The following is a 144,179-nucleotide window of genomic DNA, read 5'->3' on the forward strand; positions in this document are numbered from 1 at the left end:
CTTGCATATAAGGTCGGTTCCAGATTTTGAGAATATGTCAGTAAACGCTTCAATTCAGCACATCAGCACTGATTATACAGCTATCCTGAACATATTCTAACGGCATACCTGTAAGATTTTTGTTATGTGTAGCATGGTGAGTATTTCAAAGGTATCCTTTAACACTACACTAATATATCTGACATACGGTTTAAGAAGTACATTGTTAAAATGCTTGTGAAAAAAGTTAAAAATTCCTGCTTTTTATGTTACAGAAGACACTCTGCAAATACACAGTCTAAAAGCTGACAAAAAGTTTTTTACTGGTTTAGTACATTGCTCATACAAAAATGTTAACTTTACTGTTTCTACAAATTGCAATACTTATATTAATACAATTAATAAATTTACATATTAAAACTTTTTGCCATAATTATCAGCTGCTTATAAATCCAACAGCTGTAGCTCAGTTTAACAACTGGTGAACTATAAATTATCTCAGAGACAATAAAATTTTATTGTACAAGGAGACATGTATGACTTTGGTCTTCTTGCTCTATAGTTCTCATAAGCTGTATCTCACAACTTACACCAGCACCAATAGCACTTTTTGCTTTCTTCTTTACAGCTGCTATTTATCATTCTGACGCTACTGTATTCTTGCAGCCGCTCAGTAAAAGATTTTATTCTGTATAACATGTAACGTTAGATGTGTTTCCTGTATTGGTTTCTCATATTTATGTTTCACAGAAGTCTGACATTTTAGAAGTCTCAACTATACACTTATATTATCTCTTCACAGTTTTTCTTGTTCAGTGCACACCACAAAAGTCAGTTTTTGGCTTTGACCAAAAGTATATAGTGTCAGTGAAAACACGCACTAAAACTGTATGTTCTTCTCGACTAGAGGAAAAGTTTCCGAGATTCAATGCTCAGGAAATATTACATCTTGTGGGTATGAATGTACCACTCTGTTTGAGATTTCCAACATTGCTTTAGAAAGAGCTCGCTCAATAGATGGCTTTAACTCATTCACAAAAGCTCCAAAATTAGCATTGATGGCATTATTGACAGCTTCACCTGGAAAAAATACAGAACAGATGTACGTTTTGTAAAGTTATATTATTGTCATAATTTCAGAATACAAACTCTGAAGCATAACAGTAGCATAGCTATCGAAATTCTGGTTCACTTTCAGGTGAAGACATGTGCTGTATACTGTATGTCTACATACTGTACCTGTGATATCACAAGCCATGCCCCCTTTCTATGATGTCAGCATACTCTCCCTCTCCTAAGCCACACTCACGTTTTTTGGGAATACACCATTCAGAGAGATAAGCTAACACACCAATCTTGTCGTTTGCCCAATCCCAGTAGTTTAACAACCAATTACATTTCTGTATATTTCTTCATGAGCCACACCAGCTAGCCAATCAGAGAGCTTCTAAGCTATAACTAACACCTTCTGTTCTCCTCCAGTTACAGCAAATCATTTAACTGACCATTAAAATGAAATAGCCAGACCCCATCTTTGTTTTCTGGGTTGTTGGGTTGTTTTGGGGGGAGGAGACCAAACAGTGAGGTCATTGGTCTCATCGGATTAGGGGTGGATGACGAAGGAAGTGGGCCGTGCCCTTTTCAAAGAAACCATCGCAGCATTTGCCTGAAGAGATTTAGGGAAATCATGGAAAATCTAAATCAGGATGGCCGGACACAGGATTGAACCATTGTCCTCCCGAATGTGCTAACCACTGCGCCACCTCGCTCGGTTTTGTTTTCTGTTCCTCACACTTGGCAATGAACGAAGTTCACTATTTGAACCATCTACACCTACGCTCTGCAAACTACTGTAATATTCATAGCAAAGGGTAGCTCCAAAAATGTTCAAATGTGTGTGAAATGTTATCGGACTTAACTGCTAAGGCCGTCAGTCCCTAAGCTTACACACTACTTAAACTAAATTATCCTAAGGACAAACACAGACACCCATGCCCTAGGGAGAACCCGAACCTCCGCCGGGACCAGCCGCCCAGTCCATGACTGCAGTGCCTTAGAACGCTCGGCTAATCCCGTGCAGCTAAGGGCTACCTCTCACTGCACCATTTACTAAGGATTTTCTCATTCCATTTAGGTATAGAGTGCAGGCAGACTGATTGCTTAAATGTCTCTGTGCATGCTGTAATTAACATAACGTTTTCCTTACAATTACCATGGGAACAATACATTATGGGGCTGTAGTACATTTCTACAGTCATCACTTTAAATTGTTTCCTGAAACTTTGTCATTATTCTTTCTCAGGACTGTATACATCCACTTTCAAGTGTCCACCAGTTTTGTTTCTTCAGCACCTCTATAACAATCTCCCACACATCAAACAAGCCTAACCATTTGTGCTACCCTTCCCTGCATATGTTCAATATCTCTAGTTAGTCCTATTTGATATGGGTCCACACACTAGAGCAGTATTCTGGGATGGGTTACATCAGTGATTTGGAAGGAATCTCCTTTGTAGAGTGATCGCATTTCCCCAGCATTCTACCAATAAACTGGAATCTACACAGAGCTTACGTGAACATTTCATTTCATATCCCTACAAAGTGTTACACCCATGTATTTGCAGCAGTTGATATATTCCAACTGTAACTGGTGAAACTTACAGATTTACAATATTATTTCTACACTGTTCTTATTTATCAGAAATACATAAAGGTATTGAGAACACCGAAGTAACTTGTAGTATTTCAATGCTTGCTTTCTTTATGAAAAATATACAAGCATACACAATGAATGTGATATTCAAATATCTGTCAAAAGTATGTAAAGATATTAATGATATTTGTGTAGCTGACAGGATTTCCATGCCTGAAATGTCTGTCAAAATACACATGGCACAACTAAACAAACTTACAGATTAAGTTGCTCTGGACAACATGCAAACTTTAATCCTTGTACCATACTTGGTGTGAGGCACAGTGCAGCCCTAGATTGAATATTTCCACATCTATATTAATTATATTACTGTTCTACAGAAAAGACACATATTGGGTAAAATAAATGTCATTTACTGGTGGAGTGCAATTATTGTGTAACTTACAGGTAACGTACACTTGATGTCAGAAACATGACTATCATCTCTCAAATTAAATGCCAAAATTGTATTTCCATGCCTCAGGTGTCTGTATTATTGTCATATAATAGTACAAAACACGTTGGGCTAAAATGACATTCTATGTGGGCAATGAACTAGTAACTGCTACTTCCTCTTAGGCTTAGGTCTAAATGAGGCTGTTACCAGTACTTCAAAAATGAATCTCATCAAGCACCATTTTACAGGGTAGTAAGATAATGCAACAGGAAAAATTTAATTGCCATTATTGACAGACTAATATTACTTTTGATTTTGGACCTATCTGTGGTTATGTTCCACTAACATGTTTATCCACAAGCATCACGTTTTCTGACACTTTAACAGAACCAACCACACCAAAAGCAGTGTGCTTCAATGAGGTCTTTAATGTATTGTATCACCCAACTGCCTATTTCTGTGATAAGTGAGTATAACCCGAAAAGCTTCAAATGTGATGGGTAAACGCTACTTGATCAGAGACTTGATAAACACTGCTCTGTCAAAGACAATGATGGACAAGGTTTAATACAGAACTCTGGAAGCATAACAATCCTTGTTCCTTTCCTATGTGAATGTGGATTAAATTCAGATGTTAAAGCTATTGTTCACTAAGCTCTATTTTACCAAAGAGCCATATAGTCTCCACTATGTGACAGCATAAGTGAGTTCTCATCAGGTACACCTTAACATGTAAGTTGGATCTGTAGTGCCATGTGTGTTTCGTAATATTATACAACAAATCTTAGATATATTGACAAATGGTACAGACAATTTTTGATCTCTTTGAAGTGTTGTGCAATGATCGAACTTTGCTCATTTCCAAGTGCAGCTTATCATGGAAGTTTGATCATTAGTACTGTCAATACATGAGCTATGTGTATTTACTTTCACTGTTGTAGGACACTTAAATCACAACAGTACTGTTACATATCTTTTGTACTGTTATAGAAGAAATCTTTGTATGATTTAATAACTACTACATGGCATTTTATTTTCGTGCAAAGATCGAATTTTCGTTCATAATAATGTCTTTGACCAAGCCTTGTTTACATATCTTATTTGGTGCATTTAGATATTATATTGCATAATACGAAAACATGCAGTTTATGTGATAACATGCATTAAACATCTCATTTAAGTACACAATTTTTAGTATTGTGTGTTGTGATGCAGTGTTGGAAAACGTGATGCCGATGGATAAACATGGTGGTGGAATGTGTCCACTGGTATGTCCTAGATCAAAAGTAATAAAGAAAGTTATATCAGCCAGTTAATAGCTTCGATTTTTATTTTTCTTTCTGCATTATCTTCTTTGCTCCTAAAATGATCCTTGATTATGTTCCTTTTTGTACTACCAGTAACATAGGGTCATTTAGGCCTAAGTGGAATTGTCAGCTGCTAGCGCACTGCCCACTTAACATGTTATTTTAGCCGCAAGTGTTTTGTACTTTTACAGAACGATAATGTACACAACTGAGATATGGAAATATTTAATTTGGGCGCTCCATTGTGTTTGCAAGCATGGTACTAAGATCAAACTTCTTAACCTGTAACGTACATTTGTAGTGTCACCTGTATTTTAACAGAGTTTTAGACAAAGAAACACTGAAGTTACACAAGTATTGTCGTTATTGTTTATGTGTTATTGATAGGCATTATATACACAGAAATAACATTGTCACACATGACATCAACAATCATTTTTAGACACTTGGAATTACTTTAAGTTACATACTTTATAAGTTTCTGACAGACATGTTTAACATGGAAGTAAAATTGTTATAAACATTGTGGGTACTTCCACATGACTGATAAGTAATACAGAGATGGAAATACTGTCAATGGCAGCTTAATCTGTAAGTTACATCACTGGTGCTAATGAGCGAGTTATATAGGTGTTCTGTGCTGTTACTGCAGATATTATTTACTTATCTTGATTAACAATGTAGACAATTTAAATATAGAAGTATTTAACTGCGTGGTTAAGTGGGAGGTAAGAGAACAAAGATGGTGGCCTATTTAGTTTCTGAGGCCAGCAAAGTACTGGAATGCAGATCATTGTTTCCTTTTAACAGCTGGTAAAATAATGGGCTGCGATTGGAGGAGAGCAAAAGTTGTGCCTTTCAGCTTAGAAACCCTCTGACTGACCAAGTGGTGTCAAGTAAAAAAAATGTAATGGTAACTAAAATTATGGGCTGTGATTGGGAGATGGAAAATGTGTCTCTTGGCTTATAAGCTGTCTGATTGCTCTATTTCTGATATAGGGAGCGTGGGTTACGAGAGGGGAGAAGCATGATGGTGTCATAGAAAGGAGGCATGGCTTGTAAGAACAAAGATACCTTATACATGCATATTTAACACGTAAATATGCACCAAAATTTGCTATCTAGCTATTGAAGCATCATTGCCTCTCTCTCTCTCTCTCTCTCTCTCTCTCACACACACACACACACGCACACACACATTTTAATTTTGAATCCTTACAACACTTGAGAAATGTTTAAACGAATGGGAACAATGTAACGAGAAATATTGTCTGTTAGAACCAGTGTCACTGATTCAAAACCTGAACAGGTTAGTAGCTCAGTTTTTTAAAATGTAATTTGAATAAATAAATTTAATTTAAGGGTGTCATATCATTCACAATAAGCTCCTACAATTGTCTTTCGCTTTGCACAGGAGTCATTTTAGTAGGTAGTGTGAGTCCTATTAACATGCAAACTTTTAAAACTGTAATAGATGGATTGCTAGTAATAAAGAACCCTAAGCAGATATTTTATTTTTCTGTTAACGTATTTCTTTTAATGGCCGATAAAGTACTGGGCTGTAATTGGAGGAGAGCAAAAGCAGTGTCTTTTGGCTTAGAAGCTCTCTGACTGGTCAAATGGTGAGTGATTTCGAAAAATTTCCAGAGTTATACAGAGGAAAGTAGAAAGTTTGTATTCATCAGGAAATGTTTGATGTACAATATTGTCAATATGCTAAAATTTTTTTAGGTGGCATTGGCTTTGACTTACCTGCAGGAAAATTGTGACACACACTTTGGTAACAACATTAGGATAACATGTCTTAGTCAAGAACACTTTATACTAGAGTTGTCTCGATATTGCTCAGTACAATGGCATCAAAAACATACCGAGTAAGACTCATTGTTGGAACATTCCTAATCGAAACTAGTATGACTTGCTGTACAAAATATTTACGATACACGGGTAACAACATTTTTCTACCTCCCTCACAGCTATAAACTCAGCGCATTGTTGTCAATGAGTTAATTGAAGCGAGCACGAACTAATCAGCATTGACACACACTAAAAGACCCTTTTAAAGCTTGAGAGTAATTTTTCAGTCAGAGGATACCAAGAGCAAACGAAACTTAATCGAAAGTGAGGTTAACATGGCAGTGTTATAATCACACAGACTTCTGGTGTAATGCACAAAATCTGTAACCTACTACATAGCTAAAGGAGTATTCTTCAGCATCACCATAATCAATTTTCTGATATATCAGAAGCCCCTTTCCATCTCCATTTCCTGTGATGCACAACGTCCATCTTAATGTTGCCTTATGTGCTGCCGTGCATTACGTCATCCAGGACCTGAAATCTCTTACTCATTATTAACAGTGATAATATTCCAAGCCTTTCAGAGTTAGCTAAATGTATTCAGCATCCCAAACAGTATACTGGACGAGATAGATAAAGTATCATAACATATTAACAACTAGGTGGAACTGAATGAAACTGAGGGAGCATATTTTCAGAGCTCTCCTAGTCGTGTGCAGAAAGTTGGAAATCACAAGGCATGAGATCAGCGTGACTACAGTGCCAAGTGGTGCTGGTTCCGCTACACTAACCAGTTGAAGGAACCTATAAAGACAGTGTGTATCAAACAGCGAGCAGGTATTGTGTACTGTGGTGGTGTTATTCATTACAGCATGGCCCATAGACAACATTTCGATGACTTCACATCAGGCAACTGGCAGAATAGTGAAGTGTGACGAGTTTAGCCCAGACGTTTGCTATGGCACACAGCACTGTTTCACGTGCATGGCGAGCGTACCCCAACAACACTGATGCTTGAAGGAGAGGAGGTAATCGACCACAGTCACCTACAGAGCACAGCAAGCTGATTACAGCTATATTTTGCAACAGTCAAGAAGTGATCCACATCAAACAGCAGGTACAATTGCAGCCACATTTAACACGCCTGCAAGACGCACAACCTCACGCTCCACAATGGCTCTCCAACTGCATGGAGGAAGACACTTTTCCCAAAGACCAGTTCGTTGTGTTCCGTTGACACCCGCGCATCGGGAGCACAGTTTGTGATTGTACCAAGAGCACAGAGACTGGACCAACGAGCAGTGGGGTCGCTTACTCTTCTCGGACGAGGGCAGATTTTCTTTGGGTAGCGATTCAGGAAGTACCCTTGCGAGGGGAGAGGTGGGAACTTGTAATGCACCCACGAACATTGTCGAACATGGTAGTTTCGGTGATTCAGGTGTTATGGTGTGGGGAGCCATAATGTTGGATTGGCATACTAATCTCCAAATCTTTTAATACGATACACTCACTGGTCAACGTTTTTCTGATACTGCTATCCTTCCCCACGTGCGTCCTTTAATCGATAGCTTCTGCTCAGACTTGTTTTATATGAATGACAATGGACGACTACATCGATCAGCCCCGGCGGAGGAGCTCTTGGAGCGAGAGGATATTCGGCGAATGCGTTGGCCTGTCGTTCCCGACTTAAATTCTATTTAGAGTCTAGATACACCAGTGATCAACCAGCAGTAGTCAACCGCGGCGGTAGAGGAATGGAACGACCTGCCAGAAGTATTTCTAACCATCCTCGTCACCTGCGTGGGAGCCCGTTGCAGAGCCTGCACTGCCGTCCATGGTAATCGTGCTTTCTACTAAGAACCATTTCCCCACATATTGTAATTTCGATGAAACAGTCATAAAGTTTAGTGACCTCAGATTAATTGTTACTTTTGAATAAAAGTGTCATTTCTGTTTGTCTCACTGCGCGATTCCTTCTATTACCTTCTGTACCGTACTGTGACAGTTCTTCCTTAGCAGGGTCTAGGTTTCAACGAGCTATTTAACTTGGCGGCGGCACACTTTCACCCTTAGGTTTTTACACAGGTATATTTTTAGTCATTCGTCTTCCTGTTTGAATCAGTTCACTTCCATCACCAAACAACGTACCTTCTAAAACCTTTGTGTGTTCTTCTTCTACATACTTACCTAAAACAAGTGTATCAATGTGACAAAAATTTCCACATTCTCCAAGGGTGTAGATGAAAGTAACTGAATTTCCAAATTGTTAGGCCAGCCACTATAGGCTCACAGTGTCACATGCCATAGAGCCATTTATCTTCGATGTAAAATTGTGAGTTTACGTACTGTTTTAATGTGGTGAACTGTCAAGGCTTCCTTCCTTTGAAGTTACTCTGCTCTTAACTTTTGCTGCTTGTTTGATTTGACAACGTATTTTGCTTCTGATGCTCTTAGAGTACATGCAGATTTCTTTTTGTATCAGTTACAACCACCAATGAAGTTTCTTGCAGGCATTTTCTCAAATGTGATGTTGTTAGTATCTTACAGCACTTTGGGTTTAGCCATATTACGTGAACATAATTCATATTAACATTCACTTTTGGCATTTTGTATGAAGAATATCCCTATTAACATTCATTTACCAGTTTCTGCCATTCTAGAGCAAAGTGGAGATCATTATCGTTCTTACTAAATACCTTATCTAGCGTATGAACTCAGTTTCAAAAACGACCGTTATATTTCGAAGTTCACCACTTTTGAACATATTTTGTTTACTTGTACGCCACTGATTCGAGTCATATTCATTTTTCACGCGTTAAATCACTTTTGCATTTTTATGCTGTAGCACTGCCTTTGTTTGTTGCGCGATAAATAAGAATTTGGTGTTAAGTGCGAATTTATAAAATATCATATTCCTCATTCCTTATAAACTTCTCTCGAACATCACCTGTTGAGTACAAAACCAAGGACTAGTTTCCTTCCTCATAGTTTTTAGTTAGTGGCTGCAGATCTTTCATTTCCTTTTGTTATTGTTTCATTTCCTTTTTGTCACTTTCGTTTCTCTTCGTATAAATTTATTTGATCCTGTCTTCTTTTTTATCACCTTCCACTACCTTACAAGCAGACACACATAACAATCAATATAAGACGCAGCGTCTCAGATTTTTAGACAATAAGTTCACTAACCAACTAAATATCACTTTTTGATTAGCAAAATAAATAAGTGTGGGAAACGTAGCTATACACTTTGTAAAAGCACCAGTCACGTTAGCAAAAACACCAGGGAAGCAGACATCAGCGCTAAGGTTAAGAGATCTGTAACTTTTTTGGCTAAAAGTATGGGAGAACTGTTGAAAGGAATGGACAGCGTTAGGTTATGAGTTGAATATAAACGAAACAAAGACAAAAGTAACCGAGATCAGCTCAAAGCCGAATAGTGACTAACCAACAACCTGAACTGTGGAAGAGATTGCAGAAGAAGTGAAGTAATTCGTACAGTGACTGGCTGCTGCAAAAAAGAGATCAAAACCATATTGATGCAAATAACGATGTTTTTCCTGAATTTAAAGATTTATATTGATATCAGATATTGCAGCAAATTTTGGATAGAGGTTCTGATTTTTTGTGTTTATGTGGACAGTGACAAAACACAAGGAGAAGAACCTAAGAATTTTGCATGTAAAGCCACAAAAGCCACAAAACTAAAAAGGTTCAGTTGACGCTTGAAATACGAGATGATAATGTGCCTGGAAGAATAGGTGAGGGAAAATTTCATGGAAATCCCTTATCTGGACGGGTGGAACTAGTGAGATAAATGTCAAGGCTTCCAGGAATAGTTAAACAAGCTCTGTTGAGAAGGTCTAAAGTGATAATTTTCGTCGATAATATTCGTCGTTGGACGGCAGAGATGGTTTATAAGTTTACTGCGAGGAGAGGATATGAAGAGAGGAAAAAATTCAAGAAGAAAAAGGGTGGTTGCTGGCATCATGCAAGTCGGTAGTCTCGTGACTGAGAGGTAAGTTGTACGTGACGCAATGATTGCTAAATATAGCTTAACCACAGAGACACTACACTGATGAGGTTCTTACGCCACTAAAGAAACAAGACAGAGTGGCTTCTATTCAATTTCAAGTGTAAGGGTAGACTGCCTGTTATTATTCTGACAGCGTGGCGTTGAAAAATTCTCAAGATATTGTGAATTATTATTAAAAACGACAAACATACAACACTAAAACTCAAATTAGAAATTAAATGTTATGTGATGACAGACTCTAGATAACTAAAATAAGTTTTTACACACGAGTACCCATATATTATTTCTGTATTTATGTTGAACAACAAACCATTATTTACAGAGATGAATCTTTCTCGTGTTATCAGCCGAGTGGCAGCTTCGTCTTAGAGTAACGATTCAGTGCTTTGCCTACTAGATTTCTTTAGGCGAAGCTGAAGAGTATAAAACTCTTTGAAACGTTGCTTTAAGATGATTCTGTCACTCGCCTTAGTGATTTTACTAGCAAGATTCACTGGGAAAAACTGCATTTTCAAAATTAACGTAATTTTGTAGGGAAATTTTGCACAGCTAAAAGGACCGTAACTTACCTAATGGTTTCTCGCCACCAAACAAGTTGTCCAAATGAATGCTGCCTTTTCCTACATGAAAGCGGACATCCATATTAGTGAATGTCATGTATTCTTTCCCTTGTCGTATTATTCTTTTACCCTGGAGACTGACGTCACCTTTGCAGTTAGCTGAAAGAAAAATATTTAGTTACGTAACATATATAAGACCCATTCATTCAAGGAAACTATTTAGGAAATTATTTAAAAAAATTCCTTATTTTGAACATGAAGTCTCAATATCGATCCATTTTGTGCATCATTAAAACAAAATACGTGTAGTATGAAAACAATAAATATACTGCTGGCCATTAAAATTGCTACACCACGAAGATGACGTGCTACAGACGCGAAATTTAACCAACAGGAAGAAGATGCTGTGATATGCAAATGACTAGCTTTTCAGAGCATTCACACAAGGCTGGCGCCGGTGGCGACGCCTACAACGTGCTGACATGAGGAAAGTTTCCTACCGATTTCTCATACACAAACAGCAGTTGACCGGCATTGCCTAGTGAAACGTTGCTGTGATGCCTCGTGTAAGGAGGAGAAATGCGTACCATCACGTTTCCGACTTTGATAAAGGTCGGATTGTAGCCTATCGCGATTGCGGTTTATCTTATCGCGACATTGCTGCTCGCGTTGGTCGAGATCCAGAATATGGAATCGGTGGGTTCAGGAGGGTAATACGGAACGCTGTGCTGGATCCCAACGGCCTTGTATCACCAGCAGTCGAGATGACAGGCATCTTATCCGCATGGCTGTAACGGATCGTGCAGCGACGTCTCGATCCCTGAGTCAACAGTTGGGGACGTTTGCAAGACAACATCCATCTGCACGAACAGTTCGACGACCTTTGCAGCAGCATGGACTATCGGCTCAGAGACAATGGCTGCTGTTACCCTTGACGCTGCATCACAGACAGGAGCGCCTGCGACCGTGTACTCAACGACGAACCTGGGTGCACGAATGGCAAAACGTCATTTTTTCGGATGAATAGAGGTTCAGTTTACAGCATCGTGATGGTCACATGCGTGTTTGGTGACATTAAGGTGAACGCACATTGGAAGCGTGTATTCGTCATCGCCATACTAGCGTATCAACCGGGGTGATGGTATGGGGTGCCATTGGTTACACATCTCGGTCACCTCTTGTTCGCATTGACGGCACTTTGAACAGTGGACGTTACATTTCAGATGGGTTACGACCCGTGGCTCTACCCTTCATTCGATCCCTGCGAAACCCTACGTTTCAGCGGGATAATGCACGACCGCATGTTGCAGGTGCTGTACGGGCCTTTCTGGATACAGAAAATGTTCGATTGCTGCCCTGGCCAGCACATTCTCCAGATCTCTCACCAATTGAAAACGTCTGGTCAATGGTGGCCGAGCAACTGGCTCGTCACAATATGCCAGTCACTACTCTTGATGAACTGTGGTATCGTGTTGAAGCTGCGTGGCCAGCTGTACCTGTACACGCCATCCAAGCTCTGTTTGACTCAATACCCAGGCGTTTCAAGGCCGTTATTACGGCCATAGGTGGTTGTTCTGGGTACTGATTTGTCAGGATCTATGCACCCAAATTGCGTGAAAATTTAATCAAATGTCAGTTCTAGTATAATATATTTGTCCAATGAATACCCGTTTATCATCTGCATTTCTTCTTAGTGTAGCAATTTTAATGGCGAGTGGTGTATATAAAAACATCTATAGCTCAGTAAACACTGAGAAAAATGACAAATTTATAAGGTGGTACTGAATTGTATAAAATTATTTGTCCTCGCTGGACTGGCTAGACATTGCAGACATCTGATTCTACATTTGGTGATCATATGCCCAACGAAGACTGTTACTAGAAGACACAAACTCATGACTTCCGCTGTGAGCAGCAGATGGTAGCTGAATTCGTTGGATGCCCCTTAGGTCAACAAACATCTAGCACGTAGACTACATTTAATCTTGAACTATCGAATTCAGATTAATATATCCACACTCCTAGAATTTCACCTAATATCCTCAACCATTTCAGTATCTTTCCACTCAGTTAAAAACGTCCTACTCCTCTACTATGTTGCGTATTACTCTTATTTCAATCTCCAGTGCATTGCAAATTGCTAAACAGTCTGATGTTTGGGCATTTTTTCAGTTCCTCTGGTAATATTAGATACCCAGAATTCTTTTGACTTTTGCATTCCTCCACTATTATGGGGATATTTCATAAATCTACTTTGGATTTCAAGCAAGAAGTTAGAAATAAAAACAACGGAGTTGACCAATAGCTATTTTGTATATAGAAATAGTATGTATGTGGACAGACTATCAAAAGAGGTAATGAACATATGACAACCTCATGATCTCAAATTATCTACTTCTTCTTCTGTAGTGGTCAATCCAAGGATTGGTTTGCAACAGCTACAATGGCAGTTTGTCTCCATTCTGTGCGTCTTTCAGCTTTTCTCTTCATTTCTTTATAGGTGTTACATCCCACATCTTTCACGATTTGATCCATGTACCTCAGCCGTGGTCTTCCTCTTGGTCTTTTTCCCTCGACATATCCCTCTATGACTGTGTCAGGAGTCCTTTATGTCTTAACAGATGGCCTGTAAATTGCACTCTTCTTTTAACAATGAAACTCCAGAAGCTTCTCTTCTCACCCGGTCTTTCGAGAAACACTTCGTTTGTGACCTTGTCCATACATTTTATTTTGAGCGTGCGTGTGTAGCACCACATTTCAAAAGAATTTAGCTTCTGGTCTTCCTCTGTTCCGTGAATCCGTGTTTCACACCCATAGCCACACTTCACACATATGATATCAAAAATCTTTTTCTGATTTCAAGGCTGATGCTCTTAGATGTTAAGATGTTTTTCTTCCTGTTAAAAGCAGCCTTTGCTTGAGCAATTCTACTTCTCATTTCTGCCTTGCTCCCTCCATCCCTGGTAATATTACTGCCCAGATAAGTAAATTTATGAACTTGTTGAAGCAGTTCATTGCCTACATGAACTTGGACTTTCACTTGATCTTTTTTGTCGCATGCCATTACTTATGTTTTTGCTTTAATAATTCTCATATTATTAAAAGGATAGATTTAAGTGTCAGGAAGTCGTTTCTGAAAGTATTTGTATGGAGTATAGCCATGTATGGAAGTGAAACATTGACGATAAATAGTTTGGACAAGAAGAGAATAGAAGCTTTCGAAATGTGGTGCTACAGAAAAATGCTGAAGATTAGATGGGTAGATCACATAACTAACGAGGAGGTATTGAATAAAATTGGGGAGGAGTTTGTGGCACAACAGGCCAAGAAGAAGGGATCGGTTGATAGGACATGTTCTGAGGCATCAACGGATCACAAATTCAGCATTGTAGGGCAGCGTGGAAGGTAAAAATCGTAGAGGGAGACCAAGAGATGAATACACTAAGCAGATTCAGAAGGATGTAGGTTGCAGTAAGTACTGGGAGATAAAGAAGCTGCACAGGATAGAGTAGCATGGAGAGCTGCATCAAACCAGTCTCAGGACTGAATACCACAACAACAACAACATTGTATTCCGTAGGGCCACAAGATCTTCTTCACTTTCACCAAGGACAGCTTCATCATCGGCATATCTTATCATATCTATTCGTTGGCCATGAATTACTACACCTGTCTGTGAATTTTCCCTTACTTTTTTCAGCGCTTCTTCAATGTATGGGTTAAAGATAACAGAGGGTAGTGCGCAACCTTGTCGGACACCTTTCCGTATCTGCACCTCTTCTTGTTTTGTCCGTCCACAGATAACTGCTGTCTCGTTTTTGTACACGTTCCATATCATTTTTCTGTCTTTATAGTCTATTTCTACTTCTTTGAGTACCTCAAACATCTTATCCCATTAAACATTATCAAAGGCTTTCTCTTCATCTACTGAATCTATGTATGTTGTCAGGTTCTTATCTAGTCGTTTCTCTATTATTAGTTTTAGAGCAAATATTGCTTCTCTGGTTCCTTTATCTTTCCGGAATCCAAACTGGTCTTCGGAGAGTGTAGCTTCGACTTTTTGTTCTATGCGTTTTAGGATAATTGAGGTTACTATTTTAGAGGCGTAACTAGGCTGAGCGTCCTATAATTTTCACATCTTTTAGCATTTGCCTTCTTTGGAATGGGGATCATAATTTTTTTCTCAAAGTCTGTAGGAATTTTACCCGTATCTACATTACAATATGCATAATTTCAGGCAGGTATTCTTCAAAAAGCTTGATTACCCTTTATAAACAAAACAGACGAGAAATAAAGTCATATGGATGTGATTCAATCTCGGTTCACTTTCCAGTCGTCCGCAACGAATTAAAGTTATTGAGTCCTCATGTTGTAAATGTGATTGAATAGCAGTTTCAGCTTTGAAATAAGTGTTTTTTTTTACTGTAAATAGAATGGTAGTCACAAAAAAAGCTATTGGTTTAGTGACATCTAGACAACGACTAGCAACTAGTGTCGACTGTTTCTTATGTACGAACAGTGCGACAGTGTATAACATAATAGATAAACTTTCGTACGAATATATGTTTACTTAAACAAAAATGTAGTATAACTATGAGAATAAAATATTGCAGTATATTTAATACCTTACAATGTGTAGAACGATTTATGGTCATTACGACCAAATGCCAAAATAAATAAATAAAATCCACATTTTGATATGTCTCTCATAATATTACAAACATTATCAGTGAACGTCAAACATCTTTAGCAATATACAAGAATAAAAAGAGAAGATACAACAAGAAAGTTTGTGGCTAACAAGTATGTTTAGTCAGCTTTATTTATATTTAGTCAGTTTTCTTTATATATGAAACGAATATTGACTACTTTTATACTTTCAGTGGAAAATATTCACAAACTGACAGAGCATAGAAATATTTTTTCTTTGCATTCCACTAGTACCATGAATTAATTAACACTGAGGCAGTACACAGAGAGAAAAACGTTGCTGTCGATTTGATGTTTACAGACTCTTATGTATCGCCAGCAGACACAAAAGTAGCAACTATGACGACGACACAATGAACCCTTTTATAAGTGAGAGTGGTGATTTTACTTACTGAAGTTGCCCCTCATTGGTCCAGAGCCATGAATAGGGATGAGCAATATCCGCCCGTGCACCTGGTAGCGAGCGACGATGTACAGGTGCGGCAGGTCAATGCCGAAGTCGAACTTGTCTCTGCGCATGTCTACACTGCAAAGGGAGAAGCATTACCATTAGTGTAACTTGTACCAGCCATCGTAATCGACAGCGGTTAACATTTATAGTACCAAAGAATGATAAGTAATCTTGCTGTTTTCGTTTTTTGTACCAGGGTTCAGCAAAGATGCTGATATATCCACGTATTTCCTGTGCAACACTCGTTCACTGAAGACGAGAAAGTATAATGGCCTGTCGTTGGAGGAACGTGTCCGAAGTTAAAACGGCACTCACTGTTTGCAGTAGCCCCCTTTCAGATCAGCACACTTCCTGCAACCTTTAGCCAATATTTTTCAAAGGAACAGCTTCCATGCTTACAATAATGGAAGCTCCGCAGAACAGCTATCTATAGCTGCCTTAATTTCTATGTTGGACTCAAAATGATTACCTCGATGTAGAGAATCTTTTTGTATCTTCTTCCGGTCAGATGTTCAGAAAACGTGGTATAATTGTTGTACAAACATTTATCACAGTTACACTTCCTACAAAAGAATTCCACTCTTTCTTCTGACAAGCATGTCATCAGATGATGAATACATCATGTAACGGCTATTTGACCTATCCCATTTGTGCACTCAGTCGATTTTTTTAAATCTATAGTTCCATTTTTGAGTCGTCCTTGATGTGGACGATCTTCAAGGTTAGTATGGCTACCTTTCATTTTAAGCTCACAATACTGTTGTTTATTTGTACAGTATTTTTTAAAGTAGATGCGCTGATTTTGTATCGTTTAAATGGGTAAATGGGAAACCACGCCTTCATATGATGCTTTATACCCGCTCCACATCGGGAGGTATAAGTAGGGGGAAGCAATATATTCGATACCTCATCCAGAAACGCACTCGACTCCAGTGACTGGTGTTTGCACTTGCGCTTCGGAGCCAATATGCTGCCCATGTTAGGTTGAGTCCGACACGCTCATAACTAAAGATCTCACTCCAGAGGTGATGTAGAGGTGAGAACAAAGTTTAATAACACACTGCTTGCTGTCAGTAGTAAAAGATCATGACTTACTAGTACTTTCATCTTTCCGGTCGATTTACCAAGTCTGTTTGCTTCTTCCAGTAGTCATATTTCTCGTTCTTAACGTCAGTAACATCGACCACACCTACTGGTCCTTGCTGTCCAGAAAATTTTGTACTTCCGTAATAAGCTTATGGTTTTCTATTAAATTCCACTTCCTATTCAGTATGTCTACCATCAATAGTTTGGTTCCGATAATCTTGTCCAATAAAGTATTCGTATACTTATAACAGTTGACACTGTGAGTCCAAGGAGAAATCTTCGATTACAAGAACGATCATTCAAATCAAAAAAGTCCAGTAAGTATGAGCTCTAAAATGCAAATATTAAGAGTTACAAGCACTTGCTCATCTACGCTGCAGTGAAAAGAATCTCTTCTAGTGCAAGCTTTTTGCTTTTCATATTTTTAGTGGTGTTACCATATACCAAAACCTGGAAAAATGTCCAGAGAACATGGACTCTAAAGTGCATAACTTAAGAGCCATGACCATGTGTTCATCTTGGCAACAGTGAAACACAAATCTTCTACTGAACAGGTGTTCATAACTCTTAACGTTTGCATTTTAGAACCGATTGTATCAGACAACTTTTTCTTCTTTTGGTGCATACTACCCCCTCCAAAAAGATGGAAGGCAAAGAGCTTGCAGTGGAAGAGATGTTCACAGTATCGTAGATGAAGAAATGCACGTAGCTCCTAAGCTTAAGTTATGCCTTTTAGAGCCAATGTCTACTACACATTTTTGCTTCGAATTATTGTTCTTGTCACATCCCTGAATACTGACCATTGCTCCTGGGATACCCTGTTGATAAAAGTAAAAAGTAAATGATGTCTGAATGTCAATGAAAGAATGGCTACCCATTCATCCTCAAGACCCGAAACCAGAGCAGTTAGTGACTTTGGACGCTGCGATCTGGAGTGAAGTCGACATTCTAACTCTCCCACTGACTTCAGCTCGAGACTCTGGACAGGCCAGCACATTTCAGCAATGTAACTGTCCAAAACCATGGTCTCGCTTGCATAAGCTACTTTACGACAGGGTGCAAACAATCATCATCCGCTAAGTGTTCCTCTACTGTACAGAGTACACAATGCTGTAAAATGTGTTCATATCCTTCAGCATTTAGAATTTTTTCAAGCGTAATAACAGGTCCACAGCCCAACCACGAAAAACATTCACATACCGTAACACCACCCCGTCGATACTCTTGGCACTAGACATAATGGCCGGTAACGCTCCCCAGGCATTCGCCAAATCCAAACACTTCGATCGGATTACCATAGGGTATTGTGCGACTGATCGCTCCAAATTACTTGATTCCAGTCATCCACTCCCCAGGGGCGTTACTGTTTACAGCCCATCGCGCGGCACTTAGCAATGACTACATAAATTTGCGGTTTTTGAGGAGCTGCTCTTTGTGATGCCCTATGCACAGTCATTGTGCTACATGGATCGCTGGTAGCACTTTTGGAACTGATGAGTGATTCCTTCCGTTGATTCCATGCGGTTTTTCACAACAACCTTGCGCAATGTGGGATGATCCCCGTCCGTCAGTACATGAGCTCTGCCTGGTCTTAGTTTGGTTGTGGTTGTTCCTTCGCGTTCTCGCTTCACAAACAGTTCACCAACAGGTGACTTGGGCAGCTTTAGAACGGTTGAAACGATCCTGTGGATCTGTTACTCGCATCGCATCCAATGAGTGACCCACGGCCGATGTTAGTGAACTTTTTTTATCGACCCATTCTGAAAGAAATTGCCCCCCTTCTAACAGCCGTGTACCGCAAGTCTCTAGAGGAACGGAAGGTTCCAAATGATTGGAAAAGAGCACAGGTAGTCCCAGTCTTCAAGAAGGGTCGTCGAGCAGATGCGCAAAACTATAGACCTAAATCTCTGACGTCGATCTGTTGTAGAATTTTAGAAAATGTTTTTTGCTCGCGTATCATGTCGTTTTTGAAAACCCAGAATCTACTCTGTAGGAATCAACATGGATTCCGGAAACAGCGATCGTGTGAGACCCAACTCGCTTTATTTGTTCATGAGACCCAGAAAATATTAGATGCAGGCTCCCAGTTGGATGCTATTTTCCTTGACTTCCGGAAGGTGTTCGATACAGTTCCGCACTGTCGCCTGATAAACAAAGTAAGAGCCTACGGAATATCAGACCAGCTCTGTGGCTGGATTGAAGAGTTTTTAGCAAACAGAAAACAGCATGTTGTTATCAATGGAGAGACGTCTACAGACGTTAAAGTAACATCTGGCGTGCCACAGGGGAGTGTTATGGGACCATTGCTTTTCACAATATACAGGGTGTTACAAAAAGGTACGGCCAAACTTTCAGGAAACATTCCTCACACACAAAGAAAGAAAATATGTTATGTGGACATGTGTCCGGAAACGCTTACCTTCCATGTTAGAGCTCATTTTATTACTTCTCTTCAAATCACGTTAATCATGGAATGGAAACACACAGCAACAGACCGTACCAGCGTGACTTCCAACACTTTATTACAGGAAATGTTCAAAATGTCCTCCGTTAGCGAGGATACATGCACCCACCCTCCGTCGCATGGAATCCCTGATGCGCTGATGCAGCCCTGGCGAATGGCGTATTGTATCACAGCCGTCCACAATACGAGCACGAAGAGTCTCTACATTTGGTACCGGGGTTGCGTAGACAAGAGCTTTCAAATTCCCCCATAAATGAAAGTCAAGAGGGTTGAGGTCAGGAGACCGTGGAGGCCATGGAATTGGTCCGCCTCTACCAATCCATCGGTCACCAAATCTGTTGTTGAGAAGCGTACGAACACTTCGACTGAAATGTGCAGGAGCTCCATCATGCATGAACCACATGTTGTGTCGTACTTGTAAAGGCACATGTTCTAGCAGCACAGGTAGTTTCCCGTATGAAATCATGGCGGTGAATCGAGGAAGTACAGTACATACTGATGAAACTAAAATTAGCTCTAACATGGAAATTAAGCGTTTCCGGACACATGTCCACATAATATCTTTTCTTTATTTGTGTGTGAGGAATGTTTCCTGAAAGTTTGGCCGTACCTTTTTGTAACACCCTGTATATAAATGACCTAGTAGATAGTGACGGAAGTTCCATGCGGCTTTTCGCGGATGATGCTGTAGTATACAGAGAAGTTGCAGCATTAGAAAATTGTAGCGAAATGCAGGAAGATCTGCAGCGGATAGGCACTTGGTGCAGGGAGTGGCAACTGACCCTTAACATAGACAAATGTAATGTATTGCGAATAAATAGAAAGAAGGATCCTTTATTGTATGATTATATGATAGCGGAACAAACACTGGTAGCAGTTACTTCTGTAAAATATCTGGGAGTATGCGTGCAGAACAATTTGAAGTGGAATGATCATATAAAATTAATTGTTGATACGGCGGGTACCAGGTTGAGATTCATTGGGAGAGTCCTTAGAAAATGTAGTCCGTCAACAAAGGAGGTGGCTTACAAAACACTCGTTCGACCTATACTTGAGTGTTGCTCATCAGTGTGGGATCCGTACCAGGTCGGATTGACGGAGGCGATAGAGAAGATCCAAAGAAGAGCGGCGCGTTTCGTCACAGGATAACCGTGACAGCGTTACGGAGATGTTTAGCAAACTCAAGTGGCAGACTCTACAAGAGAGGCGCTCTGCATCGCGGTGTAGCTTGCTCGCCAGATTTCGAGAGGGTGCGTTTCTGGATGAGATATCGAATATATTGCTTCCCCCTACTTATACCTCCCGAGGAGATCCCGAGTGTAAAATTATAGAGATTCGAGCGTGCTCGGAGGCTTTCAGACAGTCGTTCTTCCCGCGAACCATACGCGACTGGAATAGAAAAGGGAGGTAACGACAGTGGCACGTAAAGTGCCATCCGCCACACACCGTTGGGTGGCTTGCGGAGTATAAATGTAGATGTAGATGTTACTGCTCCTCTATTGACAACACTACACTCCCCGTCTCCTTTTACTCTGGCGGGTCCGCCTCTCGTGACCTTTAATGGTCAGCTCCACATTTCACAAGGTTGCCCGGGTACTTTCGATCACATAGTGTAGGTGGCCTTGCATGGAAGAGAACTGGAAGAAAAAGCCTGCGGCACTCACCTCATGCGGTTGATGGTGAAGTCGCTGCAGCCATAGGCGCGCACGTTGGTCGCCGTGATGCGCAGCGTGGGACCGCCCGTCGCAATGATCTCCTTCAGCTCCAGTGGCTCGATGGACGGCACGTGGAACTCAGGAATGCCTGCGTAAAATAGGCAAAGGATTTACATCTGTAGGATCTCTGGCAACCGAGAAGTACCGACCCATCATATTTTTTTGAAACGCTTTCCAGATCTAGAAACGTTTGGACACGGCAACGGGTGGAACTCAGGACTGCCAAATCTTTTAATTCAAATGGCTCTGAGCACTATGGAACATAACTTCTGAGGTCATCAGTCCCCTAGAACTTAGAACTACTTAAACCTAACTAACCTAAGGACATCACACACATCCATGCCCAAGGCAGGATTCGAACCTGAGACCGTAGCGATCGCGCGCTTCCAGACTGAAGCGCCTAGAACCGCTCGGCCACTCCGACCGGCCCAAATCTTTTAAATAAGGTTGATTCTCCAGAAGTTCACACTTGAAATGATACATTTATCCCATTGTTACAGCACCTTTTTGCGGATATGTAGTGATCCTGATAAATATTTTTGTTTTTGTTTTGTTTTTACCAAATCTGATCTGTTATCTAGAGTTTTTCATCCATTTGGTTTAGAGGGCGTTTGCTCCATCTTCCTAGTCTTGATAAAATGCGATTAACTTGAAATTTGTTTGAAAATAAATCAACAATTCGAATTAACCAAGAAGAGAAGTTATTTGTACAGGGTGAGTATTCCCTTTAAATGTCTTTTGAAATACGAAAAGTATTAGTAAGGCTTCTTCACCCACAGTAATAACCACGTCTTGCTCTTTAAGTAACAAGTGTTCTTGTCATCCTAACAGGATACAGGCATGAGTTATGTTTTTCTGACAGTAGTGTGCGGTTTTCACCACAGAGCAGCAATTCTCGATGCGAAGATTCAATATAATGTATCAAACTTTTGGTGCTTGTGTTGTGCATTTAGCGGGTTGAATGACCTACGCCCGTGGATGTTTCTCCAATTCGTAGTGGAAATACGCTTTGCAGAAATTAGAGGTAATTGATAAATTGTGTGCTATCCCTGACAGTACTGTAGTAAAATAAGATGGAATTTAATACGTACGCAAATCATTTGTTGAATCGTTATTAACTAGTAAATATTTTGGCTGAACAATGACTTTTAAAAAAGAATTGCTTCAAGTGATATTAACGCCGATTTTTTTTTTTAAAAAGAGATCTGCGAACAGTATTTACATGCGGGTATGTTTTCGAGGAGACGTTAATCATTTCGTCTGATATTAGTACTGTTAAAAAGCTTCAACGGACGAGGCTTTGCTTCATAACAACACATTCGAAATAACAATGTTATAACGTAGGTGCAGAAGCAACAGTGCCGACTGTTGTGAAGCTAAGAAGTGTGCTGCATATTATTTGCATTTGTTCCTAGTCTTAATTTTGTGAAATTATCTATTGGTTGGAACAAGGGATATATTATGTACCAAACATTACGTTAATGAATAAAGTAAGTAGTTCTCATCTTTATTTTAAACGAATTCACCAAATCAAGAACTAATAAACTCTCATCATAGTTCCATTTCGAAAAGAAAATCCAAATTGATGTTAACTCAGTAAATATGAAATCACATCTATCATAATTTTTTGAGTCCTTTGTGACTATTTTACTAAGTGTATAAATAGAAGTTTGACATCAAAATGTTCGATAATCAGTATCGAGTCAGGATCCCACTAACTTTGAAATAGTTGATTCTGTGTGAAATACGAGGTCAATTTTTTTCCATGTCCGATCAGTTGCGGAATGGAAAACAGAGAGAAAATAAAAAATATTTTATTTGAAACATTTAGCTACACTTTCCAGCTGCTTCTCTACATAGTCGCCACTCCGACTTAGATATTTGTCGTAGCGTTGTACCAATTTTACAATATCCTTGTCATAGAAGGCAGGCGCCTGTGCTTTCTGCCAGTTCCCTATGCTGGTCTGCAGCTTGATGAATGTGCCAAAATGCTGTCCCCATAGCCAAAGGGTCACGTGAACGATGAGGTGAAAATAAGAGGGAGCCAAGTCCGGGCTTTATGGTGGGTGGTCTAACATTGTCTATCAGAAACTCTGCAGAAGCGTCTTTGTTGCAGCTGAAGTGTGCGGCCGAGCAATATCATGTAGAAGAACAATGCCTGAAGACAACATTCCTCTTTGTTTGTTGTCTACTGCCTTTCGTAGAAGATTTTCTCATTTCACCTGATCCATTAGCTGAACAAGATCATCCGTATGATGAACCTTTGTACGTCCTGCTTCAAAGTTCCCGCACCACTGCTGCACTCTGATGTCATGCATGACAGTTAGGTTCTGTGTGGTCATGAAATCTGACGTAATGCCTCAGCATGAAGGTACCGGTTGACAGCAAGCACTTCAAACTTGGCGAGAAACTCTATCGTTCTACGCATCTTTACGTGTTCACTGGTCGCTCTCAACTGAAACGAGCAACGTGATACGATCGACGGGCATGCTAGAGAAACTGTGCAACACGTCTGTGCGAAGCTTCGTCGGATTTTCAATGTGGTTTTAATTTCGCGACCGATCGAACATTGCAAAGAAGGTAGCACTTGTGGTTCATTCCGCAATGGAACTACATTATGGCAGGGTACCGAACATGCCAGCTCACTTCAGCGACCGGATAGTGGGAAATCGGTGTAATGGCACTACAAGAATTCACTTTTTAAAAAGAATGAAAAGAACCTTAATTTGACCAGGATGCTCTTGGAAATATGTTTCTTGTAATTGAATTTGGCTTCACGTTACTAACGTGAAAAAGCGCTCTAAGGACTTGTAAATTCACAAATCTGCCGCAGATTGTTCTTGTACATTTCAGCCATCCATAGTGTTTGGGAAAGCAACAACAACACCCAATATTTCCAGCGTATTTTTGAGAGACATCAGTGTGCAGTACTACGTTTTTCACATGTTCAGCCACTCTGATAAAGTAGCTGAATATTATTCCATAGAAAAGTCTGACAAGAAATTATTGTTTGGATCTTCGATGCCACCAAGAAAAATCCACATATATTAGACATTATGTCTAATTCAATGTTGCGTTGTCTGTGCTCCCATCTATAGTAAACTCTCTCTTGTTCAGAGGAGGACTTGTGTCGTAATTAATCGTTGACATCTTAAATGCTATTGTAGAGCCTATTAGTCGTGAACATGTCGCAAGAAGAGATCTGTTCCTGCTCGATACTGAAGTGGAGTGCGTAAAGTGAATCTGACTCCGCCTTATTAACATGATAATAAATGTAAAACAAAAATAAATTTTGTCATTTACATCGAGGTGGCAAAAATTATGGCATAGCGATATGCACTTGTTCTGGTGGCGGTAGTATCGCGTATACAAGGCATGAATGGGCAGTGCATTGGCGGAGCTGTCAGTTGTTTCCAGGTGACTGATGAATTGAGGTCGCACGACGGGAATTAACAGATTTCGAAAGCGGAATGGTAGTTGGAGATAAATACAGAGCATTGTATTTCAAAAATCGTTAGGGAATTCGACATTCCGAGATCCACAACGTCAAGAGTGCGCCGAGAATACCAAATCAGAGACAACATCTCTCACCGCGGACGACGCAGTGGCCGACGGTCTTCACTAAACGACCGAAAGCAGCGGCTTGAGCGTAGAGATGTAAGTGCTAACAGACAAGCAACACTGCGTGAAATAACAGCAGAAATCAATGTAGGATGTACGGTGAACGTACACGTAGGATTATGCGGTGAAATTTGCCGTTAATGGGCTATGGCAGCTGATGAGCGACGCCAGTGCCTTTGTTAACAGCATGACATGACATGCAGCCCTGGGCTCGTGACCATATCGGTTAGGCCCTAGGCAGCTGGGGAACCGTGACCTGGTTAGATGCGTCCCGATTTAAATGGAATAGAGCTGATGGTAGGGTTCGAGGGTGGTGCAGATTTCACCTGACCATGGACCCAACTTGCCAACAATGCGCTGTGCAACCTGGTAGGGTATCCATGATGGTCTGGACTGTGTTTACATGGAATGGACTGCGTCCTCTGGTCCAACTGAACCGATCATTGACTGGAAATCGTTATGTTCGGCTACCTGAAGACCATTTGCAGCCTTTCATGGGTTCCATGTTCCCAAGTAAAGATGGAATTTTTGTGGATGACTATGCGCCATGTCACCAGTTTGACAATTCGAGCTAATGATTTGGCTACCCATATACGTTGTACATATTGTATATGACCCGTCTCTCCCTATAGCTTACCATACTTTTTTCAGAATCTCGAACAGCTTGCACCATTTTATAGCGTTCGACAATATAAAATGGTGCAAGCTGTTCAAGATTCTGAAAGAAGTAGGAGTAAGCTATAGGGAGAGACGGGTCATATACATTATGTACAACAACCTAGAGGGAATAATAAGAGTGGACGATCAAGAACGAAGTCTTCGTATTAAGAAGGGTGCAAGACAAGGCTGTAGCCTTTCGCCCCTACTCTTCAATCTGTACATCGAGGAAGCAATGATGAAAATAAAAGAAAGGTTCAGGAGTGGAATTAATATACAAGGTGATAGGATATCAATGATACGATTCGCTGATGACATTGCTATCCTGAGTGAAAGTGAAGAAGAATTAAATGATCTGCTGGACGGAATGAACAGTCTAATGAGTACACAGTATGGTTTGAGATTAAATCGGAGAAAGCCGAGGGTAATGAGAAGTAGTAGAAATGAGAACAGCGAGAAACTTAACATCAGGATTGATGGTCACGACGTCAAAGAAGATAAGGAATTCTGCTACCTAGGCAGTAAAATAACCAATGACGGACGGAGCAAGGAGGACATCAAAAGCAGACTCGCTATGGCAAAAAAGGCATTTCTGGCCAAGAGAAGCCTACTAATATCAAATACCGGCCTTTATTTGAGGCAGAAATTTCTGAGGATGTACGTCTGGAGTACAGCATTGTATGGTAGTGAAACATGGACTGTGGGAAAACCGGAAAAGAAGAGAATCGAAGCATTTGAGATGTGGTGCTATAGACGAATGTTGAAAATTAGGTGGACTGACAAGGTAAGGAATGAGGAGGTTCTACGCAGAATCGGAGAGGAAAGGAATATGTGGAAAACACTGATAAGGAGAAGGGACAGAATGATAGGACATCTGCTAAGACATGAAAGAATGACCTCCATGGTACTAGAGGGAGCTGTAGAGGGTAAAAACTGTAGAGGAAGACAGAGATTGGAATACGTCAAGCAAATAATTGAGGACGTAGGTTGCAAGTGCTACTCTGAGATGAAGAGGTTAGCACAGGAAAGGAATTCGTGGCGGGCCGCATCAAACCAGTCAGTAGACTGATGACAAAAAAAAAAATCGCCCAACATGAACCCAACAGAACATTTGTGGGGGATAATCGAGAGGTCAGTTCGTGCACGAAAGCCTGGCAAAGAAGCTCCGACACGATATTATACGGTATCTCATTACTTTTGTCACCTATGTGTAGTCATACATAAAAGTTTATACATATAACCTTGAAAATTCCTTGGAGGTGTCTGCTGCCAGGACAAACGACGACCTTAGAGGAGGGGTCGTGAGGTAACATAGCGATTCGTATGCACGCTGCCGTCGGCAGTTGCGGCATCCGACGAGGTCGGCCCACACACGACTCGACCGTATCGTGTCTAGCGTACAGAGCTGCCCGGCTGTGCTGAGGATGGCCTCCAAACACTGGGCACTGTTTCGGAACGTCCAAACTTCACCGAAAACGTTTGCTAATCAAAGTGTGTTTCGGAGCACCTGCCAAGTGAGATAGTGCAGTTGCTGAGGCTCCTGCCAGAATTCGGAAGAATGATGGTGTACTTGTTCATTGCCGTCTGAACATCTTCATTTATATTTTCCGTGGTTTTCTTAGATGAAGGTAATTGCAGTAACAGTTTCTTTGAAAAGAAAACGGCAGATTTTACACTACATTCTTGTCCCAAGTAAACGTGTGCTTCGTCCCGTCGGGACGTTAAAACTAATGTCTCTTGGTAATGCATGCACACACACATTCACATCCACAGGGTGTTATTCGGAATAAGAACCTATGTCCATAAACGTACCGTTTCCGGTCTATGACGGTTTCAGTTCAGATGTGTAATGCGTCCACATCTACTGAGGGGACGTGAAAAGTCTCAGAGGTGCCTGTCCTGATATGCAATAGGATCCGCTGCACTGGAAACTGAAGAAACGCCAGGTGGGATGGGGAGTATGTACTAGAATATGTTTCGTAACAATGCTGGTTGTCGCTGCTTCGAGCCGCTGTTGTAATTCATCAGTACGATTCTGTAGATACAGTACGCTGGGTTCTTTTTTGTTTCGCAATAATGTAAACACGTAATGTTTAAGTGTTAGTTGAGCCGGCCGCTGTGGTCGAGCAGTTCTAGGCGCTTCAGTCCGGAAGCGCACTGCTGCTACTGTCGCAGGTTCGAATCCTGCCTCGAGCATGGATGTATGTGATGTCCTTAGTTTAGTTAGGTTTAAGTAGTTCTAAATCTAGGGGACTGATGACCTCACATGTTAAGTCCCATAGTGCTTAGAACCATTTGAACCACTGTTTTGTTAATTGAAAGAAATGTGGTTAAGTGATAAATGGATGTTTCTTTATGTTTCCTTTCGGATTGTTACCTAATAATTGCGCTGCGTCACGCCTAATTCAGTTCCTCAAGCAGAAGTCGATGAGTTAAACATCTTAATTGAAACCGTCGTAGAGGGAAAGCGGTATGTTTCCTGACATGAATACCTGCTCCTAATATTATTTACTCACTCCAGTCTACAAGTCCTAGAAGTATTTCCGAACACACTGCATATTTTTCGAATCATTGTGAGAGGGCTTACAGAGACTATTTATTTTATTGTACCATACGTTACGGTTTTTCTTCCATTCCATTCGTGGTTGGAGTTTGTGAAGGAGTGCTTTAGTGGTGGAGATCTGTGAGAAGCGAGGCAACCCAGTTGGAAGCGTACCGTATCTGCCTGGCATCAAGTTCTTTGGGAAACTCACTGTCGTGCTGGAGGAGGAGGAGATTAGTGTTTAACGCCCCGTCGACAACGAGGTCATTAGAGACGGAGCGCAAGCTTGGGTGAGGGAAGGATGGGGAAGGAAATCGGCCGTGCCCTTTCAAAGGAACCATCCCGGCATTTGCCTGAAGCTATTTAGGGAAATCAGGGAAAACCTAAATCAGGATGACCGGGGACGGGATTGAACCGTCGGCCTCCCGAATGCGGGTCCAGTGTGCTAATCACTGCGCCACCTCGCTCGATCCACTGTCGTGCTGACAATACGACTTTCTAAAATTAAGCGCGCATGCGTCTACAAGTCGATTGCGAGTCGAGTGAGGTAGTTGGCTGCGCCGTGATTGGAGGTAGGCATCAACTCAACTGGAACTGAATTATATTCACTACTTGTGAATATTACAGGTGAGATGAATGTCTATGATAAGTAAGAAGTGTAAATCAGATGAGAGAATGAATATCAATTACTGAACTCACAAGTAAGGATGTGTGTAGGAAGTTACTAAAGAAGTTATTCTCACGTTTAACTAGCTACAATATTTAACGTTATTAGACGCGTGCACCATTACAAACAGTAATAGTCCTGTACGATGTTTCATGTAAACAGTTATACGTTTCAAGGGAAAAATTCCAAAATGTCCCTAACCATAGGCGCACTATTACAAAAGTACTGACATGTGTAAGTGTGGCCTGAAGCTAGTTCAAACTGAAATATTTGTCTTATATCAGTAACCATAATTACAAGCACTTCGCAGTTATGAACATAAACCAGACACACTGTAAAATGATCTGTCACATTAATGTGAGCACCTGTCAAAAGTTTGAATAACCATCTCTTTCAGCGCAGACGTGCAGGAGCAGAGTCAGTGAGGTTCTGGAAGGTGTAGAAAGGGATGTGGAGTCACGGTGACTCCAGTGCCGTCGCCAACTGCGTTACGTTTCTCGTTTGAGGATTTACGGCGCGAATAGCCTGAGGGAGGTGGTGAACCGAGTCTCGATAGAGTTTCAATCCATGGAGTATGGTGAATGTGAGAAATTCATCCTGGTAAACTTTGAAGGGATAAATAATTGCACGTACCTGCGGAGACTTTTTTTTTTTGGTCATCAGTCTACTGACTGGTTTCATGCGGCCCGCCACGAATTCCTTTCCTGTGCTAACCTCTTCATCTCAGAGTAGCACTTGCAACTTACGTCCTCAATTATTTGCTTGACGTATCCCAATCTCTATTTTCCTCTACAGTTTTTGCCCTCTACAGCTCCCTCTAGTACCATGGAAGTCATTCCCTCATGTCTTAGCAGATGTCCTATCATCCTGTCCCTTCTCCTTATCAGTGTTTTCCACATATTCCTTTCCTCTCCGATTATGCGTAGAACCTCCTCATTCCTTACCTTATCAGTCCAACTAATCTTCAACATTGGTCTATAGCACCACATCTCAAATGCTTCGATTCTCTTCTTTTCCTGTTTTCCCACAGTCCATGTTTCACTACCATACAATGCTGTATTCCAGACGTACATCCTCAGAAATTTCTTCCTCAAATTAAGGCCGGTATTTGATATTAGTAGACTTCTCTTGGCCAGAAATGCCTTTTTTGCCATAGCGAGTCTGCTTTTGATGTCCTCCTTGCTCCGTCTGTCATTGGTTATTTTACTGCCTAGGTAGCAGAATTCCTTATCTTCTTTGACTTCATGACCATCAATCCTGATGTTAAGTTTCTCGCTGTTCTCATTTCTACTACTTCTCATTACCCTCGTCTTTCTGCGATTTACTCTCATACCATACTGTGTACTCATTAGACTGTTCATTCCGTCCAGCAGATCATTTAATTCTTCTTCACTTTCACTCAGGATAGCAATGTCATCAGCGAATCGTATCATTGATATCCTATCACCTTGTATATTAATTCCACTCCTGAACCTTTCTTTTATTTTCATCATTGCTTCCTCGATCTACAGATTGAAGAGTAGGGGCGAAAGGCTACAGCCTTGTCTTCCACCCTTCTTAATAGGAGCACTTCGTTCTTGATCGCCCATTTTTATTATTCTCTCTTGGTTGTTGTACATATCGTATATGACCCGTCTCTCCCTATAGCTTACCCCTATTTTTTTCACAATCTCGAACAGCTTGCACCATTTTATATTGTCGAACGCTTTTTCCAGGTCGACAAATCCTATGAAAGTGTCTTGATTTTTCTTTAGCCTTGCTTCCATTATTAGCCGTAACGTCAGAATTGCCTCTCTCGTCCCTTTACTTTTCCTAAAGCCAAACTGATCGTCACCTAGCGCATTCTCAATTTTCTTTTCCACTCTTCTGTATATCATTCTTGTAAGCAGCTTCGATGCATGAGCTGTTAAGCTGATTGTGCGATAATTCTCGCACTTGTCAGCTCTTGCCATCTTCGGAATTGTGTGCATGATGCTTTTCCAATGGTATATCGCCAGACTCATATATTCTACACACCAACGTGAATAGTCGTTTTGTTGCCACTTCCCCCAATGATTTTAGAAATTCTGATGGAATGTTATCTATCCCTTCTGCCTTATTTGACCGTAAGTCCTCCAAAGCTCTTTTAAATTCCGATTCTAATACTGGATCCCCTATCTCTTCTAAATCGACTCCTGTTTCTTCTTCTATCACATCAGACGAATCTTCACCCTCATAGAGGCTTTCAATGTATTCTTTCCACCTATCTGCTCTCTCCTCTGCATTTAACAGTGGAATTCAAGTTGCACTCTTAATGTTACCACCGTTGCTTTTAATGGCATCAAAGGTTGTTTTGACTTTCCTGTACGCTGAGTCTGTCCTTCCGACAATCATAACTTTTTCGATGTCTTCACATTTTTCCTGCAGCCATTTCGTCTTAGCTTCCCTGCACTTCCTATTTATTTCATTCCTCAGCGACTCGTATTTCTGTATTCCTGATTTTCCCGGAACATGTTTGTACTTCCTCCTTTCATCAATCAACTGAAGTATTTCTTCTGTTACCCATGGTTTCTTCGCAGCTACCTTCTTTGTACCTATGTTTTCCTTCCGAACATCTGTGATGGCCCTTTTTAGAGATGTCCATTCCTCTTCAACTGTACTGCCTACTGCGCTATTCCTTATTGCTGTATCTATAGCGTTAGAGAACTTCAAACGTATCTCGTCATTCCTTAGTACTTCCGTATCCCACTTCTTTGCGTATTGATTCTTCCTGACTAATGTCTTGAACTTCAGTCTACTCTTCGTCACTACTATATTGTGATCTGAGTCTATATCTGCTCCTGGGTACGCCTTACAATCCAGTATCTGATTTCGGAATCTCTGTCTGACCATGATGTAATCTAATTGAAATCTTCCCGTATCTCCCGGCCTTTTCCAAGTATACCTCCTCCTCTTGTGATTCTTGAACAGGGTATTCGCTATTACTAGCTGAAACTTGTTACAGAACTCAATTAGTCTTTCTCCTCTTTCATTACTTGTCCCAAGCCCATATTCTCCTGTAACCTTTTCGTCTACTCCTTCCCCTACAACTGCCTGTGGAGATAGTGGCCAAGAATAGATCCACACTTGTTTCGATCCATTGTGCCTTACAGAAGGATGAGAGCACTCAGGTAATGCCACAAAAACATTCCCCAGACCATTGTGTCCCTCCTCCGGTTTTTGTGTTTGCTTTCAGATGTTACAAACCTTACACGTCAATGGCCATCTGTCTGGTGGAATATAAAACGTGATTAATCGACAAAGGCCATTTGTCGACACTCACAAGGGGAAGGCCTCAGACACGGCCAACCGATTCGGCTCAAATTTGGCAGGTCGCTTGTGTACAACCCAAAACAAAGGACTCTAAGTTATTTTGTGTCAACACCCCCGCAATTTTGAGAAAATCACCCCTAAATGTTATGACGAGCAATCGACTCAATATTGGCGGGATCGATAGATAATTGTAAATAGAGCATTTTTCATCATCAGGTATGGGGGCCGCAAACGCAAAATTTTCCAGAAATCGAGGAAAGAAACTTTTACAACTGCCGCTTCTGTGCCCACACAAGTAAACGCCTTTCGCCGACAGCACCGATAACTAGCCGGCACGGTAGCTCAGCGTGTTCGGTCAGAGGATTAGCAGCCCTCTGTAATAAAAAAACTGAGCTAATCGATGAACAACGAACTTAAACGGATGTCTTACGACGTCCGCCCCGACCAGATGCAACGAACAAAACCGAACAAAATGAGATTAAAAACAAAGGCGCAATAGCCAAGGTAATTGGCTGGGAATCGGAAAACCCGGGTTCGATTCTCGAGGAAACGTAGCGGATGTTATTCTTTTTGTTTGTATTTTTCCATATCTCAGTTGATACAGATAGGAGGGTTAATAAGGTAAGTAAATCAATAAGGAATGACAATAATACTTACTTTATTAACGGTCCTATCCCTATCAATTGACATATGGAAAAATACAAACGAAAAGAACAACATCCGCTAGGTTTCTTCGAGATTCGAACCCGGGTTTTCCAAGTCCCAGCCAGTTACCTTGGCCGTTGCGCTATCAGTGCTGTCGGCGGAAAGCGTTTACTTATGTGGGTACAGATGTGGGAGTTGTAAAAGTTTCTTAGCTCGATTTCTGGAAAAGTATCCATTTTCGGACCCTATCCCTAATGATGAAAAATGCTGTATTTACAATTATCTATCGATTCCGCCAATTTTGAGTCGATTGCTCGTCATAACCTTTACGGGTGATTTTCTCAAAATTTCGGGGGTGTTGACCCAAAATATCTTAGATTCCTTCGTTTTAGGTTGTACACAAGCGACCTGCCAAATTTGTAGCTGAATCGGTTGGCCGTGTCTGAGGCCTTCCCGTTGTCAGTGGACGTCCAGTTGCGGTACTGGCGTGCAGATTCCAGCATTCGTCGCCGACAAACAGCAGTCAACACGGGAGCACGAATCAGGCGCCTGCTGCAGAAGCCCATACGCAAAAACGTCGCCGAACGGTTGTTGAGGAGTCACTGTTGGTAGCTCCTTGGTTCGTGTGGGCGGTCAGCTGCTCAACAGTTGCGCGTCTATTCGCCCGTGCACATCTCCGCAGATGTCTTTCACCCCGCCATCTATGGCCCGTGCTCGTGGTCGTGCGGTAGCATTCTCGCTTCCCGCGCCCGGGTTCCCGGGTTCGATTCCCGGCGGGGTCAGGGATTTTCTCTGTCTCGTGATGACTGGGTGTTGTGTGATGTACTTAGGTTATTTAGGTTTAAGTAGTTCTAAGTTCTAGGGGACTGATGTTAAGTCCCATAGTGCTCAGAGCCATTTGCACAGTTTTTTTTTCTATGGCCCGTGGTGCACACAGTTGCCTCATCTGTTTGAATAGTGCCATTTTGCCACGCGCAGTGTACTTTTACCACGGCGGTCCACAGGACGACAATGAGTGCACTGACGTCGAAAATAGGCGGTGGTCACTTTAATGTGACTGGACACTGTATTATCTGTTAAAACGAACCATTCATCAAATTGTGTCCAAGTAAGGACACGGGGTTGACACTAGGCTAAAAATATATTCGCGTCGCTTCATCAAAGGGCAGGATTGCAGTGTTTGAGAAATGACCAGCATTGTCGTACGTATTAGGGGATGGATCACGACAGAATCCATGAACGCTGACTGTGAAACCCTGATTCACATTCACGAAAAGCCAAAGAATTTTAGTTAATACAGTTAGTAAAGGCAGATACTGGGCCTGTAGCTATACCGAAGATGCAAGGCGAACGCCGTTAGGTGGCAAACTGGGGGCGACCGAACACACACTGCAGACATCAATTGTACTGATGGTATATTAGGCATGCGCTAGCACACTGAATTAAAACCAAAGTACATCGTCACATACTTTATATAGGGTGTAACTGAATTCCCTTTACAGACTTTGAGGACAGATTCCTTACACCAAAACAAGAAAAAAATGTAGTAAACAGGGCCTCTAAAATGCTTATCTTGAGGGCTGTAGGTATTTTGTTTATTTTCTATACTGCGAAACAAACACAGCTCCTTGTTTTCCATATTTTCTGAATGGGTAGTACGGACAAAATCAAGAAAATAATATGCAGTGCCGAACATGAGCAATTGTTCATAGCTTTTAAAGCATGCATTTTAAATTCGGAACAATTGTTCTCCACGATTACGACTATGTGTCGCGTAAATTTCAGTCCATTTTATTGTGAACCAAAAGAGCATTAAATTTAATGATTTTAGTCATTGATCGATCTTCGTAAATGTTTGAAGTGTGCATTTGTAAGAAGCGCTGTTTCCTTAAAATACACCAAAGTCACATATACATCATGGTCTCACCTCTTACTAAATAGGGTCGAATTTGTTCCACAGACTTCTTGACGCAGTTATTGATATTAGGATCATTCCTCTTGCAGACGTGAATGTACGAAGCTGTAACAGAAAGCAAAACCGAACTAATTAGCGATTACTTACATACAACTTATTATCCTTATATTAAATTAGAATATTCGCTGTGCTGGACTATTGACACAAATGTACAGAGCAGTTAAGCTTTTGACCTACATTAGAGAAGAAAACGGAATTTAATGAAGGTAGAAATGAGGACACAATCTATTGACAACATTAGATGGCAACAAAAACACAGAAAATCACGACGCGTACCGTACCCCATATATCTTAATACACATTTGCAGGAGGTAATCTAGATGGCAGATGGCGAGTCCTTTATTCAGGTGTAGTGTACATTTGAACTTCATACATTTAATTTTCTTCTGATTACATTTGTACTAAGGAGAATTTGTACTAAGTAGAACAGAAAACAGAGTGTACAAGAACAGCTACACAAAAATTTGATATGCTATGATAAATCTATGTGCACAGCGTTTCCGAATAGCATGGATAATCTCAAGCAATAGTGGACTCACAATTAATTCTGTTGAGGGACTATTTACGTGCTATGATATTTATATTTACAAGATGCTACGAATATGCAGGATGTAACAGGTATAAGTGCAGATATTTTAATAAGTGGAACCTTAGTACGTACACACGTCGGTGTGTTGGTGTTTTTTCTCGCACAGTCTTTGCACAAACACATCACAAACTTTACAGCCTGATGCTTTCTGTATGGCTGCAACTGCAGCACTAATTGGAATATGAGTGTCAGTGTGGACTAACCATTTTGCGTCCACGGATCCACACTTCATCTGATCTGCTGCCAGGGGAAAATAATCAATAACCACTAATGGCTAGCTCTTGCCACAGATACTTGGAGGTAACAACCAACCTAAAAATAGCAGCTATAATTATTAGTCTGCAAATGATGGAAATGCTGGCATAATGTTGTTCAGTACACTGTTGTTACTCACCAGTAGAAATATCTGCACTTATACCCATTACACCTTTATTATTTGTGTGTCTAATAGATTCACATTCACAATTACTGAATAGATGAAAGGAGAACTTCCACAACTGAATACAATGCTAGTTAAGTTTGTGCAATGCATCTGTTTACGTTGTGGTGGAGGAAGCGCGGTTTTAAAGGAATTTCCTGTTACATAATGGGACGTCACATTCATTTAATAGGAGCAAAGAAATTGTAAGACATTTTAGCAATGTATTCAATCATAGTACAAGATCAGACCTCCGACTGGTTCTATTTCTAAGGATCCCATTGAATCAGCTTTTGTTAAAGGGTTGGTCTGTCCATCAAAAGTTATTCTGGTATGGTTTAGTATCCATAAAAATGTTCAAGTTATCTCTCTACAACTATTTTCCATTGTCTTCATACCTCTAACTGCTATTTATGACAGCCTGTGGCTAGCAGCACTGACATGTGAGTGACATGTAGTGGCTTTTCATGTTGTACTAGGGCTACAGTGTTACACAGTGGCGCAGTACTGCTTTTCAAAGTAGGAAACTTCTTACATTATTTTGACGACACTGCTGTGAAAATCACTGCAATTTTGTAACAGGTAGTTAGTGAGTTAGTTACAAGCTCCATAGAACGGTTGCACGATTCTTACATCGAAATGAGGAAGAACAAGTCGGATTTGCGGATATATACAAATGTTACACGTTAACATTAATGATGTTATATTCAGTCATTAATAAACTTATTTCTAATCGTTAATGACATTATTTTTAGTACTATTCAAATTATCAAACTTAAAAAACAGTCTTTTCCGACTGTCGATTTTTAAATGGAAATTTATCTGTGGAATACATGGAATAGAACCATGTGTCCAGAAGAAGCAATAGGTTACCAGTTTTTAAATAGAAATTCGTCTATGGAATACATGGACTAGAACGAGTTGTCTGGAAGAAATGATTTTAGGCTAGATTAAAACTTGCTTTCCTACACGTCAAACATTTTATGGTACTGGGAAAATTAACAAAAGTTTACTTTAGTGCATAGTGAACTAGTTTCTAAGTATCAGACAGATGTAATAATGGATAACAAGAGTAATTTTATCCTCTAGCGTTGTAGCTATGAAGACACTATGCATTGTAATGGTGCAATTAAAATGCTCAATTCCTTGAAGAGGCACCCTAGGTGAACACCATTTATATTCTTACTGCTCACTTCTGTTCAAACAAAACTTTCTTCCAAACAAGAGAATAGCTCCAGGTGTAAATGAAAGATCTTAATGAAACTTGATGAGTACATTGAGGAGTCAAAATAATGCAATATGTTTTCTTCTGTTACTGAGCAATTTTAATTTTTTAGGTAAAACGTACCTCAAAAGATAATTTGGCATATTAGGTTTAGAGGAAGTGTCTTTGAATCTTTGATATGTACAAAATGTGTTTTATATAAGAGTTTGAATGTATTTAACATTATTGCCAACTGTGTAATCAACTATTGAAATAATATGCAACTTTCGAAAACATCCCAGTACCATTAATTAATTCTAAAAAATGAAAACTTTTGTTACAACATGAATTAAAGAAACTTCAACAGCACATGAAGTTGTGTAATAAAACTTGTTTCTCAAATACCATTTTTGAAAAATAAGCAATACGTAACATGATTATGGCAAACTTTAAACATACCTATCTAAAATAAATCAATATTCATTACTATTATAATTATTTGATATACTTATATTTGTTTTAGCTTTTAAATTGTTATTTTACATTGAACATTCATGTTTTTTGTTTTTTAGGTTATATATGTCTATTTTGTTAATTGAAAATAATGAGTAATGAATGATTATGGTACAAAATCATTACAATAATGATTATCTGTAAAGAAATGTTTAAAAGTTAATTGTTTCTTCTACACCATGCACATAAAAATAAACGAAAGTTGTTCATGTAATATATGCAATGGACTACACAATGTAAATCAAAATCCAGCAGGATTCTCAAGTTGTGGTGGGGTATGCTCTAAATATTCTGGATCATACCAGGCATGTTTCAGTACACTGGAAAAGCCAGACAAAGAGAATTTTTTTGTTTACTAATGACAGCAGCTTGATTATATTGTTTCTCAAGTGGAGACTGACATCATAATCATTCAGCAGTGCTCTCTGTGAAAATCTTCTCACAAAGTTTTTTCAACAATGAATATGGTACTCAAAACGGTTTTTGTCTCTGATAAAATTTGAGAATTCTGCTGTATTTTGTTTTATGTTGTGTTGTCTGTCGACAAATTATGTGAAGAAATTTTATTCATTTTATGTGCAAGGTGTTAAAAATCATTAACTTTTAATAATTTCTTTCCAGAAAATCGTTTAATTATTGAGTCACTTGTAATATTAAATTATCAAAATTTATCTGTCTGAATGGTAAACTAAAAAAAATTAATCCAAAATGTGAAATAACGATTTAAAACATAAAACAAAAATAAGTTAAAAATATAGAATAATAATGAATGCTGAGATATTTTAATTGGGTATGTTGAAAATATTCTGATAATACATTGTGTACATATTTATTACACGTAGATGGATATGATCTGAAAGCTTCTTTAAATTAATCTGCAACTACAGGTTCGTTTTTCAGAACTGATTAATGATAGTGGGGTATTTATGAAAATTTGAAAATTTTACGAAGTTTATTATAGAGTTGCCAATAATGTCAATTACATTTTAAGATTTTTTTATGTATCATGGTTTCAAAGGTACTCCCTGTTAAGCTAATGAGCCAAATTACGTTGTGGCGTGTGTTTTATCCCTTAAAAGTGAATGTGGACAAAAACGAAAACATCAGCACTGTATTATTTAGATCACTGTAAATACCTACCAAGTTTCATCAAGATCGTTTATTTATACCTGGAAATGTTCCCCTGTAAGTGATTATGAATGATGCACTAACATTTTATAGAAATTGCAATGTAAATGTGAGAATTAATAAATCTGAGGATATTGTAATAAATAGAAATTTAGGAATAAAAGACTAACTACAGGTAATACTGGGCATAATACCTGTAAGAAAGAAAAGGAGATTGAGGAAAACAGGTAGATTAGATTAGATTAGATTAGATTAATACTAGTTCCATGGATCATGAATACGATATTTCGTAATGATGTGGAACGAGTTGAATTTTCTAATACATGACATAATTAGGTTAATATAACAACTTTAGTTTTTTGTGTTTTTTGTTTTTCTTTATTTTTTATTTTTATTTATTTTTTTTTATTTTTCAATTTTTTAAATATTTTTTCTTTTTTTTTCTTAATTTATATCTAAAAATTCCTCTATGGAGTAGAAGGAGTTGTCATTCAGAAATTCTTTTAATTTCTTCTTAAATACTTGTTGGTTATCTGTCAGACTTTTGATACTATTTGGTAAGTGACCAAAGACTTTAGTGCCAGTATAATTCACCCCTTTCTGTGCCATAGTTAGATTTAATCTTGAATAGTGAAGATCATCCTTTCTCCTAGTATTGTAGTTATGCACACTGCTATTACTTTTGAATTGGGTTTGGTTGTTAATAACAAATTTCATAAGAGAGTATATATACTGAGAAGCTACTGTGAATATCCCTAGATCCTTAAATAAATGTCTGCGGGATGATCTTGGGTGGACTCCAGCTATTATTCTGATTACACGCTTTTGTGCAATAAATACTTTATTCCTCAGTGATGAATTCCCCCAAAATATGAAAGCAATGAGTGAAAATAGGCGTAGTAAGCTAATTTACTAAGATGTTTATCACCAAAATTTGCAATGACCCTTATTGCATAAGTAGCTGAACTCAAACGTTTCAGCAGATCATCAATGTGTAAGCCGCAAGGACAAAATACTGAAAGTTTACTTTACACAATTTTCTGTTCAGAGGTGTCCCACACGCTTTTAGTGGGAGAGATTTTCGAACATCTTGCTGGACATGGCAGAAGTGATATATGGAAGAGCGTATTATACTCTATTAAAGATGCTTTGTCATGTTGAAACAACACATCGAATTAAAGTTGTAGGAACACAAACAGCACGAAATTAATAAGCTCTTTGGTATAATACGTTCTTCTTTCTTATCCATTGTATACATACAACTCGTGTGAAGAATTTAGTCAGACGACCACTCATACTAGCAGCGAACGAAGGGAGGGGAGTAGAAGTAACTCGTCAAGAATAGCAGATAGTACATCTATACAAACAGGTCTAGATATGGCTTACCAAACATACCGAATTGAAAACAGTACACTCTGAACGATTATTGGCAAGCAACTCACTGGGGCTAACCACTCTGAAAGATTTGATAAATACACTAATACTTCAGACATGATCTTCAATGATTTGAAACGAAGTGTACCGTTAGACGTCATTCCTTCAATTCTCGAGACATTTCCATGTCATCAAGCACCAGAACAGTAACTGTCCAGCTATAAACACTTACCCAAAGAGTTATATACACCTGTCAATCGCATAAAAGCGGAATTTCTTCTCCTCACTAAATAAAACTGAGCCACTCCACTCTGAGTTCGGCGTTGTTGTGGTGTGAGAAGCTCAACTGCAGTCCTGGTGTAAATTGCAATGGCAACATCAAAAGCACTGAATATAATTATGGAAAATGGTCGGTGAACGCCATGATTCGATGGTCCCACATGAATGAATTTTTTTCCACAACTTATTCACGTTATTATCGTATGTGATCCTATTAAAAATATAATATACTGAAGGTTAGATTGTATGGGATGTATCGCGAAGTAGTTGGTGATAGAATGCTTTTTTATACTACCGAGCGATGCGGCGCAACTGTAAGACACTTGACCCTTCAGGGGTTGGACAAATATGTGGAAACGTTTCGAAAAATACATGCTTGAGCATAAATGCGCTGTTGTATTTGACCACGAACAGCACCTGTGTAATGTCCTTAATACGCTGAAAATGTTAGTCGTGATCTGAACAGTATTCTGTGTAGTTTTGAGTGCATTACGTCAGAGGTAAAGGTGGGCAAATTAATGACGCTCGTATAGCGGATGCCCCCGTAACCAAGTAGCCGAAGTGTTTGGTGTTTAAAGAAGCACCGTATAGAAGCTGGAAAACATCATCTGATAAGTCACAACGTGGACGAAATCGAGTGTTGACAATCGTGAAAAACTGTCATTGATAGGACTGTGACGAAAAATAAGAGGACGACAGCTGTAATACTCACTGCAGAACTGGATGGTACACTCGCGAAACCTGTCAGCGGCGAAACAACATGAAGGCAGTTCCATAAGCGGCTATTTGTAGGGTCAACTGGAATTACAAAAGCCTTCACCAGTGATTCAAATTCTCTTTACAGGAAAAAGAAGTGCCGAAGCTATAAAACCTGGACTATGGAGCAATGGAAGAATGGAATTTGGTGGCATGAGCCTTGTTTCACACCATTTCCTACTTCGGACCAGGTTCACACGCCCAGAGTGAAACATAGTGGGGATACAGATATGATATGGGCAGCCATACATGGTATTCCACGGGTGCTCTGCGAGGAAACCTTGTTGCCACGGACTGCGTGTCCATTCCGCGGATCAGGTCCATCCCATGGTTCAATGTTTGCTCGCCAGTGCCGGTGCAATGATCCAAGAGGACAGGGCCCCCTATTCGCACCACTCGTGTCGTCCAGGGCTGGTTTTCTGAGAATCAGGATGAACTGTCGCATCTCCCCTCGCCACCACGGTCACCAGATCGCAATGTTTATTGATCCTTCGTCGTCTAATTAGGAGAGAAGGGTGCGTGATCGCTATCTGCCTCCAACATTGTTACCTTAATGTACCATTATTTTGCAGGAAGAATGGTACAAAATTCCCTCGAAAACCATACGGGACTTATATTAATTTATTCCGAGACGACTGGAAGCTGTTTTGAATGTGTGTACCATGTTAGGCGTAGCAATGTGCTTCTGCTACTTCGATATTTTTGTTCATCCCCTGCATATTCGGCAGGACGTCGGTTGGAATTTCTACCCAGCCACCATGATTTCGGTTTTCCGTAATTTCGCTAAACTACATAAGACAAATGCTGGGATAGTTGCTTCGAAAGATCACTGCCGATTTCCTTCCCCTATTTGAGTTTCTGCTCAGTCTGCAGTATCACGGTGGTCGACGAGGCGCTAAATCTCAAACTTTCTTATTGCTTGTAAGTTGTCTTGTATTCTTACGGTGAAATTGCTAAGTAGTCACCTACGTGTTGCCGAAAGTATTTCCCCACTGCTGTGTAATTTTTGTGCAGGCACCGCTAAACTATAATAAAATGATGGTTTCCTTGTAAGCCGTAAACCTATAGCGATTTTCTTTGCATCATTGATCATTGTCAGTATGTCAAACACAATACGGGAGTGAAATTAGTAACTGGAGTATATGAAAGAAGCTAGGGAACTACGCACACATAGTTTTAGCTCTTGCGTTGATGAGAAATTTACACACTCTTACGAAAGAAAAAAAAAACGAAAAAAAGACGCACCACGAAGGAGTTATGCAAATTTGGTCTCAAGTTGGTAGTCATACAAGTATCAACGGAAAATACAAAATTATAAACTTTAACCGCCGATGGATGCACGTGTGACCCTACAGCGCAGTTTCATGGCGCAAGTTGCAGGGATGACGACAGCATGCAGTCTTTGAAAATTTCATTCCGTGTACTCGGCTGGACAGAAATTATACCTCGCAGACTGGTGCGTGAACAATATTCGCAGAGAGAACGTGCAGTTGTGCTCAAAGAAGCCGGTTGAAAGAATCGGTGAATCGCTCGACATCTGAACAGGAGCGATGTCACTATTGGAGAATGTTGGAACCGATGGGTAAACTATGCCCAAACAAAACGTCAAGAAGGAAGCCGTGAACACCGAGAAATCACCATAAAGGCTCTGAGAGACCCGGTTTCATCACGATCATGCGCGCTGACCTCAAGGCACACCTTGTGGTGGCTACCATTGAGCTCCGTACAGCAAGACGGTTTGCAGTGATGTCGGGCATATTCGCCTTGGAATCTCACTGACTGGAATAGAACTGTCGACAGTGACGAGTCCCTCTTCGAACTGAGTGACGATAACCAGTGAAGACGTGACTGGAGACGGTCCAGTTAATCTTACGGCCAGACAGACAGGAGTGATGGTCTGGGATGCCATTTATTTTCATGGCAGGACCCCTTTGAATGTTATTCATGGCACTCTTAGAGCACAGAAGTAATGTCGACGATATTCTACACCCAGTTTTGTTACTATTCACAGCAAGCCATCTTATGCTTGCGTTTCAGCATGATAGTGAGCGCCTACACACGGTGAGAGTTTCCACCGTTTGTCTTCGTGCTTACCAAACCATACCTTGACCAGCAACGTCGCCGATCTCTTCCCGAATGAAAAGAATGGGTTCTCCAACCAACTCAGGATTTTGAGGACCGGACGTGGCAATTGGGCAGAATTTGGCACGATGTCCCTCATGAGGACATCAAATAACTCTGTAAATGAATGCCAAGTCGAATAACTGCTTGCATATAGACCAGAGGTTGAGCAATACTGACTTGCTCAATTTGCAAAGCTCTTTCTCTTTGGCAGTCTTGCTGAAAGTGCAATCATTTGATTGTCTGTACATGTACGTGTCATCTACCAATTTCCATTCCATACGGATAAATCATTCATGGTGCTTATTAGAGTGTACTTTACTATTCGGTTTGGCCCGAATTCTTGGGCTAATGCACTGAAATGGAGAGTAGATAAAGCTGACCGTGATCAAGTGTCCTCCGAATTCCATTGCAGGCCTATCAGCGTAGTGATGGGGAGCTCGCGAATGAGTCGTTCAAATGAACGCTTCACTCCAGTGAAGTGTGGACTAACCACTCAATTTCAATGTACTGGTACTTCAAACTCTTCACAGGTAGCACACGCCACACTTTTTTGTAGTTCACTCACTCTCTTCCCCTCTCCCTCTCCCACTACTTCGGCGCTACTGCCTGTCGACGAATCGCGCGGTGTTTGTGGGGAACGATAGGTTTACGAGGGGTTTGCGGGGTGAGGGGCGAGGGGATTGCAGCGTCAGTTGCTTCCTGCAGTGCTGACATCATTACCCGTGACTATTTGTGCAGTTAAACTTCGCGTCTACGGGTAGCCTACCGTTGGCAGCGCTTGCAGACAAATGAATATTAAAGATACAAACGAAGAGGCTAGCTGTGTGAGCACGCACAGCCAACATGAAAATAAAAGGTTTGTTAATAACACTGAAAGAGGGATTTTACCTGAAATCGTACCAATGACTAAAGGTGACAGTTTACGTTTTGAATCTGGAGGATTATTATTCTCAACAAAAATAAAATCTACGGGAAAACTTCTGAATAATTACTTAACGTAGGTATATAGGCTTTGTGACAGTGGTAAACATACTCATTATACTTTGGATTAAATTTTAAAAGGAACATAAAATTGGACTGTATTTCGTTGGTAGCCCTAGTTTTCAGTCCATGAATACAACAAATAATGTTTCATTTGGCAGATAAAGACTTTTTTGGGCGCTTCATGAGAAAATGTCGAGCAAGATTAAATGTAATACCTTCTTTATATGTGACAGGCTCCTCTGTTTATCTTTCCTTTGTCCTCTTCGACCGTGCTCTATTTAACTCAGACGCTGTTAAGAGCGTAAAACGTTGCGTGCACGTTACTGCATAGTTCGGCCATCTGTTGGTAAAATTATGAAGTATTACGAAGCTTTATTGTAAGAGCGAGGCGAAGCGAGCGTAGCCGCGGCTGAGCGGCGAACTGGGCAACTTCGCCAGGCTTCCGTACTTCACGAATGAACTACTTCATTTGAACGCTTCACGGCAAAGAGTGAAATGAATGAAGTAGTTCACGGGAATGAACGAGTTCGACCCAATCAGCGGCACCCTGCGACGCGCCGAGTCCCGAACGTGAGCAGCCTCCGCCGTGCGCCTACCTGTTGGCTGATTGGCTGGTAAGGAATGCTGCTGCGGCTGCGGCGCATGCGCGCTGTGTGCCGGGCCCGGCCTGCCTCACCAGACACGGCTTGGCCCAGTGATTCAGCGTCCTTGACCGCCGCGCAGCCGGTGCCCTGCTATTCCAAAGGCTGCTTCCCGTTGTCTGTCAGGCAACAGCTCTCCACTAAGTCAAACTACGACTCCATATTACTACGAAATACGTACTGCGTATCGAAATGAGTTTCTGCTGCAGTCATCGTGACGTGAGGCGTTTACTTATCGATTTACTTCTCCTCTGACTTGAAAATTTTCCGTGCTTCAGGCATATTGTATCATGTTAACATCTCATCCGATGTAAAGAGCCACCACAAGAAGTTGAATTTTCTACATATACGACTAATACAGCTTCTACAAGTCAAAAATTGTAGATTTCGGTAATGGAGGGTGTGGAAGGGTGAAGTTCTTTTGTACGAAGACAAACAAGTAGTTTGGGGGTAGTACATCAATGTCTGTTGGTCGATAGCTGTGTATTGATCGACAGCTGTAGATAAAAGTGCCAGAATTGAAACACCGTCCGAAATTGTCAATGGAAATTGGAAGCCTTTGGACCAAAATTATGCACTGGTCAGCCAGAACATTATGACCAGCTACTTAACAGCCGGTACGTCCACCTCCGACACAGATAACAGCGGAGACGCGTCGTGGCACGGAAGCGTTGAGGCCTTGGTAGGTCGCTGGAGGGAGTCGCTGGAAGGAGTTGGCACCACACCTGCTCACACAAGTCACCTAATTTCCGTAAATTGTGCGAAGGAGGGCGATGAACTCTGACGCCACGGTCAATCATTTCCCAGATCTGGTTAATTGGGGGGTCAGCAAACCAATTGGAACTCGCCACTTTGTTCCTCGAACGACGCCATCACCCTCCTCACCTTGTGACATGGCACATTATCTTGCTGAAAAATGTCGCCAAAGTCGAGAGACATGATCGTCATGAAGGACTGGACGTGTTCTGCAACCAGTGTACCATAGTACTTGGCCGTCATTGTGCCTCGCTCGAGCTCCATCAGACCCATGGATGCCCACGCAAATGTTCCCCATAGCATAATGGAGCAGCCGCCAGCTTGTCTCCGTCCGGCAGTACAGGCGTCAAGGAGGTTTTCCCCTGGAAGACGACGGCTTCACTCCCTCCCATTGGCATGATGAAGTAGGTACCTGGACTCATCAGTGTGCCAACGGCCAGTGCCGATGGCCACGTGTCCATTTCAGCCGTAGTTGCCGATGTCGTGGTGGGTTAACATTGACACATACATGGGTCGTCGGCTGCGGAGGCCCGTCGTTAGGCGTGTGTCGGTGCACTCACTGTGTGTTCAGACACACTTGTGCTCTGCCCGGCAATAAAATCTGATGTTAGTTCCACCACAGCTCGCTGTCGGTCCTCTTAGACCAATCTGCCCAGCCTATGACGTCCGCCGTCTGTCATAAGGGGTGACCGCCCAACTCCACGATGTCTGGACGTGGTTTCACCTTAGTTTCGTGTTGGAGACACTAACCACAGCACTCCTTGAACATCCGACAAGTCGTGCAGTATCTGAAATGCTCGTGCCGAACCTTCGGGCCATCACAATGTGCCCTCGGTCAAACTCAGACAGATCCGGCGCCTTCCACATTTCTACATATGGACCGACTCATTGATACTACATGCAACGTGCGTGTGTCTGACTGTCAGTCGTTCCTCGCCAGGTAACGCTGCTGTCACCTGGACAGACTTACACCGACAGTAGCTCAGTGGTAGTAAAGTTCTGACTGATCAGTGTATAAGTCTGTTTAATCTGTCGAAAGGTTATGGCCAGCGGTCTGCCACTAATTCCTGTCTTGTGCCAACCTATTCATCTCAGCACCCTACGTCCTCAATTACATGTTGGAGGTATTCCAAATGCTGTCTTCTCCTACAGTCTTTGCCCTCAAACGGCTCCGTCTAGTGCCACGGAAGTTATTTGCCGATGTCTTGGCACATGCCCTATAATCCTGTCCTTTATTCTTGTCACTGTTTGCCGAATGAGTCTCTCTTCGAAGATTCTGCGCAGGACCTCCACATTCCTTACCTTATCAGTCCATATAATTTTCCAAATTCTTGTGTAGCAGCGCATCTCAAATGCTTCTATTCTCTTCTGTTCCGTTTCACCCACTGTCCATGACTATACAGTGCTCAACTCCAAACGGACAAGTACATAATCAGAAATTTCTTCCTCACATTAAGGCCTATTTTTGATACTAGTAGACTTCTCTTGGCCAAGAATGCCCATTTTGCTTGTGCTTGTCTGCTTTTTATGGCTTTCTTGCTTCGTCCGTCATGGCTTACTTTGCTTCCGACGTTGCAGAATTCCTTAAATTCGTCTGCTTTGAAATGTCCAATATTAATATTAAGTTTCTCGCTATTTTCATTTCTCCTGCTGCTCGTTACTCATCACTTTGTAAAGAGTACAACAATAACAGACCAGAAGCATGCAGGTCTTCTGAAACAACCCTCTCTCTCTCTCTCTCTCTCTCTCTCTCTCTCTCTCTCTCTCTCTCTCTCTCTCTATATATATATATATATATATATATATATATATATATAGGGTGGTCCACTGATCGTGACCGGGCCAAATATTTCACGAAATAAGCGTCAAACGAAAAAACTACAAAGAACGAAACTTGTCTAGCTTGAAGGGGAAACCACTTGGCGCTATGGTTGGCTCGCTAGATGACGCTGCCATAGGTCAAACGGATGTCAGCTGCGTTTTTTAGAAATAGAAACCCCCATTTTTTATTACATATTCGTGTAGTACGTAAAGAAATATGAATGTTTTAGTTGGACCACTTTTTTCGCTTTGTGATAGATGGCGCTGTAATAGTCACAAACGTATAAGTACATGGTATCACGTAACATTCCGCCAGTGTTGACGATATTTGCTTCGTGATACATTATCCGTGTTAAAATGGACCGTATAACAATTGCGGAAAAGGTCGATGTATGGCTATTGTGATCAAAATGCCCAACGGGCGTGTGCTATGTATGCTGCTCGGTATCCTGGACGACGTCATCCAAGTGTCCGGACCGTTCGCCGGATAGTTACATTATTTAAGGAAACAGGCAGTGTTCAGCCACATGTGAAACGTCAACCACGATCTGCAACAAATGATGATGCCCAAGTAGGTGTTTTAGCTGCTGTCGTGGCTAATCCGCACATCGGTAGCAGACAAATTGCGCGAGAATCGGGAATCTCAAAAACGTTGGTGTTGAGAATGCTACATCAACATCGATTGCACCCGTACCATATTTCTAGGCACCAGGAATTGCATGGCGACGACTTTGAACGACGTGTACAGTTCTGCCACTGGGCATAAGAGAAATTACGGGACGATGACAGACTTTTTGCACGCGTTCTATTTAGCGACGAAGCGTCATTCACCAACAGCGGTAACGTAAACCGGCATAATATGCACTATTGGGCAACAGAAAATCCACGATGGCTGCGACAAGTGGAACATCAGCGACCTTGGCGTGTTAATGTATGGTGCGGCATTATAGGAGGAAGGATAACTGGGCCCCATTTTATCGATGGCAATCTAAATGGTGCAATGTATGCTGATTTCCTACGTAATGTTCTATCGATGTTACTACAAGATGTTTCACTGCATGACAGAATGGCGATGTACCTCCAACATGATGGATGACCGGCACATAGCTCGCGTGCGGTTGAAGCGACATTGAATAGCATATTTCATGACAGGTGGATTGGTCGTCGAAGCACCATACCATGGCCTGCACATTCACCGGATCTGACGTCCCCGGATTTCTTTCTGTGGGGAAAGTTGAAGGATATTTGCTATCGTGATCCACCAACAACGCCTGACAACATGCGTCAGCGCATTGTCAGTGCAGGTGCGAACATTACGGATGGCTCGCTGTTGAGAGGAATGTCTTTACACGTATTGCCAAATGCATTGAGGTTGACGGACTAATTTCGCTGTAACAGCATACATTCTCAGAAATGATAAGTTCACAAAGGTACAAGTGTCACACTGGAAAAACCGAAATGAAATGTTCAAACGTACCTACGTTCTGTATTTTAATTTAAATAACCTACCTGATACCAACTGTTCGTCTAAAATTGTGAGCCATATGTTTGTGATTGCTACAGCGCCATCTATCACAAAGCGTAAAAAGTGGTCTAGCTAAAACATTCATATTTCTTTACGTACTACACGAATATGTAATAAAAATGGGGGTTCCTATTTATATACTTTGAACACGGAATTGTAGTTGGAGCTAGATGCATGGGGGATTCAAATGGCTCTGAGCACTATGGGACTTAACATCCATGGTCATCAGTCCCCTAGAACTTAGAACTACTTAAATCTAACTAACCTAAGGACATCACACAACACCCAGTCATCACGAGGTAGAGAAAATCCCTGACACCGCCGGGAATCGAACCTGGGAACCCGGGCGTGGGAAGCGAGAACGCTACCGCACGACCACGAGCTACGGACTGCATGGGGGGACATTACTTGGGAAATATTTAGGGAATTCAGTATTCCGAAATCTACAGAGTATGTCAATAATACCAAATTTCAGGCATTTTATCTTCCCACCAACAGCAAGTGGCCGACGGCCTTCATTAACGACCGAGAGCAACGGCGTTTGCGTAGAGTTGACAGTACTAACAGACAAGCAACACTGCATGAAACAGCCGCAGAAATCAATGTGAGACGTACTACGTACGTATCCGGTGGAGCAGTGCGGCCTAATTGGGGTTGTTGGGCTATGGCAGCGGTGGACCGACGCGACTGCCTTTGCTAGCAGCACGACATCACCTGCAACGCCTCTCCTGGACTCGTGATCATATTGGCTGGTGGTGGTTCCAAAGTGGTATGGGCTGTGTTTACATACAATGGGCTGGATCGTATGGTCCAACTGGACCGGTCATTGACTGGAAATGATTATGTTTGGCTGCTTGGAGACTATCTGCAGTCATTCATAGACTGTTCTTCAAACCAATCGCGAAAAATTGTGGCCTGGTGACATGGCTTATTGTCATCCAGAAAAATTCCATCATTGTTTGGGAACATGAAGTCTATGAATGATTGCAAATAATTTTCCCAAACAATGATGGAATTTTTCTGGATGACAATAAGCCATGTCACCAGGCCACAATTTTTCGCGATTGGTTTGAAGAACATTCTGGACAGTTCGAGCGAGTGATTTGGACACCATCATCACCCGATATGAATCCGATCGAACATTTATCAGGTTTAGTGGAGGGGTCAGTTCGTGTACAAAATCCTGCTCCGGCAACACTTTTGTAATTATGGTCGGCTGTGGAAGCAGCATGGCTCCGCATTTCTGCAGAGGACTTCAACGACTCGCTGAGTCCATGTCACGCCGAGTTGCTACACTACACAGGACAAAAGGAGGTGCTGCACGATATTAAGAGATATCCCATGAATTTTATTACCTCAGGAGTATGTAGACAGTGTAGTGTCATTTGCTATTCTTCTTCTTCTTCTTCTTCTTCGCGGTGGATCACTTAGGACCACGCGTAATCAACATTTGTTGGCCTTCCTTTTCGCCCAGTATTCCTTCATACGCAACGAATGGGCTAGCTTTCGTTGTGTAGACCACGTATGTCGGTTAGTTTTTCTGTCTGCCTCCTCAATACCCCCTGTGTTTGTGATTTTTCTGATTTCATTTCTGTCATGTAGATTTGGAGACCCTAATTCTCTTAGGACTTTTTCCGTCTGTTTGTACCAGTTCGGTCTTGTAGTTTTGTTCTTTAAAAATGTATGGATTTTGTGCGTTACCCTGTTTGAGTCCGTTCTTTCTAAATGCCTCATGAACTGGATTCTTCTCATGCGCATTGTGTCTGTTATTTTGGAGATATTTTTATATATATCTGCATTGGGTTTTGGATAATGCGCACCATCTTTAGTTCTTGGTCCTAGGGTTTTCCTCTTATTTTACGTTCTTTCACTTCCAATTCCCCTTTTAGTGTTCTGTGTTGAAGATTTAGTGCCTCAGATGCGTAGGGAGCTTCGGGTTTAATTACTGTTGAGTAATGTATTTTGCAGTTCCACGAGAGACTCTTTTTGTTGTAAACGTTTTTTGTAAACTGAAACGCCGTCTCCATTTTCTGGACTCTTTATCTGACAGATTTCTTTTCATTACAATTTTCTGCAATCCATTCACCTAAATATTCAAATTCTTTTACTCGAAAGATGTAGTTATTACCAATTTTGAGATCGGAAGGTGCTTCATTGGGCCAGTCAATTTTTTTTTTTTTTTCAAATGAAATTTCTAATCTTATGCCTGCTCTTGTAATAATTCTAGCTGTTTCTGTGCATCGGTAATGTCTTAGGCGATCAGTGCCGTTTGCTATTCATGTTTTCGAATTTCATTGCACGTACTGTCAAATGTTTCCTGTCGAATATGTTTTATTTCCTACTTTTAGACAAATATTTCACAAATCACTTGACGGTTTGTTCAAAGTTTTTTTATTTTCATTTCACTTTGATTTAAATTACCGACGTGTCTTACTTGAGTTGCTTTCTGGTTTGTGATATAGTAACACTGCGATGCAGCAGTTTCATTGCCTAGCAGAAGCAGCAGGGATCAGGAAATTGCAGTTGGGCGTATAGGAGAGGAAATATTCCGGTAGGACGTGACGTATCTGCATCGACGCGCATACTGTCGGGGGAAATTCCAAGCCGATCGCGGTCGCTCGGCGGTCTGGCGCCTGCGAGCGTCGCGGCCACGTAGCGGCTTCACTTTCTCCGCTGCTCGCCTCTGCCGCGGGCGCGGGTGAACGAACGCAGTCCGGCCGCTCTGCACGGCTGGAAAGGCGGCCGCACCTCTGACGTCAGCACGCCTTTCGCAGGCGCCTGCGTCTTCGCCTCGCGAAACCTGCTGCAGACCGAGGGGTGGCTGGGCTGTCGCTTTGTAAACCGTGTGAACCGTGCGCTGCGACGAGCGTCAGCAGCCAGTCGGCAGTCTATTCTCGATTACGAAGAAACTACCAAAATTGTTGGTAGCTTTCCGGGACCCTTTTAATTATGAGGCTGAGGAAACTTAACTGCCCTTTAAACTTCTTATTAGAGTTCCGTACCTCAATCGATAAAAAACGAATCCTTATATCATCTCTTTGGTGTCCGTCCGTCTCTCTATCTGTCGAACCGACTATATCAGGTTGAAATTTACACTGAAGCGCCAAAGAAACTGCTATAGGTATGAGTGGTCAAATACAGAGATATGTATACAGGCAGAGTACGCCGCTGCGGTCGGCAACGAGTATACAGGTACGGCCAAACTTTCAGGAAACATTCCTCACACACAAATAAAGAAAAGATGTTATGTGGACATGTGTCCTGAAACGCTTAATTTCCATGTTAGGGCTCATTTTAGTTTCGTCAGTATGTACGCTCAATGGAGCACGTTACCATGATTTCATACGGGATAGGCTACTTGTGCTGCTAGAACATGTGCCTTTACAAGTAAGACACAACATGTGGTTCATGCACAATCGAGCTCCTGCACATTTCAGTCGAAGTGTTCGTACGCTTCTCAACAACAGATTCCGTGACCGATGGATTGGTAGAGGCGGACCAATTCCATGGCCTCCACGCTCTCCTGACCTCAACCCTCTTGACTTTCATTTATGGGGGCATTTGAAAGCTATTGTCTACGCAACCCCGGTACCAAATGTAGAGACTCTTCGTGCTCGTATTGTGGACGGCTGTGATACAGTACACCATTCTTCAGGGCTGCATCAGCGCATCAGGGATTCCATGCGACGGAGGGTGGATGCATGTATCCTCGCTAACGGAGGACATTTTGAACATTTCCTGTAACAAAGTGTTTGAAGTCACGCTGGTACGTTCTGTTGCTTTGTGTTTCCATTCCACGATTAATATGATTTGAAGAGAAGTAATAAAATGAGCTCTAATATGGAAAGTAAGCGTTTCCGGACACATGTCCACATAACATATTTTCTTTCTTTGTGTGTGAGGAATGTTTCCTGAAAGTTTGGCCGTACCTTTTTGTAACACCCTGTATAAGACAACAACTGTGTGGCTCAGTTGTTGGATCGGTTCCTGCTGCTACAATGGCAGCTAATCAAGATTTAAGTGACTTTCAACGTGCTGTTGCAGTACGTGCACGAGCAGACCTAATATGGAGACATGCAGTCCATATTCGTGGCATAAGCGATGACCGGTGAATAAACATGAATAAAGTAGTGTATTTGACCTGTATTAATGATGTAGGAGATATACAAGGCTACTATACATGGTTCACTCTTTTTCACGTTTCTACATTTTCCAAAGTATTACATGTACAAATATAATATTGATGCATGGACAGAACGGTAAGCTCAGCCAGTTTGCATTGTACCTACAAGTTGACTTCAGGAGTGTACTACTTGCCAAAATGGCGACACAGGAAGAAAAGAGTTTTTGTGTGTTGCCGTACACGTTTTGTTTATTCGTTACAGCTATGAAGGATTCATTCAGAAGGAATTATGAAAATAACCGCCATGTAAACAGAGCATTATGCACTGTTGCGGGCAGTTTAGGGACACTGGTTTTCTCTGCGAACGGAAAAGTACCGGTGAACCAAACGTGCCAGATGCACCAGTGGAGGGGCGAGGGAAAGTTTCGTACGCAGTCAAAAAAAATCAGTGGTCCGCGAAAGCCAAGAACTAGGAATACCGCAACAAAATGTGTGGAAGATTTTGAGACGGTGGTTGTATTTCAAACCGCACTGTCAGCAGCTCGTGCAACAATTAAAGTCGGAAGATACCTTTACCTTCAATTTTGCATCACATTTCAGGAAGTACTTGAGGATGAACATTTCACCTCCAATCTGATATTCAGTGACGGAGAAACCTTCCAGTTACCTAGAAAGGTTAACCGCCGCAATTTGAGAGTGTAGGTCACTGAACATACGAAACTGTGGCGCATGAACGAGATTCGCCGATGGTTAATGCTTTCTGTTCTGTTTTTCTTCTGTGAAAAGACTGTGGCGGATACCTCATACGGCAATATGCTGCACTTGTTTCCACAACTGACTGCCTTCCAAGAAAACCAGGCACCCACTCATTGGATCATCGATGTTAGTCGCTACCTAACGACGACCTTGTGCATCGCTGGATAGGATGTAGCGGTGAAGGTGATGTGGTTCTAACAACATGTGAATTTTTCGTTTGGGGGTATATTAAGGACAATGTTTACGCAACCTCACTGGCAAGAACACATATACAGTTCACAAATCTCGTCAATGCTGTTACGGCGACCAGTGATAGGATATTGGTGCAAACTTATGGAACGAACTTAATTCCGTTTGGACGTGTGTCGTGTGGCCAGAGGGGCCCACATAGAACATTTGCGGATTGCAAAGTGAGTTGCTGGTTCTATTAATGCATCAATCATACCTGTACATATAACCCTTCTGAAAATACAAAGCTCTGAAAACGAATGAATCGTTCATAGTATTACAGTAGTTGGAACCTCTCTCAAATCCCAGGCGACCAAGGTGTCGACTGAGTCGTCACGTTCATTATGCATTGTTATAAAATGCAGAGAGAGACGAAGATGGCCAAAATTACGTGCAGCCTGTACATAAATAAATCGAATGTTAAGTGCAAAAATGGACAAGAAGATGTGATGGAGATTCTTGGACAATACTGCTATGAAATCTAGCCATTATGAAGGCAGATACAAGGCGTACACTTATCGGAAGAGTCTGTAGAAGTTGTATGTAAACTGAAGGTGGAGAGGCGAAGAAAGGAAAGGAATCACGGCTGTGAGCCGCATTGGCAACGAGTGGAAATTTGTAATGGACCGGGATTCGAAGCCAGGATCTCCACCTTACTTGGAAATTGCTTTAATCACTGTGCCATCCGGGACACAGCATTGTTAGAGCTGCGTGGACTATCTCAGCACGCCACACAGTCGATCCGTAATCCCATCGAGTGCCACCTATCCTAAGTCCCTGTCCATTTCCTCCATGCTCGGTACTCTGAGATCCTCATAGGAGGTCGGACATATTTGTGCATTCGCTCTGAAGAAGGTGGATCCATTGCCCACTAGGCGAATCATATCAATGCGTGGTGTCTGTTCTTTCGGCTACGTCCGAAAGAGCATATACCACGCATTCTGACCTCATGCTGCTCCACACCGCATCCAATGACGTCACTGACAGAGGTTGACACGGCGGTCGGTCGGACCCGACCGCACGTCAAGGCTCAGAACGCGGAACTATTACAAAGTTTAAACCTAGATATGACATTCTGCGTAATATAAAAACATGGCATTACGTTGCTCGGGTAGCACAAAGGACACATGCTGTCGCTTCCATGCAGAAAAATATGTTATCAGGATGAAGTGGAAATCACATAATGTATAAGATTTTGTACTTTCCATATTGTAGTGTAGATAATGGTATGACGAAAAAGACTGTGATACATGAGCGAAATCAGTTCCAACATAACTTCAGTGACCATATCATGAACTAAATAAAACTAGCAAGCTTTAATCTACTCTTACGAGGTAGCCCTCTTCAGGGAGACTACTTTCGAGATCTCGCAAAAATTCTACTGCTATATAAAAAACCGTACTTATGATGATTCATATTTGATCATTTCAGATTTAAGTGATCTATGGTTTGCCAAAATTAATACAAGCAAATGCTGTGATGGTTCCTTTATCACATTTTTACCCGCATTCATGCAGAAAGGCTTGTTTTGAACGGAATAGCAATACCTAATGTGCGTGCGTGCATACGCGCATGCTCGCTCAATTGTGTGCGTGTGTGTGTGTGTGTGTGTGTGTGTGTGTGTGTTTGTGTGTGTGTGTGTGTCTGTGTCCGAAAACAGTTTAAGTAGCTAATGCTCTATCCGTAAACCTCAAATACATTCCACAAATGGCTGTGACTTTCAGAAGATCAGCAACAGAAGGTTTTCTCCATTTGAAGGAATCTGGACTTTGCTACCGAATTACTTTTGCTCATGGTATTTACTTTCGCTTTTCTTCCCGTTCTACATTACCTACGCAGATACGTACAGCAGCGCACTTATCTCCCCCCACCCCCCCTTCCAACAAGAACGAGATTGGTGCTAACTCCTTGAACATTCCTTGTTGCAGTGATGCTGCATGTTTACCTCCATTTTAATGCGGTTCGTATCTTCAGGTTTGAGAAAGTGCTGAAAAGAAATGCCTTCGAATGTGATAACTCTTGAAATTTTTAAATAAAATAAATGTTACTCACATTGCACATCTTTATTCTTCATGTCTCTGCCTCTAGAAGCGGCTCCACTTTGTAAAGTATAAATTGAGGTGTGTAACGTAACTAGTCATATGCCGTTGCGCGAGAAACACCGTGCTGTAATCGGGTATCAGATTCGAAGAGTTCGTCCACACACAGAGCAACATCTAGATTCGCACGATAGTACCAGACCACACACCAGCGCTGCGACATCTACAACAACCCGACGCCTTGAGGTCAATGTAATCGATCATCCTCCATACAGTCCCGACTAGGCCCTACCCGATTTTCATCTGTTTCTAGAACTTAAAGAACACCTTTGACGTCTTCACTTTTAAAGTCATCAAGCGGTGCAAGCAGAGATGGGGTTGTGGCTCCGTTCAAAAATGGCTCTGAGCACTATGGGACTTAACATCTGAGGTCATCAGTCCCCCAGAACTCAGAACTACTTAAACCTAACTAACGTAAGGACATCACACACATCCATGCCATGCCCGAGGCAGGATTCGAACCTGCGACCGCATCGGTCGCGCGGTTCCAGACTGTAGCGCCTAGAACCACTCGGCCACTCCGGCCGGCACTATGTTAAGAAATAAATATGTAGACGTGAAGAATAACAATGTAGAACGTTCATAACATTTATGTTATTTAAAAAGCTTTGAGTTTTCACATAAAAAATTGGAAGCATTAATTTTCAGCACATCGTCGTATAAGCGTTAAAATGCGAATTATGCCGTGGCAAACGAAGGGATGCAGAGCTGGGTTTCTAGCAACGTATGACGAAGCAAGCAAATGTACATATCTGATATGCTCGATATCTTCTAGGAAACGAAAGTAGTTACACTGCGAACTAAGTATGTGAAGTGGAAGCTGTTTACAATGCATCCACATAGAATCTCCTGTGAACATCAATGAGATTATATAGCAGATATTTGGTTGCAGAGTTACATACTTTGTATCTTCATTTCATATATTTTAACGACTGCTTTCTGAATGCTATGGTGACAAGGATCTGCGGCTAGTGACGAGTTCTAGATCAGCTTTATGTTTACATTTTTTACTTTCAAGATGGCCTTAATACCAATAATTTCTAGTTGCCTTACGTTTAATGATTTTGATACTTTCGTCTGACACATGATGACGCTTAGTAATTCTGAGAAAGTATTATTTAATATAATTTTTAAATTTCTTTATTAAATGAATTAATTTTTTCTTTGCGCAGTAAACTAATGTTTCTATCATGGTGCAATTACCGCTATATACTCTGGGCGAACACCAGGATATGCATTTACTAACAGACAACTGTCCCTTCTCTAAGTGACTCTGTACTCATCGTTGTTCAGTGCTGAGGAAAATGCACACCTTTCCAAAATGGCGGGATGATACCGCAAGTCATAATTTATACCATTTCTTGGCGTCAGGACCAAAGTACCAAAGTAATGTATTTTCTCAGTTTGTCCGCTTACTATATCTGTATGTATACACAGTACCGCCATGGATCCCTCTAACGTGCCTGACAGTACTCATTTCAATACAGTAATTGTGAGTAAATAGGGATACTGCCAGAGTTGACTGCTTGCGATCTCGGTATTTTCCACCAAAAAAAAAAGAAGAAAGAAAGAAAGAAAGAAAGAAAGAAAGAAAGAGAGAAACGTGCTCCACTGTCGCAATGTTTAAGACGTCGTTCGAAGCGATATCGCCGGAAATAAAGGTGTGTTGAATAAACCACCTGTGGCACTGTCGAAGACATCGTCTCAGCATCCAAATGAAATTATGAAGCGGAACCAAGTCAAGGAGATTGGATCTTACCATTTTCTAGCAGGAACTACCAGGTATGTATTACCCATTGCTAACTAGGTATGAAGGACGTTCAATAAATAACGCAACACATTTTTTTCTGAAAGCAAGTTCGTTTTATTGAGGATTCCAATACATAACATTATTGCCCCCTCTTTTGGCTATAGAATCCTATTTTCAGTAACTTCCCCATCATCCACGTATTGTCCGCAGCTCGTGGTCGTGCGGTAGCGTTCTCGCTTCCTACGCCCGGGTTCCAGGGTTCGATTCCCGGCAGGGTCAGGGATTTTCTCTGCCTCGTGATGACTGGGTGTTGTGTGATGTCCTTACGTTAGTTAGGTTTAAGTAGTTCTAAGTTCTAGGGGACTGATGACCATAGATGTTAAGTCCCATAGTGCTCAGAGCCATTTGAACCATTTTTTCATCCACGTATTGCTTCCTGCGGAGTTCATCCTTCACTGGGCCAGACAGGTGGAAGTCGGAAGATGCGACAATCGGGTTGTAGGGTGGATGAGGAAGAACAAAGATTTGTGAGCTCCTCTCGAGTTCAAAAATGGTTCAAATGGCTCTGAGCACTATGGGACTTAACATATGAGGTCATCAGTCCCATAGAATTAGAACTACTTAAACCTAACTAACCTAAGGACAGTACACACATCCATGCCCGAGGCAGGATTCGAACCCGCGGCCGTAGCAGCAGCCCGGTTACGGACTGAAGCGCCTAGAACCGCTCGACCACAGCGGCCGGCTCTTTCCGAGTGCACAAACTTGCGTTGTCATGGAGAAGGAGAAGTTTGTTTCCATATTTTTTTGGTCATGAAGACAATGAAGTAGTTTTATTTTCCTGAGGGTGTGTGCGGCCGGACGGAACGCGGAGTATCGAACAGGTTTGCGCGACCTTGTTACGATGGTGACAGACGCCTCGCCCAACGACTCACCGTGCTTTTGTATGCTCGAGGTCTCCATTCACATTCTGCAAGCACCTACGAGTTCCAGCAATGGTCTCGTTTTCAGCGCAAAGAAACCTAGTTACAGCTCTCTCCTTGGCACACTCTTCAGTTGCGAATGCTGATTTGAAGGCTACATATAGCGTCGCCACCAATTGGAACTTCATGAAACTATAGGGGCTGAAGCAGGAATATTCCTCGATGTCCCACAACGAATCCCGTATTTTCAACCGAAATTGGCAGAGTAAAAAATTTGTTGCATTGGTTACTGAACGCCCCTCGTATTGGAAGCTATGTGTAGCATGTAAAGGGACTTCATTCATTAAAATTATACTGAAATCCAGTCTGACATCAGAATTGTGCTACTGATTTCGTTGGAAATTGTAGCTGGAGATATTGTGTTTTGTGAAATTCTAACTATAAAATAGGAAGAAGGTTTTATGCTGCTAAGAGATACTCCATTAAAAATAAGTTGTGGTTATTTCAGTTTAACACATTTTTATTTTCGTTCAGCTAAAATATCTCGCTTCTGTTACTCATTTTTTTATTAGATTTTCAGATCATATATGATAAATTCCTAGGTCATTGTAGTTACTGTGGCTTGCAACAAAAGGTGCGCGATTTCACCACGAGAGTTAGTGGATAAGCCAACACGGTTTAACACGTTACGTTGAGTATTTGAGATTGAGGATACTGCTAATGGACTCCTGCAAGTTCTAGCCAGAAACATCCTGTTGGCGCCTTTAATATGAGGGCGCAGATCACTTGCAGCGGCCAAGCGGAGTTGTTTTGACGCGGAGTTTTCCTCTGCCGTGACAAACAGGTGCTGTGGCGCTCCAATGCCAACGACGAGGGTGAAGAAACACGCACACACATTACGCCCGGCTGCCGCCGATGTGACCCTCCGGCATCGCTTGCGAAATTAACGGAACGGAAAACTCATATCTTTCCCTTGCGAGTGGAAAATGAAACAGACAGAGGGGATAGGAAGAAAGCAAAAATGCGAAATAGCAGATGAGAATATCCGTAACTCCACAAACATTGAGTAAAAGACCGTACTGTACAGTTTTTTCAGCATAGGAAAGCCTCAATCTACAAGGCTATGATGTATTTATGTGAAAACTCTCGAAGCTCTTCGTAAATAAAACAAACACTCTACATACTTATTCTTGGACTTCATATATTTATTTCTAAACATAATCACCCTGGTGACGATCACATTTTTCCCAACGAGAGACCAGTTTGTCGATAGCACCACTGTAGAATGTTTGATGCACCGCTTCATCACTATCAAACTGATGTCCTCGAAAGAGTTCTATCGGACGAGGTGAAGTCGGGACTGTATGGAGGTTGACTGATGACAGTGAATGGTTCAAATGGTTCTGAGCACTATGAGACTTAACTGCTGAGGTCATCAGTCCCCTAGAAGTTAGAACTACTTAAACCTAACTGACCTAAGGACATCACACACATCCATGCCCGAGGCAAAATTCGAACCTGCGACCGTAGCGGTCGCGCGGTTCCAGACTTTAGTGCCTAGAACCGCTCGGCCACAAACCGGTCGGCGATGACAGTGAACCTAAGGCGTCGGGTTGCTGCGGAGGTCACAGTGCTCGTGTATTGTCCGCCATTTTGCTGAAAGAGAGGGTGATCTATGTGTGGGCGAATTCTTAGATTTGGTGCTTTCAGTTTTATAAGGGGTTACAGCACACTGTTTCTCACGCACCGACATTGTTATGTTACCCACCGCCTTGTTACATGTTACAATTTGGAGCACTCTAGCGGCAGATGGTTGCAATTTGTGTCAGCGAAGTTGGAAAAGTGGACCGATAAATATGCGACACAGGTAGTACCTCAAGCGATCTCGAGAACAGAATGAAAAATTCGGAGGCATAACTTTTCGGCACACCTTCTTACATTTAGAGGGGGCTTAAGACAGGAGTTCAAGACCCCGTTTAGACATCTTCTTCCACGGTTCTTTCATTCATTTAACGATTAGGCGTCTGCTTATTGTCACCTTTACAATCGATCTTGTGTCTCCATTGCATTGTCGTCATTTCGCACACGTCATCTACGTGGCTAAACATAGAAGCCTTCAAGCAATGCTCTTGGTTTTAAGAACGGAATCTGTTGTTTTCAACATGTACGCAATAACAATTTTCTAACAACAACAACAGCAGCATTCGTGAACTATGCTAGTGTACAGCAGCAGTGAACATAATATGTAATGCAATGCATCTCTCCGGTGCGCGTGAGATTGTTACCCATCCCATGAGCTCAGTGATGTACAAAGTGAGCCAAACGGGCATTGCAAAAGAACTTACTAATTACATTCAGTAGGCCTACATTAAGAGAGGTACATTTTAAAGTATGCGCCGTGTTCATGGGGGCCGACATTGGGAACCCCAACAGAATAAGCTGTCGTGACGCTATACTTCCTATGTCTGTGTATCTTTTCTTCCAGACGCTCTCTTCTTCTGCTTCAGCCGCTCTCTCTGGTCTATCGTAGTAAGTTCCGTCGGTATTTATTGGCTTTAAAACATTATAACAACCACAAACTGTACGTCACCGCAACTTTCTCGTTAAATTATTGTTCACGTACGACCTCCTTTCCCACTCTTCGTTGACTGCCGGGTTTTACGCCTGTAGTTTTGCAGTTGTGTGTGTGTGTGTGTGTGTGTGTGTGTGTGTGTGTGTGTCTGTGTGTGTGTCTGTGTGTATGTGTGTTTCTGTGGGTGGGTGGGTGCCTGTGCGAGTGCGTGTCTGTGGACAGAGAGATATGTGCGTATATATACGCAGAGAGAGAGAGAGAGAGAGAGAGAGAGAGAGAGAGACGGATAGACAGAGAGAACGTTAGTGCACAGAGAATGACATCCAGAGTATGTCTCGGACATCTAGAGCTATGCTCCGCAATGACCCTTGTTCTTACAGGTACTGTTTGCTTAGAAAAACAAGTAGAATTTAAGTGTTTTAGTACTATACAGATTTCTTCTTACGTGTGGTATCCTAAAGCGAGTTGGGCGAATATCACAATCGACATTTTGAAAACGATACAATTGTTTGCAAACGCTATCTTTGTTCTATTCGAACCTGTGCTCCGTCTCTGACGGCCTAGTCTACATAGAATATTAAACCTTAATCTTCCTAGCTTCTTCTTATGTCAGCTGCTTTATTTTTAACTATAGCCGACTGATTTTATTTTTATGTTGAAGGAATCTTCCTTCCAAATGTTCCGCTACTGTACTCTTCTGTGTGACTTTATGACACTTTCCACCATCTCTTGCATATGTTTTTAGTGCTGCATTTGTTACCTTGAAATTGTAGTTGTCGTAGAACTCTCGTTTGGAAATAAATTAATTTATAATAGTAATGAATAATTGAAGGTCTGTCTTTTCTCTGGTTTATTTTGATATTAACAATTTTGTCGTTTGAAATATATACGAAACTTCAAAGTCGATGGTAGACAAAGGGCACTTCCGCGGAATCTGTTGTAGAAGGATCATAGTCATCGCACAAGCAATCTGTTAGATATACGAAGACGTAGATAAGGTTTAGAAGTTTGGTACAATTGTAAACGGACGAATTGCAAACAATGTCGATTTTAAATGCTATAAATTACTTATTCTCATCTTTTTATTAGTATTGAATCATGAATAAAGAATGTTAGCTACTTTAGCATTGTGCTAACTAGTGGAAAACTAGGAAGTAAATTGAAGACACTTAAGCGCGCGAATGAGACTTTTCAGTTAAGTAATGCCGATCTAGTTATTGTGCTCTCCTCGACTTCTATTCTGACGTGAATTGGTAGTCTCAGAGTTGTTGTGTAAGTGTAAATTAAGGACACCAAAGAAGTTACCACTGCAAATAATGGTAGTGCTTAAACGAGGCATTTGAGGACACTTGCGAATGCATATCTTAGAGTGACAGGCGTTAAATGGGGATAAAGAAAATTTCCATATGAAAGAAATGCCTCTTTATTCAGAAAGCTACATAACACAATTAATGAAAATCGGAAAAACGACAATAGTCTTCAGTTGCTCGGATTGCTCAAAATGTGAAATTCTGACGGATACAAAATAGTGAAAAATCAATGAAATTTTCGAGGGACAAACAGCCTGATTTATGAGGAAGAAAGCTGAGAACAAATTTCAATAGAAGGAGAATTGAAAAAGAAGGAGAAAAAAAAGACATAAGAGGAGGAGGAGGATGAAGGTATTTCTCACAATTTTATTAGATTCGTAGTACAAGAGACATTTCGCGAAACGAAATATTTATAATTACATGTTTGCATTCTCTGTCGTGCAGCAAATGTGTAGGCAGTAACTATTCCTTCCTGGAAGGTGCTGAGCAACAAACCGGTTTAAAGACTCGTAGCAATGAGAAGTATTTCTCTGGAAGGAGTGACGTCTTTAATATGGACATGCTCAGAAACTTGGTTTAACGATATAGTAAATACTTGGAGAGAAATCAGAGTTGCGTCACTTATCGCTTTGCGAACAATGCTCGCACCCGTCGACGTGCAACTTCAAATAAATGCGGTTGACAGTTTACGGAGGCGGTCTTCGTGAGATTGAAACAGGTCGCTGACACAATTGCCAAGAGGGGTATGCTATGAGGCGACGGCCGCAGTAGAGATGGCAGAAATATGCTGCCCCACTCGGCAGCAAGTAAAGTGAACTCAGGAAAATGCTACTCATTATGCTCACGTTCATTCATAAGTTATCTTGCAATTTTGACTTCTGTTCTTTGTTGCGGAGCGAGGTACACCCACATTTGACTTCTTGTTTTTAGTCTATATCGCGCTTCTTACCAAAACGCTTTACCAACGTATAATTTGTCGTAACCCACGATTTGTAAACGATGCTTCTTTCTTAAACAAAATTTTGCTCAGATGCGCTGCATCACATTGTCCTTTTCGTAGATAACGTTTGGAGAAATGTAACCAATTTTAGAAGTCACTGCTATGAAGCTGTAGATACAGCGAAATGTGAAGGGGATGAAATGCGATGGGATGTAGTGTTCGGAGAACGCGGCTGTCATACCAATTGCTCAAAATTTTGATCTCCAGCATTCCTACATGCTATGAAGTTATACTGTATAAACAATGCTACACGTTGGTTGATCCCTCTCATACTTCCTAGATGCCTGTTAGTGACATTTGCATTGTGTGTTACTGCTCCTACAATGTAAGTTTCATTTTATTCATCGTTTGCTCTTGTTTCCTCTTGAAGTTTTTTATTCTCTACATTTTCAGTTCCTAGAACTTTTTTTTCTTTTTTTACGATTGCAAGGACGGATCGGGAGTGGTCGGCACAGTCGACACTCCTCAGCATACAACCGCACCCCTGCTCTAATAATTTGCCAACATTCGCCGTGAACGATGTTCACTTTTTCGACTGTCGCATGTGTTTTGAATTTCTCAACAGCTTTACGAGCAAGTTATCTGATTTCTGCAGAACACAGACTGGTGGGCTGCATGCGCACGGGTCAACACAAGAATAACACCTGAGGTACGCGTTTGCTTGTACTTGGTATAAGAGATCAGACGTTTGTGGAATCTGTTCTCCTGACGGTGGGACAATGTTTGCGGTGCTTTTATCTCGATACTGTTTGATCAAGTCCCATACATGTTGTGTCGTTGAAATCCTCTAGAAGTTTATTTCAAACGTCTAAGAAAAAATTATGTGGTTCCATTTGAAAAAAAAGTCGGTGTCATAATTCGACAACTATAAACAATAGAACATTGTCTGCGATAACACGGTGAAAACAGCACCTCGATCTATTTAGTCATGCTAGGTATATCTCATATGGACTGTCTTAGCTGCCTCGCCCTGTATTTCAGTGACACCACTGCAGCTGTATGTCCATGAAGAGAAGCATTTCGTTTGAGTACGTGCATTATGTTATAATACACTGAAGCGCCAAGAAACTGGTAGAGGGTTCAAATGGCTATAAGCACTACGGGACTTAACATCTGAGGTGATCAGTCCCCTAGAACTACTTAGACCTAACTAACCTAAGGACATCACACACATCCATGCCCGAAGCAGGATTCGAACATGCGACCGTAGCAGCAGCGCGGTTCCGGACTAAAGCGCCTGATACGGGGATGCATATTCAAATACAGAGATATTTAAAGAGGCAAAATACGGCGCTGAGGTAGGTAACGACTGTATAAGACAACAAGTGTCCGGCACAGTTGTTAGATAGGTTCCTGCTGCTACAATGGCATTATAGTTGGCGCACGAGTGATGGAACACAGAATATCCGAGGTAGCGATGAAGTGGGGATTTTCCCGAATGACCATTTCACGAGTTCCGCGTGAATATAAGGAATGCGGTAAAACATCAAGTCTCCGACATAGCTGCGGCCGGAATAAGATGCTGCAAGAAGGAGAACAACGACGACTGAAGATAATCGTTCAACGTGACGGAAGTGCAGCCCTTCCGCAAATTTCTGCAGATTTCAATGTTGGGCCATCAACAAGTGTCAGCGTGCGAACCATTCAACGAAACATAATCGATATGCGCTTTCGGAGTCGAAGGCCCACTCGTATACCCTTGATGACTGCACGACACAAAGCTTTACGCCTCGCCTGGTCCCGTCAAGACCGACATAAGATGACTGGAAACGTGTAGCCTGGTCGGACGAGTCGCATTTCAGATTGTATCAAGCGGATGCACGTGTGGGGGTACGGAGACAACCTCATGAATCCATCGACCCTGCATGTCAGCAGGGGACTGTTCAAGCTAGTGAAGGCTCTGTAATGGTGTGGGACGTGTACAATTGGAGTGATATGCGACCCCTGATACGTCTAGATACGACTCTGATAGGTGGCACGTACGTAAGCATCCTGTATGATGATGTCCATTGTGCATTCCGACGGTCTTGGGCAGTTAGCAGGACAATGCGATATGTGATACGCAACGCGTCTAGAATTGCTACAGAGTGGTTCCAGGAACACTCTTCTGAGTTTCGAAGACCTCAAGATAGCTGCACGTCCATCAGAATATTCCACTACTGCTAACCCCTTTGGTACACGACAGACACCAAGAGAAGACAATACGTCTGGGAGCACGGCTCGTTGGATGAACAGCTCGCCTCATTTCGAAGCTCCACCTTTATGTTTAAACCACTCGGTAAATCCTCAACAAGGCATTGTCCAGCGCATAGGTGATAACAATTAAAAATTACGCTTCTCTTCATCTCCATTCGCGATTGGATGGAGGGTAAGTTCATATTACCCCAAACGCATTCTAATATATCTCGTCTTCTCGTTGTGTTCAATATAAGTAATACGCTAGTGTTCATTACGTATTCGGTAACTTTTACCGTGAGAAACATAGTCGTACCGTCTTTTTGCCCTTTCCGTTAGTAAGTTTTCCGTGTGTCGCCGTATACCAAAGAACTGAACGGTTGTAACGTAGTCACATCTATAGCAGCAAAACTCTGAACTCCTTCTACATCTTCCCAAAACCCCACAAGGTAATGATCATAGACACCAGGCCAGCTTAAAAAATAAACAATACATGCAGTCTCCTTTGCAGAAGTCGTACACTTTCGCAGTGACATCGCAGCGATTCATAATCTACCATTCACCCTCGTCAAAAGAGATGTTACATGTCCATATTACTTTTTGTTGCTTCGTTAATATTACATCCGGATACTCAAGCAAGGTGACTTTGCCACTCAAACCTACTACATATATAGTGTGTCCCATGAGGAATGGTCAGTATATAGGGATACGACAGGAACCATCATTCAGAGGAAAGTAGTATACATGGGCTCTGAAACGCTTACGTTCAATGAACACCTCTTTATCTTCGATACTGTGAAACAAGTCTCTTCTACCGCGAACTCTTGGGTTTCCCTATTTTGTGAGGAGGTAACATGGACAAAAACCAGGAAAAGTTATCGAGTAAACATTGACTCTGAAATGCATAACCTTGAGAGCTATGAACACTTGTTCAGTAGTACCGATATGTTTCACAGTAGGGAAGATTAGTAAGTGCTCATGACTCTTAAGGTATGCGCTTTAGAGTCAGTGTTTACTGGAATTTTTTGGCTTGTTTTCGTTCATACTACGACGTCTCAAAAGATGGGAAGCAAAGGGCTCTCAGTAGAAAATATTTGTTTCACATTATCGAACAAAGAGAAGAAGAAGTGTTAATAGGTCTTGACGTATGCATTTTACAGTCCTTGTTTACTGAACTTATTTTGCTTTGAATGATCGTTCCTATCAGATCCTTGCATACTGATTATTCCTTCTTGGACAGTCTGCATCGTACTGTTCGTGATTACGTCTTTTAGGTTTCCACATTTATAGTAAACCATCATTCAGAAGGTGAAGTAGATATTCTGTCTAATTCTATATGGAATTGCCTGCTACAACTCAAAGATGTTACTTTTCTGTAGAGAACAACGTAGTCATCAAGCAGTCTGACGCAGATCCTTACCGTCAGCATAAACAAATGTAACATATTGCCTATAAATATGAGGAAAGTATCGCTATTGTTTGATTACACACACTACAAACAATCGCGTTCACTAATTATTTGGAATATGTGTACGTGGCTAATTAAAATGGAACGACCACATAAAATTAACCGTCGAAAAAATTAGATACCAAACTGAGATTCATAGAAAGAAATACCAAACACATCGTCATCACTGAAAGACAACCCAGAAAGAGTAGAGCAACCACGAAGAAGGAAGCCAACAAAAACATTCGTTCGACGGATACTTACTGATCCTTATCCCTAGTCTGGGACCCATACCGGATGAAACTGATAGAGGAAATGGAGAAGTACCGAAGAAGGACTCTGCGCTTTGTCACGGGTTTGTCTAATAAGCGCGAAATTTCTGAAATTGAGTGAGAGGCGTTACAAGACAGGAACTGCGCATAACGATGTGACTTCCTGTTAAAAATCTGAGAGTGTACTTTCCTTGAAGATTCAACTTAAATGTCACTTTCTCCCATATACATCTCGCAAAAACAACAGGAAGCGAAAAATCGAGATTCGAGCTTATACTGAGATTTGTCAACAGTCTGCTCCACACCATTCGCTACTGCAACAGAAAGAAGGAAGTGGCGCGGGCACAGAAAGAAACCTCCGTCAGGCACGTAAGGTAAGTTGAGGAGAATAGTGGATGGTCAGAAACAATGTGAAATGCTTGCAAGAATGTTGCAAGGTGGATGTGCTGAGTTTTAATTGTTAAGAAACAAATTCGATAGTTGCGGCGTTTTCGTGTTAATTAACATTGAAGTTAACCAATCAGGCGACACAGAAATTGGACATGGGGCGGCAGTAAGAATCGAACCTGAGCCAAGGTTTGAGCGGACTCGTTCTGTAGCGTCTACGTTAAGAGAACAACTGACACTAATTGTATTTGGAGGAGCGCTTCCGTTTGCTCGCGCAACGGCCTGACTAACTTACTTCAATGCTGATTAACTCGGAAGGTATCGAATTTTTTTTCTTAACAGTTCCCTTTCAGCACAATATACCCTGCAACACCCTTACAAGGGCCGGCCGCTGTGGCCGAGCGGTTCTAGGTGCTTCATCCGGCACCGCACTGCTGCTATGGTCGCAGGTTCGAATCCTGCCTCGGGCATGGATGTGTGTAATGTCCTTAGGTTAGCTAGGTTTAGGTAGTTCTAAGTCTAGGGGAATGATGACCACAGACGTTAAGTCCCAAAGTACTTAGAGCCATTTGAACCACTTGAACCCTTACAAGGTTTTCAGACTGTTTTCGAGCAGCCTGTAGATGTAGGAGCACACACTGTTTAATCGTTTATGTGTGGTTAGCACACTGGACTCGCATTCGGGAGGACGACGGTTCAATCTCGTCTCCAGCCATCCTGATTTAGGTTTTCCGTGATTTCCCTAAATCGTTTCAGGCAAATGCCGGGATGGTTCCTTTGGAAGGGCACGGCCGATTTCCTTCCCCATCCTTCCCTAACCCGAGCTTGCGCTCCGTCTCTAATGACCTCGTTGTCGACAGGACGTTAAACGACACTATCCTAAAACCTAATCGTTTATGTAGAGTACACCGAGAAGATGAGTGCAGTTCTGACCATTCATTTAAGTACTATGACGTATAAAAATACTTCAAAACACTCACGTATATGATTTTGAATTTCATATGATCACGACGGTGAGGTGCGGTTCATAGTAAATGACGGTAACTCATCTAGTGAAACCGAAGTTATATCTGGGGTTCGCCAAATTACTTTATAGGGCCTTTGGTATTCTTAATGTATATAAAAGATTTAGGAGACAGTCTTAGTAGATCTCTTATATTGTTTGCAGATGATGCTCTCGTTCATTGTCTAGTAAAATCATCAGATCAAAAGAACTAGAAAATTATTGGGACGAGATGTCTACGTGGTGCGAAAAGTGACATTTGGCACTGAACGATAAAAAGTGTGAGGTTCTCAACACGAGTACTAAAAATACGTTGTTAAATTTCGACTACACACACACACACACACACACACATATATATCATACAAATTCAAAAATTTTTGATGTAATTGGGGAACACACCACTCCAAAGACGCAAAAATCTACTGCTTCCGGTATGCTTGTCCGACCTCTTTTGGAATATTGCTCCACTGTATGAGACCCTTGCGAGATAGGTTTGACGCACGACATCAAACAAATTCAAATAAGGGTAGCTCATTTTTTTATATCACGAAATACGGGAGAGAGTGCCGCGGCTATGGTAATGAGATGTTCTCATGAAATTTTCTCACAAGAATGCCGAAATATTTTTTTGATTCTCACTTACAGTCTGTTAAATAAAAGCGTGGTCGGCATTACTCGCAGATGGTAAAACATGTCGCCTTAGTACCTTTACAGCCCAATAGAGGGAACCTTCGTCGTTCATGCAGTGTCTTTAAAGCATTTCTTGACTACGATGCACAAGGAGAGACATGCGTGCAGCTTACGCGTCGGCTTTTGAGGCTGTTTTTCTCCTTAGCCATTCCAAAGGTCCGAAAATGAGTCATACCTCGGCGTCTAAATATATGGGGAAATCAAAGCCATTGTACAAAAGTGCATAATAGGTTATAAAATGGTTAAAAAGGAGGATGACATTGAAGAAAGTGGCTCAATCCGTAAAGTGACTTCAAAAGTGGAAAAAAAAAATATTATTAACCGTTTTTCAAGAAACCCATTTTTAACACTGCGTCAAGAGCAAGCAAAATTCGCTTTGAATTCGCAAATTAGACACATTAGGTCTTCTTCACGCGAATACCCGGAAAACTTCGATTCGAGTATGCTTCGGGGATGCCAAGTAATTATCGACGCTGCAAGTGACTGGGGATATTATTAATTGCAACTGCATTTTTCCTTTTTTCAGTTTGATTAATCTATAAGTTAAAATTAAAAGGAAAGTCAGCGTTGGCCGTAATATTGATGTTTTATTGATGGCAGAATCGATTTTCGATCATATTGTGATCATCTTCAGTGCTGATATGTACAAATTAAACCTAGACACTGGTATCAAGTTATCAATAACCAAAGCTGAGAAGCGATCGCTTCTCAGTTTTGATACCAGTGTCTGGGTTTAATTTGTACACATCAGCTCTGAAGAGTATCACTATGTGATCGAAGATCGATTCTGCCATCAATAAAACATCAATATTACTGCCAACGCTGACTTTCCTTTTAATTGAACATATATGGTCGTTGTGCACACAGCATTCCATGGAGTCGCCAGTCATCTATAAGTTCTTGTTTGTTGTGAAATACGTTTTTCTACTGATTAATCTGAGCATGATCTTACTTAACAGACTGTACATAGGGAGAAATGACCACAGTGACGGAGGAAGAGCAATGAGATGTCGCACGGAGAAGTTTAGGTATTCATTTCCCGGTGTGCTGCTCGAGAACAGAATGGTAGAGAAATAATCTGAAAATGCTTCTGTTTGTACTCCGAGAAACAAGTTGATGTGTGTCGTAGAGTAATCGTGTAATCACTTAGACGTATACCTAAGGAACGTACACAATGCACAACACACCACAAACGGTAATGCCTCTGAGCTGGTGAGGCCGCAGAGGCTGGAGTACTCACGGAGGGGCTGCCTCTGCGCGCCGGCGAACGCGACGACTCCGAGCGCCACAGCGGCTGCCACAGCGGCAGCGAACGCCGACCCACGACCCGCCATCTCCGCCACCTGCCAGCGACACGCGCGTCCGCCGCCCCGCGCAGCCACTAAACGCTGCCCGCGTGACGTCACCCAAGGCCGCTCCCCCTCCCTCGTCACGGCTCCGGGGGAAGGAGGCGGCGCCGCTTCCTCCCTCGCGCGTTCCTCCGTTGCTCCCCTCGGCTTAAGATTTTGATATACGTCAGTGCTCCTCTTGCGTCAAATGGGATACAGCAGAGACGTAATTTCCTTGTTCTGTGTCAATCTCGTGGCGTGATTTGTGGCCATATAAATCCTCTAGTAGCTCACTGTTTGCTTCCTCAAGTACGTTCGAAGCGCACAGCACGTTTCATATCATTAACCAACAAAGCAAAGTGTGACCCTTATACACTGAAGCGCCAAAGAAACTGGTATAGACACACGTATTCAAAGAGGCGCTGCGATCCGCAACGCGAAGTGTCTGGCGCAGTTGTTAGGTCAGTTACTGCTGCTACAATGGCAGATCATTAAGTGAGTCTGAACGTGGTGTTATAGTCGGCGCACCAGCGATGAGACACAGAATCTCCGAGGTAGCGATGAAGTGAGGATTTTCCCGTACGACCATTTCACGAATGTACCGTGAATATCACGAATCCGGTAAAACATCAAATCTCCGACATGGCGGCAGCAGAAAGATCCTGGAAGAACAGGTTCGACGACGACTGCAGAGAATCGTTCAACGTGACAGAAGTGCAACCCTTCCGCAGATTGCTGCAGATATCAATGCTGAACCATCAACAAGCGTTACCGTGCGAACCATTAAACCAAACATCATCGATATGGGCTTTCGGAGCCCAAAACCCACTCGTTTATCCTTGATGACTGTACGACACAAAGCTTTACGCCTCGTCTGGATCCGCCAACACCGACATAGGACTGTTGATGACTGGAAACGTGTAGCCCGGTCGGACTAGTCTCGTTTCAGATTGTATCGAGCGGTTGGACGTGTACGAGTGTGGAGACAATCTCATGAATCGATGGACCCTACATGTCAGCAGAGGCCTGTTCAAGTTGTTGTAGTCTCTGTAATGGTGTGGGGTGTGTGCAGTTAGAGTGATATGGGACCTCTGATTCGTCTAGATACGTGTCTAACTGCTGACGCGTACGTAAGCATCTTGTCTGATCATCTGCATCCCTTCATATCCATTGTGCATTACATTACGTTGACATGGTTTAAAGCCATAATATCAGCACTTGATAATGGACTAAGCATGAAACTGCAATAGTGCAATAAAAACTTATAACAGTCACTGGCGTAAAGATGATGTCTTCCAAAAATTTTTTATGTCTTTGACTCCAAGCTGCAACAAGTTTATTCCCTGCAGGATTCACGGTGTCAGTTGCCTCCAGCACAACTTCAGACATTTGTCGAGTCCACGCCACGTCGTGTTGCGGCACTTCTGCGTATTCGCGGGGGCCCTACACGTTACTAGGCAGGTGTACCAGTTTCTTTGGCTCTTCAGCGTATGAAAGAGAGGGAGAAATGGAGAGAGAGCCAGAGACAGAGAGAGAGAGAGAGAGAGAGAGAGAGAGAGAGAAAGAGAAAGTAACGCTACACTAAAGCCAGAGGCAGGAGACGAATTCGCTACCACGCAGATTGTCATCAGTCAATATCAAGCTCAAAAGTTTGTTTCTTGTTGTTTTGCGGTATTTCCATTCCATTACAAGGAATGTCTTCATGGGAAGGAATGACGGCTACCGTATTTATTAAATTTAACTTAAATTTATCCACCTCATGTGGAGGTTATTTGAGGGCTGCGCCTGTCCTGTAAGACTTTTATGAAATAATGTACACTGCAACGCTCACTTCTTACTAATACTTCCTTAGCACGACGCGTTTCAGCAGCATGCTGCACAGTTACTTTTACATTGCAACTAATTTAGAGTGAGCTAAGTTTACTTTGCCGTGTGTGTCTCTGAGGTTATCTGCCGAAAAAGACTTCTGTTCAGGAAGATAAATGTGTACATTGTGTGATAAGCATGATTAGTCATTTTGCTAGTGCATTTTCTTACAATGCGCTCTGGGGGCCAGACAAAGAAATTACCAACAGAAATGTAAGTAAAATGCACTGACAAAATAACTAATCATGCTTATCACACAATGCACCCGCTATAACATATTTATCTACCTGAAAAGGCATCTTTTCCGACAGATGACCCCTCTGGCTCACACAACAAAGGAAACTAACCTCACTTCATACTAATCACAATGTAAAAGTACTGTAAATGCACCCGATGTGGCTCATTGCTGCCGAAATGCGCCGTTTTAGTAAGACATTAGTAACAACTGACTGTTGTAGTACATATTATTTCATAAAAGCTTCGTTAAGTTTATTGACACACAAAGGAAAAAAAGAAAAAGGAGACTAAGTGTCGATAATAACGGCATAGAGCTTCCAAAATGACGTTACAGTATAACGCCGTAGGAAAAACTTGCGAACCCCCTACTACGCCATGTATTTAACTTATTTATTGTACAATTGCTGACGTGCTATGGATAACACAAAAAGTTGTTTCATAGTAGCTTACACAATCCGCGTAAGAAAGTTCCGATTCTAGTATGAGTCCCTTGGGATAAATGCAAAACATTAAACAAAAAATTACAAGGAAAACTCTTTTATTAAATCACATATTTTTGTAAGATCGTACAATGTATGTCAAGAATATTTCTGCGTTCTTCAAAACGTCCCCTTATTTCGCTCACTTTTTTCTCCCTTTCTTTGGTAAAAAGGGCCTATAAAACTCTTAACATGTGTTATTCATCCAAAAACTTTCTTGTTTAACTAAACTGCAATCCATTGGATACGGTGGTGCACATGGCTTCCACGTAAATGCTGCATCAGTTGTCACATGTTTATGCTCCGACATGATTATAACCCCTGGTAATGCATCAAAGTCGAAATCTAGATATGCAAAATTTTACTGATTTCTGCGACTGACTGCTGTCCTTTACGCTGAATGTTTCTTTTTTTGCTTTTTTGTAGGAGATAAATCTTTGCGAAGCTTCTGCAACACCAAGCTCTACAGAAGGTCCGTAGTGATTGTAATTTACGCTCTTCTCTATTGGGTCCTCATATTGCTAGCGTCGGATGAGCTCATAATGATAAGGAATTGGAGTGATCAGCTGAAAATAGAACTGACGAATACCTTCTGAAAATTTTTCATTAAATCACACACATAATCAAATCAATTTGGCGGTTTGCCTCACAATTTAGCGACTCCCATAACCTTCTATTTGATGTTTCATAATGGACCTCTACTGTACCAGGTATCAAAGGAAGAAAACAAAACGAAATACAGTGGAAATATGGTATCATTATTGACTGTCAACTATTTCCATTTCGCAGAATAATTTTAGAATGCACAATAATACAATGCTTAATAATAATAATATGTGTGTGTGTGTGTGTGTGTGTGTGTCTCAGAGAGAGAGAGAGAGAGAGAGGGAGAGAGAGAAAGTGTTTGATATATATATAGAAAGAGAGACTCTACATATTTTCAGTATAAATCACTGTATACAAAAATACAAAAAGAGGTGAGTTAGATTAAGATTAATGTTAAAGAAAATCATGTAAAAAGTCAGCATGTTGCCATATTTTTCACTGAGAAATTGGATCACAATTATAAACTGACTCGTTCCAGATTACAACGAGAAATCATAATTATACTGTAGACGACATGTAAATAATTAAATAATGAACTATCCCAAGACGCTGAGCGCTCCCCTCAATGCAGCTATTTTTCAATTACTTAAGTTATCACCAGATCGGTACACTATGATAGTTACGATGTTCGTTATATCTGTGCTGTGGTTTATCTTTAAAATTCTCTACTGTGGTAATGTGGGAGTGGTAGGCGTTGAACTGGTCTCCTTATACAAAGTTTATCTTCATCAAAGGGTCTGAGCATACCCACTTGCCGGCCATTGTAAGGTACGGAGAATGCACACAAATAGTCTGGCATGATACGTTTTCTTGTTTGGGAATATCCGATATCAGCTATCAGTGGCTGGCGTCAGATGTAGTGGGTTGCCCACCATGAAGTATTCTCCGTGAACTAGAACCACAGTGTAGACGTCATTGTAGGATATTGGCGAGTCACATCTCTGCTGCAAACATGTTGTTGTTGTTGTTCAGTCCTGATTCTGGTTTGATGCAGCTCTCCATGCTACTCTATCCTGTGCACGCTTCTTCATCTCCCAGTACTTACTGCAGCCTACATCCTTCTGAATATACTTAATGTATTCATCTTTTGGTCTCCCTCTACGATTTTACCCTCCACGGTGCCCTCCAATACTAGATTGGTGTTCCCTCGATGTCTCAGAACATGTCCTACCAACCGATCCCTTCTTCTAGTCAAGTTGTGCCACAAGCTCCTCTTCTCCCAAATTCTATTCAATACTTCCTCATTAGTTAAGTGATCTACCCATCTAATCTTCAGCATTCTTCTGTAGCACCACATTTCGAAAGCTGCTATTCTCTTCTTGTCCAAACTATTTATCGTCCACGTTTCACTTCCATACATGGCTACACTCCATACAAATACTTTCAGAAATGACTTTCTGACATTTAAATCTATACTCGATGTTAACAAATTTTTCTTCTTTAGAAACGCTTTCCTTGCCATTGCCAGTCTACATTTTATATCCTCTCTACTTCGACCATGATCAGTTATTTTGCTCCCCAAATAGCAAAACTTCTTTATTACTTTAAGTGTCTCATTTCCTAATATAATTCTCTCAGCATCACCCGACTTAATTCGACTACATTCCATTATCCTCGTTTTGCTTTTGTTGATGTTCATCTTATACCCTCCTTTCAAGACACTGTTCATTCCGCTCAACTGCTCCTCCAAGTCTTTTGCTGTCTCTGACAGAATCACAATGTCATCGGTGAACCTCTAAGTTTTTATTTCTTCTTCATGGATTTTAATACCTACTCCGAACTTTTCCTTTGTTTCCTTTATTGGCTGCTCAATATACAGATTGAATAACATCGGGGATAGGCTACAACACTGTCTCACTCCCTTCCCAACCACTGCTTCCCTTTCATACCCCCCGACTCTTATAACTGGCATCTGCTTTCTGTACAAATTGTAAACAGCCTTTCGCTCCCTGTATTTTACCCTGCCACCTTCAGAATTTGAAAGAGAGTATTCCAATCAACATTGTCAAAAGCTTTCTCTAAGTCTACAAATGCTAGAAACGTAGGTTTGCCTTTCCTTAATCTTTCTTCTAAGATAAGTCGTAGGGTCAGTATTGCCTCACGTGTTCCAACACAACATAACTCACCATAATGTGTTTGTGTGAATTCCTAAGGACCAAAATGATAAGGTCGTCGGTCTCTTAAACTAACTTATGTTAAGAACAACACACACACCCACGGCCGAGGGAGGACTCGAACCTCCGGCAGGAAGGACGGCTCAACCCGTGACATGGCGCGTCAAACAGCGCGGCCACTCCACGCGACCACAACTCACCATAAAAATATGATCTTCTGATTATATTCACTGATTCCATCCATCGGCGGAAATAGAGAATTCGATCAAAGCTGCTAGGTGTCGTGGTGCAGTAGTTCATAAGGAGGGAGGTGCCTCCAGACACGTTTCGCTGGTCACCGCGGCTCAGTTAGAAGTGGAACTCATCACTGGAGACAATTCTGCTCCAGTCGAAGAGGTTCCAGGCCCAAGGCGTGTCTGGAGGCGCCCTGGACAGCGGTGGGGTACCGACCTGAGTGACGCCCGCCGTACGCCCTGACAGCCAGAAGTGATCGTCAGTGGTGCCATTTCTTCTCATAGCAGGACCCCTGTGGTTGTCATCCGGGACACCCGTACAATACACTGGTACGTCGACGATATTCTACACCCCATTTTGTTGCCCTTCATGGCAGGCCATCCTGGGCTTAGATTTCAGTAGGATAATTCCCCGCCGCAAACGGAGACAGTCTCTACTGGTTGTCTTCCTGCTTGCCGAACCCTACCTTGCCCCAGCTCAGGACGGTTGGAGAATTATGGGCAGGGCCTTTCAAATGTCTCCGAATTTTGACGATCTAACGCGGCATTTGGACATAATTTGGCACGATATCCATCAGAAGGACAACAAAAAACTTTATTAATCAGTGACAAGCCGAATAATTGCTTGCATAATGGTGAGAGGAGGACCGACGCGTTATTGATTTGCTCAGTTTGTGAAGCTCTTTCTCTTGAATAAATCATTTAATTTTTCTGAAAATGTACATGCATATCACATCCACCGAGTTCCGTCCCATTAGAATAATTCCTTGGTGATGCGTCGTTTTATGACATAGAGTGTATTTATCCATAAATAACAACAGCTTTTAACACTCTAAATAACTGTTAATGTTGCGTTTACAGCTTATTTGCTGATTCCCATGCATCGTGTACACTGTAAAAGCTTAAAATGTACTACGGAATACTAAGAACTGCAGGAAAGACTAGTTTCCGTTGAAACTTGCAAAAATCGGCCCTAACTTCAGTTGTGTAAGGTTCTCCTTTTGCAACAGGTATTCAGAGCAGCAGTATTTTCTGAAAATTTAAACGACAAAAAAGAAAAAAAGAAAGAAAAACAGGACGATCGTATTATTTCTAGTCACCAGACTAGGAAGAAACGTTGCGGTGTGTCACAGACAGCTATTATGCTCCAGATAATCTGTGGCTATATTAGTAGTGTAAATTCACCAGGCAATTTTCGGACAAACTAACGAGTTCTAACGAGATGTCTGCATTCTTGTTTAAGCTTTCATTTACCTCATAGTCATCAGTCTCCAACTTAAAGTAGGGCTGTGTATCTGTATTAAATTAATCTCTCCTCGAATGTTTATGTTTAAATTATTAGAATGGCTTCACTAACACACAAGTAGCAGTGTTATGCGAATCTGTCTTTAGAACGGAGTTACTGATTTCATAGCCACACGAAATATTTCTAGGTAACTAGACTAGTAGGAATGATATTCCTAGTCTTTACGGTGATCAAAGGAAGTGGTAAAACAAAGGAAATGTGAAAAGTAGTTTGGTTCTCATAAACAACAATAACAGCAACAACAGGCAATATTGGCAGAGTTCAAAAACCAAATTTTTGAAACAATACGAGTCAGGCAGGTAACTGCAATGTATTAGTAATCTCTAAATTATGACGTATTAACTCATACCCAGATCACCACAACTTACGAAACTTATTGTATGCTGTAGTTTAAATTTTTGAATAAACACTTTTGCTTGGCTTCTATGTCTAAAGAATACCACTGGCGAACTATAAATACTGTATTACATTAACTATAGAAATTAATCAATTCATTTCACTGTTAATTGCACTCATGAAAGTGACGATACTACTGTTGGGAACTTCACGATGTTGGCGCGATTTCATTGATGACGCTATTGGACTAAGCAGAGCAAAACACACATTAAACTGGGTTAGTCGACACTGTAACATGGGTTCGGTAATTGTTCAGAACGCCATCAAAGGAATTGTATACCTTCGCTAGTGTTCTTAGTTAAGAGACAACGATGTTGAAATTGTGTTGCAGGTAGTACTACATTCAAATAAATATTTAGCTGCAATATAGCACATTCACTGCATTTTATTTTGTGGCTTTGTTATTACAGTGATAGTAAACACTTGTTTACTGTTGTGGAAATAACGAATACGTACAAACGTTACACGTGCCATCATCTTAAATGTGTAAAAATGCGTCGAATAATAGTGAAAAGAGTTCCATCTCCTTGTATCGAAGACATTATATTTCATCTTCAGAAAATGACTGGTTGTACACAAAATTATTAATTACCAAAGTTTATTTTCATGACATCCCATCCCAAACGAACGACGAATGTCCGAGTATTTCAGAACATTTAGTCCGACTGAAATGTATTTCAAAAGATAAGCGATGTCATGGCAGGCGCCGGTGCATAGACGTTTAGAAATTCCGGGTGTACTCATCAGGCGTAACAAAATGTTTTAGCGTTCAGAAAGGCGATAAGGATCTGTAAAATGTAGAAGCTCGGCAGCGTTCTTGTGTGTCTTTCACTTCGTTGACCCGACGGTGCTTCTTCGAGGAAGTACAACAGATGGGAATTCGTGCTTGGCGGGAAGCATCGGAGCTTTGCTGGTTTACAGCTTCTCTGTCTAGGTTGCTGATGACCCTCAAGGAAACCGCAGGCGTGGGCATCGTACTGCCTGAGAGGATAGCAGTGTCTTAGAGCACAGTTCACGATCTTTTGTACAGTGTTACCACCTGCGGCTAACCAGTTGATACTTAGTTCAGATGGTAACAAAAATCCACACGTATTATAAAAATGTATGTATGTAGGCCGATTTCAACCAAACTTGGTGTACATATACTTTACCGTCAGGAGAAAATCGCTTTAGGGAAAAGCACCATCTACCTGTCAGAGGCGTGGGAGTGAAAAAGAAGCGTAGCATGCGATACCTGACTTCCCTGACTTCATTCGTTCAGTACTTGACAGTGAGAGCACTTAACAACTTGCAACAAACTTTACATATAATTTCAAACCATTACAGAATTTTTTGTCGCTTAGAGCCCCTACAAAACGAGGAAGGGAAGAATGTTTATCGCTTACTACTTTTCCACTATTCGTGCAGTAATAGTATCGCATGAGGTAATACATTATTTTTATTACTTCTTTACCGCTAAGTGTATTTGCGACACATTTTACAGGCAGATGCAAAATTATATCACTATACGACACATAGTTCAGGAGATATAACGTCAAAAATTGTCGCATCATGCATGACTTTTAAATCTATTACTTCTTTGCTACTAATTTTATTCGCAACACATTTTGCAGAGAATATCCACATTTGCAGCTAAATATACCTACCACATTATAGCGTTGTACGACACTTAGTTCAGGAGATGTGAGGTCATGAACATTAAGGACAAGGTCGGACGCTGCGTGGTACGAGCGTGGACGCACAGCTATAAATAATTACCGGGGAAACGCCAGGTTTCTCCGTTAGTAATAATATAAATAGAGAGAGAGAGCGAGTGACGAAGAAAGAAGGAGAGAGAGAGGGAGAGAGAGAGAGGGAAAAGAAAGGAAAAAGAGATCAATATAAAGAGAGGTGGGGAAGTACGTAGCGCGAGTCTTGCTTTCTTTTTATGAGGCCGTAGTTAAGGGGAAGTGTTCCTGCGGTGCTGGCTAGTAATAACAGAGCCGTAGAGTATCGTAAAGTAACCACTTCACGTCAGCAATGGGTCGGAAGCTGATCTTTCTCCTGGTGAAGTACATTCGTCCGTATCTCTTTAACAGCCACCTTCATTTCATGGAGATATGTCTTTCAATTTCTTTTCTCCTATTTATTTGAGTTGTCAGTGGATTTTTTCCAAACTACGAACCACTCCGTATAAGTAAGCAATCTCACATATGAAGCACTATACATTATACGTTTGTTACGATTATGGAATATGCACTACACTTTGATTTCCAATCCTAAATGGACACTGAACTTTCATATTTTCTTGGGGTTCTCAGTCCTCGGACTGGTTTGATGCATCCTGCCACCAATTCCTCGTCTCAGAGCAGCTCTTATACCCAAAGTCTTCAAATATTCGTTGGATATACTCCTATCGCCGACCCGTACAGTTTTTACACTCTTGTGGTCCTTCTAGTAATAAGGAAATTATTCCCTGATATCTTAACAAATGCTCTGTCGTCCTGTCCCTTGCTCTTGTCAATGTTATCCACATGTTCCTTTCCTCACTGATTCTGCTGAGAACCTCCTCATTTCATACCTTATCGGTCCACCTAATTTTCAATATCCTTGCTCAGCCCCATGTCTCAAAGGTTTAGATTCTCTTCTGTTCCGGTTTACCACGTGAACGTTGAACTTCACGATAATGCGTGTTCAAACGGGAAAATATTTCAACAAAATTCAAGCAGTTAAGTTCAACAATGTCAGGCAGCAGTGGATTATTAAGTGCAAGAAGGACTGGTGCATTACGTCTTGTTGACTAGATTATTAAAGGGATCAGTCAATCACTCAATAGAGGAAAGTCCACTGGACCTGACGGAATACCAATTCGATTCTACACAGAGTATGCGAAAGAACTTGCCCCCCTTCTAACAGCCGTGTACCGCAAGTCTCTAGAGGAACGGAGGGTTCCAAATGATTGGAAAAGAGCACAGATAGTCCCAGTCTTCAAGAAGGGTCGTCGAGCAGATGCGCAAAACTATAGACCTATATCTCTTACGTCGATCTCTTGTAGAATTTTAGAACATGTTTTTTGCTCGCGTATCATGTCATTTCTGGAAACCCAGAATCTACTATGGAGGAATCAACATGGATTCCGGAAACAGCGATCGTGTGAGACCCAACTCGCCTTATTTGTTCATGAGACCCAGAAAATATTAGATACAGGCTCCCAGGTAGATGCTATTTTTCTTGACTTCCGGAAGGCGTTCGATACAGTTCCGCACTGTCGCCTGATAAACAAAGTAAGAGCCTACGGAATATCAGACCAGCTGTGTGGCTGGATTGAAGAGTTTTTAGCAAACAGAACACAGCATGTTGTCATCAATGGAGAGACGTCTACAGACGTTAAAGTAACCTCTGGCCTGCCACAGGGGAGTGTTATGGGACCATTGCTTTTCACAATATATATAAATGACTTAGTAGATAGTGTCGGAAGTTCCATGCGGCTTTTCGCGGATGATGCTGTAGTATACAGAGAAGTTGCAGCATTAGAAAATTGTAGCGAAATGCAGGAAGATCTGCAGCGGATAGGCACTTGGTGCAGGGAGTGGCAACTGACCCTTAACATAGACAAATGTAATGTATTGCGAATACATAGAAAGAAGGCTCCTTTATTGTATGATTATATGATAGCGGAACAAACACTGGTAGCAGTTACGTCTGTAAAATATCTGGGAGTATGCGTGCGGAACGATTTGAAGTGGAATGATCATATAAAATTAATTGTTGGTAAGGCGGGAACCAGGTTGAGATTCATTGGGAGAGTCCTTAGAAAATGTAGTCCATCAACAAAGGAGGTGGCTTACAAAACACTCGTTCGACCTATACTTGAGTATTGCTCATCAGTGTGGGATCCGTACCAGATCGGTCTGACGGAGGAGAAAGAGAAGATCCAAAGAAGAGCGGCGCGTTTCGTTACCGGGTTATTTGGTAACCGTGATAGCGTTACGGAGATGTTTAATAAACTCAAGTGGCAGACTCTGCAAGAGAGGCGCTCTGCATCGCGGTGTAACTTGCTCGCCAGGTTTCGAGAGGGTGCGTTTCTGGATGAGGTATCGAATATATTTCTTCCCCCTACTTATACCTCCCGAGGAGATCACGAGTGTAAAATTAGAGAGATTAGAGAGCGCACGGAGGCTTTCAGACGGTCGTTCTTCCCGCGAACCATACGCGACTGGAACAGGAAAGGGAGGTAATGACAGTGGCACGTAAAGTGCCCTCCGCCACACACCGTTGGGTGGCTTGCGGAGTATCAATGTAGATGTAGATGTAGATGTAGATGTAGCTACGTTCTTGTTCTGCATCAACAACATCTATACTCAGCAGGCCACCTTACGATGTGTGACGCAGGGTACTTTGTGAGCCAGTCACATTTTCCTTTTTCTGTTCCAGTCGTGAATGGTTCGCGGGAAGAACGACTGCTGGAAGGCCTTACTGTGACCTCGTATCTCTCTAATTTTGCCATCATGGTTTTTTTGCGCGATGCGCGTAGGCTGATTTTTCTAGGAACCTATGCCCTCGGATCTTTAAGATGAAAGAAGGACGCATAAGTTCCTAGAACGTACGCTTCTAGAAGAAATATATTACTTCCTCATACGTATATCTCACGAAAAATACCTCTAAGGTGAAATTAGAGAAATGCGAGCTCACACGGTGGCTTAGCAGTGATCGTTCTTCCCGTGAACCATTCATGACTGGAACAGGAAAAGCGGCAGGTGACAGAGGCATAGAAAGAACCCTCAGCCACTTGTGGAGTATAGATGTAGGCATAGATGTAGAACACTAATATTAAGGGAGCGAAAGATATACAGACATTTTGAGTTATTAAACGAGCTCCTCGTTGAGGGCCTGAGGGTTGTCGACCAGCCGTCTTGGTCATCTTCTGCCTTGCAGCGTCTTGCTGATGAGGTATGCAGGGGCATACCGCTCTGCCGCCCGTTCTGTCGACTTTGCAAACCGTGGAGCCCGTGCTGCTCGGTCAAGTGGCTAAGTGCATCCCGTACTACTCCTCCCACCAAAACATCCTTGGCTGTACCGGGTATCGAAGCTGGGTCCTCCAAATAACAGCTATCTACACTGACCATTCAGTTATGGGGACGGGCACTTTGAGTTACTGTTTGGAAATAGTCTAGAATTTTAAATCTATTTGGGCCAGTGAAATGAAGACGATACATGTGGAAAAAATTACAAAAGTAACCGCCACAGTCCTTAATGTATTTATCCAACTGTGGGACAAGAGAGTCCATGTGTTCATGGAAAAATTGTCGTGGTTGCCTACGGAACCATGATTGTACCCAGACATGCACATCTTCGTTCGAAGTAAATCGACGGCTACGAATTTCTTTCTTCAGGGTTCGAACAATATGTACATCGCATGGGGAGAGATCGGGACTGCATGGGGGATGTGTAACGGCCCAGCGAAACTTCTACAGTGTAATCGAAACAACATTGCCAACATATGGACAGGCATTTTGGTGTCAAGTTGTTTCCATTATGCTGGAGAAGTTTCGCTGGGAAGCCCTTACACATACTCCATAGTCCCGATCTCCCCCCATGCGATGTACATATCGTTCGAACCCTGAAGAAAGATGGAGATGCTCCTGCACTGTTTTGTGGGGCTTTTGTCATTATTTATCATCAGATCATTAGTACCACCATGAAACGCATAGGAAAGTCTTCTTTCACTTTATGACCAATAGAATATTAATATCCCAGTAGAACAGAACGAAATAACCGAAGAATAGTGTATATCAAAACATATAGCAACAAATAACGTCTACAATACTGATAAGGTAAATAAAATGTATGCTACCAAATTACATAATAAAATGAACAATATGGATAAAGAAACAACATTAACTAGAGAAGCACAACCAGGAAAAATGAAATACATTGCTTTGGCTCATGGTGCCATATCAGACGCAATAACCGATAATTTTCTATAAAACTAAGTTACGGAACGGATTTAGCACGAACAGTCAAGTAGGGACAATAATCAGACACATAACCCACACAAAAAAAGAAAAAAACATTTTCACAATCAGGAATTTATAAAATCACATGTGGCGAATGTGGAAGTATATTTGTGCGGCAAAAAGGTAGATGTTTCCCACGAGATTCAGAAAGCACACAAATCTTGATTTAGTGCACCTCTACGAAACTACAGTCATAACACCAATATCATGGAGGAATCTGTACAGGTACTGCACAGGGCAGAGAAAACCAGATTGACGCACTTTCTATAAAAAATTGAAATTTACACCGCCTTAAATAATTACTCACTGCGTTTTAGACATTTACTCCACAGTATTCTAAGTGCACAGTTTTAGTTGTGTGACATATGAACAGTCTACTAAAAATCGTAGCACATAAAATGGAATACTGATCACTATCGCTGACTAGTTGATGGGCATTTGTGTGCATTACGTTGTTATCTCTGACTGATACAAACCCACGTGTCAAAGTCTTGTAAGTACGGTGTATGAATGACAAGAAACTACTAAACGGATTGAATCTATTATTAATTCCGTTGTAAATTGTTCTCCTTACCTTGTATTATGATTTGCAGATGCTTGAAAATGGCTTAATGCCGAAACAGCAATCGCAAAGTACAATTCTAAAGTCTGGAAGCAAGATGAAATCCTTTAAAATAATTATAAAAGCTGTAGACCCACATTACAAGAAAACAGTTATTTTGCCTTGTGGTCTGTACATCTAGTGGAAAAAATTATTTCAATCTTCCTTTTGTTTACTCTGAATATTTCTTAACGTAACTACCAATACTTTCTTAAACACATATTTTTGTACACATATAATAGCCAAAATATCATTGTTGTGGCCAGTGGTAATCTTTCTGTTATTTCAATGGCGGAAATTAAACATTTCACAGGTCGATCATAAAAAATAGTTCAAATGGCTCTGAGCACTATGGGACTTAACTTCTGAGGTCATCAGTCCCCTAGAACTTAGAACTACTTAAACCTAACTAACCTAAGAACATCACAAACATCCATGCCCGAGGCAGGATTCGAACCTGCGACCGCAGCGGTCGCGTGGTTCCAGACTGTAGCGCCTAGAACCGCTCGGCAACTCCGGCCGGCAGTTCGATGATAGTTTTCTTAGTTAACCTTGTTGTATTGACTTTTACATTGTTTAAACAAGTGAACCCGTTTCCAGCTTTATCGTGTCCCCATAGATTGGTTGGATTCTGTTTGTAACGCTGAGCTACTTCAGCATGTACGTGCTTCACCTTGCACAGAAGTGTCAATTAGTTTCTGTTGAATGAGATGCTTTATTTATTTTCATGGTGTTCCATAAAGTCACATAGTTAAATAATATCAGTAATATGGTAAGCTCTTCTTTGCATTTGCTTTAAAAATCGGAGGCGCAGAATTGGATAACATGATTTTATCTCGTTGTAACGAGCAGTGGAAAAGCAGCAAACGAACAAGTCTAGAACTTCCTAGACGAAGTTAACGAAGACTGCTGTGGACGTCAGAGAAACATTAAACGTTTTGAAACACAGTCGCTCCCCCGTGATTTGGATAGGTTGAGGGGCAGAGATGTTCGGATTTTACACTTGAATTTTCCTGGCTTCTTGGGTAATATGTGACCGAAAGCACGAAATTTTCTTGAATGCGTGCGTCAGCAGGAAGCAAGCCGAGATATGGAGAGCGATCGGTGGGCTGGTAATGGCAGGCCATTAACAGAGCTATGTAGCGATGGCAGGCGGCTGATTGGTCCGACGGAGAAAGCCACATCAGATAGGCAGCGCCGGAAACAAACAGGGCAGCTTTTACAGATGCCACTTGTGTTAAATATTCCACGCGGTGATGAGGCAGCCGCAAACGCAAGGAGGATGTACCCCATGAGAGCAGCAGTCTAGTACACCATAAACTCCGTGACAAGGAACGTGAAGCATCCAGAAAGAAAGGAGGAAACGAAATGAAATTTCACGAGATGAGACGTATATGGTGTTATTTCAGTGATTGCAAAATCGAACTTGCAAAGAATTTCGTAGCATTCGACGGCCCACTTATAACATTCCACACCTCCAGGTCTGGAAACAAGAACATATTCCGTTGGTTAGCGTGTCATAAAGCCTTTGTATCCTCTCATAAGGCAAGCTGACCAATAACTGTTGTTATTGGCCCTTGGTATTGTGCATACTGGCACTGGGACGTAATTGGCGTCCTGTATGGTCCTATGTTTTCTGTGGGACACGTTCCCATGTATCGGCGAGGACTGTCCTGTTGACAAATGGCCCCACGATATTTTCGCAAGAGAGGTAACACATGAGTGAGCTGGACGTGCCATTGTGCCGTCATATTTTCCTCAGTTGGTGTAAGCCATGACTTGAATTCATACTCATTGGCTCCCCTACACCAGAATATCAAGGGTACCACTGTGGTGTCTCTCCAAAATATTGGCAGAATGGAGGATCTCTGTCAAGGTTGTCGTCAAACTCACCGACGATATTGATCCAGAGTAGTACACAACTGAAAACAATGCGAGGCCATTCATCAGCAGACCATGCATAATTTTCAAAGCAGCGCTGTAATTTGAGCCGTTTGTGTATTGGTGTCAACGACAACCTACGCATGGTACGGTAATTCCCTAGTCCAGCTGCTACTAGTCTCCGACAGAGAGTGCAGTATGACACAGAATGTTCCAAGGTGTCCATTACTTATTCTTGGATGGTGGACACAGGTGTGATGGGTTGCGATGTGCTTGGAGCGCAATATGGTGGTCAGACGTGGTCGAGTACTCACGACGAGCATGTCTGTAAGGAAATGAAACACCTGCAGCCGTCATTTGTGTGGCTACCGGTTTCGATGCTTCAGTGCACCATCTTCAGGCCTTAGCTGACGCATACGGGGTTCACACCATCCGTATACACTATGCATAAGTGGCCAACATCTGTGACTGATTTTCGCAGACTACCTATATGTTGTCACTACAACCATCAATAGATGGCGTTAAGCCCCTCTGCATCAGCTAAGGTCTAAAGATGGTGCACTGAAGCACCGAAACTGGTAGCCATGCAATAAATGACACCACAGGGACGGCTGTAAATGTTTCATTTCCATTCATAAGTGAACGGCTGTACTCCCCCATCACCTTCAGTCACAAGGATCAACATGCAAAAAGGAGTATGTATGTACTCACGTTCCCACGCAGTCCGGTATCAGGCGACTGTCGCATCCCAATATCAACGAATCTGGATACTGCACGATTCAACCTGCCAGTCAAACAGAGATTCACAACGAGCCCCTTTTGAACTTCACGCCCCTTGTATAAACTACCAAATCAGGTAACAACAGTAAACAGGAGCAGCACTAATGCAATCTGGAGACCAATTCTACCTGTCACAAAGGAATGGGAATCGGCTAACAGCATGCACATGCACGAAGTTACATTTGCATACGACCATGTCTTCTAAGTGCTTCAGTTTTTTTTTGTCGGGCTGTGTGTAATTCTACGTTAATTAGACGGCTAGAGCCTGGAGTTTTATAGTATACAATCATTTGTTGTTCTCTTTCACGTCTTGTGACTACTGCCGATTCTTGGCTATTAAGAGTGATTGGAGTCAATATCGAAGTGTACATCTATTGGTCAGTTCTTCTCGACTTTCAGAAACATTTCGTCTGCTATTAATAATTGATTGCTCATACGATTTGTTATGTACTGTATATATTTCATGATGAGGTACATTCTATCATATGTTCAGCATATTTTCAACCTTGCTTCTGAACAGATCTTTATTCAGACTTTACTACTACCGGTTTTTGACTAGAACCGAGTTTTCTCATATATAAAATACGCCCAAATACTCGGGTTCCGTCCCCCCTTGGACTGCCACTTTAACATGGTGACGAGGTTTGTGTTTCTCAATGACCGTCTGAGCTATTCTGGTGGTAACTATGCTCCTGGTAGGGTCACCCAAGCCAGACTGGTCAGTAGGTAAGACACCAGGCAAAGCGTAGTGCCGCTAGGGGCTCCCTGTGGGTATCTTGATGGCAACGACATGGGCTCTTACCTAAGTCTGACAGTGTCTCCACTTACTTGTGTCATAATTCTTCTGTTTTCTTTCCTTCAGCCTCTCTTGGCCAACTCTTGCTTTTTTGACCGTGACGGTATTAAGCTGCGAGGCCCCATGGCGTCTTTAGTTTTCATTATTTAGTCTCAGCTTCTTTAGGGGAGAAAGGCTGCCTCAGGTGACATGAAGCCAGATTTTCTAAGGGAGAAAACCCGTAAGACAAAGCCCGGTCTTCCATTTTGGCGATTATGCTATACGCACAAGCCTCAAGATAAACTTCGGATCAAAGCCGGAAAATGGATGACCACTAGACAAGGAAAAGATTAAGAAACTTGGAATAAATGACGTACTCAGTGTGGAACGTGGCGTGTTTGGGGACAAATTAGGCCGAGCTTAGCAACATACTCAAAGATTATACCTTTAATATCAATATATCATTGATTACAGAGCTAAAAAGAAGCTGAAACCCCTAAATAATTTGTTAACAGTACAGTATCAGCTGGGCAAAGAGTATGTAGTGGAATGGAAGTGATGATAGACAAAATATGGGAAGCTACGCACTATGAAGAATTACAGAAACATCTGAATAAAATTAATAACACTGACCATCTCATTTTGGCAGGAGACCTAAATACAAGAATGGGTAAAGAACCCATCCACCAGTTCACCAGCAACAATAGAGAATGTGCCATTAGTAACAATGGAATAAAACAGAGAGTGTCGCCTTTAAAGAACTGCAAATAACAAAGAGTCTGCGCGATGCCATACAACTCTTATTGATTACATACTAGCGAGTAAAAATCTAGCTTCAAGTAGTAGTTCTGCCTTCTCACCAATGAGTACAATCAGAGTCAAAAAGCATTCTGGTTATCTCTTGCTAACACCATCAATCACAAAATCTAATTTTTTATGGCGGTTATTTTGTTATTACTGTTGAAAACTGTTGTCTGTTTTCCTTGTAGAAATACATTTAATTCATCATTTTTTCCAAATATGTCTGCTAAGGAAGCCAGCCTGAACGATCAGCTCACATTGCCGAAACAGTTTTTTTTTTTTTTTTTTTTTTTTTTTGTAATTTAAAACGACTGTGGGTCATAAAAGTTGGTAATTCTGTTCTTTGTTCGAATGATAAAGTCTTAACTCGAGATAACTTTCTGACATTATTGGGACTGAAGAGGCGTGACTAAATGTAACTGATTATTTTTACTGCTTCATCAAAAACCAACTTTAGATTTGACGACATCTTCTTTATTGCGAGTGCTTGTCTATGCAGGATGCAATGGGTGGTGAAACTACAGTTCGCGCTTTATTTTTTATTAGATATCGCTCCTGCTATTTTACCAACCATTGCGTTGGCCCCATCTGTACAAATATCGATACAGTCGTTCTAGTCGAGGTGGTTTATTTCAAAGAAATTGTTAACGTGATAAATGTCTTTTCACGAAATGTTAGAGGCAGCGATGCGCACATAAGCAGCTCTTCTTCGAGTGAATGATAATATGGATATTGAACAACTGTCAGCAACATGGCCAGTCCCGCATCGTCAGTCGACTCATACGGTTACAAGACTACGAACTGGTTTTTGTTTGCTGTGGACTGGGTGATCGTTATTTTGTAAATTTCAATCCTTCACCACTGTGGGATACAATTACAAGATTTCAAAAATGTGCCTTTCTTCGCATCGGCACAGGAAATAATATCAACATAAAGAAGAAAGTGCATCAAGTAACACGCTGAGAAAAACAACTCTTATAAATATCGTATCAGTGTTGTTTTATTAAAGTTATTTTTTATTTATTGCCGAAAATGAGCTGACAAATAGTATAATAAATATACATTGTCGTTCGAAAGTGATACTGTGCCAAGATAGTTTGAAGATTTTTCATTGAGTGTACATTGTGTTACGTCTGCCACACATGGCTTTATTAAATTCCCAGTAATAGTGTGCTCTTCAGTCGGCTGCGCAGTGCGGTAGCTGGCCAAATACGATGTCATCGTGGCTTTTTCATTCAGAGTTTGGATATATGCTAGTACAATGAAGCGCCAAAGAAACTGGTATAGGCATGCGTATTCAAATACAGTGATATGTAAACAGGCAGAATAAAGCGCTGCAGTCGGCAAACGCCTATATGAGACAAGTGTCTGGCGCAGTTGTTAGATCGGTTACTGCTGCTACAGTGGTAGGTTATCAAGATTTAAGAGAGTTTGAACATGGTGTTGGCGCTCGAGCGATGGGACATAGAACCTCCGAGGCAGCGATGAAGTGGAGATTTTCCCCTACGACGATTTCACCAGTGTACCGTGGAGATGAGGAAAATCTCCGATATCGCTGCAGCCAGAAATAGATGCTGCAAGAACGGAACCAACGACGACAGAAGAGAATCGTTCAGCGTGACAGAAGTGCAACCCTTCCGCAAATTGCTGAAAATTTCAATGCTGGGCCATCACAAGTGTCAGCGTGCGAACCATTCAACGGAACATCGTCGATATGGGCTTTCGGCGACGAAGACCCAGTAGTGTATCCTTGATTACTGCACGACACAAAGCTTTACGCATCTCCTCGGCCCGTCAACACCGATATTGTAATGTTGATGACTGGAAACATGTTACTTGGTCGTACAAGTCTCGTATCAAATTGTATCGAGCGGCTGGACGTGTAGGGGTATGGAGGCAACCTCATGAATCCATGGACACTGCATGTCGGCAGGGGACTGTTCAAGCTGGTGGAGGCTCTGTAATGGTGTGAGGCGTGTGCAATTAGAGTGATATGGGATCCATGATCCTACTAGATACAGCTGGCCGCGATGACCGAGCGGTTCTAGGCGCTTCAGTCCAGAACCGCGCGACTGCTACGGTCGCAGGTTCGAATCCTGCCTCGGTTATGGGTGTGTGTGATGTCCTTAGGTTGGTTAGGTTTAAGTAGTTTTAAGTTCTATGGGACTGATGTAGTCAAATATTTAGTCCCATAGTGCTCAAAGCCATTTTCGTCTAGATACAACTCCGACAGGTGACGCGTACGTAAGCATTCCGTCTGATCATCTGTATCCTTCATGTCCATTGACCATCCCGACGGATTTGGGAAATTCCAGCACGACAATGCGAAACTCGACACTTCCAGACTTGTTATAGCGTGTCTCCAGGAACACTGTTCTGAGTGTAAACACTTCTATTGCTCATCAAACTCTCCAGACATGAACATTATCGAGCATATTTGGGATGCCTTGCAACGTGCTGTTCAGAGGAGATCTCCACCCCTCGCACTCTTACCGATTTATGAACCGCCCTGCAGGATTCATGGTGTCAATTCGCTCCAGCACTACTTCAGATAAGTCCATACCAAGTCGTGCTATGGCACTTCTTAGGCAGGTGTACCAGTTTCTTTGGCTCTTCAGTGCATATCTGACGACAGTGCGAGACAAAGGCACAAAAAATGACAATTAGTGAGTCACGTTTTTAAAACCTTGCAGTTATCTCCCACTGTGACGCATGTTGAAACTTGGATGGAAGGTACCTACAACATTCCTCTGTACTGGTGAAAAAGCGTGACACCCTCCGAAGTCATGCTCGGGCTCCGCGACGCTTCAGACTAAATAAAAGGTCGGCTCTCAGAAGTTCTTATGACTCGTAAGGTGGGTTAATGACGTCACACTGGCACAAAATCCACCACAAATCTGGCCTATGCCATCGCGGACGTGTCAAATGATGGGATGGTCGTCACACACTAACGTTTGACCCCTTCTTTGACCCCTCGGCTACGACGCTCAGAACCGCGACGCCCAGCGTTAAAATTACTTTTTTTTCTTATGGGTGACCGAGGAAACCATTTCAAGACACACTGCCACTCAAAATCGACACGAAGTAATCACAGGAGGTGGCATAAAGTGCGTCAATTAAGCCACACTTTCCATTGGGGTGTTGATTCCCACACATTTTACTGTCGAAAACGACAGGTTACAAGTGTTGAGCAACGGTATGGCGTTGTTAGCAACGTACGACACTGCTGACGTTCTCCGGATGATGCAAACATTCTCTGAAGTCATCGACACACGGTGCGAGACAGCAAACGGTGACGTGCACGCAGACGAGATATGTCATGTCACGATACACAGCACCGTCGGCACGCGGCATGGGCTGATTAACGCGATTTTGCGCTCTCAGCGCTATTCAGCGGCAGATAATCGCTTTATTTGGCTCGCAAACGATACAGTTCGTTTACAAAAATAGAGGCGTGTAGAATTTCTACGCTAGCTGTACTAAAATGCACATTTCCTTTCTTGACCATATGGTAGTCGTGTTGTTCTGTCTGTGCTATATACAAACAAAAACTTCAACATCCCGGGACGTGTAATATGACAAAAATGAAACATACAGGACCACTCAGAAAGGGCATCACCTTAAAAAATTTCACCAAATCGAAAAAACTCACCCTTGAGAGAGAGTTTACTTACATTTACATAACATCAAATATTACAGAAATTAATTCTGTTGATTTCATAGGAAACTCCGAAAGTCTTTCAGAAAACTCGAAGGTGTAAAAAAAAAAACGTTTTGAGTGCGGCGGGACGCGAAATCTTTATCGAACCACACCTTGGTTCCCGATCGGGGTGCTTCAGCCAACTACTCTATGGTAATGATACGACACCCTTTATCTCATATCTTATTTTACAATGTTCTAAAAGCTTCAATTGCCAAATGTTATTAATATTTAATTACAACAAATCATAACAAGAATGATATGTTTTCATGAAAATTCTTGCAATGGATCGTTGCCTTAAAACGTCTTTCTCTCATAACACGCGAGTTATAACGCGAAAATTCTTCTACCACCAGTATGATGTTTCCCGTCATCTTATTACAACAAACCGAACGAATAACGATTCGTTTTCAAAACATGCACGTGCTGGTGCTTAGGGACAGGGTTTAACGTATAACATAAAATCAACGAATATGGGCTTCTACTGAAGACGACGAGGGTAGTATGGCATCTTCCACTGTGCTTGAGACGTAGAGAGCGTTCTCGCTTCCTATTGGTTGTAGTTTATATGGCACGTTGCCGAAATAACCCAGAGCGTATCCTGTGTTTCAGGTGACGAAATGATTCCTCCACAAGAAATAGCAGGAAGTGAAGTCAGAATACTCGCACAGCGGCACGTCAACGTCAGCTAACTCGTTTCGTGTGCCGACAGCTTAAGGACACTGTGGAGCCGCAGTCCCACTGAACGTAACGTGATCTGTTTGCGTACAGCGCGACCGCAGATTTTGCTTTGGTATACTGGGTGGAAACACAATGGACAGTCCAAAGCCATTCGACGAAATTTGAATGTGATCCGAAACATTAAAGTTTGTTTAGGCTTTTTCAGTCCTCCTGTTCCACGTCACAGTGAGGGGAGGGCGAGGGCTTGCGTCATTGACATGTGCGTGAATAAAAGAGCAATTTATCCCTCTAAGACCCTCAGAGCCTCCCTCGCACGTTTCTTGAGTGCTTTAAAAATGTACCTGTACTGAGACTTCGGCACCAACTGACCTGAGTGACGCTGCACGCCTACTCTAGTGCTTGCTTGTGGACCTGCAGAATTAAGGGGTGTCAAAGGGTTGCCTACCCTATTATTGGCAACAGACGGAAATGTTGTCGATGTGAAAAATTCTGTGCAAAAATAATTAAGATAGTTAATCGGTATCATCTTGCACTATGGGATATTGATTTATGGTCCAACACTACTTCTTGTGCGATTTCAGTTGTGAGACCGTAAATAAATACTATAAATGTCCAGTAAACTACAAAAGCACTAAACTGATACAAGCAGCTGACATTTTATACACTATCTGATCAAAAGCATCCGCACATCTATTAGTAGACATTAATATGCGGTGTGTCCACCATTCGCCTTCATGCAGGATGGAATTCCGCTGCTGGCACTTTCAGTGATGTGTCTCAATGTCTTGGCGCTTCAGTCTGAAAGCGCGCGACCGCTCCGCTCGCAGGTTCGTGTCCTGCCTCGGGCATGGATGTGTGTCATGTCCTTAGGTCAGTTAGGTTTAAGTAGTTCTAAGCTCTAGGGGACTGATGACCTCATATGACCCATAGTGCTCAGAGCTATTTGAATTATTTTTGTGTCTCTATGTCTGTGGAGGAATGGCAGCCTCTTCGTTCTCAAGTGCCTAAAACAGGGAAGGTAGAGATGTTGGATGCTGGGGTCTGAAGCGAAATCGACGTTCCAGTTCGTCCCGTATGTGTCCCATTGGATTCAGTTCATCCTCTGGGTTGTTGTTGTTGTTGTGGTCTTCAGTCCTGAGACTGGTTTGATGCAGCTCTCCATGCTACTCTATCCTGTGCAAGCTTTTTCATCTCCCAGTACTTACTGCAACCTACATCCTTCTGAATCTGCTTAGTGTATTCATCTCTTGGTCTCCCCCTACGATTTTTACCCTCCACGCTGCCCTCCAATACTAAATTGGTGACCCCTTGATGCCTCAGAACATGTCCTACCAACCGATCCCTTCTTCTGGTCAAGTTGTGCCACAAATTTCTCTTCTCCCCAATTCTATTCAATACCTCCTCATTAGTTATGTGATCTACCAATCTAATCTTCAGCATTCTTCTGTAGCACCACATTTCGAAAGCTTCTATTCTCTTCTTGTCCAAACTATTTATCGTCCATGTTTCACTTCCATACATGGCTACACTCCATACGAATACTTTCAGAAATGACTTCCTGACACTTAAATCTATACTCGATGTTAACAAATTTCTCTTCTTCAGAAACGCTTTCCTTGCCATCGCCAGCCTACATTTTATATCCTCTCTACTTCGACCATCATCAGTTATTTTGCTCCCCAAATATCAAAACTCCTTTACTACTTTAAGTGCCTCATTTCCTAATCTAATTCCCTCAGCATCACCCGACTTAATTAGACTACATTCCATTATCCTTGTTTTGCTTTCGTTGATGTTCATCTTATATCCTCCTTTGAAGACACTGTCCATTCCATTCAACTGCTCTTCCAAGTCCTTTGCTGTCTCTGACAGAATTACAATGTCATCGGCGAACCTCAAAGTTTTTATTTCTTCTCCATGAATTTTAATACCTACTGGTTTCTGTACAAATTGTAAATAGCCTTTCGCTCCCTGTATTTTACCCCTGCCACCTATAGAATTTGAAAGAGAGTATTCGAGTCAACATTGTCAAAAGCTTTCTCTAAGTCTACAAATGCTAGAAACGTAGGTTTGCCTTTCCTTAATCTTTCTTCTAAGATAAGTCGTAAGGTCAGTATTGCCTTACGTGTTCCAGTGTCTCTACGGAATCCAAACTGATCTTCCCCGAGGTTGGCTTCTACTAGTTTTTCCATTCGTCTGTAAAGAATTCGTGTTAGTATTTTGCAGCTGTGGCTTATTAAACTGATTGTTCGGTAATTTTCATATCTGTCAACACCTGCTTTCTTTGGGATTGGAATTATTATATTCTTCTTGAAGTCTGAGGGTATTTCACCTGTTTCATACACCTTGCTCACCAGATGGTAGAGTTTTGTCAGGACTGGCTCTCCTAAGGCCGTCAGTAGCTCCAATGGAATATTGTCTACTCCGGGGGCCTTGTTTCGACTCAGGTCTTTCAGTGCTCTGTCAAACTCTTCACGCAGTATCGTATCTCCCATTTCATCTTCATCTACATCCTCTTCCATTTCCATAATATTGTCCTCAAGTACATCGACCTTGTATAGACCCTCTATATACTCCTTCCACCTTTCTCCTTTCCCTTCTTTGCTTAGAACTGAGTTTCCATCTGAGCTCTTGATATTCATACAAGTCGTTCTCTTATCTCCAAAGGTCTCTTTAATTTTCCTGTAGGCGGTATCTATCTTACCCCTAGTGAGATAGGCCTCTACATCCTTACATTTGTCCTCTAGCCATCCCTGCTTAGCCATTTTGCACTTCCTGTCGATCTCATTTTTGAGACGTTTGTATTCCTTTTTGCCTGTTTCACTTACTGCATTTTTATATTTTCTCCTTTCATCAATTAAATTCAATATTTCTTCTGTTACCCAAGGATTTCTACTAGCCCTCGTCTTTTTACCTACTTGATCCTCTGCTGCCTTCACTACTTCATCCCTCAAAGCTACCCATTCTTCTTCTACTGTATTTCTTTCCCCCATTCCTGTCAATTGCTCCCTTATGCTCTCCCTGAATCTCTGTACAACCTCTGGTTCTTTTAGTTTATCCAGGTCCCATCTCCTTAAATTCCCACCTTTTTGCAGTTTCTTCAGTTTTAATCTACAGATCATAGCCAATAGATTGTGGTCAGAGTCCACATCAGCCCCTGGAAATGTCTTACAATTTAAAACCTGGTTCCTAAATCTCTGTCTTACCATTATATAATCTATCTGACACCTTTTAGTATCTCCAGGCTTCTTCCATGTATACAACCTTCTTTCATGATTCTTAAACCAAGTGTTAGTTATGATTATGTTGTGCTCTGTGCAAAATTCTACCAGGCGGCTTCCTCTTTCATTTCTGTCCCCCAATCCATATTCATTCTACTATGTTTCCTTCTCTCCCTTTTCCTACACTCGAATTCCAGTCACCCATGACTATTAAATTTTCGTCTCCCTTCACTATCTGAAAAATTTCTTTTATGTCATCATACATTTCTTCAATTTCTTCGTCATCTGCAGAGCTAGTTGGCATATAAACTTGTACTACTGTAGTAGGTGTGGGCTTCGTATCTAACTTGGCCACAATAATGCGTTCACTATGCTGTTTGTAGTAGTTTACCCGCATTCCTATTTTCCTATTCATTATTAAACCTACTCCTGCATTACCCCTATTTGATTTTGTGTAGTCACCTGACCAGAAGTCTTGTTCCTCCTGCCACCGAACTTCACTAATTCCCACTATATCTAACTTCAACCTATCCATTTCCCTTTTTAAATTTTCTAACCTACCTGCCCGATTAAGGGATCTGACATTCCACGCTCCGATCCGTAGAACGCCAGTTTTCTTTCTCCTGATAACGACATCCTCTTGAGTAGTCCCCGCCCGGAGATCCGAATGGGGGACTATTTTACCTCCGGAATATTTTACCCAAGAGGACGCCATCATCATGTAATCATACATTAAAGCTGCATGCCCTCGGGAAAAATTACGGCTGTAGTTTCCCCTTGCTTTCAGCCATTCGCAGTACCAGCACAGCAAGGCCGTTTTGGTTATTGTTACAAGGCCAGATCAGTCAATCATCCAGACTGTTGCCCTTGCAACTACTGAAAAGGCTGCTGCCCCTCTTCAGGAACCACACGCTTGTCTGGCCTCTCAACAGATACCCCTCCGTTGTGGTTGCACCTACGGTACGACTATCTGTATCGCTGAGGCACGCAAGCCTCCCGACCAACGGCAAGGTCCATGGTTCATGGGGGGGATCCTCTGGGTAAGCCAGCTCATTTTAGGAAATATGTTGTTCACAAACTATTACCTCACCGATGCTGCTTCATGATAGGGTGCATTGTCATGCTGACACAAACTACCACCATCACCGAATTGTTTCTCTATTGTTCGCAGTACATAGTTTATCATTTAGCGTTTTCTTAAGGGCACTAAGGGTACCACATAATAACTACGAGCAACACCACCGTTCTGTAAAGCCACCACCTCCTACTTCACCGCTGGCGCTACGCCTGATTCAAGGAACGTTCTCCTGGTATTCGCCAAACCCAAAACTTTCCATCGGACTGCCACAGGATACACCGTGATTCGTAAACCCAAATCACTCTTTTCCAATCGTCCATGTCTAGGGACATCGCTCTTCATACTGCCTCATTTGCCGCTTAACATCGCCTTCAGAAGTGTGCAGTTTACGAGTAGCTGCTCAACAATTTCATCCCATCCTTTTTAACTCCCTACTCACAGCACTCCTTCTTAGCTGGTCTGCGGGTAATACTTTGGAACTCGCGAGTGAATCATGAGACCTTTTACAACTAGCTTCTGCTGCGTTTTCCGGCCCCGTCCCTTAGTATATGAGCTCTGCCTGGTCTTGATTTAGCTGTGGTTTTTTGTTCGCGTTTCCATTTCACAATCACATCACCAACAGTCGACCTGAGCAACTTGAGAAGGGCTGAAGGGTCCGTGATGGATTCCTTACGAAAGTGACATCCAAAGATTAGCCCACGTTCGAAGTCACTGAGTTCTCTTGACTCTTCTGTTCTGCTGTTACTGCTTCCTACTGTGAACGCAATACTCCATGCTCCTTTTGTACTGGATGGTCCGCCTTTCGTGAAATCTAGTGGCCAATACCGCACCAGACTGACGTGTCTACATACTATTGATCAGATTGTATTGTATTGTATTGTATGCTAACCGGGAACCTCGAAACGACGGAGAGGCTCCGTCCTCGCTGCAGCCGCAGTGGTCCACACAACCCCACCTCGACTACCGCAGTCCACTTCACCCCTCCGCCGCCCCACACCGAACCCAGGGTTATTGTGCGGTTCGGCCCCCGGTAGACCCCCCAGGGAACGTCTCACACCAGACGAGTGTAACCCATATGTTTGTGTGGTAGAGTAATGGTGGTGTACGCGTACGTGGAGAACTTGTTTGCGCAGCAATCGCCGACATAGTGAAACTGAGGCGGAATAAGGGGAACCAGCCGCATTCGCCGAGGCAGATGGAAAACCGCCTAAAAACCATCCACAGACTGGCCGGTTCACCGGACCTCGACACAAATCCGCCGCGCGGATTCGTGCCGGGGACCAGGCGCTCCTTCCCGCCCGGAAAGCAGTGCGTTAGACCGCACGGCCAACCGGGCGGGCATTGATCAGATGGTCTATACAGGATTACTCAGAAGGCAGATTTAAAGGACTGACTTCTCACAAACCGCAAGCGACAGAAACACAACTCCAACGCTCCTAGATAGAAAGAAAGTTAAATATCTTTCCTCGTAGATGTTCAACTGAAATCCACAATTGTACTGATGCTTATTTGCTGCAAAATGGCGACTCAAGAGAAAAGATCGTTTTATGTCCTGAAATTAGAAAAATTAGAATTCGTTGATAATGTACTACATGCATTTTCCTGATAATTCCACAAAGGGCCGACTCGTAATGAGCAACGAAAATTCTTAGAATATGGTTGCGTCTCAAAACGGAAGAGCACGGGTGTCCACGTATATCGAATGAAAATATCGAGCGCATTGTGCATCTTCCGAAAGAAGCCCTATGATATGTCTGTAGGCTTCCACGGTGGGTATCAGTATGAATGAAATAATTTTGGATATCGGGGCGTGTCACTGTAAACTAAAGAAACTAAATTGCCGACATTTCGACCGACTTGCTGCGGTCAGGATCACTACAAATTGGTCGAAATGACAGATTAGTAGCTTTATTAGTTCACAATATTGCGGTTCAATACCCCAAATTATTTTATTAAAAAAAGCCCTATGATGTCTACAAGATGTGCAACCAATGGACTTCATATCTCTCAACCAGCGGTAGGGCTAATTCTGAAACATCGTCTATGTCAGCAGCCGTACAAGCTGCAGTTAGGGGCAAGCATTGCATCCTTAAGACCACATCAAAGGTACGAATTTTGCACTACAATTATGGGTACATTGGAAGACAGTAATTTTTCTGAAAGATTAATTTTATCGTATGAATCCACTTTCATCTTTCTGGTACAGATAATCGCCGCAATGTTGAATTTTCTGAGAATGAAAATCGTGTGGTAATTATCTTACATGAAACATGGAATGCGAACGCTAACGTCTTCACTGCCATTCCGCAAACAAAGTTCAGGAATCATTTTTTAATTGATAACACTGTCACAGGAATGTCTTATCTAGATGTTGTAGAGAAGTGGGTATCTCCTCAGTTTTAAAGTGATCCACGTAACTTCATGCAAGATAGCGTCCGTTTCACTTCTGCGACCTTACCTGAATAACACTATTCCAAGATGTTGGACTGCGAGAGGGAGAGCGAAGGATCAGTTTCATCTCGACAGCCTCACAGGTCACCGGAGCTTTACCTCTGTGATTTTTGTCTTTGGGAATACAAGAAAGACTGCGATTTAGTCACACTTAGACTTGCTGTTTCTCATCGACATTTAACTACTGAAGCTGTGAATTGAATACCTAGGGAGGAATTGCTTCGTGAATGGCAAGAGATGAGCTACCGATTTGATGTTTGTAGTGTTAAACGCGGTGCTCGCACCGGATGCATAGCCGTTTGAACCTTGAAGTAAGAACCTTTCTCTGTCCAGAAACGTTGGAGGTGTGCTTCTATTATTTGTAGTTTGAGTGAAATAAATTTCTGAAATCTGCTCTTGTTTTTAATAACCCTGCATGTGTATTCTATTCTTTTTATTTTTACGATGTGCGTGTTCTTGATAATGGATACTAACAGAACTACACTACGAAAACATCGCCGACATTCTTTGTTTGGACTTGCGGAGTACTTAGAATTCGAGACAGCCGGAGACGTATTTCCTCGAAGAAATATGCTTCCTTCTTTGCTCGTATATATCTTCCTCTTCCATCTAATTGAGCGGCGACTTCAGAAACGTGCACAATATTGAAGGCCAAGTCGCAAGGCCACTTCCTAAGAGTGCTGAGTCACGGATATGTGTGCGTGAACAGCATCCTCTGTATCTGCTAGTCACCTTCACAGAACCCATTCCATTAAAAATTCTGCGAACCGTGATTGCTGAGGGACTGTCAGGAATTATACAGGTAATCTAAATACCACAAGGGTAGTGTTGGGCGCAACTGTACCGTGGAGAGAGGGAGGGAGAGAGAAAGGAATCAAGAGACGGGAAAAGTTACAGTAGCAGACAGAGACTAGAGAAAATGAAACCAATTACCTTGAGTGCTGAGCTAACTAGGTAAGATGATGTAGATGAACAGTTTGGCATACGAATGACGGAGGGCTGCATCAGCTCAACAAAGACCGTCGTATTACAAATGAAATAAATGAGGAACAGTTGATCCACTTGTCAGGAGAAAGCAAGTATGCGAAACACGGAAAACAATAGTGAAGGTACATTTTTTGACTCATCTTTCAGCTTCATTTTTGCTTAACTTTCGTGTGGGAATACAGGCATCCCTCAGGCAAGGAGAGTTTATGAAAAGAACATAGGGGAAAAGTTATCGTAACGACCTTTTATGGTATTCATCTTGAAATTGAAGCAAAACAAATAGGTATGTTTTTGGAGAGGGTCCGCCTTGAACAGAACGCAGTTTTTCTTGTTTCTCTTATTTCGCAGACATGTTTCGCTCAAGTGTCAGCATCATCAGTGGGGTTTCATTATCTTTCTATAAAACGGGGAAAATGCAGTAGTTTCATTGAAAAACAGACAACGTTCAGTAAATATAACTTGTTACCAACAGCAGCTGTAAGAGCAGCTATTGAGAATATAACCAGTTACACAAGAGAAATTTCGTTTCTTGACCGGTTTCAGACACCTAGCGCCCTTCTTCAGCAGATTAGAATTATCACATGATTAGCGAGCGTGCATGATTAGGGAGCGTCAAAAGTAAACAGGTGTATGTAGAATATTACTGTAGTCGCAAATGCTGATTTTCATCGTTCGCTTACGACAAAGTAATTCTAATTATCTGAAGAAAGGCACTAGGTGTCTCAAACCGGTCAGGATTTTTTTTTCGTTCTTTTTCTTGAGCAACTACTTACTGATACTCTCAGCAACTATTACTTGAGTACATAATTACACTTCTAACTTTATGTTGATACACAGCTACAGGTATAAAAACAAAATTAAATTTTTTTTGGAAGCGCACATTTACTGCTACAACTGCACTTCTGAGGCACTGAATTTAAGTGTAGTTCTTACGGACTGTGAATGAAAGAAAAGCAAATGAAATATTTCAATGTAGGTTGGCGAGGATTCCTGTAATGAGGCAGATGAGGCTATGGGCGAAGGCTGTGGAACGAACAGCGCCTTGCGTCACATCGTGAGGCGTCCCCCTGGCTGTGGGTGGCCACCGAGAATAGGAATGGCCGTTGCTGCGTGACCTGCTGCCGCTAGCAGACCGCAGGTCTCTGCATGGCCTGCCAAGGCGACGCGTGCTGCGAATTTCATACACCTAGCCAGCCGCCTCCTCAGCTAGAGACCGGGGATAAATGCGTTCTGTCTACAAAAGAAAACGTTCTAAGTGCCATTTTCCACAAAACACGTTTTCAGTGTTGTTGCTTTCTCGATACTCTATTGCATTTCCCCAGACTTGATGCAGGTGCCAAACTGTGGAGAAAGTCTTTCACGCATGGTCTTTGTGTCAAGCTGAGAAAAGCAGTTTTTGTTGACTGCAGTTTTACTTGTTAAAAACCTAATGCTGTATTTCCGTACACAGGTCCACTTTCAGACGAGTGTTCGAGTTTATATTACGTTTGTTGTTGTTCGCATTAGCTGTTGGCTACTTTCTTCAACAACTGATGTAAACAACAAGAAAGCCATACATATTATAAGATGTGTCTGTGTTCCATCAGGTCATCAGTTCCATCGGATTAGGGAAGGATGGGGATGGAGACCGACCGTGCCCTTTGACAGGAACCATCCCGACGTTTGCCTGAAGCGATTTAGGGAAATCAGGAAAACCTAAACCAGGATGACCGGACGCGGGTTTCAACCGTCGTCCTCCCGAATGCGAGTGCAGCGTGTTAACCACTGCGCCACCTCGCTCCGTACTAACAGTATTCGCAACAAATTTCTCCACCAGTATCCACATATGCCGCTGAATGTGCCTATAGAAATATATCATTGTACAACACATAGTGCAAGAAATATGACGTCATAAATACGATTACATAAAAAAAATCACTATACTCGACCTAATAGTCTTGAGAGATTCAGCAACTGTTCAGATAATTAGGATACTTCTCATTTACTTTTTCCGTCCCAGTTGCACATTTTTAAAATTTGATTACGTTTCGATCACTTTGGGCTATCCTCAGATCTAAGCAGCTGCGTCAGCAACCTGTTTTGCCTTCTTAAATCCATATGTCTACTACTAATACACTCCCACACTCCCTGACACCTGGCAGCGGTTTTGACAGCTTTCAACTGCGAAGAGCAACCGGCTATAGAAGCTAGGAAGAAGCGTTTACAAAGAGAAGTTTATAAAATCGCGTTGTAGATACGCGAAGCATCGGTGCCCAGTGTACGGAAACTGTCCGGTATAATGTTTCTTAATTTTGAAACTGTATTTACACATTTGTCCAGGGTGGGCAGATAAATGTGGCCCGGAGGAGTGGATACCTTTACACGTGAACTTGTTGCAGCATTAACGGAGGAGGGAAAGACCTACAGTTAATTCCAACAGAATGGAGCAACTGCCCATTCAGCCAGCAGAACGTAGGAGCATATTTACACTACTGTCCGTTAAAATTGCTACTCCAAGAAGAAATGCATATGATAAACGGGTATTCAATGGACAAATATATTATACTAGAACTGACATGTGATTACATTTTCAAGCAATTTGGGTGCATAGATCCTGAGAGATCAGTACCCAGAACAACCACCTCTGGCCGTAATAACGGCCTTGATACGCCTAGGCACTGAATCAAACAGAGCTTGGATGGCGTGTACAGGTACAGCTGCCCATGTAGCTTCAACACGATACCACAGTTCATCAAGAGTAGTGACTGGCGTATTGTGACGAGAGCCAGTTGCTCGGCCAAAATCGACTAGACGTTTTCAATTGGTGAGAGATCTGAAGAATGTGCTGGCCAGGGCAGCAGTCGAACATTTTCTGTACCCAGAAAGGCCCGTACAGGACCCACAACATGCGGTCATGCATACTCTTGCTGAAATGTAGGGTTTCGCAGGGATCGAATGAAGGGTAGAGCCACGGGTCGTAACACATTTGAAATGTAACGTCCACTGTTCAAAGTACCGTCAATGCGAACAAGAAGTGACCGAGACGTGTAACCAATGGCACCCCATACCATCACACCGGGTGATACGCCAGTATGGCGATGACGAATACACGCTTCAAATGTGCGTTCACCGCGATGTCACCAAACACGGATGAAACCATCATGTTGCTATAAACAGAACCTGGATTCATCCGAAAAAAGTGACGTTATGTCATTCGTGCTCTCAGGTTCGTCGTTGAGTACACCATCGCAGTCGCACCTGTCTGTGATGCAGCGTCAGGGGTAACCGCAACCATGGTCTCCGAGCTGGTCGTCCATGCTCCTGCAAATGTCGTGGAACTGTACGTGTAGATGGTTGTTGTCTTGCAAACGTCCCCATCAGTTGACTCAGGGATCGAGGCGTAGTTGCACGATCCGTTACAGTCATGCGGATAAGATGCCTGTCATCTCGACTGCTAGTGTCACGAAGCCGTTGGGATTCAGCATGGCGTTCCATATTACCCTCCTGAACCCATGGATTTCATATTCTGCTAACAGTCATTGGATCTCAAGCAACGCGAGTAGCAATGTCGCGATACGATAAACTGCAATCGCTTTAGGCTACAATGCGACCTTTATCAAAGACGGAAACGTGATGGTACGCATTTCTTCTGCTTACACGAGGCATCACAACAACGTTTCACCAGGCAACGACGGTCAACTGCTGTTTGCGTATGAAAAATCGGTTGGAAACTTTCCTCATGTCAGCACGTTGTAGGTGTCGCCACCGGCGCCAACCTTGTGTGAATGCTCTTAAAAGTGAATCATTTGCATATCACAGCATCTTCTTCCTGTCGGTTTAATTTCGCGTCTGTAGCACGTCATCTTCATGGTGTAGCAATTTTAATGGCCAGAAGTGTAGATGATCTCCACGCCTGACAGAGTTGTTATCAGAGGCCAGTCTGGTCACGGCTCTAGCTTGTCACTCAGGTCACCTGATCTATCAGTGTGCGGTCACTCTGTGTGGGGATCTCTCAAGACTAAGGTGTAACGCAACCACCTTCATAGCCTTCAAGAACTGCAAGACAACATTTCAGATGAGTCTGCAGCAATTCCAGCTATTCAGCTTCGAAACGCCTTCAGCAACTTACTGGCCAGGGCCCACAAGTGCCAAGAGATGAATTATGGTCACTTTCAACATCTGATACAGTTAGCCTAATACTGTATTTCCTTTCCTCTGCTGAGAATTTTTGTACCCTGGAACTACGTTCCCTGGGCGACTTTTATTTGCTTCTTCATGTATGTTATACATATTCCATTATATGACTGTTTCATAATTGCAGAAATGAATTTTTCAGTACTTCACTACAAACACCATTCATTTCTCTTTTCGTTTTTGGTAGAAAACAGACAAAATAAATAGCCGGGCAATGCCGAGTTCGTTAGATGGAGCAATATACAAGTGAATATCAGCCGGAAGTTGAACCTGTCGGTTTGAAACAGATAACGGCTCAATTTCTGTAAATAAACAGCATTATGGACTGTGGCTCGTTGCTGTTTCTTCTTTGGAACTATCAACTTACAGAAACTTTCTTAGTGGCACTTAGAACCAGTCGCATCCCTTGTATGGTGCTTGGAAAATTCTTCACAAATTATGCATTCTCCAATTTGCATAATTATTTTTTGCTGTAAAGCGATGAGCAGATCTGGTACTTTGGAAGTTTTTCAGTTCCACTTTTCAAGTACTTCTCTCACGTATCAGGCACTCATGCCTGTTTTAGTTCATCCGCCAACCGTCACCTGTGTCATCCCATGCTTCTGCTTTCAGTTAATATGCCGAACGGCGATGTACTAGCATTAAAGATTGTTGCTGTCATATTTACCCACCGTTTCTGATCATCTTTTCCTAATTTTCAGGTCGGTACAGAAGAGAGAGGAGAGAAAAAGAGACCGAGAGTCGGCTAATCGCAACTCGCAAATGTGTAGGGGGCATATTAGAATGACTCCAGTTGACAACGGTGTGCCAAGAACGAAAAAGTCTTCCATGTCGTTAGGCCAAGTCAGCATCCCGCTTTAAACTACTTTAGTGATCGGCGATCGGTGATTCGATGCCGCTGCCGGGATCTTCTTAAGAATTTGTTGGTGTCCTTTACTAATCGAGCATTGTGTGACTGTGAGCTTGAACGGTCCGGAAACAAGGTATCGGTTCGAAAACGAGTCGAATCGAAATGGATAAATTGTGTAACTTAACTGTAGTAAATGACGGGAATCAGTCTCTCTACATTCTAACGTTAAAGCGCAATTAAATTATCATTAATATTAGTTGTCCAGATCAAGCTACTACTGAATTCGTTTCCGGTGTTCATCCCCTACTTTGTCGTACGCAATCTGAATAATATCTGTATATAAAAGGACATCCACTGACTGACTGATACATCGTCACTCAGTCCAAACCGCTAAGGATAGAAACTTGATATCTGGAGAGGGTATTGATCTTATACTGCAGGCGCCAATTAAGGAGGGATTTTTCAAAATTTCAAAGGGGGGTGAAATTGGGGATGAAAGGTTTTTCGAAAATGTGTCGCTATTAAGGCAGTATTGGAACTAGAAGTACCAAAATAGTATATGGTACCCTCCATAGATACTAGTCATTTCCTTTCCTGTTTCAATACCGAGCGAGGTGGCGCAGTGGTTAGCACACTGGACTCGCATTCGGGAGGACGACGGTTCAATCCCGTCTCCGGCCATCTTGATTTAGGTTTTCCGTGATTTCCCTAAATCGCTTCAGGCAAATGCCGGGATGGTTCCTTTGAAAGGGCACGGCCGATTTCCTTCCCCATCCTTCCCTCACCCGAGCTTGCGCTCCGTCTCTAATGACCTCGTTGTCGACGGGACGTTAAACACTAATATCCTCCTCCTCCTCCTTTCCTGTTTCACTCGCAAACAGAGCAAGGGAACAACGACTATCTATATGTCTCCGTATGAGCCGTAATTTCTCGTGTCTTTATCTCCGTGGTCCTTACACGCAATATATGCTGGCGGCAATACAATATTTCGGTAGTCAGCTTCAAACGCCGGTTCTATAAATTTTCTCAATAGTGTTCCTCGGAAAGAATAACGCCTTCAGGGATTCCAATTTGAGTTACTGAAGCATCTCTGTAATACTTACGTGTTGTTTGAACCTAACGGTAACAAATACAGCAGCCCGCCTCAGAATTGCTTAGATGTCCTTCAATCTGACCTGGTACGGATCGAAAACTCCTGAGCAGTACTCAAGAATAGGTCGCATCAGCGTCCTACGTGGGGTATCCTTTGCAGATGAACCGCTCTTTCCTAAAATTCTCCCAATAAACCGAAGTCCACCATTTAGCTTCTCTTCCACATTACTCACATGCTCCTTCCATTTCATATCACTTTGCAACGTTAAACAGAGATATTTAAGCTTCTTGACTGTGTCAAGCAGTACACTACTAATGCTGTATCCGGATACTATGAGATTGTTTTCCCTACTCATCCATATTAACTTCCATTTTCCCACCTTTAGAGTTACCTGCCATTCATCACACCAACTAGAAATTTTGTCTAAGTCATCTTGTGCCTTCCTACAGTCAGTCAACTTCGTCAGCTTACCGTACACCTCGGCATCATCAGCAAACAACCGCAGATTGCAGCCCACCCTGACCGCCATATCATTCATGTAAATAGTAAACAACAGTGGTCTTATCACACTAACCTGGAGACTCCTGACGATACCCTTGTCTCTGATGAACACTCGCTATCGAGAACAATGTGCTGGGTTATGTTACTTAAGATGTCTTCAAGCCATTCACATATCTGTGAACTTATTCCATATGCTTGTACCTTCATTACCAGCCTACATTGGGTACCTTGTCAAATGCTTTCCGGAAATCTAGAAACTGGAACCTGCCGGTTGCCCTTCATCCATAGCTCGAAATATATTGTGTGAGAAAAGGGCAACGTTAGTTTCACACGAGCGATGCTTTTTAAAATTGTGCTGACAAAAGCTTTTCAGTCTCAAGCAAATTTATTGTATTTGAACCGAGAATGTGTTCGATGATTCTGTAGCAAACTGAAGTTATTGCGGGACTGCTCTATTATCTTTCTTATATATCTGAGTCACCTGCGCTATTTTTCCAGTCACTTAGGAACAAGAGATTCGCGATTAATGCAAGCTAGGTAAGCGGCCAATACCTTAGAGTTTCTTTCTTTCTTTCTTTCGCTACCGCCTTTATCCCGCATTGTGCGCAGGGTTAAGTACGGATTTGGCACGGTTAATTGTAAGGGGTTGGCTGGATGCCCTTCCTGCTGCCACCCCATACCCCCCCCCCCCCCCCCCGGGACGGAAATAGTGTGCCCCAGCTGTCTGCATCAAGTGTAAATCGTAAAATAGTGTGAATGTGTTTCAAATGTCTGCGAGTCGTGTAACGGAGGCGGGACGTGGGGACCCGGCCGGTATTCACCTAGGAGGATGTGGAAAACCGCCTAAGAACCACATCCAGGCTGGCCGGCACACCGGCCGTCGTCGTTAATTCGCCGGGCGGATTCGATCCAGGGCCGGCGCGCCTCCCCGAGTCCAGGAAGCAGCGCGTTATCGCTCTCGGCTACCCTGGCGGGTGGCCAATGCCGTAGAGTGCTCTTTGTAAAATCGCAGTGGGATTCCGTCAGGAACTGGTGACTTACTTGCTTTCAAATCTTTCAGATGTTTCTCTACGTCAGGGATACTTATTATTATCCATACCTTAGTCTGTTCTATGTTCAAATGACGGTATGTTTTTACGATTCTCCAGCGTAAACATTTTCTTGAACGTGAAATTTAGGACTTCGGCTTTCGTTTTGATATCTTCAACGGCCATACCAGACTGGTCAACGAAGGACTGTATGGAAGCCTTAGACCCGCTTACTGTTTTACTTAGGACCAGAATTTTCTCGCGCTCTCTGCCAGATGTTTTGCTAAGATATGACTAATCTTTGCTTGTCGTCATTTGTGAGTTCCTCAGCATCTTCGGAACTTCGTTATTAAACCATCCTTTTCCACTTATAGGATACATAATTCTCCAGACCACATTTTACAATCTGCTTGAACTTTGCCCATAATCCCTCTACGTACATCTTACTAGAACTAAGTGACGTCAGTTCACTCTGTAAGTGAGATGCTAACAACTGCTTATCTGCTCTATCTAGCAGAAACACCCTTGTAGCGTTCTTGACTGGTTTGTTAACATTCATAACCATTGTTGCTACAATGACATCATGATCGTAAGTCCTCGTTTCTGTACTGTCTTTGTCGAGTCTGCTTTTAAACTGATGTATTTGTGCTATCACTTTGTAAAATATGAACAACAGAGATGTAATGGCTGACAAAAACATCAAGTATTTATAATGTGTGTACTCTACACTGTAGTGATTTTAACACACACTGGTGAAAAAGAAAATGCAACACCTTCAGAGACTATGTTCAGTTGTACCAGTGTATAAAATGTGCACACTGGGGGTTTATAGCGTTAGTGATCAATTTGTCACTGTCATCGGCGATCAAATGGCGCTGAGGCGCCTGTCTGTGAATCCTGTTTCTGCTTCGCAGGCAGTGACTGTGCTGAGTGTCGAGGTGAACAGTTTTTACGACCATGGCCCACCGACGAGTACGTACTCCTGTTGAACAGTTTCAGCTACTTGAGCCTTGTAACGGGACATCCTCTTCTAGCATTACTTTTCCTCAACAGCAGTTGTCGATACCAGTATTATTTTTCGAATTTTGGACAGATCAGTATTATCTCAGTTGCTTTTCTGAAAACTTTCGTATAATTTTATGCACAGTATACTACATTTCAAGCTAAAGTTTAAGAAAAGGAGTTGCTTTATAAAATATTTTAGATTCGACGTTATGCTCGACAAGAAATAGTTCTGAAAGTACAGTTACAATTATTTTTTAGAAACATTTGAAATTACGAAATATTTGCAACTTAAAATTTCTATTATTAATTACGCAATCCTGTACAGTTTAATATGTTTATTTCTGGATTCATTTAAGAAATAATAATCGAAATTAATAATGTAACGGAAACTAGTAGTAATTCGTATGCTAAGAACAATTGTAAACCCTTTGGAATATTGTTTTTTCCGCAGAGTGAGAGAGTAGTAAGTTTGCCTCTGATGTGATCCAAGGTATTTTAGTTTAATAGGTGCGAACAATCTAATTTCGGCTTTGTTAATGTGAAAAATCAGAAGACTGCGTGATATACTGAAATATGAGAAAATATATTTACTTAAAAAATTCTGCAACAACAATCTTCAAATTTGTTTAGTTCAAACCAGCCGTGAGGACCTGATGTGAGATTTTCAGCTTCGGGAATGAGACCCGTAGACATGAAGAACTGGAGCCATCTAACCATGAAAAGCTAAGTAAACTTGGAAGTTTATTGTAATCTTCACTCCTCTCAAAATCTTTATGAAGACTTTGCATATTAATTACCTGGACTGGGATTTGTTTAATTGCACAATAGCTGGAAGAAGGAAGGAAGGAAGTGGGATATTACAGTTTGCGGGAAGCTTGATAGAGGGACTGCAACACATGTTGGGCGTAGTGTGGCGCTGGTATGTCTCTGCTTTCAACAATGGTTTGTGGAAGATTCCCACACACCTGGAAACCGGGTTCTCGACGTCTGCAGAGTACAGACACACGTTAAGATCGACAACTTGTGCGAGCAGCGAGGGCCTACCGGACATGATCCACGGATGAAAACTGGGCATGTGTTGCACCTGCGGTGGTGGTGGTGGTGGGAAGTTCCTATGGGACCAAACAGCTGAGAACATCGGTCCCTAGGCTTACACACTACTTAATCCAACTTAAACTAACCTACGCTAAGGACAACGCACATACCCATGCCCGAGGGAGGACTCGAACCTCCGACGGGATCAGCCACACAGTCCATGACTGCAGCGCCTAAGACCGCACGGCTTATCCCGCGCAGCAACTAATACTTCAAAGTCGATGAAAACTATTAGGATGGCTTTCACATTTTTCTAACCTGACGAGCTTTTTTTTGGTCTTAGAAAATCAGAGACGTCAACGAAATTATGCCTGCCAATCGAAGACTGTCCGAGAGATTGCAGAAGAACGTAACATTTCAGGTGGATCATGTCATGAAATCTTGAAAGAACATTTTAAAATGCATTGTGTGAAGAGCTTTTGGAACGCGCAAATGAAAAAGAGATGTTCCTTGACAGAATCATAACAGGTGATGAGACGTGGGTCTGCGTTTATGATGATGAGAACAAGGTTCACAATGGATCGGGAAAGATTAAGTAATGTGTAAGCTTAGGGACTGACGACCTTAGCAGTTAAGTCCCACAAGATTTCACACACATTTGAACATTTTTTTTTGAATTATTAGTTCCTCATGAATTCGTGTCACAGGGACAAACAGTTAATTGATAGTTCTATCTGGACGTGTTGCAAGGCCTGTAAGAAAATGTGAGAAGGAAACGGCCTGAAATGTGGTGAGATAATTCGTGGCACTTGCATCACGATAATGCACCTGCACATTCATCGCTGATGGTGCGTGACTATTGCACAAAAAACGAAATGACCGAGCTGCCTCATCCTCCGTCCTCTCCAGACCTGGTCCCTGCGAACATTTTTTGTTATTTCCAACGTTGAATTTCCGATAAAAGGACGAAGAGTTGAAACGATAGACGATATAAAAGAAAATTCGCAAATGCCACTTCCCGCGAGCCAGCAAGAGGCGTGCAAAATCTGCTTCCAGAAATGGAAACGGCGTTGGTTTTTGGAGGAGAGTATGTCGAAGGAGACCACACAAACTAAGTAAAAAGTAACCGTAGAAAAATTTTGTGGACAAAGTTGCGGAATTTTTTGAACAGACCTCGTAGATTTGGGTGGTTGGTTGATTCGAGGAAGGGGGCGAAACAGCGAGCTCATCAATCCCATTGGATTAGGGAATGATGGAGGAGGAAGTTCGGCCGCTAAGTGCATGTCTTATTTCAGTGAACTCAACACTGGGCGACTTACACGCCGGTGATTAGGATAAACTGATGATGAGGACAACGCAACTCCCAGTCTCCGAGGGGAGAAAATTTCCAATCCTGCCGGGAATCGAACCCGGGCCCGCTTGCATGGGAGCCGAGCGCGTTACCACGCAGCTAAGCAAGCGGACTTTTCCTCCAATTACAATATGTTTATGTAGTAATAGATTTCATTATCTGCTTGTTGGTATTAATCATGTAATTTTGTGTATTCTTGTCGTAAGAATAATTATTATATAGGTACTGTTTTTATAAAATTCCGTAATGAGATAATATGTAAGTATGGCTAGTTGTTATGTCACTAAACTTTCATCTCATGAAACAGGCAAAGAAATCATGATACCAGAGACCACCAACAGTTTTGAGAAAGAGGAATATTTAGACATATTTAAGTAATAGATTTTGCCTTCCACTAAGATGTGAATCAGTTTATCAAAGAAATAGGCAGAATTTTCTTTTACTTTCGTTTGTTATTTAGAATTTTTTATGGGCAATGTCCGTGAGATTTAATGTAACATGAATTACGAATAATTTGCATTCAGCATCATCCTCAGTTATATGAGTGAAGGGAAAGAGTGGTTCCAAAAAGTTTTCGCACACACACACACACACACACACACACACACACACACACACACACACACACGCACGCAAGCACACACACACACACACACACGCACACACACACGCACACACACACGCACACACACACACACACACACACACACACACACATATATATATATATATATATATATATATATATATATACATGGTGTTACAAAAAGGTACGGCCAAACTTTCAGGAAACAAAACATTCCTCACACACAAATAAAGAAAAGATGTTATATGGATATGTGTCCGGAAACGCTTAATTTCCATGTTAGAGCTCATTTTATTACTTCTCTTCAAATCACATTAATCATAGAATGGAAACACACAGCAACAGTGTGTGTGTTTCTTGGTTTGCCAAGGATAATATGTTTATCCCTTTCCCCTACTCTTCACCACCCCTGCACAGAAAGATAGTACCTATGGATAATGTGCAAGGGCTTTCCAGAATTTTGTTTTTGAGAGGCCATACCACCAGTTTTTGAGTATGACACCTGTTGTGCAAAATTTGAATCGCAATGATTGAGACATGAGAGGTGGCTGACAATTTCAGCTAGCTACATCTTATCTATGTAAGACGTGATGCCATTAATTAGTATGTTCGTAACAATTAAATTAACTGCATCAACCGCACTTGGAATTGAAATGTGGGGTATGATAGTGATTGAAATGGTACTAATAACTCTCTGTGCTTCTATATTCCAATTGGGTTTCCTGCATGCTGTAATAATGATGAGTAGCGAGCACTGGAAGGAGGCCATTGGCCATAATTGGGTTCTTCTCTTGGAACATGGAAGGTGGTGTCGTTTATTGACAGTAAACTCACAGTCAGGAGAGAGCGGAAGGATGGTGCTTTTTGCCCTCCACCCCCGTGCGCCCATGGGATAATGGGAAAAACTTTTCTGATGTCGTGAGGTATTTCAAAGAAGGGCTGTGGGCAACTCCAGGCTTGCAAAAACATTGTGTTCGGCCATAGATAATATCTTCGAAAGAGTACCAAATACATCGCCGAGTTTGACTTATTATCACGTAGCTGGTAGCCCATCAAGCCGACGCCAAAAGGGTAGGACTTTCTTTCTTTCTTTTTCCTCACAGTGGCGAAAACGCAACGGCAGGAACGGAGGGTCCTACATTGGTATACAACCTGTGACATAGGCCTTGTGTCTCACATTTTAGATTATGAAAGGCGGTAATGTTGTTGATTGAGAGAATAGTTTTATAGAGTAACTGGAGAGAAGATGGTAGACATTACGAAAATATACTATTGGCCAGTGTTGGCAGTAAATTCAGTAAAAGGGCGAAAAAATTCTAGACACACGTAAAACCTCCAACAGGCGGATAGCAGTTATGTTTCCACACTCAACAGGTAGAGACGGAAGAAGACAGATTCTACCTGGGGAGATTAAATAGGACATTTTAGCTCCATAGATGGGGACAGGAGATATGAGATTCAGACTATAAGGATAGAGGAGGGCCACTCCGAGCTGATGCTATTACTATTCGATTCCTTCAAAACGGCACCTCCGCTTTCCTTCTCCATCCTTCCCTCTTCCGAGCTTGTGCTCCGTCTCTTGTTGCCGACAGGACGTGAAAAACTAATCTCCTCCCCTTTCACTACCCGAATCCAGCCGATTTCAATAAGAATACATTGCAGTAATGGTAGGGCAGTATAGGCGTGTTAACTCGTCAAGTTTATGGAAGTAGCGAACCATCGATTGGTTGCTCTGCCCCAGTAATATGTTTATCTTCACTTTCTGTCGTCCTCTTACCTTGCAATCAATGCGTATTTGTTGTTTGACTTCGCGTTATGATAACCAAAAGAGTAAATCAGCGTTATTAGATTACTACTACACTCTACTTCAGAATCTAGCCAACAGTTAACCAGTGTCACATATTTGACCACCTATGTACAACATGATGCAGAATTTATAATGAATACTTGATCCCTGCAGTATCTAACATGCCAATTATGCAACAAATCGTGAATATATTTTACTTCATGATATTTCTTTTGCAGTTAAGTAGACATATCGCTACAGAAAGACTAATAGAAAAGCTGATTGATACCCGCTCAGGATACAGTGATCAGAGCGCCATAACTTGTCGAGTTCTTTAAATTCCGTTGCACACATTACGCTCCTAGATGACGATCTGATTACGTAGCTGTATCGGTCATTTCATCAAAGAAAAATTAGAGACCCTCATGGGTTCCAAAAAGGCAAATGGTTACATAAAACTATATGAGACATCTGCTATATGGTGTCTGATAAGTCCCATTGATTAAACGAAAATGCTAAACATTTTAATTTAGTGGAGAGCCCCTAAAATAAGACACACGGACGTTGACACAGTTACCTGTTCGCTCATGTACCAATATTTTATTTTCTGTGCATTATAAGAGAAAGGGAAATACTTATAATATCTTCTGAACGAAATCAAGTGTGCTGCATCAATTTCTGTATAAAATTCTGAAAAGCGACAATATGTTGACATATAAATATTATATAAAGCAAAAAACATAAAATTTTATTTTTAATTTGCATACAAAGAAAACAACAAGATTTTGAAATAACGGACGAAGTTGTTTCAGCGTGACAGAATTGTACTGTTTCTTATACGAAACAATTTGATATCACCAAGTTTTTTTGATGAAATAAGTCTGACAAATTCCGCATTATCCTGGACATACCTAACTATTTTGTATAAGTTACACACAGGTATACGCTTTTCAAAATAACCTACTAATATCTTCTGGAACACAGATAAGCTCAAGTTACTTCATTTGCTGGAAAAAGAAAAAAGATACCACGGACTAGTGTTCACAAATTTTTGATGTTCTCAGATCAGGGCACTGAAGAGCGATTTCTCAGCTTGATCCATGGAAAGCTGTGACCTCCGAGTTTACATATTGTTCAGCTGGACATATTTCATCATTAAATTTTCAGTACGGTTGCGTTATTTAGAGTGCTTCCGTCTGACATTACAGAGATTAAGATATTTTCCTAGCGACACTTTCTTTTTCGAGTCCTTTACACTTGATTACTCCTAATTTTTAAAATGTGTGTGTATGTGTGAATTCCTAAGGGACCAAACTGCTGAGGTCTTCGGTCCCTAGAGTTACACAATACTTCAGCTAACTTATGCTAAGAACAGCACACACCCATACCCGAGGGAGGACTCGAACCTCCGGCGGGAAGGCCCGCGCAATACGTGACATGACGCCTCAAACCACGTTGCCCTAATTTTTCACAGTGCTACAACTATACCATAGTCAAAGAGCACAGTTCATGGTTGTCATACGGGGCAAACCAATGTTAATAGTATTCTAGCACATTTGAGGCATAAGTTGTTGATAAACGGTGATCTAGAGCTGCGATACATAGCGAGATTGGCGTTGTGAGTAATACATTCAACTGCTAAATTAAAGAGCTTCGTCCACTGTTTTAACCTGCATGACCCTCTTTCGGTATCTAAATATACGTACAAAAGAAACATTAAACATAAGATACAATTAGTACACATAATTATCAAAGTATACTGAAAAATATCGTGGTAAGATTTTGCAGGTAAGTTAACGTAGGTATTAGAAGACCTTTGACAATGTCTTTGCTTGATGTGTACCATTCTCCATTCGACACATGCTTTTTCCATCACTGACTTGAGTTGAATCCGTACATTGACTTTCACTGAATTACAACAGAAGACACCCAATGGCACAACTGAAACCAGCGAATTCTGCCGTCGGAAACAGGGAACAGGGAAGCAATGGCAAGCGATATAGGAAGGACATGAAGCTGTAGAAAAGATATCCCCGTTATTAAAGCTGGCTTTCGAAATCATAACCACAAATTCTCCTTGTAGTAGCGCTTCGGTTGATACTTGGACACGTTCCAACACACTCACCAGGGGAATACCCTGAACCGCTAGGGGCATCGAGTGCTGATCCTTTGTGTGGCAGTGTGCCACACCGGACACTCAGACTGACCCGAAGACAGAAGTTTGTACGCAGCCTATGAGATGTACAAGGTGGCTGCAATTAAAGTTTCTCTACTTGAGACATTGTAGACTGAAAGCTGTTAAGCGTGTGACAAACCTACTTATAGGAATATTGTTCAGACCGTGCGCTGAAGGATTTGTGTAGTTAGTAGTGTTAGGGTCATGACTTGACGTTAGGCGCCGGTACTGGTGAGGTGACGTAGGTACAAAACATATGCATCAGTATGTATTACAGTTGCAGACAGTCAACATAGGTTATCGAAACAACAGCAACAGTGCTGTTGCTCTTTGCGAGTTGTCGACGCACTAAAGGACTTCTGAGAGGTCTTCTTTCCAAACCGGTGTTGAAGAACATGATGCGTGTTCGAATTAATTGGCGATTTGGGATTGCTCCTGGCAGCGGCCTACGGTCAATTGCACCACAAACTGTTGAAGAAGTTAGCTTTGCCGTGGCTGAGAATGATGGACGCAACGTGTGATCTTCAAGCAGAGCATGAGCTGTGTCATGACGGCTGTACATTCCATGGTCTACCGTCCGAAAATTTTTGTGAACAATTTGTGAAATGGTATACGTACAAACATCACTTTAGTTACCAACCTTTCCCACGTGACGCAGACGCTTAATTAGACTTTACTCTTATTTTCTTCCAAGGATAGGTTTTGCTACATGTGGCTTAGGAATCTTTTTGTGGATTGATCCACTGAATTACGGACATATATCACTAACGTCGACGTGCTCTAGGGTTTTGGGGCATATACTGTGTTCTAACATCACGAATTACCTCGAAGAAAAAGATATATATAGACGAATAGTCGACATGGATTCGGAAAATATCGTTCTTGTGAAACACACCTACCTCTTTATTCTCACGAAGCAATGAGTGCTATCGACGGAGGATGTGAAATTGATTCCATATTTTTAGACTTCTAGAGGGCTTTTGATATCGTTCTTTACAAGTTGGACATTGAAGATGAGCGTAGCGAATGATATAACCAACATCCCCCTTGAGATGTTTCGTGTACTAGTAGAGCAATCTAGTGCGGTTCCCGGCTGTCATGGGTAGAGATGATTGTCACAATGAGGAACGTTTACAACTTGGAATGTAAATGTGGTACGTAATTCACAAATTTTACACTGTCATGTGAAATTGCAGTAAGTTTCTTTCAATGGTTTATTCGTTATTTCTGTTCCACATGTCCTTACAAATGAAGCTTCATAATCTTACGATCACCCGTTTTTCAAGGGGGCCCTCTCAAGATGAGAAAGTTTAATTACAATCATCCTGTGCTCCAGTGCGTAGTAGAAGACATTCTGAGTATTTGATGTGTTCGCTCTAAAGGAATCCAACCCACATCTCTTAACATCTTCCGAAACGTTGTCATTACTGCTCTCTTACAAATTGTGATTCGTTTGTTGCCCAACCACTCCGCGCATATGGAGATGCAAATGATTGATGTATCAGGACAGCAACACAAAGTAAGTGGGAGTAACAGCATCTACATTCTGTTTGTAAATAAACGTCACGCAACGACATTATAGGGTCTGCTGTTGTAAGACCAGCGTGTGGCGCGATATGTTGTGCCGTGGGGTGCTCAACAAGATCACTTCTGGTTCGTATAGACGTTAGTTATATTACAACAAGACAACACAATATTGTATGATTCCCGTGCTTTCCAGGCCTATTTCAGTACATCTACATCTACTTACATATTCCGCCAGTTGTATTTGGCAGAGTGTACCTTGCACTACTACAAGTCATTTACTTTCCTGTTCCACTCGAAACAGAGCAAGGGGAAAACGACTATCTATATGCTTCCGCACAAGAACTAATTTCTCGTATCTTATCTTCGTGGTCCTTACAAGAAAGTTACATTGGCGTCAGTAGATTAGTTCAACAATCAGCTTCAAATGACGACTGCCCAAATTTTCTCAATAGTGTTCCGCCAAAGGTACATGGTCTTCCCTCCACGGATTCTCACTTAAGTTCACGAATAGTCTCCGTAACAAGCGCGTGTTGATCGAACCTACCGGTGAAAGATCTAGCAGCTCACCTCTGAATTTCTTCGATGTCTTCCTTTAATCCGATGTGTTGGGGAACCCCTAACACTTGATTAGTATTAAAGAATGGGTCGCACTAGCTTTTTATAGCGGTCTCCTTTACAGGTGAACCACCGTTTCCTAAAATTCTCCAAATAAACAGACGTCGACATATCACCCTCCCTATTACGGTCCTTTGGTGTTCGTTCCGTTTCATATCGATTCGCAACGTTGCGCCTAGATATTTAATCTACGTGACAGGGTCAAGTAGTACACTACTAATGATCTCTGCAAGGTTGCATTACTGCCAAGGACTACATGACCATTTTCGCTGGTTAGACCCATTTCATGGTACGATGGCGTGCTGGAAAGTAATGCCTCCAATTTTTTTTAATGTGCGATTTCTTAAAGCGTTTTAAATAAAACAAAGGTTAGTAACATTCTACCTCCTTATTGTTCAACATCGTCACGCTGACGACGAACACATTTCTCCCAACGGGACACCAGGTTATTGATACCGTCGCAGTAGGATGTTTGTCTTTTGCTGATGGAGGCACAAACTTTCTGTGCTTGCACCGCTTCATCACCGTCAAAGTGAATTATAGAAGCTGTTCTTTAAGTTTTCGAAACAGATGAAAATAAGATGAGGTCGAGTTGGGACTGTATGGAGGAAAGATTAAGTTTTCACATACGTAATTGGGAGGCATTTGTTTTCAGCACGCCCTCGTTTATACTGGGTGTTTGGAAGTTCCCGTCACAAACTTACAAGACTTGTAGAGCACAGTACACAATATTGTGAATAGGAAGCCATGTCATTCAACGACGCTACAGAGCGTCAAAGGTACAGGCGCCGGCGATTGTAAATGTTATGTATATGCAGGCTGATTACATGATGATGTTAGGAAATTTCTAGGATGATGGAGAAGGATAAATGTATCAATGTTAGGTAAAGGTCCCTGTACCGGAAACTAACGATTCGAAAATTACAAGCGAAAACTCTCCTGATAACCCAACAGTGGAATACACATACTGTTACTGTTGTTCCTAGGATTGTAGGGTAGGTAACTTTCAGAGGTGGTAGTATGGACCAAAACAAGAAAAAATGGGTTCTAAAATGCGTATCTTATAAGTTATGGGCACCTGTTTAATAGAAGAGATCTGTTTTACATCAGGGAAGATGATCAAGTGCTCATAGCTCCTCAGCCCATGTTTAATGGAGTTTTTTTCCTTGTTTTGGTCCATGCTATCATATCTGAAGGTTGCCTATCCCACAATCTCAGCGGCAACAGTACCAGTATTCTTTGTCAGAGGTTTGAGAACGGTTTTCGCTTATAACTTTCGACACTGTCATTTCCAGTGGAGGGACCTTTTCCTCAGATTGATACATTTATTCTTCTGCATCATCCTAAAAAGTATGTAACATCATCACAGAATCGCTCTGTGTTTACATACACTTGCAGGCGTCAGCGCTTATAACTTTGATCCTCTGTAGCGTCATTGGATAACGTTTCAGGCTTGGGTTTCCTATTCGAAGTATTATGTACTCACTCCCCTCTACAAGCCCTAGAAGCTTGTAACGGGAATTTCCGAACACCCAGTAAAGAATGAGAGCGGTACTGTCATAGGTCCCTGGGTCACTCTTGAGGACACCCTTGCCTCTGAAACACCCTTGGCGTCAGCGAGAACGTACTGGGTTCTTTACTGAAGAAATCTTCAAGCCTCTCACATATCTGAGAACCTATTCTCTACATTCGTTTCTTCAGTAACAGTCTGCTGTGGGGCCCCTTGTCAGACGATTTCTGGAAATCTAGGAGAATGGAATCTGCAGAGGTTATTCGGCTGTTGCACTGGACGGCATTTACTGATCTCTCACCGACTGACACGCCACCGCTCGCCATCCACTGCTGTTGAACTCCGACATAGCTGGATCAATGGTGTATCGACGTCTGACATCCAAATTCCGTTCGACTGGATGCCCAGCCGCCAGAGGTGGCTGCTCTGCACCTCATTCACACCAAAATCATAAACTTTGACTGTACAGGCCTAGAAAGTCCCAGCGGTACTGACCGACCACCGTGTCGTTCCTCATCGATAGCCGTCACTGTATGCGGAAACGGAGGGACGTGTGGTCAGCACTCCGCTCTTCCAGCCGTTGTCACCTTTCGTGACCGGAGCCACTACTTGTCAATGAAGTAGCTCCTAAAATGGTCACAGAAGGACTGAGTGAACCCTGCTTACGAACAGCGCTCGGCAGACGTGGATGGTCACCCATCCAAGTGCTAGACAAGTTCGACAGTGCTTAACTTCGTTGATCTGACGCGAACCGGTGTTACCACTACGACAACGCCGTTGGCCACCCATTTCACCTATCATTTTAGTCTTTTGTCATGTATTCATCTTACTGTACCGTGTAGCCATCGCAAGTAAGATTTCGTTGTTTGCTATTCTTGGTGTTATTGCAGTTTTAATCACAGGCTGAGTACGTACAAGCGGCTGAAATGCTAGAAGTCGGTTGCATTAGTGTTGTGCCTGCGGCGACGACGACGGCGGTGTCAGGGCCGGCACGGCGCGCGACTCTGATGCAACGGCGTGCGGTGCATGCAGTGGGACGCGCCGTCGGCCAAGCCGACTGACCCCGAGCCCTGGCGCAACGCAGCTCGCCTCTCTGAGGAAACAGCCGGATAGCGCGCCACGGAATGCGGATAAGAAGACAACACAAGAGATGACAGGGAAGTCGTCTCGCGGAAACGGTTAGTACGGCCGCGGTAGTAACAGGATGTTGCTCCAGAGTACGAAGTCGTGATTTAGCTTTGGGAAAGATTGTGTTCGGAATTAGATATCTGTAGATTTGGAAACACATTTCTTTCCTTCATAAACACTTCCGCTTGGGCACAAGTGCGTAACACAATGTGATAGAAAACTGAAACAAAAAGTGACAACTGTGAGTCAAATGAAGTTTGTACCATAGATTCAGTACATGATGATAAAGGATGAGGGATATATACACTAATGCTCATAAATTGAGGATAATGCTGATACGTGGTGAAACAACGCTCCGGTGGGCGGTTTTCGGGTTTAAATCACCTCGGGGTATGACCATGCGGTGCATCTGACCTGTGGTCGTCGCACGGTGGCGCTGGCAGCGGTCCGCATACGCAGAACTGTGGTGGTGCATGTCAGAGTACGGTGCAGCGAGTAAGTGTGCAAGTATTTTCAGACGTGCTAATGGTGAGGTTGTGTTGAAAATGGCTCATAGACCACATATTGATGACGTTATGATGGATAGAATACTACGGCGACTGGAGGCTGGTCAAACACAGCAGGTCGTAGGACGGGCCCTCCGTGTGTCACAAAGTGTGATCTCAAGATTATGGTAACGATTCCAGTACACAGGAAACGTGTCCTGGCGCTACAGTACGGGACGTCCACAGTGTAAAACACCACAAGAAGACCGATATCTCACCATCAGTGCCCGCAGACGGCCACGGAGTACTGCTGGTAGCCTTGCTCGGGACCTTACCGTAGCCACTGGAACAGCTGTCTCCAGACACACAGTCTACAGACGACTGAACAGACATGGTTTATTGGCCCAGAGACCTGCAAGCGTGCATTCCACTAATCCCTGGTCACAGGAGAGCCCGTAAAGCTTAGTGTCAAGAACACAGTACATGGTCATTGGAACAGTGGTCCCAGGTTATGTTCACGGCCGAGTCCAGGTATAGTCTGAACAGTGATTCTCGCTGGGTTTTCATCTGGCGTGAACCAGGAACCAGATATCAACCCTTAATGTTCTTGAAAGGTACCTGTATGGAGGTCGTGGTTTGATGGCGTGGGGTGGGATTATGATTGGTGCACGTAAACCCCTGCATGTCTTTGTCGGAGTAACTGTAACAGGTCTGGTGTATCGGGACGTCATTTTGCACCAGTATGTCTGCCTTTTCAGGGGTGCAGTGGGTCCCACCTTCCTCCTGATGGATGATAACGCACGGCCCCGCAGAGCTGCCATCGTGGAGGAGTACCTTGAAACAGAAGATATCAGGCGAATGGAGTGGCCTTCCTGTTCTACAGACCTAAACCCCATCGGGTTCGTCTGGGATACTCTCGGTCGACGTATCGCTACACGTCTTCAAACCCCTACGACACTTCAGGAGCTCAGATGGGCAATAGTGCTAGAACGGGAGGCTCTACCCCAGCAGCTGCTCGACCACCTGATCCAGAGTACGCCAACCCGTTGTCCGGCCTGCGTACGTGTGCAAGGTGATCATATCCCACACTGATGTCGGGGTTCATGCGCAGGAAACAGAGGTGTTTTGTAGCACATGTGTTTCGGGACGGTTTTCTCAACTTATCAGCAATACCGAGGACTTACAGATCTGTGTCGTGTTCCTTATGTGCCTACGCTATTAGCGCCAGTTTTGTGTAGTGCCACGTTGTGTGGTACCACATTCTGCAGTTATCCTTAATTTATGAGCATGAGTGTACTTAGGCTTTAACATCTTATCGAGATAGATTTCATTAGCGACCGAGTTATTCAAATGGTTGTGGTTATGGTATTGCATGATGTGAAGCTCCGCGACTGGGAATCAGAGCTCCGAAATGCAGCTGATTCAAAGAGCATGCGTCTGTTCCTAGGGAATCATCCCAAGTATACACATAGCATTAACAGTGAATACAGAAGTTCGGTAACCCAGTATTTTACAAACACACTCTAAAGTGGCTTAGGAGCGCCGGCTCGGTAGCTCAACGGGTTTGGTCAGAAAACTGGCTGTCCTCTATATTTAAAAAAATTGTGTGAAGACATCGTGTCGTAAATCTTTGATTTCTTTTATGGATACTCTTCACTCACGAAGCCATCGTTGGTATTCTCGAACAAGAGTCGACACATTTCCACTGCAATGACCGTAGACGTACATCGTGCCAGCACACTCTGCATGTGTAAACACTCGTGACATTGCAGTACAGAATACGAATTACCATGGCAATTTTTCCATTTCTGACAATCATAAATCAAAATATCCGTCTCTGTTTTCTTTGACGCAATGCTGTCACCTGTCAGCTCTTGCCGATTTTTCATTACGCCTAAAACCTGATTTAACTGGGAAACACAGCATTATTATTACAATATGGCTTAGCCTCACTTACATCTTCGTACGAGTTTCATTACAAATCATTTATTTGGCATTGCTGTTGAGACGAAAATTTTCCTTGCGTATTTATTTATTTTTATTTACCTAAAATCAGGGACAAATGTAAGGGAGAAAGTACAGTTGTAGTGAGACCTCAAGGTTTCACTATCGCTATGGCCAATAGATAGCTCTGCTGCTGGGCAGCATCTTGCACCAGATGACGGAAAACTAAGTAAGATAGTAAAATAGTCCAAAATACAGTAGCGACGTATATCGCAGAGAAACAATTAGAATCAAAATCATATATCTTTAAGGCAACGGACTTGGTTATTAATAACGCTTAGAGTTCCCAAATAATTATCAAAAGATGTCGAGGCAGGCAAACAAACACCAGCAAGCGTAATAGCAGAAATACGTAAACGTCAAAAACAGGATACGGTATCATATTTGGAGGAATATGATGAAGAAGAACGATAAAGAGAAGAACAGAGTGATAGAAAAGTGACTGAAATTATGTATTCTTGCTAAGTCGTTGAGTAACGTATCTCTTTCGGAAAGGATACCTCATGGCTATTCGACTACAAAAAGGTTCTTCTTGTTGCGTCAAATCAGAGTAAGAGCTTTTAGCAATTACTTTCATCAGGCTTGTCAGGAACAACTGGCACAAATTTTGCTCTGATATGTCTGATAATAGTTCCTAAAGAATTCCCCAAAATTGTCCCAGTTCTTAGCCATAGATCACCTACTGTCTTGAAACAGATTCCTGTCTGCACAACAAGGATTAACCATACTATTTCTAAAGTTTCCTCGGCGTGATTAATTAATAGTACATTTCCGGGTTAGTGATTCAGATGTCTCTGAAGAAGATGATTACATCAGTTGTCGGAATAATGTGTATACAAATGAATTCGCCAGTTCAGACGGTCACCCGAAGACGTACCAGGGCGATTTATTCTTAGCGTACCACGTAGACCATTAATTTTTTTGTAGTTTTGAGACATCAAAAGAAGCCAGCCGGTGTGGCCGAGTGGTTCTAGGCGCTTCAGTCTGGAACCGCGCGACCGCTACGGTCGCAGGTTCGAATCCTACATCGGGCATGGATGTGTGTGATGTCCTTAGGTTAGTTAGGTTTAAGTAGTTCTAAGTTCCAGGCGACTGATGACCTCAGATGTTAAGTCCCATAGTGCTCAGAGCCATTTGAACCACATCAAAAGAAGGTGCTCGACATATTATATTACGGAAAGGAGCTAGAATTTTTGTGTGCGATTTATATATAATATTTTTATCCAAGTAGTTGTTGAAGCTATAAAATTTTGTGACTGAACATTGTGCTTTCCTTGGTGGTATTCGAAAGTTTCTGATAATGAGAGTGTGATAAAAGTGATGAAAATATTTCTATTGGAGCTTTGCTAACCAGGAAATTGTGATTAATACGAAACAGGAATCTACAGATACAATCATTTATACCCAAATCGGAGGCAATGCTGCATTTATAATGACCTCACCGTCGTTGGGAGAGTAAATGTTCACAATTCCATCGTTTGCTACGTAACATTAAATTAAGTAGTGGCGAACTTCACACAAATTCAGTGTATTTCCTGTCTTTTTATTTTGTTTTTTCCCCTGACACTGATGCAGTCTACGACGAGCACATCATCAAGAGAGAGATTCCCAGACAAATCAGTGGACAGAAGTAGTGACTACCGGAGAAGCAGAGCCACAGGAATGAACGTACACAATTGGAACAGATTTTCAGTAAGCTTGACGTATGCGCCCATCAGCAGCTGTAAGTTCGTTGGTTGTGTTCTGCTGGCGCAAGGGAATAAAAAAATTGAAACCCTAAACTTTCCACTGCGAGACGATCCTTCTCGTAAACGTACGCTACAGTCGACCCGAGGGCAGTGACGTTTCTGAAAGTACAGTTCTTATTTCTTGGTAGCACCGTCCGGAGCATTAACAGAGGAGAGTGGAAAATCCCGAGTAGGTCTACGCCAACAGCACTCTGCCATTCCCGATGATAGCGCGTGGCTGTGACAACAGAAGGCTCCCTCGCCTGTGGGCTTTCTCGCCACTGCTAGGGACTGCAGGTTTCTCGCTAGACCACGAGAGAGAGAGAGAGAGAGAGAGAGCGTTCTTACGGTTCGCACTGCCTACTGTGGAAATTTTCAGCTCCATTACCGGTCACACTGCCGCGTTACGCTGGGACATTTCGCTGACTTCATTACTTCTAAATGAGGGTGAGTTATGTAACCGATCTGCGCAACTCAATTATGACTCTCTTTCCATGAATGATTTAACCGTTTTTCACTCTAGCCGTATGACGAGTACGGGCTAAATAACCTGTCTCTTGTCGCGTTGATGACTGCAGGCGGGCAACTGGGCAATTAATTTGCTCATTTACATAGTGATCAAGGAGAAAATTTCGTTAGACGGCTTGCAACCTAATGAAGGACAGCTGCTGTAACGAGTATCGAAGGAGTCCTTATCTTGTTGTGAATCAAGTGCAACACTGTTATTGTAACCACGGGCAGCACACAGTCATGTAAACCATTAAAATGGAGACTTCAGTGCTGTTTCTATGTTGAAAATATATATGAAAGCCTTGTCCGCTTACAAAATATGGGACAGAATACAAGTCCAAATCTAGCTAGAATTTGAGAAAGAAGAGTCACAATCTTGTCCACAAATGTACCAGGATGTCCCAATGGAGCTAATAATTGATGAGAATGGCTGTGCGTTGTCTTCAAAATACCGCTTGTTAACGACTACTATAATGTACAAACCTATTTTTTGTCATCAATCTGGTACAATCTGGTAAGAACGAGATTGCATGGCGGTAAATACATAGCATCTGTGAAGTGAAGTAGTTTTGAATCGTCCAATAACCTGTCATTCGGTAATGCAATAAATATTTATTAGAAAAATCAGAAAATACTTGTAAACAGTAATAATTATGTTCTTATTTCAGAAAATAATGTAGGAAAACTCGAGAACAACCATTAACGGGAAGTCCTAAATACGCTACAAAATTTACGCTGAAGGAAGGCCTTAAACTATTGCCACAATACTGATAAGGGTAATAGGTATATTTCGAAAACGTCTGGAATATTCTGTTAATTTCTGAAATCATGTGGAGGAATGCATCGACTGGTTTGTGGGTTAGTCAGGCAGATGCCGTTAACAGAAGCAAACAGATGAAAACTGTAATTCTAGATACTTAGTTCAATTTATGTTAACACTAAAAGCAGTCATTGCTTAACGAACTTATATGATTATTCGTGTGACAAAGTCAATACAAAAATAATTAAAGGAAGTAACATGCAATGTGTGGCAAGGTCTATGATTACATAGCTGAACAAAGTCGGCAAGTTGTTAGTAGTAGAGTTGCTAACTGGATTGGCCGTTTCTTCCACTGACCTTTGATATAAGATTGTCATATACACTTAGACGATGAATGGGTGAGTAAACACGCAGGAACAGGAACAGCGGGGACAGGTGGACGACACTAATGGCGTTCGAGTATATTACTTTTGTTCTGTTCTCGATAGCAGTTGATGATATGAGAGTGATAATCGCAGGCCAACCAAAAATTTTTTTTGAAAACCTTTTTTTACTTTGATAGCTGATCTTTATAGATTTTTTGTATCACCCATAGTTTTCGAGCAATGTAATTATTTATTATACAGTATAAAAATCCTATGCTATATGATAAACGTGGAAATTCATGAAACGCCTTGTTGCAACATAAGCATGGTTTGTATTTACAGTAAGCTATTTAAACCAATGATATGTATTAATAGAGGTTTCACTTGTCAGCTGGAATTGGTTTGTATTTTCTTTCTCTGTTTTCATCGAAGCTTCTTGCGTAGCTTTCTCTACGATGAGTCGCTTGCTGAACTTTGTCGGTGAAGTGATCAACAGTGATCCCCCAATCATCTTGCTGTTCCTTGGTAGCGTTTTTCCATCACTTTAATGTCCTGGTGAAAACACTCTCATTGCTCCTCATTAACATGTCCCATACTGTCCGGGAAGTAATCAAGGTGACTGTTCAAAAAGTGAGCTTTCAGGCTCATTAAACATCCTAAAGTTTTAAACTTCTTTAACAATGTAGCTATAATAGAAACATATTATGGGTATTTTTCAAGTCGTAATAACTTTGTAACGACTTGCTTGAATGTTCCCCACGCTTCTATCTCATTTAAGGTCATTGTGGATTCAAAGTTAACATCAAACATCAATTTTCTAATGTCAGGTCCGCAAAGACGCCTTCTTTTAGTTTAGCTTCTCAAAGGTTTGGAAATTTATGGCAGAGATAATTAAAACGTGGTCCATCTTTATACAAAGCCTTCACAAACTGTTTCCTTAGGCCTAACTTTATATGTAGAAGTGGTAGGGGTACGTGTTTTGGATCTGCAAGGTTTTTGCGTAGATTGTTCTTCTCACCAGGTTTTAAAGACTCCCCTCATAGGCCAGTTCTTTCTGCGCCTGTGTTGATCACTATGCCTACCATCCCATTCACACAAGAAACATGGGAATTTGGTAAAGCTACCTTGCTGATCAAGGAGCATGCATGTCACTTTTACATCGCCACATATTATCCAGCCATGAGCAGAATAGCCTATTTTATTTAGCACCATTTCATGGTTTTCATAGCTTTCTTTCATATGTACAGAATGCCCAAGAGATATAGATGGATACATGTTACCATTGTGTAATAAAACAGCCTTTAAACTAGTTTTAGATGAACCAGTAAACAGCCTCCAGTCTTCCTTTTTGTATTCAATACCAAACTCATTCATCAGACCGGGAATGTCCAAACAGTACACTAAATGACCTTCTTGCTGAAAAACTTTGATAATTGCTGCTCTCTCTTTCTATACATGTGTATGCTGGTTCCAACTGAGAATAAGTTCTTTTCTTTTACTGTAGAGCCAAGAAATTCAGCTTTTTTCTTTCGTTAAGCCCAGATCCCTAACCAAAGCGTTAAGCTCGGTCTGAGTAAACAATTTGGACTCTAGACTCCCTGTATTACAATGGAATTCATCACAATCTGGTTCATCTAAATCACATTATACATCAGAAAATACTTCTGTTGGAATAGAATTTATTTCATCTGGTCGATCAGGAACCAGCAAATCTACACCATGCCCTACTGGTAGAATAGCGGAAGGAAGGTTAGGGTAGCTTATTACCTTCTTGTTTTTCGAATTATGACAAATAATATCAACATTGTAAAAGCAGCAATCATCGGAATGATTCCAGAATGAGATTTTCACTCTGCAGCGGAGTGTGCGCTGATATGAAACTTCCTGGTAGACTAAAACTGTGTGCCCGACCGAGACTCGAACTCGGGACCATAGCCTTTCGCGGGCAAGTGCTCTACCATCTGAGCTACCGAAGCACGACTCACGCCCGGTACTCACAGCTTTACTTCTGCCAGTACCTCGTCTCCTACCTTCCAAACTTTACAGAAGCTCTCCTGCGAACCTTGCAGAACTAGCACTCCTGAAAGAAAGGATATTGCGGAGACATGGCTTAGCCACAGCCTGGGGGATGTTTCCAGAATGAGATTTTCACTCTGCAGCGGAGTGTGCGCTGATATGAAACTTCCTGGCAGATTAAAACTGTGTGCCCGACCGAGACTCGAACTCGGGACCATTGCCTTTCGCGGGCAAGTGCTCTACCATCCTTTCTTTCAGGAGTGCTAGTTCTGCAAGGTTCGCAGGAGAGCTTCTGTAAAGTTTGGAAGGTAGGAGACGAGGTACTGGCAGAAGTAAAGCTGTGAGTACCGGGCGTGAGTCGTGCTTCGGTAGCTCAGATGGTAGAGCACTTGCCCGTGAAAGGCAATGGTCCCGAGTTCGAGTCTCGGTCGGGCACACAGTTTTAATCTGCGAGGAAGTTTCATCGGAATGATTTCTTGGCTCCCTCCGTATCATAGCAACAGAAAATCTAAAGTCTTTTTTCTCCTTTTCGGACCATTTTCTCAGATCATCAACACGCACATAACATGCCTTATGTGGTGCCCAATATTTATCTTGATCAACAAGTTTAGATCCAAAGTATGATAGATAAATCTTTTTCACAAAGTCTGTAATGTTTGTTTGATGTTTTTTTAATTCCAGATTCACCACAAATATAACAAAAACTGTCAGCAGGGTTTTTACAACGACGATTAAATATTGTACTGAGCACATGTACAGGAAATGAGAAAGTGAGGTTAGGTTGAGAGTGAACACCATCTGGAAACACAAAAACAGAATCGACATTTTTCTGCCAGCAAATGTTTTTCAGCAGTGCTAACAACGTCATCTAGATTCATTACACCTCCTTTTTAAATTATTTTAACTATATAAAAGCTGTTAAATTCTTTAAAAATCACTTAATTTAATAAATTTAACTGTAAAATGTGAAGAAATGTTGGGTGATACAGTTTTTTAAGTATCATATTTGGATTTCCCACCGAGAAAAACATAAGAATAATGTATTTGCAGGGAAACAGTTTTTCCATCGTTGGCCTGTGTAATGTATCCCTGCATTTAGTGAGATATTATGTATGCTTTGACTGATTGATCGTTATTGCTTTTGTGCATCGTTTCCTCACCACATTCTGGTGATGTTAAACATATCTGAAAGTAATTGTTATTTCTCTCGTCAATCGCGGTCTCCAGCAGTAGATCGTCGAAGTTTTTTCTTCGTGCAAAGTACCTGTCACCTTAGAGTTGTACAACTTCACATGTGTAACTATCATTTTGGAAGGTCAGGGCCACGTACTGGAGAACATCGGTATCATTTGTTAAGCAGCCTGGCTACCATTACTCGGTATCTCTACATGTATTCCAGCTATTGTGAATTCTTCCTTCTGTGCGCTTGCTAATGACATTATATAGACCTACGAATTAGGGGAACGTGTGTACGGAGCTGCAACGGTAGGGTGACCAGTGGCGTGGTTAGGTAGTTTGGTGCCTTGTGCAAAGTTTTAACTTTTCGCCCTTCCCCCTCCCCTAGCCCCATAAAAACGACACGAAAACATTTTTTGAAACATTGTTAACTAATGTGTGAACATTGTTATGAATGGAAACAAATAAGTAACATGAAATTTTATAAATAACACACTTTAATTGATTATTAACGAAGCAGTAAAGACGGGCTAACGACCTTGTCGCAATGGTAACACTGGTTCCCTTTAGATTGCCCAAGGTAAGCGCTGTCGGGCTTGGCTAGTACTTGGATGGGTGACCGTCTGGGTCTGCCGAGAGCTGTAGGTCACCCGGGTGCACTCAGCCGTTGTGAGGCCACCAATGGAGGAACTACTGCGCTGAAGAGTAGCGCCTCGGGTCACGAAAACTGACGTCGTCTGGGAGAGCGATATTGTGACCACATGACACTCCATATCCGTATCAAGTGGCGACTACTGGCCGAGGATGAAATGCGGGCCGGTCGGTACCTTTGGATCTTCCGAGGCGTGTTCAGATGGAGGGAGGGAGGGAGAGAGAGAGAGAGAGAGAGAGAGAGAGAGAGAGAGAGAGAGAGAGTGTGTTAAGATAACCAAAGATCTTCTAAATGATACGTGACTAGCACGTAGAATAGAGTCTCTGATTTTAACTTTTTACGCTGCAAAATTTGAAAATATCTTATCAAAATCAATAACTTAAGGTGAACTATTTTCGACTGGCAAAATTTCCAAACTAGAGAGCTCTGCTTCAGTCCTAGTGGACCTAAAATAATTCTTGAGTTACTCTAAATTTTGAAAAATTCATGTCGCAACTGATCATCCAAAGTTGAGAAAATTCTGAACGCCAAAAGAGATAGGGAAGCAAATTCAGAAATTTAGTATTCAGGCAAGAACTGCAGCAATCTTAAGAACGAGCCTCTTCTTTGGCAGCTTTGGCATCTTGCCTATGTCTCCTTAGGCGATGAATTTCTGAAAGGCTGTCGCATTCAGAAATCTGATCACTATTGTTAAATTAACTTTTTACGACCATGGAAAGCTGAGTTTCTGAGGCTTTAATCAGATTTAGTTTATGTCTGAACTCTGAAACCACAAAACGTGTTGTGTACATTCCATGATTCTGCAACGTGTAACGATTTCTTGCAGAAACAGGTCGGTGTACTGTCTGACAGTAACCTCAATTCATGGTGCAAGCGAGAGTCTCGTCTGTAGCTTTCTCAACAGGCAGCAGTATCTTCACCCTGATAGTTCTATTCTTTTCCGCACGCATGCCGATTTCACCTCGTGTGTCCTTCGCAAGACAATAATTTTTCTTTTCTTTCGAACAGAGCTTTGGACTTCTCATCTTAGTAATATACATTACGAAACGGACTCCAAGAATTTGTAAATACTTTTGAATATGGCTTTTAAGACAGTACTCTAAAAGCACTAAAATCACAAAACCCAATTAATTATCACACAATGCATGCAACAGAGTTTGAGCGGCACCTCTGGTTTCTATAGTTTCCAAAGAAGCAGATACTTCCTCAGTGACATCGATAATCTTACAAGCGCACGGTTTATAGCACTACAATATGTTTTCTAAACATTTTCTGCGTCTGGTAATGGAAATGATTTTGCATATACTTCCCTTGCAAGCGGCACACGATGTTGAATGCTATGTAACGTTTGTGCTAGGGCACGTGTGAGGTCTCTTCATTTTAAGGTATTTTGAAACTTGGTCTATTAACAATAAATAAATAAATAATTTGGCAGGGTAACTTAAATGGAAGTGGTCCGTTATGGGGGAACTACTAAGTTGATGTTTGATTCAACTAATCATTCAGTACTAGGACGCGTGACCATCAATGATTAGCACAAAAGTAAAGAAATAAATCCTAAAGCCTGTAGCATGATTGGATGCTATCTTCTATTTAAAACAAGATTCGCACCACAGAACTGCCATAAGAAGCAATTTCCGTGACATACACGACGGTTGTTCAATAAATAAGACAACACATCTTCCTTCTTGGCCAATTTCGATTGGAAAATTGCGGAACTTCTTATGGAACATCCTAGAATATTCTAGCATCAGGCCCTATAGGTTCACGAAGTTCCGACAGGAGGCGGCGCTGTATGTAGCCTTCAAAATGGCGTCTGTAACGGAGGTGCGTTCCAAGCAGAGAGCTGTCATTGAGTTTCTATTGGCTGAAGTCCAGATTATCGCAGACATTCATAGGCAAGCGAATCTGTCCTTCTCCACGACAACTGAAGGCCTCACACCAGTCTGCGCACTCGACAGGATTTCACAAACTTTGATTGCACTGGTCCCGATCATCTGCTTTACAGCCGCGATCTCGCACCTTCCGACTTCCATCTGTTTGGCCCAATGAAGGATGCAGTCCACGGGAAGCAGTACGTGGATGAGGGGGAACTTACTGACGCAGCACGATGTTGGCTCCGTCGTCGACCAGTAGAGTGGTACCATGCGGGCCTACAGGCCTTTCCAGTAAGGTACCATAAGGCCATCGCATTTAACGAAAATAATGTTGAAAAACAGAGTTTGGTAGCCAAAAGATTGAGGAATATATGGTGTACCCCCCTACCCCCCCATGACCCCATGAACCATGGTCTTACCGTTGGTGGGGAGGCCTGCGTGCCTCAGCGATACATATAGCTGTACCGTAGGGATAACCACAATGGAGGGGTATCTGCTGAGAGGCCAGACAAACGTGTGGTTCCTGAAGACGGGCAGCATCCTTTTCAGTAGTTGCAGGGGCAACAGTCTGGATGTGACTGATGTCACTAACCAAAACGGCCTTTCTGTGCTGGTACTGCGAACGGCCGAAAGCAAGGGGAAACTACAGCCGTAATTTTTCCCGAGGGCATGCAGCTTTACTGTATGGTTAAATGATAATGGCCTCCTCTTCGGTAAAATATTCCGGAGATAAAATAGTCCCCCATTCGGATCTCCGGGCGGGGAATACTCAAGAGGATATCATTATCAGGAGAAAGGAAACTGGAGTTCTACGGATCGGAGCGTGGAATGTCAGATCCCTTAATCGGGCAGGTAGGTTAGAAAAATTAAAAAGGGAAATGGATGGGTTAAAGATAGGTATAGTGGGAATTAGCGAAGTTCGGTGGCAGGAGGAACAAAACTTCTGGTCAGGTGAATACAGGGTTATAAATAAAAAATCAAACAGAGGAAATGCTGGAGTAGGTTTAATAATGAAAAAAAAAATACGAGTGCGGGTAAGCTACTACAATCAGCATAGTGAACTCATTATTGTGGCCAAGATAGACACGAAGCCCACGCCTACTACAGTAGTACAAGTTTATATGCCAACTAGCTATGCAGATGACGAAGAGATTGATGAAATGTATGATGACATAAAAGAAATTTTTCAGATAGTGAAGGGAGACGCAAATTTAGTACTCATGGGTGACTGGAGTTCGACAGTAGCAAAAGGAAGAGAAGGAAACGTAGTAGGTGAATATGGACACGCAGCAAGGAATGATAGAGGAAGCCACCTGGTAGAATTTTGCACAGAGCATAACTTAATCATAGCTATCACTTGGTTCAAGAATCATAAAAGAAGGTTGTATACACGCAAGAAGCCTGGAGATACTGGAAGTTGTCAGTTAGATTATACAGGGTGTTACAAAAAGGTACGGCCAAACTTTCAGGAAACATTCCTCACACACAAATAAAGAAGAGATGTTATGTGGATATGTGTCCGGAAACGCTTAACTTCCATGTTAGAGCTCAATTTAGTTTCGTCAGTATGTACTGTACTTCCTCGATTCACCGCCACATGTGTGGGCTGACGAGAATCCGCACGCAGCTGTGCAATCACGTCATCAACACAGATTTTCTGTGAACGTTTGGGCAGGCATTGTTGGTGATGTCTTGATTGGGCCCCATGTTCTTCCACCTACGCTCAATGGAGCACGTTATCATGCTTTCATACGGGATACTCTACCTGTGCTGCTAGAACATGTGCCTTTACAAGTACGACACAACATATGGTTCATGCACGATGGAGCTCCTGCACATTTCAGTCGAAGTGTTTGTACGCTTCTCAACAACAGATTCGGTGACCGATGGATTGGTAGAAGCGGACCAATTCCATAGCCTCCACGGTCTCCTGACCTCAACCCTCTTGACTTTCATTTATGGGGGCATTTGAAAACTCTTGTCTACGCAAACCCGGTACCAAATGTAGAGATTCTTCGTGCTCGTATTGTGGACGGCTGTGATACAATACGCCATTCTCCAGGGCTGCATCAGCGCATCAGGTATTCCATGCGACGGAGGGTAGATGCATGTATCCTCGCTAACGGAGGACATTTTGAACGTTTCCTGTAACAAAGTGTTTGAAGTCACGCTGGTACGTTCTGTTGCTGTGTGTTTCCATTCCATGATTAATGTGATTTGAAGAGAAGTAATAAAATGAGCTCTAACATGGAAAGTAAGCGTTTCCGGACACATGTCCAAATAACATATTTTTTTTCTTTGTGTGTGAGGAATGTTTCCTGAAAGTTTGGCCGTATCTTTTTGTAACACCGTGTATAATTGTAAGACAGAGATTTAAGAACCAGGTTTTAAATTGTAATATATTTCCGGGGTCAGAAGTGGACTCTGACCACAATCCATTGGTTATGAACTGTAGATTAAAACTGAAGAAACTGCGAAAAGGTGGGAATTTAAGGAGATGGGACCTGGATATACTGACTAAAACAGAGGTTCTACAGTGTTTCAGGGAGAGCATAAGGGAACGATTGACAGGAGTGGGGGATAGAAATAAAGTAGAAGAAGAATCGGTGGCTTTGAGGGATGAAGTAGTGAAGGCAGCAAAGGATCAAGTAGGTAAAAAGACAAGGGCTACTAGAAATCCTTGGGTAACTGAAGAAATATTGAATTTAATTGATGAAAGGAGAAAATACAAAAATGCAGTAAATGAAGCAGGCAAATAGTAATACAAACGTCTCAAAAATGTGATCGATAGGAAGTGCAAAATGGCTAAGCACCGATGGATAGAGGACAACAAATGTAAGGATGTAGAGGCGCATATCGCTAGGGGTGAGATAGATGCTGCGTACAGGAAAATTAAAGAGGCCTTTGGAGAAAAGAGAACCACTTGTATGAATATCAAGAGTTCAGATGGAAACCCAGTTCTAAGCAAAGAAGGGAAAGCAGAAACGTGGAAGGAGTATATAGAAGGTCTATACAAGGGCAATGTACTTGAGGAAAATATTATGGAAATGGAAGAGGATGTAGATAAAGATGAAATGGGAGATACGATACTGCGTGAAGAGTTTTACAGAGCACTGAAAGATCTGAGTCGAAACAACGCCCCTGGAATAGACAACATTCCATTAGAACTACTGACGGCCTTGGGAGAGCCGGTCCTGACAAAACTCTACCATCTGGTGAGCAAGATGTATGAGACAGGCGAAATGCCCTCAGACTTCAAAAAGAATATAATAATTCCAATCCCAAAGAAAGCAGGTGTTGACAGATGTGAAAATTGCCGAACTATCAGTTTAATAAGTCACAGCTGCAAAATACTAACTTTTTTTACAGACGAATGGAAAAACTCGTATAAGCCGAGTTTGGATTCCGTAAAAATATTGGAACACGTGAGGTAATACTGACCCAACGACTTATCTTAAAAGATAGATTAAGGAAAGTCAAACCTATATTTCTAGCATTTGTCGATTTAGAGAAAGCTTTTGACAATGTTGACTGGAATACTCTCTTTCAAATTCTAAAGGTGGCATGGATAAAATACAGTGAGCGAAAGGCTATTTGCAATTTGTACAGATGGCAGTTATAAGAGTCCAGGGGCATGAAAGCGAAGCAGTGGTTGGGAAGGGAGTGAGGCAGCGTTGTAGCCTATCCCCAATGTTATTCAATCTGTGTATTGAGCAAGCAGTAAAGGAAATAAAAGAAAAATTCGGGGTAGGTATTAAAATCCATGGAGAGGAAACAAAAACTATGAGATTCGCCGATGACATTGTAATTCTGTCAGAGACAGCAAAGGACCTGGAAGAGTAGTTGAATGGAATGGACAGTGTCTTGAAAGGAGGATATAAGATGAACATCAACAAAAGCAAAACGAATATAATGGAATGTAGTTGAATTAAGTTGCGAGATGCTGAGGCAATTAGATTAGAAAGTGAGTCACTTAAAGTAGTAAAGGAGTTTTGCTATTTGGGAGGAAAATTACTGATGATGGTCGAGAAAATGTAGACTGGCAATGGCAAGGAAATCGTTTCTGAAGAAGAGAAATTTGTTAACATCGAGTATAGATTCAAGTGTCAGGAAGTCGTTTCTGAAAGTATTTATATGGCATGTAGCCATGTCTGAAAGTGAAACATGGACGATAAATAGTTTGGACAAGAAGAGAATTTAAGCTTTCGAAATTTGGTGCTACAGAAGAATGCTGAAGATTAGATGGGTAGATCACATAACTAATGAGGAGGTATTGACTAGAGCTGGGAAGAAGAGAAATTTATGGCACAACTTGACTAGAAGAACGGATCAGTTGGTAGGACATGTTCTGAGGCATCAAGGGATCACTAATTTAGTATTGGAGTGCAGCGTGGAGGGTAAAAATCGTAGAGGGAGACCAAGAGATGAATACACTAAGCAGATTCAGAAGGATGTAGGTTGCAGTCGGTACTGGGAGATGAATAAGCTTGCACTAGCATGGTGAGCTGCATCAAACCAGTCTCTAGACTGAAGACCACAACAACAACAACATGGCGTACAGGAATCCTGAATAAAACAAACCTGCTTTCAGAAAAAAAGTGTTGCGTTTCTTATTGAACGCCATTCGTAAGTGTGGCTGATGGCCTTGGTTATTTTATAATCAAGTGAAATGGGACTATTTGTTGGGCTCACAAGGTAGTGGGAAATACAGTGTAAAAGATGCGTTACTGCCAGAGATCGTGAGTGAATTGCCTTTGCATGATGTAGCAGAAGTACCTGCTTCAGCCATGACCATTAAGGAGAGGTTAGAATTCCATCAGAGTCAGAACATGCCAAGGAAACAAGCAACACTTGGTAACTCAAAATTCTCTGTAATAAACGATGAATTCAGAATTGCAAAAGAATTGAAGTCATAAAATTAAGAACAATGGCTACGGCTGTAGGGCGACTCTAACTTGATCGCAACGTTCCTAAACTTCACACGCTGCTAACGTCAAATAAATTCTGTCACCGCCGCGAGGACACTTACCAGTCTCCTGCCATCTCGGATTTCTAACGTACACCAACTGCTCTCCATCGATCTCTGAATAATAATCCCTTTCGTCCTCCACTACTCGCTGAAACAGACTACTCTTCCCACCGCTCTCCCAAATCTAATGTTCTCTGTGCTTGTGTGTCCCTAAATCTTGCGTTTCACTAAAAATAATTCCACCGTAAATCCTGCTCTGTCGAACAGGGCTTATGGTTACTTGATGACTTCTCGAAAGAGAGAAAATTTACTGTTCGACTCTCCTCCTCTTATCAACCTCAGAAAGACCCACGCCATATGCAAGGGTTGGAACTTTAATAGTGGCAACTATTTATTTACAGCTCGTAGAAAATAGATACGTGTTTCAAAGTTTTACTGACCTTAAAAGTAGTCACCAACATTGTGTATAACCCGTTGCCAGCGATATGCAAGTCGTAGGATACTCTTAGCAGTGACAGTTGTGTTGACAGTTCGAGCGGCGCGAACTATTGAGCGACGAATTTGTAGCAGTTCTGAAGCGAATGCCGTGAAGTGTTTCCTTCAGCTTAGCAATCGAGCTGAACTCATGAAGACTTAAGCCAGGGGAGCGCAGTAGGTGTTATAGCACTTAGCAGCCCCATCAGTCTAACAAATCAGTAACAGCTTGCACTGTACAGGCTTGAGCATTCCTGCAAAATGGTGGTCAGGTCCTGCAGAAAGTGTCATCACTTCTGTCTCTATGCAGTTCATTTTCGGAACACAGCCTACTACCAGCTTACAGACAACACAACTGTCACTGCTAAGAGTATCCTACGACTTCCATATCGCTAGCAATGGGTTATACGCAATGCTGGTGACTACTTTGAAGGTCAGTAAAACTTTGAGACACGTATCTATTTTGCACGAACTGTAAATAAATAGTTGCCACTTTTAGAGTTCCAACCCTCGTATTAAGGGAGAATAGGAGCTCCTGTCTCGCAGTTAGCCTATGACGATAAAAAAATGCCTCGCATTTTCCTCTACTATTCAGATAAACCATAAAAGTTCTCATGTTTCTTGTAAACACCTTTGGCTATGCCCAGTCTGGTGGGGATGTAACATCCTAGGCGGTCAGCGGACTATTATCTTTCGGCTGGTGCCGGAAAGTCTTTCGTTGGCGTATCACATTGCCAGTCTCGAAGTTGTGACGGTTAAAATTCTTCTGTGTGTAGTATCGATTCAGCGTACAATATAATTTAATTATAAACTTAAAAACCAACGTTTCGACAGTATTACAACAGCCTTCCACAGAGCAAGAAGATGGCACTTGGAATATGGTAGAAACCGTTGTCTTAAGTTTGTATTATAAAATATTTTATACAATGATGCGGTACAACATCCAGAAGAATTTTAGTTGTGACGATACCGGCCGTGGAAGCCTGCGTAGTTACACTGATTATGACCACTGCCCACAGCGAGACTGAGTAACTCCTGGTGGTGTTGCTGGCACGTGACGAAGTAAGGTAAAAATGCAAGCGGAAGAGAGACGAATGCCGAGTCATTATAGCGAAGACACCGTCTGCAAATCCGCTGATATAAGCGATTTTGACAAACAGTTGTTATGGAACTACAGTCTCTCAAAGGATGTTGGTCGTCTTTTACTGTACTACAGTCGTGAGCACCTATGGAAAGTGGTTGGAGGATGGTGAAATAACCATCAGATAGTATAGTATTGGACGACCACCTGTCATCACAGAAAGTAGGGGTCGGAGGACCTCCCGCTATGAAATCCAGTCTAGGCAGCGAACTGTGGCGGATCTGGCGACAGATTACAACGCTGGTGCGGGCAGAAGCGTTTCGCAGCACACTGTTCAAAGGACATTGTTGTTCATGGAGCTCCACATCACAGGATTCCACATACTCTGGAATTCTGTCACAGACTTGTAGAACCCATTCCGAGCGGAACCTCTGTTTTACTGTGCCTGAAAAGTGGAACAAAATGCTATTAAACAGATCACAGTGTTTTGGCTCGTCGATGTATGGCTGATTACCCGGAAAGGGATGCCGTCGCACGGTAAGCACGCTACAATTTGAGGAAGCTGTCTCGCAGCATGTGGAGCGGGATCCTTCAATCAGCACTCGTGCAATTGCACGTAACATGGGCACGAATCAGATGATTGTAAGAACAGTCCTTCGAGAGCAATTGTTACGTCCATTTCACTTACAGAGTGTCCACAACCTGGAACCAGTTGATTATCCACCCAGAGCACAGTACCTGGAACAGTGTGAAATGCATCCTACATTTCCAACTTCTGTGTTGTTTACGGATGAAGCAACGTTCGGGCGTGATGGAGTCTTCAACATGCGCAATTCGCATGTTTGGAGTGAGGATAACCCATATGTCACAGTTGCTGGCGCTCATCAAGTGCTGTTCTTCGTTAATGTGTGGGTCGGTGTTGTTGGGGACTGTTTAATTGGCTCGTATCTGCTACCTAGGCCATTAAATAGACAATATTACAATTTTCTCGCCAGAGCATTGCCAGAATTGCTGGAAGACGTCACGTTCCCTACAAGAGAACGCATGTGATTCCAACATGACGGGGCGCCGGCACATTTCAGTCGTCGTGTGCGTCGATTCCTGGACCGACGGTTCCCAGAAAAGTGGATTGGCAGAGGTGGTCCTGTACCATGGCCTGCTCGATGCCCAGATATGTCCCCTCTGGACTTTTCTGTGTGGGGAGAGATGCGCAACATTTTTTACGTAACTCATGTTGCATCAGAAGAGGATCTGGTTGCCCGGATAGTAGCGGCAGCAGGAACAATTCAGGATACTCCTGGGATTTTTATCCGTGTCAGACAGTACATGATCCGACAGTGTAACCTTTGTTTACGTGTCAATGGAGGCATTTCTGAAAATCTACTGTAATTGAAATTGGGTTGTGTTAATGTGTTGTGTCTTGGTCATAAAAAATGGAAAAGTGTTTGTTGATTTAATTAATTTGCCGCCAGAGAAATCTTCCTCTACCAATTTAAATACTCCTCATAGGAGAAAATATTTGTTTTGATATCCCCTACAACCTCCCAGAGTTTGTCGGTTTAAATACTTTTCACCCTATATATAATTTTTGGCTGCATCTCAGTGTAGATGGACTGTTGAACTGCGATGACAATGACCAGCTCAGCCTCTCGTGTCGTGCATCTCCAAGATCCAGATAGCCTGGTCTGCCTCCCAGCAAATGGCAGCAGTGCGTCGAAATGGAGTGTGTATCGACAAGTACATGAGACATGCCGGTCACCGTGTGTTCTGCTCAGTAATGGCCTAGACAGGCACCTGGAAGATATCTTCACCTCCTGATCAGGTTACCCTTGTCCGCAAAGAGCAGAATGGAGCATTCTTAATCTTCAAACTCAATCATAATTCAGGTACTACCTCTTCTTACAACATAGCATGTACTATTTGAGTGTTGCAAAGAGACCACCGCCTCTCAGTTTGCCATTTTTTTCTGTGCAAAAAGGAGGTGATGAGTATTCTCGTGTGTCATGCGTATACAGCTTCTGGTGAAGGTCAGTAGCTCCCGTTTGAAAAGAGCAGACAGACTTCCTCGCCTCCAGTGAAAGCGGTAAGCCAGTAGAAGAGGAGCGTAGCTCATTCAAACGCCAGCACAGCTGGGCCATATGCTCTGGGCCACACAGGACGAATGAAAGGCATTCTCGACCTGCCCAGCTGCTTTCTTCACTTCGCCTGGTCATTATTTACATAAATAAATCCTAATAATACATATATAAACACGCAAAAATACAGGCTTCCTCGTCACTAGTTTTCCCTGTAAGCGTTATGAAACAACTGGAGTGCCTACCCTAATTTGGGGTGCTAATCATTAATTACTTGGAAAACAAAGCCACAATAATAACGTGAATCCTCATATTTCTGTACAGTAAGGTGACATGTATTCAGTACGAGTCATTCATTGCAGAAATGTGTTACTGGTGCAATTAGCACAAATCTGCAACTCGAATTCCACGCATAGCTCACATGCTTCAGCAGCAGCGCTTCCATCCGCAATTCCATAACCGTGTGAAACTCTATAGCGTAGACTCATACTTACCTGGAGAAAGAAAGAGTTATCACAAAGAACTCATACGTGGAAAAACAAAGACATCCAACATGAATCTATCAAAAATATTATTGTAAGGAGACTAAATCAACTATATACAAACTGTTCTCTTCCTCAGGAATTTCACACCGACTACATTCGGTTACACTTGAGAGTATCATTTCGTGGTTCGAGGATGTTTCTTCCTTTTTGATCTCATCTTCTATTATTAATTTCCTTTCAATTTGCCTTTCTGTTCCCGCCTGTTTCCTATAACTTTGAAATCGCATTAGCACATACACATAATCTACTAATCAAAGAATCTGTCCGATGCGCAACTAATTAATATTGTAACACACATAAGAAAAATATGTAAGCAGCCATTAAAAGTTCCCGTGTGAGGACGTTGCTGCGGCATATATGCAACGCACCGCGATTCGATGCGGCTATACTCGTACAATCACCTACATGTAGGAAAGTGACTAGTGTGGCATTCGTATCTTTCCGACATGCGTGCGGTAAATGTGGAAACGTGAACCACGGCGACGTTATTACCAAATGCGTCCGAACAGAATCAACGTGCTGCTACTTTTTTCTTCGCTGCCGAAGCACAAACACCGGTAGACCTCCAGTTGAGAAAGTGTGTATCTGGCAGCATGACAGTCGAAAACCACTGTTGTGGAATGGTGCACCACGTCTCGCGCTAATCGCGTTTAGACACAAAACGCCTGTCGATGTGGGAGGTCAGCTTCATCTATTACGGACAAGTGGGGGACACTCGAGCACCCACCCTATTGTCCTGATTTCTCCCATGCGATTGTGACACCTTCGGTCCCTTGAAAAGGGTCTTGAAGGGTCAACGACTCCTGTCGGATGAAGCTGTGTAACAGGTTGTTGTGGACTTCTTACACGGCATATTTTTGAACCTGCTTAGTTGATGGTGGCAGACTTCACATATCATATTGCGCACTTCAATAAACACATTTACAGGTGCACAAAAACCAACATAACATCACAGTCTTTATGAATTAATGGGTTACTTCGTCTTTTCGAGGATACAGTTTCCTTCTTCATTCTGTAAAACAGCTGTAACGCTTCTTACACCATTAAATAATCTAATAAATCCTCAATAATGGCCACAATCTTCCTATTTTAGGCAGGCAAAACCGTTCATCCATTATAAACATCGCTTACATAGGCACAGTTTTCTCATTTCAGGCACTGGCATTGATGATACCCAATTCACAAAAACATCTAGAAGAAGTGCGGGTCCTGTGTAGCTCTTCTTGATTATTTTCCAACTAACCCTACAAAAGACGTCTCGAAAAATAATCTTTCAACAACCTTTGCATGAAGAAGAATAAAAAAACCGAAATAACTCAATCACTTGAACATCAAAACCATCACTATAAATCCCAATGACGTCCTCACTAAGAGGGAACAGATAAAACTCACCAAAAATCATAACGTTACCCTCAAAAGAGGGAATCAAAAACGCCACAAGACTCACAATATTATCGTCACCGAGGCAGAATCAATAAAAAGCACTAAAGTTCGCATCTAGTAACCGTCTTGTGAATAATTATCCAGTGCCACCACAGTCTGCACGGAACAACTCATATCATTTAAGAAGGAAACCTCACTCAAAAAGACTGCCTCATCAGGTTTTATCAACCAAGTCGTTCCCTCAGTTCGCATATTGGAAAACCACACAATATCCATGTAGAAACTAATTTATCCCTGTAATTTCGCAAACCCCTAGACGCATTCATCCAAAGAGCCAAACTTTTGAAATGTTCTAAATACTTACATGAAGATTTACTTACTTACGGGACGACTGGCTTCCTAGCATTGTCACATCACGCTTACCTATAGTAAAAGTTTCGCAGTCCCACACATAGAACACAATAAAAATAGGGAAATGCATAATGAACAACATACGAAGTTTATACATTTTCAGGTAGGTTGCCTCGTCCTAGCGAAGCACGTGACATATGCAGAAATTTATGTCCCTGAAGGTCGTACACGTACATGAAAAATCTCAACACTTCCACATCAAGCATACGAATAGCTAATGGATCACATTCCACCGCCATGGGACGGGATGAGAATAGGAAACCGCACAGAAAAATAAAAATGAAACATACACTCTATATGAGACACACACTGTGTCATCTAGAGACATATAAGTCACATATATCCC

General features: G+C 42.0%; 1 protein-coding gene across 1 annotated transcript; it reads right to left on the bottom strand.

The window, feature by feature from the left end:
- Nucleotides 1–278: 278 nt before the first annotated feature.
- On the bottom strand, nucleotides 279–70,792 carry LOC124777561 (protein takeout). Its single transcript, XM_047253016.1, has 6 exons — nucleotides 70,683–70,792; nucleotides 34,545–34,637; nucleotides 21,144–21,282; nucleotides 15,871–16,004; nucleotides 10,778–10,927; nucleotides 279–1,059 (listed from the first exon to the last, which is right to left on the bottom strand). The coding sequence occupies exons 1-6, from the start codon at nucleotides 70,774–70,776 to the stop codon at nucleotides 905–907; spliced, it is 765 nt and encodes a 254-aa protein (XP_047108972.1). The 5' UTR covers nucleotides 70,777–70,792; the 3' UTR covers nucleotides 279–904.
- Between the last annotated feature and the right edge of the window lie 73,387 nt (nucleotides 70,793–144,179).

Source organism: Schistocerca piceifrons, chromosome 2, assembly GCF_021461385.2.
Source record: "Schistocerca piceifrons isolate TAMUIC-IGC-003096 chromosome 2, iqSchPice1.1, whole genome shotgun sequence".
Classification (NCBI taxonomy): domain Eukaryota; kingdom Metazoa; phylum Arthropoda; class Insecta; order Orthoptera; family Acrididae; genus Schistocerca; species Schistocerca piceifrons.

Excerpts from the sequence above, each read along its gene's own strand:
- LOC124777561 (XM_047253016.1), bottom strand. The coding sequence starts at position 70,776 with ATGGCGGGTCGTGGGTCGGCGTTCGCTGCCGCTGTGGCAGCCGCTGTG. Across the intron at positions 34,638-70,682 it reads CGCGCAGAGGCAGCCCCTCC|CTTCGTACATTCACGTCTGC; the intron begins GTGAGTACTCCA and ends TTTCTGTTACAG. Across the intron at positions 21,283-34,544 it reads TCGACCCTATTTAGTAAGAG|GCATTCCTGAGTTCCACGTG; the intron begins GTGAGACCATGA and ends TATTTTACGCAG.